This window comes from Nelumbo nucifera, chromosome 2 (genome assembly GCF_055504915.1).
Source record: "Nelumbo nucifera cultivar China Antique chromosome 2, China Antique-T2T, whole genome shotgun sequence".
Taxonomy (NCBI): domain Eukaryota; kingdom Viridiplantae; phylum Streptophyta; class Magnoliopsida; order Proteales; family Nelumbonaceae; genus Nelumbo; species Nelumbo nucifera.
Genome location: NC_142650.1, coordinates 37,061,024 through 37,205,202, shown reverse-complemented (window position 1 = coordinate 37,205,202; position 144,179 = coordinate 37,061,024). Strand labels below are relative to the sequence as shown.

The 144,179-nt window shown below is 36.7% G+C and overlaps 3 protein-coding genes and 1 pseudogene across 6 annotated transcripts in view; 3 read left to right on the top strand and 1 right to left on the bottom strand.

Annotated features, from left to right (window-relative positions):
• LOC104599352 (Trimeric LpxA-like enzyme) overlaps positions 1 to 43,011 on the top strand; it is a 63,617-nt gene extending 20,606 nt beyond the window's left edge. For 2 of the 4 annotated variants that reach the window (XM_088898602.1, XM_088898603.1), the window contains exons 7-15: positions 1,387 to 1,519; positions 7,875 to 7,954; positions 9,411 to 9,671; positions 9,753 to 9,829; positions 11,651 to 11,742; positions 17,613 to 17,695; positions 23,045 to 23,116; positions 34,493 to 34,618; positions 42,657 to 43,011. In XM_088898602.1, the coding sequence (XP_088754728.1) occupies positions 1,387 to 1,519; positions 7,875 to 7,954; positions 9,411 to 9,671; positions 9,753 to 9,829; positions 11,651 to 11,742; positions 17,613 to 17,695; positions 23,045 to 23,116; positions 34,493 to 34,618; positions 42,657 to 42,689 (957 nt within the window). In that variant the 3' untranslated portion in view covers positions 42,690 to 43,011. Of the gene's footprint in view, positions 1 to 1,386; positions 1,520 to 7,874; positions 7,955 to 9,410; positions 9,672 to 9,752; positions 9,830 to 11,650; positions 11,743 to 17,612; positions 17,696 to 23,044; positions 23,117 to 24,666; positions 24,760 to 34,492; positions 34,619 to 42,656 lie in introns of those variants that run through there. The other 2 variants (XM_088898604.1, XM_088898605.1) reach the window with 2 other exon arrangements.
• Positions 43,012 to 52,873: 9,862 nt separating this feature from the next.
• On the bottom strand, positions 52,874 to 67,066 carry LOC104599351 (Putative adipose-regulatory protein (Seipin)). Its single transcript, XM_010261863.3, has 2 exons — positions 66,418 to 67,066; positions 52,874 to 53,759 (listed from the first exon to the last, which is right to left on the bottom strand). The coding sequence occupies exons 1-2, from the start codon at positions 67,000 to 67,002 to the stop codon at positions 53,070 to 53,072; spliced, it is 1,275 nt and encodes a 424-aa protein (XP_010260165.1). The 5' UTR covers positions 67,003 to 67,066; the 3' UTR covers positions 52,874 to 53,069.
• Positions 67,067 to 77,470: 10,404 nt separating this feature from the next.
• Positions 77,471 to 84,093, top strand: LOC104599349 (glutamate receptor 2.7-like; annotated as a pseudogene).
• Positions 84,094 to 100,458: 16,365 nt separating this feature from the next.
• Positions 100,459 to 108,381, top strand: LOC104599081 (glutamate receptor 2.7-like). The gene is made up of 5 exons (XM_010261451.2): positions 100,459 to 100,790; positions 101,974 to 103,322; positions 104,272 to 104,584; positions 105,403 to 105,809; positions 106,135 to 108,381. Exons 1-5 carry the CDS (start codon positions 100,508 to 100,510, stop codon positions 106,684 to 106,686), a joined length of 2,904 nt encoding a protein of 967 aa, XP_010259753.1. The 5' UTR covers positions 100,459 to 100,507; the 3' UTR covers positions 106,687 to 108,381.
• The last annotated feature ends 35,798 nt before the right edge of the window (positions 108,382 to 144,179 follow it).

The following is a 144,179-nucleotide window of genomic DNA, read 5'->3' as shown; positions in this document are numbered from 1 at the left end:
TCCATAATTTTCGTACGAAAATTATAAACTTCATGTTTAAATCTAGAAAATCAACATATTTATGAGAAGAAAAAGAAGAAAGAAAAGAAAATTAAAAAAATATAGGGGCTGAACCCCTATTTTTATTATAGGAAAAGAAGAAAAGAAAAGGTGGAAGAAGAAATATGTTGATTAGACAATTTTAAGTTCTTCCCTTATTGGTTCAGATTTTGAAGTCTTTGAGGGTTCAATACAGCAGTAAGCAATGGCTGGCATCGCTGGCATACTTTTGAGCCTTTCTCACATTGTTTCTCTCTCTCTCTCTCTCTCTTCTCTTCTTTGTCTTCTTTGAAGACACAACTTTATGTTTGAATTGGCACCTTGAGTCGGCTGGTGGTGTTTTTTGGGTGATGATTCAGAACCAGAACCAGACTCTTCTTGAGAATTGAACTCTTCATCATTCGAGGGATGGTGGGCTTGATGGCCTGAGTTGCCTTACACTGTATTTGGAGTGGGCATAGATTTAATGGTCAGATTCTTGGCAGAAACCTTCTTGTGTTCATCTTCTTTGTACCTGACCATATACTTATAATACATTTTGCATCAGCCTGTTCCTACATTGATTCCTCTTATAACACCAGGTCTGGTTTTCCCAATGTTTTAAAAACCAACCTGGAGGCTGAACCGTTTTTGCCTCTGGGTCACGGGTCACCAGTTTGACCGGCCAGGTTGAACATGTCAGACAAGCCATGTCAGCAAATATAGTATATATACACACACATGTATAAGCACATTTTATCTATAAATAGTGTACAAATTTATTTTACATGTAATATATTCATCATTTTATATTCAATTTGTATTTTTAAATTTTTTATTTGTAAAAAATGCTAAAAGTTGCAATTTGAGGCCAAAACAGGATTTTTTTTGGAAAAAATAATGGGGTAATGCGGCTTTGACACCTTGGGATGCATAGATCTCAAGAAGTTACCCAAAATAAAAAAGTACCCCAATCGGACATCTGAGTGCAAAGTTATGGCCTCTGAAAGTTTGCACATACATTAAGTGTGCAACCCGTGATCCAGTGACCGAGTTGAACGGTTCGACCGCCTTGGTCAAACGATAATAGTGTAGGCTATCTCTCATCTTAGTCACAATAATAATGACATATAAGCTTCTCACCTTTTTCCCACAAATCAAACTGAAGTCATATATGTGATTTGTATAGAAGGATAGCATGGTTTATCATCTATCATTTTACTATTTTTTACAATTTTTTCAATAAATGTTTTCTTTGGAGTATAATGTTCAGGTTGAAAAATTCATTCTTCTGGTGATTTATTGACTGCCTCTTTTCTCCAAATTTATTGCTGTGCTTCTATGTATTAACTTCTTATATTTTTACAGATTGTAATTGGGCAACAATGTGTTGTTCCTGCTTACTCAAAGGTATCTCTACTTCCCCAACCAACAAAACAAGATAGTGATGAGGAGCTTGAGTATGATGCTGACAGTACTGGTGGAGTTGCAGAAAATCCATGTAAACTACTAATGCTTCATCTTCCAACCTAATTTTCTAGATGGTTTTGTTATCCTCTATTGTCATTTGATATGGTGGAAATGTGCGTAGTCCACATTTCCGTATGATTCTTAATGTACCTTATTGCATTTTTTGCATTGAGTTTTTTAATGGTTTTTAAGATTAGAAGTCTCTGAAGGTCTGGTGAAGGTGTGGGGCTTGAGACATGAATTGGAGACACAAGGGCATATTTGGATCAACTATCTTCTGAGAATAGCTTTTGGAAAATGATTGTATTGTTTCCTATACGGATGTGTTTGTGATGACAATGCAATCTACAAGATTACTCCCAAGCCTATAAAAGTTACTGAAAGATGGTGGATATCTTACTAATTTTTCCATAACAACCAGTTACGTACCCACAAGTTTGTTCAGGATGTTTAGCTCACTTTTTTTGTTTGGTAACTTAGTGAGCTTTATATTGATGCTGTGAAAATGAAGGGGACATGATACAGTATATCAGAAATGATAAAAACTCAAGAGCTCTAGACTGCACTTCTGCAACTCCCTTTTACTCCCTTTTACACCCTTCAGAACTCTAATCTAGAAGAGTGGAACTCCAATAGAATACCTCATCATCTTTCTACAGATTGCACTTTTATGTCATCATCTAACCGTTGGGGTGGCCTGGATTTTGGGTGAGTGGTGGTTCTATGAACCTTGTTCCTATCTTTAACTTTTGGATCAGTTGGAGAAACATAGGACATCAAACAAAGGTTTGCATTTGAGTCTTTTGTCAAGAATTTGTTGATGATTAGTTATGCCAAATGGTCTAGTCTAAGAAAAATAGAACTTCAATTTATGGAGTCAGTTATTGGGTTTTGTATTGGAGTCAATATCTTGAGGGTGGGCCTTGGTGACCAGGGTTGCTCCATTGCAACCTGGCTGACCAGGGTTCAAATCTTGGAAACAGACTCTCTGTATGTGCAGGGGTAAGGCTGCGTACATCTGTCCCTCTCCAGACCCCGCATTGGTGGGAGCCTCGTGCACTGGGATGCTCTATTTTATTGGAGTCAATATCTTGCAAAATGAAGATGGTCAATTGTCTATAATATTCTAAGAAACAGGAAACTTTTGGAATTAGCTAAGTCCTACAATGCGTTGTCATCTTTCCCATGCCTATCTATAGATAATGCTGTGTCTTGGGGAAATTCTTTGAATTGAGCAAGTGGTGTGGCATGAGTTTCAAATTACCAAATCTTAGCCTTTTTTTTTTCAGATGGAAATGCTTTTGCTGAAGAGACTCTTTAAGGGACTGGTGGAAAGAGATGGAGAAAGTCAAGAGGAGTCAACTTTGCCTAAATTACTGATATTAGTGGGTATGCTTGAGGAAGTGCATAGGGTGATTCACAACCTTAATGAATGGGAATGATGCTGAAATTTGCAAAAGAGTGGGGTTGATGATTCTTCCCAGTGAATTCTGAAGAGAATTAAGGTGCCTAGGAAGAAGATAAGGGTTGGGATAAAGTTAGTTGGTAGTTGACTGCTGCATATGCTCCTTTGGTTTGATGTACTTTTGCATGCTTATGTGGCTAGGTTGATTATCTTTGGAAGGGTTTAAAATGTTGATGTCAGTGGAACTGTTGGTGATCCAACCATAGAAACATGTTGGAGATATTGTAAAAATTACAAGAGCTATGGAAACATTGTAAATGTGCAAAAATATAGAATGATATTTTATAAAATGATAAAGGAAGTATAGGCACACCTTTTTAAATTATTATCTTTCTCCAAATCGAAACAAAGATAGACAAAAATAATATGTTGTGAAGTTGTCATCTAAACCTTAAGATTCAAAACTACATGATAGAATGAGTTCAAGAAAAATTTAAACTCATGGAAATGCAAATGATTCTTCTAGATCAACCAAATAATCTATTACAAAAACTAATATTTAACTTTATGTTTGAAATGAATATCAAGCTCACACAAAGTGTTAATATAGTACTTTAGGCAGGTAATAACATTGCTACTCTACATATCTATAATATTGTCATCAAATTATGTTATAATACTATCCTTTGTACTCTACATAGTGCTGTTAGTGTTTACTAGGGAATTTGTTGATTCTAGTAAGATTTTGTGTCGCTACCTATGGAAATGGAAATATTAGGAAATTTATGGACATTTCAAACCATGATCTTTGGTGGCCATGTTAAGTTTTGGGGTTATTTCTGTGGAGGGACCCTCCATTGAATTTGGTAATGTTGCTCATTCATTCATTCTAATAAAATATATTTTTAAAAGACACTTCAAGTTATAAAACCATTTTTTTGTAGGCATTAAGATTTTGAGACCATGATATGGACGTGTTTGGGCTTTTGCCTCGAGGGGCTTTGTACAATGGCGGCTTATAGAATGAGGAATGCATAACAACATCATATTAGCTATTAGAATCAGGGACCCTCCATTGAATTTGGTAATGTTGCTTATTCATTCATTCAAATAAAAGATATTTTAAAAGACACTTCAAGTTATAAAACCTTATTTTATAGGGATTAAGAATTTAAGACCCTGATGTGGACTTGTTGGGCTTGCTTTGAGGGGCTTGGTACAAATGAGGCTTATAGAATCAGGAATGCATAACACTTAAACATCACATTGGCTATTTGAATTAATGTAGTTGGGAAGATAAAGAGGTTAAGAGTTTACATGCTTGAATATGTTTTATATGTCATGCTTGATTTTAAATATGTTTTTCATTTAAGTTTATATATTTAATTAATAATGTGTTTAATATTTTGCATTTCTTTTTGAATTTTTTAGCATTTTTTTGAGTTTTTTAGAATTTTTCCATTTTTGCGCCTTGCTTCAACAAGGCATGCACCTTTTTTGTGCCTTATAGAATCAGGAATGCATAACACTTAAACATCACATTGGCTATTTGAATTAATGTAGTTGGGAAGATAAAGAGGTTAAGAGTTTACATGCTTGAATATGTTTTATATGTCATGCTTGATTTTAAATATGTTTTTCATTTAAGTTTATATATTTAATTAATAATGTGTTTAATATTTTGCATTTCTTTTTGAATTTTTTAGCATTTTTTTGAGTTGTTTAGAATTTTTCCATTTTTGCGCCTTGCTTCAACAAGGCATGCGCCTTGCTTGTGCCTTGCGCCTTGCGCCTTGCGCCTTGCGCCTTGCGCCTTGCGCCTTGCGCCTTGCGCCTTGCGCCTTGCGCCTTGCGCCTTGCGCCTTGCGCCTTGCGCCTTGCGCCTTGCGCCTTGCGCCTTGCGCCTTGCGCCTTGCGCCTTGCGCCTTGCGCCTTGCGCCTTGCGCCTTGCGCCTTGCGCCTTGCGCCTTGCGCCTTGCGCCTTGCGCCTTGCGCCTTGCGCCTTGCGCCTTGCGCCTTGCGCCTTGCGCCTTGCGCCTTGCGCCTTGCGCCTTGCGCCTTGCGCCTTGCGCCTTGCGCCTTGCGCCTTGCGCCTTGCGCCTTGCGCCTTGCGCCTTGCGCCTTGCGCCTTGCGCCTTGCGCCTTGCGCCTTGCGCCTTGCGCCTTGCGCCTTGCGCCTTGCGCCTTGCGCCTTGCGCCTTGCGCCTTGCGCCTTGCGCCTTGCGCCTTGCGCCTTGCGCCTTGCGCCTTGCGCCTTGCGCCTTGCGCCTTGCGCCTTGCGCCTTGCGCCTTGCGCCTTGCGCCTTGCGCCTTGCGCCTTGCGCCTTGCGCCTTGCGCCTTGCGCCTTGCGCCTTGCGCCTTGCGCCTTGCGCCTTGCGCCTTGCGCCTTGCGCCTTGCGCCTTGCGCCTTGCGCCTTGCGCCTTGCGCCTTGCGCCTTGCGCCTTGCGCCTTGCGCCTTGCGCCTTGCGCCTTGCGCCTTGCGCCTTGCGCCTTGCGCCTTGCGCCTTGCGCCTTGCGCCTTGCGCCTTGCGCCTTGCGCCTTGCGCCTTGCGCCTTGCGCCTTGCGCCTTGCGCCTTGCGCCTTGCGCCTTGCGCCTTGCGCCTTGCGCCTTGCGCCTTGCGCCTTGCGCCTTGCGCCTTGCGCCTTGCGCCTTGCGCCTTGCGCCTTGCGCCTTGCGCCTTGCGCCTTGCGCCTTGCGCCTTGCGCCTTGCGCCTTGCGCCTTGCGCGCAAAATGGCCCTTGCGTTTTTTTAGTACCTTGCATTTTTAAAACACTGGCCTTGGTGCTACCAGTCCAAAAGTCGAGGGTCTATCTCATGGGCCGGAGGTTCATCATTCGCATGGACCAATAGTCTCGAGCATCTATTCAATCATCAGGTACTAACTAGCTACCAGAAAAAGTGAATGTATTAATGAATGGGCTACGACTACAACATTGAATATACCGTTGGGCCCACCAATGCTGCAGCAGACACCCTATTAAACACCTGAACCACAAGTGCATAACCCAAACCTTGAAAGGTGTTGTAAATTACTAGTTGCTAGTCATAAAAAATGTACAGTAAGAGAACATTATAATGGGAAGCATAAACAAGACAAAACAACTTCACATTTTTTTAGATACCCGAGAGCTCCACTAGGGCTAATTACTGTTGCATCACACAGAAACCTCAATCAAGCTTGTGGAACACTCCGACACCTTCACAGAAATCCTAAACATGCAGGTACAACCTGCGTATGAAAGGGAGCTGGGTAGAGATACAATTATGTCTCTTCTTATCCAGTGATCTAAAAGGCGTGGCTGGGTGCACAGGTGGGCTGCATTTTAAGGTATGTGCCTTGCCTAGCCCCCAGGCAGAGCACTTTCATAAGGCAAGTGACTTTTTGGGGTTGCCTTGAGGGGCTTGGTACAAAGGCGGTTTGTAGAATTAGGAATTCATAATGTTTAACATCATATTAGCTATTTGGAGTAATGCAATTAGCAAGAGAATAAAGAGATTGGGAGTGTTACATGCTTGGATATGTTTTATATGTTATGCTTGAGTTTATTTTTAAATTTTAATTTTAAATATGTTTTACATGTTATGTTTATGTATCTGAAGTTTTAAAATATTTTTATGTTTAATATTTTTAATTAATATTAATATGTTTTGCTGTTTATATTTTTTTGTATTATGTTTTACACTTTATATTTTTTAATTAACATGTTTTACAGTTTATATTTTTAATTAATAATTTGTTTAATGACTTTTAAGTTTATTGTTTTTTTATGAATTTTTTGGCTTTTTTAATGATGTTTTGGCATTTTTTAATTTTTAGCATTTTTTTTTTCATTTTGTGCCTTTGGAAAGGTGCGTGCCTCGCTTTGTGCCTTGCGCCTCGGGTACAAAATGCCCTTTGCGCTTTTTTTGAGCCGTACATTCACAACAACAGATCTTCTTTGTAAAGCAACCAAGAATAAATAAAAAGGAAGAAAAGAGGCTGAAACTACCTATTGATCAGTCCAGAAATGAACCACTTTCTCTATGTATTTGTCAATCAAAAGGTAGAAAGGGATGAGAGGAAGAGAAGAGATTAGTCTGTATAATCAGAAATATTGCTCTGATACCATTTTTTCTGAGTTGGAATTCTTGGAAGAAGAGAAAGAGAGAGAAGGGATAAAACAGAATATTGGAGCCAATAGAATAGTGGGGTGGAAGGTAATTTCATTACTGTATTAGGGCAAACATAAGCGACAGGTAAGAGGACCATATTACCCCTAATAAAAAAATAGAACATTCTACATACAATATTTAACCAATCAAAGCATATAGAAGAAACTTATCAACTTTTATAAACTGGAGGGGTATGAGTATTGAAGGGATACTATGTCAAAAACAGGCATCGAAAAAGATAACTGCATATACATATTCTGGATTTTCGATATGAAGATTCTTCTATTGTTTTCCATACCCGTGTCTATATTATTATGCATATATCTTGGGGTTTAAGTTGATTTGGATGTATAGAGTTTGTTAGGGAACTTGTCATTCTATTTGCTTCTAATGGGTCCCAGCTATCTGGGGTTCTGGGAAAGGTAGATTGGATATGGAGCTAACCTTTGGCATTCTTTTTTTCATAAAATGATCGTTCTCATACTCATACCTGTGTTCTCATGTTTTTCAGCCCTACTTTTTTTCGATTGTACCACGTAATTTCTCTTTAGTCTTTTCGCTTCTAATATGCAATTGAAATTATACAGTTAGTTTTGTCAATTATAATTAAATTTTGATTGGAATTTATTTTGAAGGGTGAAATATATTGTGTATATATTATTTCCAATTTATATGCCTTTTCAGGTTTTTTATTTTATTCTTTGGATATTTATGGCCTAGTCCTAGTTGTAATATGGATGAGTCTATTGGAGAGTTTGCATGTGTAGTGAGGGTTCTATATTTTGTATCAGGACATGCTTTTATTTTTAGATGTTCAATTTTCAGCAGTTAATAGCACTCTGGATGCTTCCAATGGTGAGTTGACGTCTGAGTTTTCTGATACAAAATGTTGGGACTCTGCTGAGGTTAGTTATGGAGATCTATTGCCTTTTATCTCTGCCATTTTTACCTTATATATTCTTAGTTTCTGATGTTTGTAAATCAACTTTTGGAAACGATAGTTGTTTATATATTTTTATACATAAGCTTGTCACCTCCTTAGTTTCTGTACAAACAGCAGCCCCAATCAATTCATGGTGTGATTTTCTTTTTGATTTTATTATTATTGTTACACACACGCATAGTTGTCAAGGCGACACCTAGGCGTGTAGGCGCTTGTTGGGTCTTGCCTCGCCCAAACGCCATACGATGTTTCTATAACAATTGTAATTTTTTCATATTTAATATTTTTTTATACTTAAGTATATGATATAAATATAGACACGATGCACCGAATCATTATCTTTATTTCTTTTATATCATAATAAAATTTTTATTAATTTCTTATCTTTTTAAGGTTTATAATAGATAAAATATTCGAAGATGAGTTCTATCAAACGAGTTAAGAGATATCCTCGTCATGTTCCAAGCTGTATGTCTTTGAAGAAGAAAGGCAAATCGATCACAAAAGTATGCTTTTCGTTCTTCTTCTTCGGCAACAAAAAACAGGGGCTCCACCCCTTCTTTTTCTTGTTTTGGAACTTCTTTTTTCCTTCTCCTCCTCTCTTCTTCTTCTTCTTCTTCTTCTTATTCTTCTGGAACAAAAAACAGGGGCTCTGCCCCTTCTTCTTTTTCTTGTTTTGGAACAAAAACAGGGGCTCCGCCCCTTCTGCTCCTGTTGCTGCAGTGCTGCTGGAACAAAAAACAGGGGTTCCGCCCCTTCTTTTTCTTTTTCTTTCCTCCTCCTCCACCTCCTCCTCTCTTCTTCTTTTTCTTCTGGAACAAAAAATAGGGGTCCGTTTCTTTTTCCGGTAGAAAGATAGGGGCTCTGCCCTTCTGTATTTGGGGTTCATCCCATTTTTATTTTATTTTATTTTTAGACATTAAGCGATGCCTAGGTGCCTGCCTAGGCGACCAGGCGACTAAGTGCTCCTTTGTCGCCTAGGTTTGCCTTGGCGCCTTTAAAACTATGCACACACACACACACACACACACACACACACACACACACACACACACATATATATATATATACATACATACATACATATGTGTGTGTATTTGTGTATGTATGTATATAACTGGGACCAACATTGGGTAATGCCTCACGTTACACACACATACAAAATGGCCATTCAGAGGCTTGAACCCGTGTTCTCACACTTGAGTCACTTGATATACCGAGGTTTTACCATTACACCAAGTATTGGTATTGCTCATTTTCTTTTAACCATTATAGAATGTTAAATTTGAATATTAATTATATCTAAGGCCTTGGATTCTAAATGAAAATTTGCTATATTCTTATATCTTATTAGTACACTGTACAATCAATGAGGTGCTTCTTTTTCGCATCTTACATTTTTAAGCATTGTTTATCAGGTTGGTGTTTCAGGAGCTGGTTATATTTGGTCAGTTTGTGAAGGTGGACAAGAAGATGAATGGAAGCATTCAGTTGCACCCATTCCTGCAGACAAACTTATGGAGTTGATGCAATATTCAAATGATGATGTAGATTTATCAACTCAAGATGGCAGTGTTCTTCCACCTTCAGGAGAGTTGAGGCCTGACTCTGACATTGCTAATTCTGAAGTTGATGATAATGAAGATTTTAAAGATGATTCTGTTTACTTTGAGAGAGAGGTGATTAATGTGTGATATTGATACTGATAAATCCCCATTTTGTCTAGCAAGTTGTTTTCTTAACCCATTTATAATTTTCAGGTTGAAGCAACATTTTTAAGGGCTGTTCATGAAAATGTGAAACAAGACAATGTGATCCTAGAAGTGAATTCACTTAGGTATGTGTTATACTGTTATTTACTCTTCCTTTATGTGTTATACTGTTATTTACTCCTCTTAAAGGAAGACTGGACCAGTGGAAGGATTGCTTTTTAAAAGAAGGAATTAGGTTCTTACTGGCATTCTATTTTTGTTGTTCTTTTGTTTATTATCCCTGGAGTATTAAAGTACCATCAAATGATTGTAGTCTGTGTGATTAATATGCACCCTTCCATGTTCTTGTTGTGTTGTCTTAGTTATGAAACACATTTCCTTTGAGAGGTAAAAGATCTACAAGCAACTTGAAGTATATATTTTCATGGTTAGGAAGATATACAAGTGTGTTTTCACAGATTACCTAGTTGAAAGTGGAGTGGAGCAGCCTGAATTAGTTTTGACCATAGTTGTCAAGGCGACGCCTAGGCGGGCGCCTAGGCAATGCCTAGGCAACAAGGCGCCCTTTGAGGCTCGCCTCGCCTAATCACCAAGAAGTTTTGTACTATGTATTGTAAAATACTTTTTTATTCTTTATTTTTTGACATTATAATTATAAAATAGGCACTATTGAACTAAAATATTCATTTTGTGTGTTTATATACTAATTTGTTTTTATTATTTTCTTATTTGTTAGGATTTAATCAATACAAACATTGCTAAATGCTGTATTGAACCCTCAAAGACTTTAAAATCTGAACCAATAAGTAAGGAAGAACTTAAAATTTTGTCTAATCAACACATTTTCTATACTTTAAAATGAACTCTATACTTTTCTTATGAAAATTATGAATAATTATTAAGGAAATATGGCTATGGTACCTAGGAAACTACCCTATGATCTAAGATTTCTATATAAAAAAATCCATCGCCTAGGCGACTAGGCAACCAGGCACCCCCCTAACGCCCAGCCTCGCCTTGGCGCCTTGAAAACTATGGTTTTGTCCCTCCCCATTCTGCACTAGGCTATGTTTGTTTTATGTCTTAAATGGTGTTAGCGGATGTTGCTTGCCAACCCAAGTGATAGTTGTTTGTTCTTGCACTGTACTTTTTTTTGTCTTTTCCATATTAATAATATCTCTTGGGGTTTCCCCTTTATAATACATTATCTTTTTCAAAAAAAAAAAGAAAGATCAAATTCTGGCGTTGACATTTCCTCACATAGACGTACGGATATTTTCTTATTACATTTCATCTAATATTCAAGGTTTATGTTGGTGTCGGTGGTATTATTGCTCATCTAAACATAGGAACATGTTGGAAATGTCATTTGGTGATATTCTAAAATTGTAAACGTGGTGGAAACATTGTGAAATATGCAAAACAATATAATGATATTTTAGGAAATGATAAAAGAAGCATAGGTACAGCCTTTTTCGCTAAGAAACTAGGGTTAGTAGACAAAATAATACACTATGAAGTTGTCTTGTAAGCTTTAAGAGTCAATATTACATGATGGAGTGAGTTCAAGAAAAATTAGACTCAGAATATGTAAGTGATTCTAATAGATCAACCAAATAATTTATTGCACAAATGAAAACTAAGATATAAATTCATGTTTGAAAACAATTTTGAGATGACTTGAAGTGGTAATCATGCCCATTTGGTAGGCAATAATAATACTAGTCTAGTACTTCACATTATCAACAATAGTTTTGCCAACTTATGTTATTATGTTATAATACTCTCTTTTACTTCACATAATATCTATCTCTCTCTCTCTCTCTCTCTCTCTCTCTCTCTCTCTCTCTCTCTCTCTCTATATATATATATATATATAAATAGATAGATAGTTTGTGAACTGAAGATTGCCCTCTATTACAACTTTCTTTCTTATTGGGTTACAGGTTATCATACAACATGTCTTTTGCTGATTGTGCTGGAGCAATATTTTATTCAGTGATGAAGTTGGCATTAGAAACTCCACATAGTACCAATAGTGAGTATTCCTTTGCAATTTCATTCCTATTTTGGATTTGGCCTCAAATAGTGTGTCAATTGCAGCATTCTTTGTTGTGCATAGTTTCTTGTGTAATAGGATGTATGCTTACAACCATGAGCATATAGCATCTGGTTTGAAACTAAATATATGTTTTTGTGTTGTAGTATCCTTGTCGAGTAAAATACAAAAATGGTGTACCGGTTTAGATATTCTATTGTGCATTCTTCTCATAGAATATTTATAGGTTTAACTGTATAAAAATGAAGATACTCGTATGCAACCAGCTTTTGTTACTATTAGTATTAAAAGTAATCATTGATACTTGATAGTTGATAGAGAGTTTGGAAAGGGGGGTGATTTAGTGCTTCATACCTTAGACCTGTACTTGTACACTTTCCACTTGACCACCAGAGAAGAAATAATAATGACACTAATGATAATAGTACCAACCATTATCCAGCCCAACCTTCCCAAGACCCCAGATAGCTGGGAGTCTGGGAGCAACATAAGGTAATGGTCTTTAGTATGAAAATAACAACAAAAACAGTACTAGTGCCAAAATTTTATGGATGCGAATAAGCTCAGTAACCTTAAAGCTTGTTATGCTTCTATGAATAATATACATAACGGTGATCTTTTTTTCTTACTTTATTATAAAAATTTAATGACAGCAAAAAATAGATAAAAGGATAAAGTGACCATTCTGAATCAACATCTGCAGAATCAATTATATCAAATGATAAATCAAGTCCAAAGAGAATAGTGGGAGATTAGATTTGCTAAAAATTAATAGTGGTCTAAAATAGATAAAAAATTGATGTTCTGCAATTCAAAATTCCGAAACAAAAGATTTCAGAATGTATAGCACTAACAAATAGTAAAACCTAAAATAATAAAATCACTGAAAGTTATCAAGAGACGAGCTACTATCAGTTAACAGATGCAGAAAATCAAATCAGAATTACAGAATTACAAAATCAATGCAGAAAACCACTGAAAGTTATTCCCTTGCTCTCAGGCCAATTAATGTAGGTGACTCACTTTGAGAAGAGATACTGGCTGTTTTGGAAGGTGCCAAAGGGCAAAGGAGCTCAATATTAGCAGATAGATCATTGAAGGCGATCCAAAATTGGTAATGGCTGGTTAGAGGATGATGAGATGTCGGGTTACATTAATGAAAGAAGGAAATTTAAGTGGCTGACTCAGGGTATGGAAGTGAGACTGCAATGGGTTGAAAGATGTGCTAATTCCTTTGCAGGTGCACTTGCCAAACAAGGTGTGGGAGGGATCAAATGTTTTGTGCTATGTTGTAATCTTGTTGTTCATTGTGGGGAGAGTTAAGAGAGCTTATCTCTCCCTGCACTTATCTGTTCTTGTATCTTCTTATTTCTAATAAAATGATTCTGTTATTGATAAAAACAAATTGTAGCATGCCAAACAAATCATGGTAAATTAAGATGAAGAATGGTGTAGAAGAAATCTGAAATGAGGAGCACTAATTATGGTGTATGTAAAAGAAAAGAAGAAACTCCCAATACACTAAAGAGATCACAGGAAATTTGCAAAGCATTATCCAGTTCATTAAAATATAAAAAGGAATTACAAGCATGGGTTCCAATCAGGTTACTGGGATGCATTTTATGTCAGTTGGAGCCTTGCAATTTGAACACTCAGGGAATAACAAAACTAAAAGGTGGATTAAAATTCTGCAATTCAAAGTCAAATAAATACTAGAGGAATTGGACATTGCAATTCAAGCCAAATTTGAACCAACTAATGATTATAATTATGTTATTGAAATCAAACCTGAAAGTTGAAATCAATGTTTTTGAACCGTCGTTGACCCAGATGGTAGGACCTTTTGGCCCGGAAACCGTTCAAGCAACCGATTCTGTTTCACCCCTAACCCGTTCCTGGGTCAAAAACCATTGACTTTGTCAAAAAACCGCTGACCCGGATGGTTGAACTGTCGACTCATTTGACCCGGACGGTGGTTCGCAGTACAAAGTTGCAGGAGAGAGAGAGAGAGAGAGAAACTTCGTGTCTCAGATCTGAGGAAGAAGAAGAAGAGAGAGAAGAAGATCTGAGAACTCAGAGTCTGTTGCCGCCGCTTCGCCGTCACCATTTTCATCGCCGATGAGCGTTGAACCACCCTCTTCCTTCTTCTTCCCTCCTTCCCTCCTTCCTTTCCCTCTTCTTTTCTTTTTTCCTCTCCTTTCTTTCTTTCTTTCTTTATTTTTTTTTTCTTTCTCAGCCAACAACATCTCTTCTCTCCTTTCTCAAATTTCATAACTCATAAAATATTTGCCCTTATAGCAAACCATTCGAACCGTTTGACCCGGACGTTCGAACCACTGACCCAGAAACCGGTAGCTAGAACGGTTCCGTTTCTGGGCCGGTTTTTAAAACCTTGGTTGAAACTACTAACACACTCTTTGCATCTTCTGATAATAAGATTGATCAGTACAGAGGAAACAGGGATATTGCAAAAATACCTCACTCTTAAGCCCTTTTATAAATTAAACAACTACGATATGAGATATAAAAGTTAGGGGTGGCTGCAAGCTGACTAATGAAAGATGAAATTTCTAGAGAATAAATAGAATCATAGTGCTTTCATCATACAAGATAAATAATTTGTAGAACAGTAATATAAGAAATACAAAGCACTAAATGACTACAATCGTAATGGTAATGAGAAGAACTCTAATTAAATGGTGATAGGAGTAGATAGAGAGGACTGTCAACATATAAATTTCTTCCTTGATTAAGTTTTCAAATGAATACTAATGTATGTTATAATTTTTTTGGAACTAATATCTAAAATCAAGTCAAGGAAAACTTTAGAACTAGATTCAAATCAAAATTGTAATTGTGATCTGGTCTGAAACAACTCTATTTAATGGTAAGAAAAGAAGAAAAACTCAACCTGGTCTGTCCTGGTTCAAGTAGAAGAAGAGGGAAGAAGTAGAAAAGAAGAATAGGGCTGAAAGCAAAGAGATTGAACTACCTGATCTCAACTGCCTCTGTTATTTAATTTATTATAACAAAGAAACTAAAATTACACGACTACCCTCAATTAATAAATAAAGAAATAGCAAGAATCTTGTTTTCTTCCTATACCCCTTCAATATGATACTCCTTGTGCTTCTTCCCACATGAGATGGAAGACCATATTCTATCTATTCCTCTCACTCCTTTCTTTCTTCCTTTTATTTTTCTTTTCTTCCTTGTTTCATATTGAAATACATGTAAGGAGATAACCATCTATAGCTATGTCTATGAAACTTGGCTAATTATGGTTCCTTATTTCATTTTGACCCTGAAAAATGATACTTAGTTTGGCCTATTTATTTGTACTTTTGAATCAGAATCACAAGGCTTTCTCTGTCCCTAGCAGAGATGTAATTAAGGGGGAATATCTACGTGATTTCCTGAATGGGGCTTACCCAAATAACAAAAGAACCCAGTTATTAGTCTAATTGGGTGAATTATGTTATGTGAGAAATTATACTAAAAAAAAATTCCACTAACATGCAAGTATCGTGCATGGTAGAGGAAGGGGAGTTGGGGGATAAAAGGTGATGGCGGCATAACTTTGTTTTGCTGAATTTAGTTTTTAGTTGTTGCTTTGGATTTCTTTGTTTTGTTTTAGCTTTGTGGTGTCAGTTGGGTTTGGGCTACTGGTTGTGTCAATGGCCTCAACTCTTGTGGATCCTTCTTGGGCTTAGCTGCTGTCATTTCAGCTTTCTTTTGCTGAAGCTGGGCTTTTGGCTCTAATGGTTTGATCCTTTGTTCTTGTTTATTCTATCTTTTCCCTTTTTATTTTAATACATACCTTACTTTTTCAAAAGAAGAAAATGTCTATTCTTCCATCCAGTCACCCATTTTGTTGGATTGTAGATGAACAAGAAGACTGATGTATAATGCCATGGGAATAAAAAAATGTTTGAAAAGGGTGTTGAAAATATTATTTTTCAGTGTCAGAACAAAAAAAAAAAAAACATGATAGAAATACCAAATTGCTTCTTGGTTTTAGCATAAAATGAGAGAAAGATATCAAACAAGTTTGTACAAGTTTCATTAAATAAAGCCAAGATATCCTTGAATTATCATCAATAAATGAGAAAATATTTGAAACCTTTGTAATGCTGGAATGGACAATGATCCTAAACATATGGATGAACAAGTTCAAAAAGACTCGAGACTATTATTTTCTTTTTAAACAAAAGACACGACAATGTATACTAAGATAACAGGCTTGACATTGTAATTCATGAACAAACACTAAATTGGGAACCAGTCTCTGAAGAGCAGGAAGAATAGATGGCCCTGCTGACAATGCACTGTAATGGTGTAGTAGTAGTATGGCTGATCAAAAAAAAAAAATGGTGTACTAGTAGCATGTAGGACTTTCTGCGAACCATCATCATCCATGTGGCATAATCCTCCATCCATCATCATCCAAACATATGGAAAAAATGAGGCAGTGTAGTTAGGAGTTATTATCAACTTACTAGCAAATATAAGGCTGAAATGTAATTTAGGAACATATAGAACAGAGGGCAGAGTCAAATCAGAATGGGATGCAACATTACCAGTACCTGACATAGCTGATGTAGTCCCATCTGTTAGGGCGACAGTTTGGGAGGCCAAGGGGGATAAAGTTACAAACATGATTGTCCCAAGTAGGTGGCGGGCCATGCATAGCATTGTAGCAATTTACCACATGTCATTTGTCCACAATGGCTACACTCTCACTACATCATGACCACCAATACCATGACCTCGAGCGCCTCCATCTCTGCCACCTCCACGAACTCCTCTCATTCCACAACCACCACCTCTGGTGTGACCAGAACAGAATTTTTTTTTGTTGAAGAATCAAGAAAAAATTTCATTAAAAGAAAAAGATTACATCCTAGCACCCTTGGTTGTCTAGATGACATACCAAATACATTCTCAAAGCTTTAAATTGAAAAGGATTTTGCATTACAAGGCTGTAAGTCAAGGGAGTGAGCTGTTGGGTTTGGTGTGAAGACTGAAAGAGGAGGTGGGAGAGAAGAGAGAGAAAGGAAATGAAGGAAAAGAGAGTGGGGGGGGGACAAGAAGGCAACAGAGTGGATCATAGGGGAGGCCTGGTACCTATCTGATTTTGTCACTTATGCCCATTATCCATGTAACCTACGTTCACAACCAAATCTTTTAACAAGGCTTTGACTAGAAAGCATGTGGAGGCATCTCAGATTGCAAAGTATCGGGTAATGCAGTGCTGCCAATAGTTGAAGGTTTGCAGTATGTCATGGTCTATAGAGAGAGAGGAACAGGAATATTTTTTTATGTTAAATCTAGAGACTCAAGGCAGTTGTGTGCTGATATTGGTGCCTCTGTCAGATTGTAAAGATGCCTATCTATAGTTTCAGAAGTGAGCTTTGGATGATCTTAGACCTAATGGAAGAGAATTTATAGACCAATGGATGCTATATAGTCTCTACTTTAGAAATCTTTTTTTTTTTTTGGCATCATATTGTACTTTCCATTCTTCTTTTTTGTATCTCTCTCTTCTCCCCCTTGCTTTGTAATAATATTTTTATTTTCCATCTAAACATTAAAAGCATTGAATATGTATTAATATTTAATAATGAAAAAGGTGGTGGTAAACAATAGAAAGTGATCTACCTTTGTTTTCTGAACTATACTTCTTGTTCCAATTCATCATTTTGTTATGAAAACTTCTATTCCATACGATTTGTATTTTTTCATTTTTCCATCCCTTGTGCTATTACTATAAATGAAGCCACTTTTCATATTTAAATCTTCTTTCATTCTCTTTTCATATTTAAATCTTCTTTCATTCTATCTCTCAGGTGAATTATTTAAAAATGTTGCAAGTGTAATTGCTACATGGGGTGGCCTAATGAAGCATTACTTACAGACCATAGATGAGGAGGTTTGTGTCTTTTATTTAATAAATTTCTTATGCTGTTCTACAATAGCACTTACTAGTGCTTTTGAATTACTTGAATTTACAATTCTTGTGTTATGTGAAGTGGAACTTGTTATATTACCACCAATTACCATTTGGAATTTAAAACAGAATTAGTTAAATGGAACATACATGCTGGTGCACAGGTGAAAGTATGAGACACAGACACAGTGACACCTTTTTTTTTATTTCTTTGAATTTTTAACCGTGAATTTAGTAATGGAAAAGTGAGGATATAATAAATTAAAAATAGAAAGTGAAGGGATCTTATGGTCTAGATAAGAAAGGCATTCTTCTGCCAGTAATGCAAGTGCTACTGCTTCTGGATTTCATTAAGGTGATTGCTTCCATTTTACAACTTTTTTCTTTCCTAACTTTTCATACAAGGTCTATAGGATCCATTAAAGCAGGCAGGCTGGGGATTAGAAGTTTGAAGAACTTAATGTTGCCTTGTGTGGGGATTGGCGTTGGTCGTTTAGTAAGTTACCAGAAGGTTTCAAAATAAGTAGGATTACAGCAGGATATATACAATGTAAGCTTAATAATAATGGAAGTGCAAATCAGGGTACACTTATGATTAGAGGCTGAGAGATAATTCATTGTAACCTCTCCTGTACTTTGGTTCAATAATTCATAACAGGGGAGAGATTAAGGAGAATGCTGCTCAATATGGGCAAAATAAAGGGGTACATCCGGAATCTTATGTGATAGAACCGAATGCTCACCCCTAGAAAGGAGATTTTCATAAAACAGTCATAAGGTCATCAATGTTGTATAGAATGAAGAGTTGGGAAGCAAAAAACAAACATTTCCAAACAATGAGTGTGGAAGAAATGCAGTGCTGAGATGGGTGAGTGGAAAAACTAGAATGGACAGGGTCTTCCTTTATTTGGTTAAAACCGAAATACCAAACCGAAAATTTTGGTTTTGGTTTTTTCGGTTTGGTTAATCTGGTTTTTAAGAATTTTGGTTTTCGTTTTTGGTTTTCAGAATTAGAAATTTGGTTAACCGAAATAACCGAATTAACTGAAATTCATTACATAATATGTAATATATAATATACAATATATAACATTTAATATATAATATGCTATATATTTATATTATAATATATTATATTTAATGTATTATAATGAAATTCAATGTCATAATATATTTTACAATAATAATATATTATAGGTTATAATATGTAATATTATATATATTAATTAAATGGGTAAAATACAAAAACCTCCCCTGAAGTTTCTAACAATCATGAAAACCTCCCCTATAGTTTAACTTTAGCAAAAACCTTCCTTTTATTTAAAAAAAAATTGATAAAAACTTCTCTTCCATCAATGGTCAAGACGAAAAACGTTAAACTGATGATATTTTTTTTCAAAATACCTATTTTACCCTTCTAGCTGCGATGCATGGCACAACACGAGTTCTCTCTCTGCAGCGGTGGTCCCTTTGTTTCTACTTCCAATCGGCTCAATCATTTCTCTGGCGAGATCCCAACATCACTTGGTGTCATATGCCGCCGGAATTGCAATAGTCGGTTTGCTCATAAAAGAAAAGATTCAAAAAGTTGCAGCTGCACTAGTAAAGGAAAGTTGGGCGGTGGAGGTGAAGGCAAAAAATTGGGAGTGTGAAATCCTCCGACGAGGTCTCAAACGTTGGTGCTGTTCTCCCAATTTTTGAAGAAACCCGACTTCAGTGAAATAAAAGACAACTCTTTCCCCTGGATTGCTACGTTTGGACAGTAATTCTCGGAGTTGAATAAGTGGTTTGACGGCTCGTTCGGGTGTAGAGTCGGCCAGTCAGGCACAGTCCATGAGAGATTTCAGCAGCGACGACTTAGATTCCGTTTCAGGTGATTAAGCTACTACAACAACAGCATCACTCACCCTGTTGAACGGCGGCGGATGAATCGCTATTGGGGAATCGTCATCTAGTGATGGGGATGGGGTGGAGGTGGTGGTGGCGAAAGCAATGGGGCTCACGTTTGGACTTGAGCTTTGAGCATGTTGGGATTGTTCTGGGCATCTGAGAAGATGAGCCGATTGCGCAGTTACCAGTGAATTTGTTCTCAGGAGGACGATAGGGACCCTACATGGAATGAGTAAATTAAGGACTGTAGAACCGAAAACTCAAGAAACGATAAAAAAAATGAGACAACATTGAAAGATCTTAGGGCCACAACGTCTCTTCAATCTATTCAACCAGGGAGATCCCAAATGTGAGCCACAACAAACAACAATCCCCATCTTAGTCTTAGATAGTGTCTAGCTCCTGCGAGGAAGTATAGATCGTAATTAATCTGTAAATACCCCATTTCTTCTTGTCATCAAAAGAGATCAATCACCATCAAGGAGATTGATCAATCGTCTCAATACTAACCACGTTCTATATCTAATATCCAATGGCCATATTCTCTTGCACGAAGTGCTCGTTCATTGTCATATGGTAGGACCTAGGACGTATGTTCACAAACAATAATATTACATGTGTGAGAATCTATTGCACTTGCATTTAATCACTAACACATTTCCCATTACACGTGTGATGAAACACTTGTCACAAATTAAACGCAATTGTACGACAAGTGCAGTAGATCCAAACTCGAGAGAGTCTGGAAACTCAAAAAATTGAAAATGAAAAGAAGTTGGAGAAGAACTCACCGCGAAGAGCTGAAGCCAAATTGCCATTAGAGATGAAATCAGAGATGAGAAGCTTTTCATCAGAAGTATAGTAATAAGCCCTTAATCTCTCAATACTAGGGTACATAATCCGTCCGATCGCATGTATTTCCGCTGCAAATTCTTTATACTCCTGCCCTCCACCTTCACCGAATCTCCTCACCGCCACCACAACTCCATTACCCAACATCACCTTGTATACGATCCCCAATCTGCCCTTACCCAAAACATAAGCCGACAATCTCAGAAGCTCATCCAGTTCGGACGTGAACCCTTTATCGATCGCAACCAGACCACCTTTTCCTCCTTTATTACTTCCTGCCTTCTCATCAGACTCCAGCTCCGAATCTTCGTTGCTCAGGAATGCATTCCAACAAGAGCAAGAAGACAATTTTTTCCTTCACCTCCATTGACCAACTTTCCTTTACCAACTTTTTGAATCTTTTCTTTTACAGTATACATAGACGATGAGCAAACCGACTACTGTGACTCCGGCGGCATATGACACCACAATTAAGATTATTAAACTTGCTTTCAATCCTGTTTTTTGGATTGGTATCAAATACCACTGTCTGATTTTGGTTCACTGAGGTGTTCTTTTGGTGATTCCCGTTGCAAGGTTTCTGGAGAGGAAATCCACACAAACAGGGATTGTGGAGGAATGCGGTCGGGCCTTGATTTGCAAAAGTTCTATTCCGAGGGATTTCTCCGGTGAGGTTGTTATGCCTCAGATCGAAGCTCACCGTCATTGGCAATCTCCCAAGTGATGCCGGGATCTCACTAGAGAAATGATTGAGCCGATTGGAACTAGAAACGAAGGGATCACCGCTGCAGAGAGAGAACTCGTGTTGTGCCATGCATCGTAGCTAGAGGGGTAAAATAGGTATTTTGAAAAAAATTATAATCAGTTTAACGTTTTTCGTCGTGATCATTGACGGAAGGGAGGTTTTTATCGGTTTTCTTAAAAATAGAAGGGAGGTTTTTGCTAAAGTTAAACTATAGGGGAGGTTTTTATGATGGTCAGAAACTTCGGGGGAGGTTTTTTGTATTTTACCCTAATTAAATTCGGTTTATAACTGAAAACCGAACTGAAAATTTCGGTTTCGGTTATTTTGGTTTTCTTGTAATTTGGTTTCGGTTCGGTTTTCATTCTTTTTTATTTCGGTTTTTAAAATTTTGGTTTATTCGGTTCGGTTTTTAACAGAATAAATCGAATGCTCACCCCTAGAATGGAGATTTTCATATAACAGTCATAAGGTCATCGATGTTGTATAGAACGAAGAGTTGGGAAGCAAAAAACAAACATTTCCAAACTAGTGTGGAAGAAATTCTGTGCTGAGATAGATGAGTGGAAAAACTAGAATGGACAGGGCTGGGAATGAACTCATTTAAAGGAACCTAGGATTATCTCCAATAGGTGATAAAATGAGGGAAATTAGACTAAGATGATTTGGTCACATGGATACGACGGGATCTGTCACAATTTTGTGGGGATAGAAGAGTTGGGGACACACAAAAAACAACACCCATTGAAGCAGTAAGAAATGATTCAAGGGTCATCATTTAAAAAATGGATTTCTCACTTAACAGAATTCATGTAGCTATCTCCATATAGTTGGGACAAGGCTTTAAATATTAACTGACTATTTATATCATAAGATTTTAAAATCTGATAGAAATGACAAATATCTAGACCAAAATGTCGTCTGCATGTCTTCCCTGTCAATATGCAGCTATTGTCTATGATGGGTACTTTTCTTCCTTAATCTTACTTTTACTCAACTGGTCATTTTCTATTATATTAGCCAACCCGATATGGTTAGAGCAAAGCTCGGATGATAATGACAACGAGTTCGATGATGACGGTGATGATTAGTTGTTTTAGTATTAACCATGTCTAATTTCACAATATCATTCTTCATAATGCTTCCATCAAGTTGAAAAGAATTCACCATTCTGATATTTGCTATGAAAATTTTTATTTTGTAATGCATTAAAGCTTACCACAAAATTGAAATTGAAAAATCTAGGTTGGAATATATATGTTTCAATGGTTCAATGGTCAACAGTGTCATGGGTTTTGGATGTTTCTTCCTTTCTTTTCTATTCATTCCATGTTGTTATAATCTCTCTCTCTCTCTCTCTCTCTGTCAGAGTTATCACACTTGTGCTTTGTATCATTCTGTTTCTGTTTAACTATAAGTTTGCCCCAATTAATCTTTCTTTCTTTGCTTTTTTAATCATTATTTGCATAATGACTAGAATTAAGAATTAATTAATTATATTTGATGTTAGTTTTCATTTTCTACATTGAATTGTTGTTTAACCGTGTAATAAAAAATTTGGCATTTTGCCAATTATACTCTACTTGGCAATTTATAATCTAACTTCTCATTGCCTTATTGAATCCATGAACTAATATGCTTTAACATGTGAGACCTTAGGAATGAAGAACAAGTTTTTTTTTTGTTAAATTAGGAATGAAGAACTAATATGCTTTGAAAGCTATCCTTGCTTTGAAAACTATCCTTTACTCCAGAATTTTTCTTCTCATATCATAAGTTGTCTTAAGGAATAAAAATTTAGAGAATTTTAATATTGAGCTTTCCTTAACAACTATGCTATCTCGCAGATTGAAGTGATAATGAAATTTGAGGAAATGTGCTTGGAGTCTGCAAAAGAGTTCTCTCCGTTATTTGCACAGGTTTGTATATTCGTATTGGTAACCTTTCTAACTGATCCTACTAATGAGTCCTTAATGTTCATTGTCATTTGACTACATGGAGTTTTCTCTTTTCTTCTCTTCATTCCAATAAGAAAATCTTTTGAATTTTCTTCATCTTCTTGGTTTCTGATGTTTGAATTTGAGTATGGATATGCATAAACTAGGACCTTTGTTCAGTGATCCTTCTTCCATGACAAGTATCTGTATTTGTGTCCAACTAGCCTTCTCTTTATTCTTCTGATGACAAGGCCCTATGTTCTCATGAGTCTTTGTTCGATCCAATTGGAAGCACTAGAACTGTAGTAGAACTGTAGAAGAAGGTTTCTTCTGATGACAAGGCCCTATCTTTTTATTTATACTTAATGAAGAAAAATAACAGAATTACACAGATACCCTTGATGTCTTAAATTTCAATATTACTTGTTCTCCTATGTGAAGCGTAGATATCTATCATGCCTAACTTGCACAAGTTGTTGTCTAGTTTTCTTTTTGCAACCCCTTTAGTTAGAAATTAGCATGTTTGTCTCCTGTCTTGGCAACTATTTTTTTTCACATTTTAAGATAAAATGTTTTCCCTGATGAATTTTATGTCCTCAACAAGCTTTATCTTGTCATGTTGACTTGGATTATGAATTAATATTAATGGTAGTACTTGTCATGGTCATAATTCACCAAGTAAAACTTTATTGTAGTAGCTAGATACACATAGGATCATTGTTAGCAAGGTTCAAAATATCGATACTGGCCAATATGCTCCTAGGGGTGTATTGGCCTGTATTGAGACTCAACTCTCCGTTCTTTTATGTTTTTTTTTTTTTTTTCAATCTGGTTCAGAGGGGTTGGTTTAAGGTCCGTCTACTCCCCGAACCAGGTCAGACCCCGAAACATCCACTGTAAGGGTGTATCGGGAAGCCATCGATATGATACGTATCGGCCAATATGGCCTGATACATATTGAAATTTTGAGCCTTGATTGCTAGGTACTCTGCTTCTACATAGAGACAACAGAACTAGACTATTTCCTGCTTAGCTGCTCCTCCAGTTTAGAAGGTTATCACCAAAGTGTGTGCTTGTCATTGACTTAAAGTATCTTTAGATCCATTGCCTCTATATTAGGGACTCTAGGTGTGTACTGAATAATATTTCTTATGGCATAAGAAATGTCTGGTCTAAGTTAATGGCAAGGAAGAAGGCCTATGCATCTCTAGTATTTCCATGTCAACCAGCGATTCATCCTCATCTTCGTTAAACTGATGATTTTATTTATAGGTGTTTTATCCAGTTACCTCTAAATTCCCTAGTGTTCTTTAGTGGATCTTGGATATTTTCTTTGGGAAATGGAAAGGCCTTTTTTTGATGTAATTATTTCATTGTCTGGAAATACACAAGATACCAGAAATTCTGTAAATTGCTTTCACCAGGTGATGTGATGCATTGGTAACTGTCATAGGATGAGTAGTTAGTAAGTTATAATAGTTTCTTTATGTTGAAGTATAACAGGAGCTCATTGTTGTCAATGCAATTCCAAGGTGACAAGGCACCCTTGGTGGAGCAGCTTGCCTGGACACCATGACTTGTCTCAAAAAGACCCCCATCTAGATAACTAAGGCAGCTGCACAGGGAACAAGGCATCTTCCTAGGTGACATAAATCACAAGATGGGTGCCTTACTATAACATCATTAGTAAGGATACTTCTCATAAAGATACATGTTGATACATCCTATCATATATTGCATATATTATGATTTGTATTAGAGATTTACCATCGAAACATAAAAGATCCAAGGGGTTTTAGAAGGGAAAAGAAAATGAGGATAAAAGAGGTTTCTTCCGTTTTTCTATAATTACCTTCTCTCTATTACATTAAATCGAATAGGGGATCTGACCCTTATTCTCTTCTTATTTTCATTACTCTTTCTCTATCCTCTCTCAAATTTCTTATTTCTGTACAATAATAGGCTTCTTTATTTGCTACTAATTTTTTAACATGCAATTCTTCTATTAAATATTTAACTATTAAAATTCTATTATTGTCTTCTTTTAGATATGATGATTTACAATGTTTTGAGTTGAAAAACAAGGTTTTTAATAAAGTGCATTGAATATTTTCAATATGATGATATTCTCCATTTATTGGCTCTAGCTTAGAATCTCTTCATTTTTTAAACAAATAGAATCCTGTATTTCCACATTTATGAACCCTACATTATATCCAACAATTATTATTACTTAAGTTTACTTACCTTGAATGAAGGTTTTAAAACACAGAGGTGGTTCCACTACCTGGAGGCATGAGGCATAGTTCAGAACTCAATTGGGGCATAAGCCTTCCGAGCACTAGGATGCTTAAGCCTCCCAAGTTCTTTTCTTTTCTTCTCCCTCTTTCTATGCAAGGAGTGCATGAGGCACACGCCTCTGGTACCCCTCATGCAAAAGGTGTTTGAGGCATACACCTCATGCACCTGAGGCATATGCCTCGGATTAATGCTTCCAGCATGTGCCTCGGGGCATTTTGAGGGTGTCAGTACGTGCATTGACCTAGGTTTCCCCACTTGAATGTTGCTGAGAGAATACTATGCTACTTGAATGGATTTCCAGGTAAAGATTTGCTTTATTCTTTTCAGTAACCTCAAGTTATTGCACCTTTCTAGGAGGGTAACATTGTCACGTGGAGAAGTTAGAAGTAGACTGGTTGTTAGATCCAGTGTTCAAATGAGCATAGAGTCATGAAGTGTATGAAATATTATGGTTGAGGATGTTTTTCTTCTCTTCTGTTCTTAATACTACTTATTTCTTCATTAAATACTTAAAGAAACATCAACCAATCTCACTACTATGTTAGATCCTTGATATTGTGTGCTTATATTCCCAGTCAAGTATGCCAATTTGCCATATCTACAAACATACATCTCTTTGTTCAGAATAGGAATGGTGAATTGCATTCTTATTGTAGAGATGTAGACAGGGACACCTAGTTGTTTTTTATATGTTGTTAGTTGCAGAAATATGCTCCCCACATTTATTTGTTTTTATTTCAAACTGCTGTACTTGTGTTTTCTTTCTGTCACAGTTGATGGGTATTTTTGTCATTGTACTCTTTTTTATCAAGTAATATAAAAGCCAATGAGGGGGTGGCAGAACCTGATTCATTCTGCTCTATCTTTCTCTCATTCCTTCTTCTTGTTCTCAGTGTTTTCTGGGCAGTTTTTTGACTTGTTTAGAGGCCGACTGCAAGTGGAGGACTGTCAGAAGTCTCTGGAGGTTGCGGCTGAAACTTCTCTTCTGTTTTCTAGGGTTTTTTTTCCTTTGCTGGAATAACCATGTGTGTTGCAGTCGATTTGTTTCAGCCTGACTGCTCCTTCAATAAGAAAATCATTCCTTCCATCAGAAAATTGCTGGGAAGTGTGATATCTTGCTCAGTCCGGAATGGAAAATATTGGAAATGAGTCTAAACCAATCGGGGAAGGGCTTGTAGGGGCTGGTAGTGTGACAAACAGTAGCTCCTTCCAGATTTCGACCATCAAGTTTGGTGGAGCAAACTATCTTGAATGGGCTCAAATTGCAATGATGGTCATTGGAGGAAGGGGCACGCTAGGGTATGTATAAGTGGTGACACTAAGATGCCAGCCAAGGAATACCCCTCCTATGCGAAGTGGGTTCAAGAAAATTACTTGGTAATGACTTGGCTTTGCAACTCAATGCAGATTCATATCAGTAGAAACTATCTTTGGGCAAAGACTACCAAAGAAATGTGGGATAATATGAAGGAAACTTATTCTCAACCTCTTGATGTAGCAAGAGCTTATGTGCTGAAAGTTGAAGTGACAAATCTGAAGCAGGGGGAGAAACTTGTGTTGATTTATTTCTCAACCTTAAAGTCTCTATGGCATGAAATTGATCACTTGGAGACAATTGAATGGGAAAGTCAGAAGGATGCAGCAACATATAACAAATTGATGGAAAGGAACATGGTTTTTGAGTTTTTTTGCAGGGATGAATTCTGAATATAATATAGCTAGACAACAACTTCTTACTAGGGAAACTGCTACCTTGTTTCAAGCATATTCTTTGGTACATAGTGGGGAGAGTAGAAGGAAAGTTATGCTACAAAACTGTAAGATTGAAACGACCTTTGCTGCTCTGAAGCCAAAGCATTATGGTGACAAGGAGAGAGATGTAAGGAAGGAAGAAAAAAGGGAGATCATATGTGACTATTGCAAGAAACCTAGACACACTATAGAGACCTGTTGGAAGCTTCATCCTTAGTTGGCACTGTCAAGAATTAAGAATAAGAAGGGAAATGCAAATGTTTCCATTGCTACAGATGTCTCATCCTCTACTAGAGCTACGTCTACCTCCTTGGATGCCTTGGCTGCTATCAGGGTAGTCTTGACGCAGTTGGAGAGTGAGGCTGGCATTACTGGACCATCTCAGTCTACCTTAGGCCCCTCTATTTCCACTTCATCTTTTGCTCAGTCGGGTATAGGGGCTACTGCCTATCATGCCTCAACTACAGGTAACATTGATCTTGTTTGAATTGTAGATTTGGGTGCCTCAGACCATATGGCCAGTTTAGCCTCTCTATTTTCTTCTTACCACTTGTCCTCTGCTAGAGATAAGGTCACTATTGCTGATGGCACTCTTGTCCCCATCTTTGGTAAGGGGGACATTAGAGTGGTTGATACACTTTCCTTATCATTCGCTTTAGATGTGCCCAAACTTAGTACTAACCTTCTTTCTGTTAGTGGCATTACTAAAAGCCTGAATTGTTCAACAACTATTTTCCCTAATCATTGTGGTTTCCAAGATTTGGTGACAAAGAAGGTGATTGGGACTGGCCATGAGGCGAATGGTATCTACTTGCTTGAGCATCCACCTGAAAGAAATAAAGGAGTTGGAAAGTCTTTTGTCTCTCAGTTTGAGTTAGATTATGCTTTGGCATAATTCGTTAGGTCATTTGTCTTTTGGCATAATCGGTTAAGTCATTTGTCTTTTGGTCTTTAAAGAGTCTTTTTCCTACTTTGTTTGAATCAATCCAAGTGTCCAATCTAAAGTGTGAACATTGTGAGTTGGCAAAACATTGTAGATCAAAGTATACTTTGAGTAATAAAAGAAGCATTGTTCCTTTTGAAATTGTGCATACTGATGTTTGGGGACCGTATCATATCATTGCTATGGGGGATACAAGTATTTCCTGTTATTTGTTGATGATTATTCTTGTTTTTCTTGGGTTTATCTCATGCGTTCTCGTGATGAGGTCCCCATTTTGACCCATGCCTTCCACCAAATGGTTTTCACTTAATTTGGGGTGAAGTTCAAGGTTTCCAGATCTAGTAATGCCAAGGAGTACTTCAGTAAACCATTGAACTCGTACTTCCTTGAACATGGAGTTATTCATTAGAGCACTTATACTTATACCCCTCAACAAAATGGGGTAGTTGAGAGGAAGAATAGGCACATCCTTGAGGTTGCAAGAAGCATTATGCTTAATTCAAATGTCCCTATACTTTTTTAAGGGAATGTAGTTCACATGGCTGTGGATCTCATTAACCGGGTTCCTTCTCGTGTCTTGGGCGTGAAGACTCCTTTCACCTTATTGTATCTTGAGAAAGACTTGTTTTCTATTCCTCTTAGAGTTTTTGGGTGCACATGTTTTGTTCAGATTTTGGGACCTAATCGTTCTAAATTTGATCCAAAAGCTTCCAAATGCATTTTTCTCAGGTAGCACAAAATCAAAAGGGATATTGTTGTTATGACCTAGTTTCTGGCTCTCGATTTGTGTCTATGGATGTTACCTTTTTTGAGGATATTCCTTTTTATTTGGTAGTTTCATCTCAAGGGGAGAAAAAAGTGAAGGGGGTGTTTGTTCCTGAAGTTCCCCTTCCTATTCCTATTCTTGAAAAGGAATTGTGCCAGGAGGATCATTGTCAGAAATGTAAGGAGTTGAAGGTTTCGCGTAGGAGGTGGAGGTGAGTTGATTTTGGTGCTCTTGATCAGTCCAGGCTAGTTCCAATTTCTTCTGCAGCACCTGATCCAGATACTACTACTTCCACTCCTGAGATTACCATCACAGAGCCATCGCCTTCTGCTAATGATCTTAACCTTCCCATTGCAATCCGTAAAGGGAAACAGAGATGTACCACATGCACTGCTCATTGCATATCTCAGTTTCTCTCATATGATATCTTTCCCAATCCTATAAATCCTATTTGGCATCCATTTCTGCTATATCCATTCCTAAAACTGTTTAGGAAGCTTTTTCTGTGCCCGAGGAAAGGATGCAATGGAGGAAATGAATGTACTCATTAAAAATGAGAAATGAGAGCTGGTTGATCAACCAAAAGGAAAGAAACCAGTTGGGTGCAGATGAGTGTTCATTGTGAAGCATAATGCAGATGGATCAGTTGAAAGATATAAAGCCCGTCTTGTTGCAAAGGGGTACACACAAACTTATGACATTGATTACTTTGAGACCTTTGCACTAGTTGCCAAGATGATTACTACCCGTGTTTTGTTATCTTTGGCTGCAAATTTTTCATGGTCTATGTTCCAAATGGATGTTAAGAACGCTTTCCTCAATGGTGATTTATAGGAGGAAGTGTACATGGAGTTACCTCATGGTTTTTATGATACAGATGATGGCAAGAAAGTTTGCAAACTTAAGAAGGTATTGTATGGTTTAAAGAAATCTCCAATGGCTTGGTTTGACAAGTTTAGACTTGCTCTGGAGAAATTTGGATATATGTAGGTTCACTCAGACCACACACTTCATCAAGAGGGGTGGTTCCTCCTTGACAGTTCTTGTTGTGTATGTAGATGACATTGTGGTAACAGGCAGTGATGTTGATGAGATTAATTCCCTCAGACAATTACTTCACATTGAGTTTGAGGTGAAAGATTTGGGTCATCTTCGACGTTTTCTGGGCATTGAGGTGGTTTGATCTAAACATGGCATATTCATTTCTCAAATGAAATATGTCCTTGACCTTTTGGAGGAAATAGGAAAGTTGGGAGTTAAACCTGCATACACTCCCCATTGAATTGAATCATAAGATAAGTGTAGAAGACGATGAACCTCTTGATGACAAGACCATGTATCAATGGGTGGTAGGGAAACTTCTGTATCTTTGTTTGACTCGGCCTGACATTTCTTATGCTAGTGTTGTTAGTTAGTATATGCATTCCCCAAGAACCACTCATTTGTTGGTTGTTGAGAGGGTTCTAGCATACCTCAAGAGGTGTCTAGGTCGTGGAATGCACTTCAAGAATATGGTCATATGAGGATTGAGGTGTACAATGATGCAGATTGGGTTGGATGTGTAGATGTCAGGAGGTCTATATCTAGGTATTGTGCCTTTATTGGAGGAAATCTGGTTTCATGGCGATGTAAGAAACAAAATGTAGTGGTTCGATCAGGTGCTGAACCTAAGTACAAATCTATGGCTCGTGGAGTGGAAAAAGTTCTATGGTTGAGATCTTTACTTGAAGAACTTGGCATTGAGCATGAGAAGCCCTTAATGCTGTATTGTGGCAATCAGACTGCTGTTAATATCAGGGATTTAAATAGCAATATGATACGTCCGATACGGGGAGTATCGTATCGGTATTGGCAAGAGGGGATATGGGATACATTACAACTAAACCCGTATTCCCTGAATCGCGCGTATCGGAGTGATATGCATTCGTATCGGCCTGTATCGTGATGTATCAGAGCGATTTGCACCGATACAGCCGATACGGATTGGCGTGTTTCTTGCGCGTGCGCATTTATTTGTAAAAAATGCGTTTGGTGTGATTCGAACACAAATTACCCAACATTAAAGCCTTAATTGCGCGCTTGATCTACTAAGAAAATTTTCAACTTGTGAAATTTAATGAAATAAAATAACTTTTTTCTATTCTAGTGTTCACATGTAGTGCAAAAAAATTACATTTGTGTTTAACAATTCCAACAAAATAAAAAAATAATCTTCAAAACTAATATTTTATAAACTAATAGAATAAATAATTTCTTAAATCCACATTTATATCAAAAATTTGTTCGATCTCAAGAAATTAATATGAAAAAAGATATTAATAATAGAATAATTATTTTAGTACTTAATATTTATAAATTTGAACATGACATGCATCTTAAAATTTTACAAATTATTAATTAATATTTTAATTTGAACTAAATAATAGTTGCATATGTTTTGTGCCTTGAAATTCAATAGAAAATAACATAATAATAGCTTTGTGCATGTATTAATTTTTAAAGAATATATATAATGTGTTTCAAGATTCTTGATTGATACAATATCAATAAAATTTTATGATTTCTATGCATCCCACTATATTATTTGTAGTATATTTCTTCACATATACCTTTAGAATATACATTTTCTATGTATCTATACATTAATTATGTCTATTTTGATCTTAAAAATAATGCTATTAATATGTTTATGGAATTCATATGCATTTTTGGCATATCCATATTTTTTCGTCTTTATCCATGTGTTTCCAAAGCATATCCGTATCCGAGTGGTCCAATACGATACCCAATACCGGTACTTTAATCCTTGATTAATATTGCCCATAACCCATTACAGCATGACTGGACGAAACACATTGAGGACCGACACTTCATTAGGGAGAGAGTAGCCTCCCAAGAAGTGTCTCCCCTTATATTGTCTCTGATATGCAGCTTACTAATCTCTTCAACAAGGCAGTCACTAAAGTCAGGATGGAGAGATTTAAGCAAGTTGGGAATGCTGAATATCTATTCCCAACTTGAGGGGGAGTGTAGAGATGTAGACAGGGACACCTAGTCTCTTTTTATATGTTGTTAGTTGCAGAAATATGCTCCCCACATTTTTATTTGTTTTTATTTCAAACTGCTGTACTCTCCTTCATTTCTTCTTCTTCTTCTTCTTCTTCTTCTTCTTCTTCTCTTGAACAGATTTCGAACTAAACCTAGGACTGCTATATCTGTTTTCAAGTCTTATCCTCCTGATAACAAGAACCCCTTCAGCCTGCAACTTGGGTGGACCAAACTTGAGCCCAATCTGACCCAGCCCAATCTTTTGCATTGGTTGGGCCTTAAGTTTTTGGGTTTCAGGCTGGGTCTAGGACAGAAAACTTATAGTTGACCTAACTTAGATTGGGCTTCAGTATCCTAAGTCCAACCCAACCCAAGCCCGACTGAACAAGTATATACATATATGCATTTTATTTATAGGAAAATATCTTTTTTTTTCAATTATATGTATGTATAAAATATGTAAATTTGTTAAAGAATTTTTACATATTTTCATTTCATTCTAATCTTATATTTAGTTATAAAAACTAATAAAAGATCATTGTACAAAAATATATTCGTAAATTCTTTCAACTAAGAGGTGGTTCAGTTGGTACATTAGCTGGTTTATTCCAGCAGAGATGTGGATTTGATTCCTGCAACCAATGACTTTGGGGGGTGGGGGTTATTAGTGTGCTGCTGCTCTATTCAAACAGCCCCTATGGGGGATTCGGGTGTATCACTAAAATACCAAAAAAAAAGAAACTTTCTTTCAAACCAACCAACCCACTCAAGCCCAACTTGACCTAACCTGAGTCTGAGCCTAGCCCGAGTTGTGTTTGTTTAAGATTTTGCTGGTAATTTTGAGCTCGACATTGGGTTGGGCCAGGCCCGAGCTTGAGTTGTACATCTTAGGAATGGGCTTGGGTTGAACCTCTATCAGACTTAATCAACCCAACTTGCAGTCCTACTCTTAGATACCAAGGGTAGGACCCAATATTAATTTGCTGCACTAGCCCTTCCTTTCCCATGATTGTTGTGTTAACTTTAAATCCATCTAAATGAGGTATTCATTCTAGAGGTCAGCGTTCTTTCCTCTCCAATTAAATGGAGTGTCCACAGACATTGTCCTTGATCCTTCATCCACCTTGTCATCACTTGAGGATCTCTTAAAGAAACTTAGTTCAAATGAGCCCCCATCTTTTATTTCAAAATGTTTCTCTTATTCTTGACTTTTTCTTTCTTTTTTTTTTTGATTGGTAAAAAATTTCATTAATTATTGGAGAACGGAAAATACAGAGGCAAATAAATAGAAACAAAGAGCTCTATAATGGTCGCTGAGCCAAAGAATGAAATGACAGGTAAAACAGGAGGAATATGCAACATATATATATATATATATATGTGTGTGTGTGTGTGTGTGTGTGTGTGTGTGTGTATGTATATTTGATCAATAAATGATCAGATTTCATTAAGAAAGAAAAATTAATCAAGTACATGGAGGGGAGGGGAGACAAACTCTATTAGAAAAAAAAAAAAAAAAAAAAAACATTACAGCATAGCCCAGAATAATTCATTTCTTCCCACCCCTTGCTTAGCCAAAGCATCAGTCAAGCTATTAGCATCTCTCTTAATCCAGTTAAGCTGATTTTCCATTCCTTGAAACATACCTCTGAACTTCCTTTTTCGTTTATATACTCCCACCATTCCATCTCCTCCTCCTTTTGTAGTCAACCAATAACAAGCTTCGAATCCCCTTCAATTATCAACTTGGAAATATTTAACTCCTTGGCTTTCTGAATTCCTTCCTCATTTCTGAAAGCACCCCCAATGCCAGAAGGTCCAGGATTGTCCTCACTACTACCATCAAAATTCAATTTGAGAAATCCATTAGATGGAAGGGTCCAGGATGGTTTAATTACAGTTTTCAAAGGAATAGAGTCAGCTACTTCCCCCCACTTTCTCATCAGATCTGCAGCAGAAGCTCCTTCAAAAACTTTCAGAGTCTTCACCCGATGGACCACCCTGGTTGTAATTTCTTCAATGAGGGCTTCCCTATTTCTTTCCTTTTCTGCAAATAATCTTTAATTTCTTTCTTCCCAAATTGTCCATTATACAGCATCTCTTGTACATCACAAAGTGTTACCTCTTCTTTTCTTCCCACTAACGAAGGTGGGGTAGAAGAGATTTTGTACATTTGGTGGGGGATTCCATCTGCACCCAAATAAGGAGAGAAACCAATCCCAAATTGGGAAAACAAAAGGACATGATATCAATAAGTGATGGGTAGACTTGCCATTAGCCTTACAGAAAAGACACCAATAAGGAGATAAGCACCAGTTAGGTCTTTTCTTTTGGAGCAAGTCACAAGTATTAACCTTACCAAGAAATACTTCCCAACAGAAGCATGCAAAGCTTTGAGCCTATATTGTTAAGGTTTTGGGCCTTTTGGCTAACCTAAGAGTCATGTAAAGCTTTGTTATTAAGCTTCGTTTTAACTTTTAGGAAAGCACATGAGCTTGTGATGTTTTCTCAATCCTACTGAACAACATTCCATATTTTTTTTCTTCAGATTCTGCATCTCCTTTATGACAAAGACATACTACAAGAAGAAGCTATTCTCTCATGGGCATCTGAGAAAGAAGGGGCAGATGAATCAGATAAAATTTTTGTTAAGCAAGCAGAAACATTTATTCAGGTTAGAATATGTCCTAACTTTTCTTTTTATTTTCTATGGAATGTTTTTTGTCATTATTATTATGCAATTATTTTCTGTGTTCTTTTTATTCCCACTTTCCACTTAACAATAGAAGGCACTTGTTGTGAGGTGTGTCTCATGTTTTGGTATTAATTTTTATTTCCATTGTAAATATCTGCTTAATAGCTTTTAAATTAAAAACTAGGCTATATTCCCTTTGAATAAATTATTTTTAAATATAATGGTCATCCTTTTAAATGTATAGAGAGATTTGATATTTATGTCTTGTAGGCAAGAAACAAGAGGACAAGGGTTCTTAAGAGTTGGATTACAATCTTCATTTTTTATTTATGGGAAAATTCCAGATTAGTGCCCTGTAGTTTAGGGGTAGTGTCAAGTTAGTACCCGAACTTCAAATTGTGTCACTGCAGTACCTAAGCTTCCAAAAACTGTCAAGTTGGTCCAAAACTGTATCATATAAAAGGACAAAAATGCCCTTCACCTATCATCTAATTTTCTTATGATTCATATCAGATCTGTAACCACTTCCTCGATTTCAGCAACTCTGTAGATGTCTGTAGGACTTTCTCCTTCCTGTCCTACATCACCTATTTAAAATCCTTCGAAGGTTCTTCACAGTTCACATACAGCCACGTCAAGGCGCTTAAACTGAATAGGTAATATCGTGAAAACCAGAAATGGTTTTTCGTCGGATATCTGAATACAACCACAAAATCAGACGATGATAATGCTGGAATTTGACTTGCCACTGTAACAAGGGAACAGTGGCTGAAGTTCCTAGAAGGTTGCCGACAAACTGGTTGATTACTCGACAGAAAACAAACGGGCAAAACAGAGCCCAAATCATTGTGGTCCAATGAATTAAAAAAGGAAAAACTTGTTCAACAAACGTCAGTGATTTAAAAGGCGCGCCTAGGCGCACAGGTGAGGCGCATTTTGGTGTATGTGCCTCGCCTTGGTCCTAGGTGCACCCTTTTCAAAAGGCGCACCCCTTTCAAAAGGCAATGAAAGTTATAAAATCATTATTTTTTATGTGAGAAATAAGAATTTTAGACCCTAACATAGACTTATTCGGGCTTGCCTCGAGGGGCGTGGTACAAAGGCGACGAATTAAGAATGTAATATGTTTTACATCACATTAGCTACTTGAAGCAATGCAATTAAGGAGAAAAAGAGATTGTGGGTTTTACATGCTTGAAAATGCTTTATATGTTTGCTTTTATTTTTAAATTTTCATTTGAATACACTTTACATGTTATGTTTATGTATTTTAATTTTATATAATAGGTTTTTTAAAACATTCATTTTAAAATTTAAGTTTATATTTTTTATTAACATTATGTTAAATATTTTTTGCATTTCTTTTAAAATTTTTTTTTGCCATTTTTTTGAATTTTCTGACTTTTTTTTTTGTAATTTTGTGACTTGCTTAAAAAGGCATGCACGCCTTGCGCCTTAGGTGCACACTTTTTTTGCGCCTTGTGCTTTTAAATCAATGGCAAACGTATGAAATTCGGCTTCCTAACATCCAAAAAGCAAGAAAAGTCCACTTCAATCTTCACTGCCTTCATTGGTGAAGTATATATAGCCTGTAAGCTAGATGAAGAAGAGACCTTCTTGTTCTGTTTGGTTGAGATTAGAATGCGCTAATCTCACCCAATTGTAACAGATTACTTGGTCTTCAGATTTAACATAGGGAGTAACAATCTCCCTACTTGTTACTTTCTCTCTCACAAGATGGCAATCAACTTCAATGTGTTTAGTCCTTTCATGAAACACTAGATTGGAGGCAATATGTGTTACAGCTTGGTTGTCACAAAACGATTTAATGGGTGACAAATTATGATATTCATCTCTTGAAGAAGATGCTTCAACCAAACTAGCTCATAGGTAGCATGGGCAATTACCTTGTATTCAGCTTTAGCACTACTCCTAGCAACCACACTCTACTTTCTTGCTCTTCCAAGTAACGAGATTACCACACAAGAGGGTACAATAATCTGTAGTAGACTTCTTGTCCATCCTTACAATAACCTGTAACAAGATTTTAGGGACTGACATTTGAATCAACAAGGCCTGAGCAATTTCAATCACATGACAATTTTTTTTCTCTCAACCACTCCACTCTGTTGAGGAGTGTGTGAACAATACCATGAGAGTCAAAATAAGACTTTAAACTATTATGAAAGTATTCCTTGGCATTATTAGAACGAAACACTTTAATGCATACATCAAACTGATTCCTTATCTCAACATGTAAAGATAGATAAATAGAGAACAATTCTGAACGGTCCTTCATTAAGTAAATCCATGTCAATTTTGAATAGTCATCAATAAATGTTACAAAAATATATGAATCCATTATAAGATGACACACCAATAAGGACCCCAAACATTTGAGTGGACTAAAGCAAAAGGACTCAGGGCTCTCTTATCATCTCTAGAAACAAAAGACACTCTATGATGTTTACTTAACGAACATGACTCATAATCTAGCTGAGTTACAGACTCCAAAGTTGAGACTTGCTTTTTTAAAATGCGCAGAGAAGGATGACCAAGACGACAGTGCCATTGATGTGGTGTAAGAGAGGAATGAAGAGCCTTCTGAGGATCATGGTTATCCAAGTAGTACAGTCTTCTAACTTCACAACTGCCACCAATCGTTTTCCCTGTCTTGAGATCCTGAAAGACACAATATGAAGGATAAAATGTTACCGAACAATGAAGGGTTTGAGTATGCCTACTTATAGACAAGAGACTAAAGGGGAACTTGGGAACATAAAAGGCAAAGCGTAAACTAAGGTCAGAACCAAGAGACACATTACTAGTACTAGTAATAGCATAAGAAGAACCATCAACAAACTAACGGTTTGAGAGGTAGAAGGTGGTGACAATGATACAAACATATCTGAGGAGCCAGCCATGTAGTCTAGGGCTCCAAAATCAATTACCCAGGGTGAAGGTGAAGAACTAGAAACAAGGCAAGCAGTACCTGACTTCATAGGTGTAGTAGTGACAGAACTAGAACAAACAAACTGGCAAAGCTTTTCATACTCCTCATGTGAGATAAGGATTGTGTCTTTATCCTTATCAACATTGGAAGTAGGACCATCTTCAGTCACACTAAGACTAAGTCACCTTCCACCATTGCATGGTTAGCCTAGGAAGATGGAGGGCCATAAAGATCATGACAAAATTCGACTATGTGACCTCATCCACAATGTGAGCACTAACAAGCTGAACCACGACCACCACCTCTTGCACCACCAACCTCTCTACCACCTTCTTGTGCACCTCTGGGCCCACGGCCAAAACCCCCTCACATTACCTCCACCTCTACCACATATTTCTACCTAGAAAACCTCCTTTGGAAACCATTATGGTTGATCTCTCTGAAGGTGGGAGATGATCACTATGTGGATTTGAGGCTCTTATGCGGGAGAAAACCTCAGACAATGATGAAAGATCACTGCTCCCTAAGATTTGGGCCCACACTGGTTCAAATTCAGACCTCAATCCAGATAAAAATCTTGCCATATCTAGATGGTCTCTTTATTCTTGTTGAGTCTTCAAAACAGTGGATAGGGGTTGATAAACATTAAGCTCGTTCCTTAAGCCCTTTAGAGAATCATAGTATTCTTTAACACTTATCCCCTTGTTGAAGAGAAAAATAGTCTTGGTATAACTGGTAAATTCTTGTGACATTGTCTTGTCCAGAATACAATTGCTTGTTATGGTCCCAAATTTCCTTTGTCGTGTCTAGAAACATATGGTTCACACTAATGGGATTCTCCATACTATTCGAAAGGGATATCATAATTTGGGCAATCTCTTGTACCCGTTAATTGTATCCTTCTGATTCACTTTTCAATGGACTCTCCTTGATGTACTTCAACTTGCCTCTTGCAATGAGAGATACCTCAATCGACCTGGCCCATGAGACCTGATTGCACAACTGCTGTAGGTTTAGTGCTACTATTTGATGAAGCCATGAGTGAGAAGAGATCACCGATTTTAGGCAAACTGTCAAATATCATGTAACTACTGTAATACACCTTTTTCTTTAAGGAAAACACTAAGAATCATCAGCCTTTACTTTAGAAACACTTGGGAAAGATTACACACTTACCACAAGGTGTCACCACACCACAAACCACAACAAAATCACCATAGATTGAGGAGCGCCTGCCTCATAACTCAAGACATCACAAGGCTGCCCTCTTCAAACTGCCGAATAGAGGGCTTTCAGAAAAGCACCACCAAATCAAACAACACTGCAACTTGAGGCATTAAAGCCTCTTTTCCAAGTGGGCAATCAGTCCTCTTAAGTCCTTTTCCTCTCCAACAAAGAATAAAGAATTTTCTCTATTCCTAGGCCACAAAAGCTGAGACGTCAACAGTGCCGTGAACAGTACAGTCGACCTCAAGGCTTTGATACCATGTTCCAACTTCAATAAAAAAAGGAAAAGGTGAAGAAAATGATAGAAGAAAGAAAGAGAAGAAGATAGGAAGAGAAAGTGAAGGGAAAGAGAAGAAAAGGAGAAAAAAAGAGGGAAGACTAGCAAGGTGAAATCTCATTCACTCCACCTTACTGTCGACCCAGGTTGTATTAGCATTCTACTAAAGCTGAAATGACTACAATACACTTAGGTAAGTTACAGCAGACATAAGAGAGAAAAATAATATGAAAAAGACAATAATGCCCCTTTCAACTAATTCTAACAATTCTAACAGTTACAAATAAAGTCAACCCAAAATCGATCAAATCCACAAGCCAGTAAGTTGATTTCTAAACTTGATATATGGGATAGTGATGTCTTTTAAGAAGCCTCTCCCAAACAAGCTGACAGTCCACTTTAATATGCTTTTTCCTCATAAAATAGTTGGTTACAAGTAATGTGAATAGCAGCCAGATTATCACAATGAAATCGATACCCAATTCTTGTACAGCAGCCAGAATCATGGAAAGTTGAACAGGAATACCCAATTCTTGACCATCCAATCCACATTAGCTCTGAGTAGCTCTGAGTAGCACAATATTCTGCATCAGTACTTGACCATCCAACCCACAGTTTGTTTCTTTGTTTTCGGATGACTTGATTACCACCTAGAAAAGTACAATATCCTATGGTGGGACCACCTATCAAAAGGTGAACCAGTCCAATGAATACATGACCTGGTGATCCCTTTAGATATTTCAATATATGATAAGAAGCTTCCATGTGCAGTACCCTTGAAGAGCCCATGAATTGACTGGGCCCACTTGTTGCATGAGAAATGGCTAACCCAGTGATTGCTAGATAATTCAATTTCCCTACCATTGCTTTTACCTTCCTGGATTTTCTAAGAGATGACTTTGTTCTGATGCTAACTGGACATTTGGGTCCATACAAGTGTAACATGGCTTGGACCCTAGTATACATGTCTTCTCAAGCAAATCAATGACATACCTGCATTGGGAAAGACTAATCTCAGTGGGAGATCAAGAAACCTCAACCCTAGAAAGTTCCTTGGTTCCCTAAATTCTTAGTATAGAATCTTTACTAAAGAAAGGACTTAATGATGTTGGATGGGAAGGGGTCCTACCAACTTATGATCTGGTGGTGGGCTTCATGAGGTTGATTGATGGCTGTGGGTGATTAGAGATGAAGGATATGAATGGAGAAACAATTAGAATGCTTGCTGTTACCAAAGAATGAAAAAGAAATTAGAAGAGAACACTTGCTGTTAGGGTAAACAGCAAAGAGACAGATTGCAATGACTGCTTATTTCATAAACTCAACTTAGTAACCCGGATGTCCACTTTTAGACTCCAATTTGGACTAGGACACTTAAATAAGAACTCCAACTCCTAAGCAACTCTAATGACACTTTCCTAATCCAAATAAAACTACTTTAATTTAAAGACCTCAGAAATTAATAAAAATATTGAACCGTAAGTTTAATGAAAATAGTAATTACGAGAATTACTATAGATAGTAATTCAGAAAGTTACCTTAAATAGTAATTTCGAAATAGCAATAAAAAACTAAGAAATATAACCCTATTCTTAAGATACCCACAACTAGAATTAATTAATAACTGAAACAGTACCAATATCCTATAACCCAAAAGTTCTGAAACTGGCATAGGAATTGGAGAATTGGCTTATCAAAAAAAAAAATAGAGAATTGGCTTATTTCCCCATGAATTCTTTCCTTGCTTCTTCATCTGTATCACTTAACATCTGTAATGCCATGTTTATCATCACCTATAATAACAATACCTTTTACATAGACAAATAAAATAATCTGCCCTGATGATGTCTGTCTACAAAATACAGAATGATGTGTGGTTGGCACTTCTTCAACCCAAAGAGATCATAGTGTCAAAGTTACCGAACCAAGTACTCTCCCTGACTCACCTTGAGCAATAAACACGAGTGGTTGCTCAATCTCAAGGTTTAAAATGTCGGTGTTGATGGAGAAAGAGGAAGACGAGCCAGAGATAGGCAGGAAAGGAGATGATTTGAATGGAATGAGAAAGCGGAATGGCAAGGAGAGATAGATAGATAGAGACTAGAGAGATAGAGAGAGAAGATCTCCTTAGAGTAATTAACTTCTATGTCATTTGGGTGTGGGGCTCCTATTTATAGAATTTAGTATGTTTACCTGAAGAGCTATGGAATATATTTGGTCGAGATAGGCAGGAAAGGAGATGATTTGAATGGAATGAGAAAGCGGAAAGGCAAAGAGAGATAGATAGATAGATAGAGACTAGAGAGATAGAGAGAGAAGATCTCCTTAGAGTAATTAACTTCTATGTCATTTGGGTGTGGGGCTCCTATTTGATGGAGATGCCAGTCATCAAAATATGGGACATACATCAGAAATGTCAGATAGAAATATTGTAAAAATATAGGCATGGTGGAAATATTATGAAATATGTGGAAATATACAATGATATTATGTTAAGTGATAAAAGAAGCATTAATACACCATTTTAGACTATTATTGTATTCCTTGATCTTTTTTTATTTAAATGCATCTTAAATTTTATTTTTAAACTAAAAATAATAAATTAACCAATGACTATTTAAGTAACTTATTTGTTACTTAAATAGTCACGGTGTGTGTGTGTAGCTATGGTCACTTGTATCCCTCTTAAAGTAGAAGCGTGGGAACAAAACCATCCTGTCCCCACCTCATGAATCCTCTATGTGCGTTATACAATGTTGAAAATAACCTTGTATGAACAAGGGTTTACTGTCTGCCACTGAACTGAAGAGAGGGTAAAGGCAAAGTTGAAGCTAGCTGAAGCACGAAGACCAAATGGGATTTTTTTTGCTGATGCAGCCTCTCAGCTTTTACAGCTCACTTCTCCTCTTCTTTCTTTTCTTTTTGCCTTTTCCTTTTTCCATGTGCATTGGATGATTCATGGTGCACACTTGCACCTTTGAGCTTCAAAGTTTCAGAGGTAAAACCACTTTCCTAGAATTCAACTAAGATGCAGAATTGGCTAAGATTTGCATTTTGCCAAATTCCATTTCTATGGAAATGGACCCAATTTGAGGATCCAGTGGTTTGCAGAATTTACAATTCCATATTCTACCAGAGTTATGTAGGATCTTTATCTTTTAGAAAGGACTTATGGTATATTGAAATTAACTATCATGGAGTTTATTATTCCTTTACACCTGTTTTGTAAGTTGAGAATCTGAGATGTGCCCATGCCCGTGATCTTTAGAAATTGTAGGTTTAGAATTTAATTGTTCATTTGTCTTGCTAGCAACAGTATAATCTTTTGAATCTTTAAAGAGCATAATTGTGATCTGATAGACAGAATTAGGACTAGTATCAGTGAGAGTAGTCTTTTACGGTTAAGTAATCTCGAGTATGTACCATTTAAGCCCTTCTTTTCTGCAAAAGTGAATTTATTTTATTAAGTTTATTTTCTATAAAAATTCATCTTGTCCTTATTTGCATCATTGCTCTCTCATTTAGTACTTATCAAATTGATTTGTGGGCTTTATTTGCAGTGGCTGAAAGAGGCACCTGAAGAAGATGATTGATGATGCAACCAAACTTACGCAGAGATGCTTATATATAGCGCTGCCTTTTTGGAACTACAGTCTGTACAAGGCATTCATTGAGCTGGGGAAGTCATTTTAATGGTTATCCCTATGATTTTGATGAAATATGTTTTCATCATTCTGGTACATGAACTTTCACATCTGACAGATGCCTCGCTATGGCTACTGCTTTCATCCGCAGGAGTGATAGGCCTGTAGATAAGATGAAATGACAGTGTTTTGGTAAAGAGAACTTCATTTGTTATAAAGATTTTGTGGAAACTGGAAAGTCAAATATCTATTCAATTGAGTCCTCTCTCTCTCTCTCTCTCTCTCTGTCTGACAAAGTATCATACTTAATGACAGTGCACAAACCAGATTCGGACTCGAACAGGTTTTATCCAATTTTTCTTGCGAGGTTATCATCCAATATATCAACCGGCTTATGGCAGAGATGGGGGAACCAAATCTTGATAAGTAAATTTACTTCTGCATGTCCATGGGAAAAGGGGCGGCACCGGTTGAACATCCAATCCTAAGTTTTCAACACATCTTATGCTGTCTAGCCATCACCAAGTCTCGTTGTACCATGTGCTAGAGAATGATGCTGCAGTATTTATGCAGTTGCCTCTTTTCAAAGTAAGAGGATTTAAGGGAACCATTTTCTAAGTGAATCTCGTCAGTGGAACAGGGCCGAAACCAAGGTGGAATAAAGGAAAATAGAAGATGGTATCACATCCTAAATAAGAATATCAAGTGCATAATCCTATTTGGCTAATTCTTAGGGTTCTGTTGTGACATCCCATCCTTTCTTAAACACAAGGTTTTAAAAACGGTTTGATCATCCAGATCGAAGGTTCGGACAGTTATTTGACCTATTAGGGTAAGAGGATGATACATGTATATAATGTCTCATTTCTTTTTTCATGGGAAAAGAGAGGAACAGGTGGCTGTCAATTGGGAAAGAATAGAAAGAAAGAGAAGGAATGAAGGAGGAGTTGGTTCACCGGCAATGATGACAACGGTGGCAGTGGTAACAGAGCAGCGGCGACCATGAACCATGAACCACTGCCCGGGTTGATTTCAGAACAGTGATTTCAGATCTGAGATCTCATTTTAATCCCTCCCCCATTTTTAGATCTCTTCTCTATAAATGCTCTTAAAAAATTAAATAACAAATATTTTATTAAACCATGAAGCACTGCCCGGGTTGAATGATTTAGCTGTTTGACCACCCGGGTCAGCAATTTTCTGACTAATTCAATGGTTTATTTTTTTTGAAAATGCAGGCCACTTGAAAAATGGACCTAAAGATATGACCGTTTATGGGTTAAGTGGTTTGACCGTCTGGTCCAGTCCTGTTTTCAAAAGAATGCTTAAACATTACTTTAATCTTAACAAGCAATTTTTCTCTTTTTTCTGAGGTTGGGAGACGGTATTGAAAAGCCAATCTTACGAGATGCATCAAGATACATTTTGAATATGCATTGATAGTTTGATACAATAAAAATAATAGGAGTTGAACGAATTACAAAGTTTAATAATACTAAAATCTAGGTCTTAAATGATTATAAATAAAGTCATAAATATGAAAACACATATTTTAATAGTTTATGTGAAATATCTCAATTAAGCAAGTGAAACAGTTTCTATTAGGAATGACAACGAGGTGGAGAGAAATCTTTAACATCTTTGTTTCTGTGGGAAAAAGGGATTTTCGAATTTGTCTCACCTCACCTTAGTCATTTTTACTTATATACTTATAAATTTATTTATTTATTATTTTCTGAAACTTACCTAGACCTATTTAATATTATATAATATAGTATTTAATATTAATAATATAATATAATATATATTAACAGTTATCATCCCCAACCGGTCCAGTATTTTGGGATTCCCCAAGCCCTCCCAGGACCCCGACCAATGGTGAAAAAACCCACCCCAACTGGGGCCGGATAGGATGGGACCTAACAGGGACAGGTCAAATCGCCATCTCTACTTATATGGGCCAATACAATGTCTATTGGTTGATATGATCGGCATGTGGCTAATAAAATAGCGAATCGACAATTCCATCTGTGCCACATGGCTGATACAGTGATACTTTAAACCCACTCTGGAACCATCCACATTCCTACCACAAGACACTACTGCGTGTACTGGAAACATCTTCCCCATGAATGACAAGGGGCTAATTTGTATCTTATGTTGTTTAATCCTACAACAACCAATAAAAGAACATAGCCAATTCAACATGCAACCGAAACCCCAACTCACAACAAATGAAATCAAATATGAATATAATAAATCGAAACCCATGTGTGAAAGTCACAAGTTGTTTTTTACCTGAAATTACTTCTTTTATAGTGAAGCAAGCACCTAGTGGAAGATGCAAGTTGTTTAGGTTAAAAAATAAGAATCGAAGCTAAAAAAAAACAAATATCTCTCTCTGCTTTATGCAATGGGTGTAAGAGAGGGGAAGAGAGAATCCAAAGGGATCTTCAGCAAATGGATGCTTAAGACATGGGCAAACCATTTCCATACTCTCTCTCTCTCTCTCCCTTTATTTCCTTGCAAGTCAGATGTCAAGCCCATTTCCAGCATGCAAGACAGAAAAAACAGAAACCAACAGCCATGAATCTAACACAAAATACTAAAAACCTATTTAGAAATAACGTACAAGAAATCTATCCAATCTCTACAAAAAAGAAGCACAGAAAACCAAAAGCAAAATAATAAATCAAGAGAGAATCCAAGAAAAAAATGAAAAAAATAGGGCCATTGAGAGTAGAGAGAAATTGGAAAAAAGATTGAGAAATGAGAGAAGAGATATAAGAGAGAGCTAGACCCTTTTTTTTTTTTTTTTCATTTGGTTGATGGTGGCACCATAGTAATCAGGAAGCCTTTGCAAAAATACCTATGTTCGAGAGATGAGAGAAAAACGAAACAAGGCTTCTGCCTTCTAGAAACACGGTGGTACTACAAGCTATCCCAAGGAAGAAAACCAAGAGTGCATGAACCATGCTTTGTGGGATGAAGGAGAAGGCATGTGAACTCAGACCAAGAAGAACAACCAAAAAAACGACAACGCTACCCATGCTTAAAGCTCTGACCAAGAACGGCAACACAGGGACGTGCTCGGACAAAGAATGGCAAAGCAAGGAACACATTGATGGAGGATAGGAGAACCGACAGAATTGAAAGCTAGAAAAGAAAGGGTTATATGAGGGGCAAATTTCTGAGGCTTCGAATGACCCACCCAGGGGTGCTCTTCACGAGCTACTTGAGCTTCGAGCTGAGCTTCAGCCCAATTTACGCCGAGCTCGACTAGCTACATATATATATGTAATAATAATAATAATAATAATATAAAATTATAGAAAATAATATATATAATAATAACTAATTATTATAATTCTTAATTTTTTAAATATCAAATAAAAAATACTTTTTATATATAATTTTTTTATAAAACATTTTTTCTCAAGTCGAACTCGAGCTTATGAGTTTTTGACTCGAGCTCAAGGTTTTAGCATGAATCAAGCTCCAACTCGAACTTGAGCCTTGTACTACCTTGGCGAACCAAGCTCGAACCTTGTACTATTCAGCTCGGCTTAGTTCAAACAGCATGGGCCAAATTCCTAGACGTGCTGCACATGTAAGATGCATAGAGAGGAGCCCAAAGATTCCATTTCATACATGCTCAGGGCTCTTTCTTTACTCCATTTTGTTGTTAGTAAGTATATATGATTGCTGGTTTAATACAATAAAAATTGAAAATGATTTAACATACTAATAATTAGTAAGGTATCAATCATTAGTAGATTTGAACTAAAACATAGTTTTTATAATTGTTACTAAATCAATCATAAACATAATTTACTATAATATGATGTTTTGAAAGACAAGCTATTTATATGTGTGCAAGTCGGGCTGGTTTAGGATGGGTTGAGGTCAACCTTATCCCAACCTAAGTTGTTTCCCTCAACCTTAACCCTAACCTGGCCTGATTTCTTTGCTTCTTTTATCCAAATGTTTTTATTTCCTTACTTAAGGGTTGAGGTCAATTCAGTTAGATTTAGCATTGTCATATGTGAGTGAAAGGACATGCTCATGTAAAATTTTGAGTTCAACTTAAAATAGTCAACATATACATACATAATATAAAAATGCGCATAGAAAGATCTATATAGATACATATTGATAATAGGGGACTAGCCGGCTTAGGGGGTGCTTTTAGAGATCCAGAAGGTAGGGTGGTGGCTTTGTATTCAGGATCCTTTGAGAATAGTGAAGCACTGACATAAGAACTGGTCAATTTACTGCAGGGTTAAGGTTTAGCATTGAAGCACTGACATAAGAACTGGTCAATTTACTGCAGGGTTAAGGTTTGCTAAACAATTGGGTGTCCACATCCTAGAGGTGGAAGGGGATTCTCAAAGTAGTCATCTCTAGATGCAATATCCTAATTCCTTTGGTTTTTTGGCCCAAATTTAGGGAGATTGAAAGCTAATAAGAGAGCTAAATGTCTCTTTCAGGTGGGTAAGAACTAACTCTTTAGCCAAATAAGGAGTTGTAAGAAAATAAATGTTTCAGGCAAATCCTAATTTTTTGTTGTTTTGGATGAAAAGTTAAATTAATGTTATATAATATTTAAACATTTAAATATGAAGCCATGTCCAGTTCAGGTTGGGTTGGTAGCCAAGGCTTCAACCTGAAGTTAAGTACATTCATAATTTTAAAGTACATTCATAATTTTCAACACTAACCCTAACTTGAAAACCCAACCCAACCCAAAATGAATTTTCTGACTGGGTTCAGGCCAACCCAACTCAAGATGCAGCCTTAACTACTTAACGAGTTTATTAGATTTCAAGTTAAACTTCTTACTTAAACCACAAGAACTTAGGGCTGCAAATGATATCCTTTGACAAAATTTGATTTCATGTTTAATTTGGTTAAGGGTGATTCGAATTAGACCCATTTATAGTCAAGTCAAATATGGATCCACCCCTATCTGATGTGATATAATAAGTTAAGGCTACGGATAGGAGATAAGGCGAGAGAACTGGTGGACTCATGGAGGAGCTGCTTATATACCCTCTGGCGAGGGATCTGCTGTAATTCACTGATGATAGAATTTCGGCTAAGAATAGTAGAAAGTAATATTGGTGGTTATAGAGGAAGACGAGCCAGAGATAGGCAGGAAAGGAGATGATTTGAATGGAATGAGAAAGCGGAAAGGCAATGAGAGATAGATAGATAGAGACTAGAGAGATAGAGAGAGAAGATCTCCTTAAAGTAATTAACTTCTATGTCATTTGGGTGTGGGGCTCCAATTCAGATTTGCACTCGAGTGGAGGCAGTTTTCACATCGCCACAGTTGATTCATCAGACTTAAACAGCAACACTTTGTTGGTCCGTTGTACATCCAGAAGAGCTATGGAATATATTTGGTCGAGACGGTCTCGGAGCTTCAACAAAGACCATCAACATACATAAATAAGTCGAGCAGATCTAGTTCTGGGTACACCGTCAATTGAATATCTCACCTCTAAGATGGCCACTATTAGAGTATATCCTGTTATGTATATCAGTTAGGATAGGACTCCATCCTTAGAATAACAATTATCCTTAGAGATTTAGGATAATTGTTATCCTAATGAGATGAATTTTGTTGGTTGTTATCTCTGTAGGACTTTATCTAAGATAGGGTTTCCTTTCATGTAAAATTCCTCTATTATAAATTCAGTACAAGGCCAATGGCCAATTCATTTTGCGTCCAAATATTCTTGGTCTTCTTTAGTTTTAACTTGGTATTAGAGCATTTGCCGATCCCATGGCTTCTAGCGACTTCAATTCTGAATCACAGCACTCAACAGGTGCGTCCGCCTCCAGCAACAAGCAGGTTAGAATTCAGTTCCCCATAGTGGGATTCATTATCTTCCTATCAAGCTCACGAATGACAACTATTTGGTTTGGAAGGCGCAGATGCTACCGATCCTCTACACCAATAGGTTGATGGGGTATGTAGATGGGTCAATCGCTGCACCTCCTCAGTGCATACCAGATCCGATAGATGGCAGCCGGATGATTCTCAATCTAGCACATACAAAGTGGTTTGAAAAAGATCAGCTGGTCTTATCCTGGATCATTGTGTCGCTCATGAAGAACATGTTCGCTCAAGTTGTAGGACATCGATCTTCCCGTGATGTCTAGAACGCTCTTGCCAAGTCCTTTTCCAATTACTCACGGTCCAGGCTGATGCAGTACAGAAGACAACTTTAGAGTCTCAAAAGATGAGGTATGTCTATTTCTGAATATGTTCGGAAAGTTAAATCCATAGCCAATAGCCTCGCAGTTGTCGCAGAACCAGTAAAGATGAGTGATTTGATTCCTTATATACTAGCTGACTTAGGATCAGAATATGAATCTGTTGTTACTGCCATTACTAATAGGTCCGATATAGAGGACCTCGATATTGATGATGTTTTAGGCATTCTTCTTGGCCATGAGGGCTGGCTAGAACAGAATGTTACTACAGATGATAATTCACCCCCTATGGCGAATATGGCCAATTTTAAAAACAATAATCAAAATATTAATCAATATTCCTCTTTCGAGAACACTCGCGAGAGAGGCAGGGGGTGCGGTTCTTCAAAAATCCGCATGAAAAATGGTGGTAGAGGACGTGGTAGTCAGATTGTTTGTCAGCTGTGTAATAAACCGAGACATGGAGTTGTTAAATGTCATCGGCGTTATGATCTCAATTACAAGAATGAGGAGCCAGAACCAGCTGCCTACAACAGTAACACTGCTCCCTCTCAGTCTGCGTTCAATCCAACCCGATACCCGGATAATGGTACCACGCATCACATGACACATGACATCGACAATTTGCAAGCTCGATCTGAATATGGTGGGTTAATATTGGTTCTTCAATTCTTCATACAGCTACTCATCAATTTTCTAATATTTTCCATGTGCTAGGACTCTCCAAAAATCTGTTATTTGTTCAGAAATTTGCTCGCGATAACCAATTATTTTTTGAATTTCATGGTGATTATTTTCTTGTGAATACGAGGAACCAATAGAAATGGGTTATATCAGTTTTCGGGCGAGGTAACTAACACAAATCAATCTTCTGCATTAATTGGAGAGTATGTTTCTGTTGATGATTGGCACAAATGCCTTGGGCATCCAGCCATGCGAATTGTGAAGCAAGTTGTCACTCAGTTCAGACTACCATATAAAGGTCAATTATGTATCAATCCTAATTTAATTTGTGAGTCATGTCAAGTCAGTAAGAGTCATAGGTTATCTCTTCGTTCATCTTCTTCAATTGTTTCTAGTCCACTAGATTTAGTGTTTTTAGATGTATGGGGACCAACTCCAATTTTATCTAATGCAGGGTTTCACTATTATGTAATTTTCATTGATGCTTATATTTTCTTGGTTATTTCCGTTACAATGGAAGTCGGATGTTTTTGACATATGTTTATCTTTTAAGCGTCATTTTGAAAATTTATTTAATACCAAAATCAAGGCTCTGCAATTTGATTGGGGTGGAGAATATTAGAAACCTTCCTCTTACTTGGACTCCATCGGCATTACTCATCAACTTGCCTATTCTCACACACATGAACAGAATGGTTGTGCTGAACAGAAACATCGCCATGTCATCGAAGCAACCCTGTCTCTACTGGCCTCCTCGTCGCTCCCCTTCTCCTTCTGGGCAGATACCGCCCTTACAACAATTTATTTATTTAATCGTTTTCCAACTGCTACTCTCCGGAAAAAATCTCCATATGAAGTATTGTTCAGCTCCCCTCCAGATTACAGGTTCCTCAAAATTTTCAGGTGTGCTTGCTATCCTCTTCTTCACCCTTACAATCGGCACAAGTTTGATTATTGCTCTCAGCAATGCATCTTTCTTGGCTACAGCGACAAACACAAAGGGTATCACTGTCTGCATCTTGTAACTGGGAAATAATATATTTCCAGACATGTTATCTTTGATGTGCATCATTTTCTGGGGTACTTTATGGCTGGTCCTACCGAATCTATCCATCCAAGTGGCGTTTATCTGCAGCTACCAATTGTAACTCCAACTGCATCTTCACCCTCCACTTCAAATTCCCTGGCTCCCACTTCACTGGCTACCATTTCACTGTTACAGAATAATTCTATTATTCCGCTACCATCTGACAACCCTCATCATTCAACAACTTCCTCAACAGGCATGCCTTCTCCTGAAGTTGAACCTCATGGGACTCATCCTGTGCAGGACATTCTTGATGCAACGGTTCTGGTTGCTCCCTAGCATTCTCACGAGCATACTATGATTACTTGTTTTATGGATGGGTCTCTTCCTCCTCGTTCTCATCTCACGACTAGGTATCCCTTACCTCAATCACTATTAGCTCAATCTCGAGATGATACTACGGAACCTTCCAATTATTCACAAGCGGTAAAATCCGCTCATTGGCGTGATGCTATGACTAAGGAGTTTAATGCACTTGTTTCTAATGGTACTTGGGGCCTTGTTCCCTACTCTTCTCACATGAATGTGGTAGGGAGCAAATGGGTTTATAAGGTAAAACGAAAGGCAGATGGTACTATTGACAAGTACAAGGCCCGATTGCCGGCACAAGGTTTTACTCTAATCCCAGGGGTTTATTTTACTGCTACTTTTAGCCCAGTTATAAAACCCGTAACCATCCGTACCATTCTCTCTCTTGCTTGTTAAATCAATGGTCTATTCATCAGATTGATTTTGATAATGCCTTTCTGTGGGATTCGACAAGCTCACTCACTAGTTAACACAAATGGGTTTTAGAGCCTTTACAGCTGATACTTCTTTATTTGTGTTATGCTCCAAGACTGTTACTTTTTATCTTCTTCTATATGTGGATGATATTTTACTTATTGAGAACTCCCAAAGTGCTATCCATAGCTGCATTTAGGAGATCTCTCGCCATTTCTCTCTTAAAGATTTGGGTCTTGCTGCATTCTTCCTCGGTATTCAACTTATTTGGCATCCTCATAGGGTCCTCAGTCAACGTTAGTACATCACAAATCTACTACGTCAAGCTCACATGGAAGCTGCAAAGCCCATTTCTTCTCCTATGACAGTTCATCCTAAGATCACTCAGTATGGTGGTTGTCCTCTTGATGATCCTACGGAAAATAGAAGTATTGTTGGTGCTCTTCAGTATGTGGCGATCACCCATTCGGACATCTCATTTGCAATAAGAAAAGTCTCTTAGTTTCTTCAGTCTCCTACTAATGAACACTGGGCAGCCGTGAAACACATCTTGCGTTACCTTAAGCATACTATTATGCATGGTCTGAACCTCTCACGGGCATCATCTACTTCTCTTTCTCTTCATGCTTATTCAGATGTTGACTGGGCAGGTTGTCTAGATGATAGATCTATCAGAGGCTTTGCTATCTATTTAGGTCCGAATTTAATTGCTTGGAGCTCTCGCAAACAAGCTACAGCAACATTGAGTCTGAATTTCATGCTTGTGCCACATCAGCAATTGAAATTCTTTAGATTACATCTCTCCTTCTTGTTGCCAACCCTGCGTTCTGTGCTCAGACTTGTTATGTTGAAGTTGACTTTCATTTTCTCTGGGATCTTGTTCTTGCACGATGCCTCAAGCGTCCGTTTTATCTCTTGCAAGGATCAGGTTGCTAATATTCTCATCAAACCTCTTGCCGGTGATCATGGAGCTTGAGGGGGCGTATTAGAGTATATCCTGTTATGTATTTCAATTAGGATAGGACTCCATCTTAGGATAATAATTATCATTAGAGATTTAGGATAATTGTTATCCTAATGAGATGAACTTTGTTGGTTGTTATCTCTCTAGGACTCTATCTAAGAAAGAATTTCCTTTCATGTAAAACTCCTCTATTATAAATTCAGTACAAGTCCAAGGGCCAATTCATTTTGCGCCCAAATATTCTTGGTGCTCTTTAGTTTTAACTGCCATCGCCATGCACTTAGCTGCAAACTAGTGCTGCCAATGGTTCCAATCTACTTTCAACCAGATTCTTATCGGGTTCGACCTGATAAGACCCGATTGTAATTTGACAAAAAAAACTACTTATATTTAAATAGCTAGACACGTTTAGATATCATATTATCAGTTTAGAGCAGTAACCAAAACCGATTCCCAGGCAATTATAGTCGAGATGCATAAATGATCAACTGGACTGGATTCTCATATTCCTAAGCTAGCAAAACAGACAACTAGCAGTTCATCAAGTCCTAAGTACTAACAGCGAACTCCTCTTACAGAATTACGTGGTAGCAGTTACAATGTTTTGCAACATCAACTGACAGTTCTTAATCAGCTCATCAACCACCTATGATACAGATTCAGAGTCCCCAAACCCACCAGAATCTTCGACAACTTCGCACGCTTCTTCTGGGTTAACAGTAAAGCTAGTTGTCGAGGACCCAGCTGCAGCATTTTCCGGCGAGACCACACCATGTGGAAGCAATGACTTTCTCTTGCTTCTGATTGGTTGCCATTTCCTCAACGTGTCTGAGATCTCCCCGTCCCGTCTGTCTCTAGATTGTGGATGCTTTTCTGTTTCCAAGGACCAACTTCTTTGATCTCGACCAGCTACACCTGTTGCTACAGTTGGGAAGAGAAATGGTTTATACCAACAGGCAAGAACTACAAGAAGCATTATATAAACGTACAAGGAAGCCCAGACGTAAAATGTCCATTTCCAATTGTACACGAATTCTTTTCTCCAAGGAAGCTTGGAATTTACGAGGATCTCAGCTTCATACAGTTCTGGGAGAGAAGTGATTCCAGCTCTTGGTTTTAATCTTATTCTGATTGCCTCCGTCCTTGGTTTTCCCTCCATGTGTTTCAGTACATCTACTGTGATCTTCTGCGTCTCACCTGAAATCCCCAGTGTGAGGGGTATGCCCATAACAAATGTACGCATCAGTCGAACTGGGGGGCTTCTAAAACGCAACATGCATGGCTGACTAGATGTTGCTAGAACGTCTCCAGTTGCTGATAGAACCTCTGCAGTCAACTGATAAAACAGTATTGAATAATAATTGCTTAGAAATTAATGAGTGGGCTCTAGTGCAGTCTGGGTATTGCAGTTCATATTGCCAAGAATGTTTGTTTGTTCTGAAAGAAATCATATATATGTTAGAGCTAGCTCATACTGTTCTTGAGCTTAACAGTGGTTCGAGATAAATCATTCAAGCCCAGTTGCTGACTAGGACTCCGGCTGGCATCATGGATGGCAAAATGGTTATGAAAAACCAACCTGAGACTCCCCTGAGAGAGAGAGAGGGCATTGAGGTAGTTGAGAGCCATTGGTACAGTAAACAAGCTCCTGGATTTGGAAAAATAGAGGTTGATGGAGCCTCTGGTTTTCAGATGCTTAACCATGAAGGAAAGCCCCTCTTGAGCAGTTGCAAAGCTCTATAAATAGAGCCACACACTCCCAGTTCTTCCATCGAGCAAGAGACAACCAACTCCGAAGAGAAGTTCTATTTTCTGGTTTTTTGTTGTTCTGTTGAGAGAAAAGCTCTCCAGTTCGGTTTTAGGTGAAGAAGAGTAAGAGAGAGAGAGAGAGAGAGAAAGGGAGAAGTGATTTCCAAGCTCTGACATCTCAAATAGGGGCCATGGATGCTGCATTGGCTTCAATTGCTCAAGGTCAATCCATGGTTATTTCACATCATTTTAGAGTATAGATTGATCCTTTCATACTTCTAATGTGTTTAGAAGTTTACATAAAGGCATACCATTGGTATCTAAGAGGTTCTATGCACTGAAACAATTGAAAATTTGATATTTTCTTCTCTGTTTCTAGAAAGATTCAGACCTGTAAATTGCCAGTTTATGCTGATTTCTTACCAGAGGAGAGAACAATCCCTAGGTGGTCGGCAGCGATAGAGGAACCATTTTCTGGTGGCTGATCGCACTGTCAACACCCCTCCAATGCTGTTGTGTTCGCTCCATCGAGTGAACACTATAGCACCCAAAAACGGGCAAAGAAGATGACCTTTCAAGGGTCAGGTCCTATGGATACCCGACCCGACCCATTTAAATTAAGGTTTGGATTTCCCTAACCTGATTCGGTCCAGCTTGACTCGGTTCGACCCAAATAATCCGTATCAATTCGGTTTTAGTTGACTTGATTCAGTTCGAATTTGTCTGGCTTGAATCTATGCTGTTCGAATCGGTTTGGGGTGGTCTGGTTCAAATTGATGACAGATTATGATAAGGTCATATTTGTGGAGCTGGTTCAAGGGGATGTCCAACCCCGTTTGGATGAAATCTTGTAGGCCCATAGTAAGCCTTTTATATATAAATTTTTAGAGGAAAAGTCCCTTTGGATGTGGATATATCGGACCAGTTCTATGACTAATACATTGGTTCATTATCATACTAACAAGTTTAGGAGGCCGGTTCAGGGAGTTTTCAACCTCAGATTAGGCTGAAATTTGGAGGGCTCATAAAGGACCCTATTTTCCACATGTGTATAAAATATATTCTAAAATAACTTATATATGCATAATTTAATCCAATTCAATGGTTGTTCTGCTAATTTTTGTAGTTTTGCCCAAATATTTATCAGTTTTGTAATACCTGCTGTTTACTTGCTAAAAAAGGCACATGATGATGATTCTGGTACATGTATTAGACTTATATTGTCTTTATTTGGAGTATTACTATGTGGTTCTCCTTCATGAATAAGTCATATACTTTAAATGGTTAGAGTGGGATGGAAAGATTAAAAGGTGATGGGTGTATTGGATAACAAGAACAATAATATATTACATCAATCTTGATTTAGGACCTAATCAGGATTATATTATATAATGGTCTTGATGAGACTTAACTGCTAGTTACCCCAATTTTATGTTAATTTATTGATATGTGTGCATTTTTATGCACTTTTGGCATGACATATTTGTACACTTATTATTATGAAATTTGCAATTGTTAATCTAGCTATGGTTACTGGTTAATTGTTAATCTAGCAATGGTTACTGGTTAATTGTCTGGTAAACTTTAACAAATAGTAGGAATAGATCATAGTTGTTCTTAGGTCCATGGATCTAGACCTTGCGATTGGGGCTAACCAACTGAAGTCACTAGTATTGGTACTAGTGAATAAAAAGCGCTTCATGAAAAGTGGGAATGCTCAAATTTGCATGAGTTTGATGATCATGCAATTGATTATTTAAAGGTAGTAGAAGAATATTTTGCTAGATCCACCAAAACACTGGCAAATACCCTTGTGATCAAAATGATGACTATGAAGTATGATGGTTGTGGTGGGGTATGTGACCACGTCATGAAAATGAGCGACATTGGAAAATCAACTGAAAGGAATGGATATGGAAATATCTAAAGGATTCCATGTGCATTTCATTATGACTTCTCTTCTATATAGTTTGGTCTATTCAAGATCAACTACACTACATAGAAAGAGAAATGGAAGATGAGTGAGTTGATTATTACTGTGCGTTCATACTTGAAGGTGTCTATCTTACTATTGGGCCACATAAGACACTTCAAAAAAAAAGTCAAAGGAAGGATAAGGAAACGACCATAGTTGTAGAAGGTGAGGATCACATGGCACATTGCTTCTTCTGTAAAGAGAAGGAACACGTAAAGAAGGAATGCCCTAAATATGCAGTATGGATCAACAATAAAAGTAAGGGTTTTTCCTTCATGATTTCTAAATCCAATCTCACTTCCTGATAAGTGGTGGGTGGAGACAAGTGTTACAACTCATGTCATGGTTTTTGTGCAAGGCTTTCTAACAATCCGATGACTGCATAAGAGAGAATGCACCATAGTAGAGGTAGATGTTGAAATCATAGGGGGACATCATCTCAATTTAAATATCAAATTTCACTTCCTAAACTTGATTCCTCTAGTTTTGAATTATAATTTAAGAACAAAAGTTATACTCTAATCCATGGTTCCATTAAAGTTGGATGTGATATGTTGTGTGGTAAACTTTATTAGATTAATTTGCACATAGTATGGACCATTAAAAAGTAGCCAAGAAAGTCATGCACTATTTGCAAGGGACTAAAGATTATATACTCACTTATAAGTGAGTAGAAGAGTTGGAGGTAATAGGGTATACAGATTTTGAATTTATTGGATGTCGAGATATACAAGGAAGGAGGACCTATTTCATTGAGAAATGCAAAGCAAGATGCAATGACTACTTCACCAAGATCTTGACATTTGCCTAATAAAGTTCCAGATTAAAATAAGAAACTAGAGCCATGACTATTGTAAATGAGTCCTTTGAGATAGGAGAGGTCTTTATATAGTTTATTCTTTCCTAAGTGTATCCTTTTGCAATGAGTGGCTTTATATTTCTCAATACTCCCCTTAAAGTCCTTTTTGGTTTTAAAAACCCATTTACAACTTATTGGATCGATTCTTCTAGGTACCCAAACCTCAATGCTTTCCATGGATTCCAACTCATCCTTCATGGCTTCTAATCAATGAGTTGATTCCTTAGAGTTCATAGTTTAGCAAATGATACAAGATCATTTTCAAATTCGATTTGTGCTCACATTCATTTACTCAACTCCTATTCACACTCATTCTATATTATTTGAAATCTTCTAAGTGGGATCTGTTCTATCGGTGTTTATCCTCAATGATTTAATTATTTAGACAATTTGTGTACCAATCTTAAGATTTAACTTGGTACAATTCTTTCCTAGATTATATGTACAAGAATAATCTCCAAATTTTCTTGAAAGGTGGTTTGTCTAGGTTCAAATCTCCCATTAAAATTTCTAAATTCTAGAAATTCAACCTACCTAGAATCAATAATTATAGTATTCAAGGTATGGCAAAGAAATTTGTTAACTCTTAGATCTTTTAGGGTAACCTATAAAATAACCACTAATCATTTTTAGGATCCAACCTAGTTATGGGTTGTGAACTTTTATCTCAATTGAACAACCCCAAACATGAAAATATCCTGATTGGGGTTTCCTACCATTCCATAAATCATATGGAGTATTAAATACACTTTAATAGGGATCTTATTCAGGATGTATACAAAAAACCATCTTTAAGGTTTCACCCCATAAATTTTTAGGTAAATTTAAATTATACAACATACTTCTCACCATATCCATAAGAGTATAATTTCGTAACTCTGCTAAACCATTATGCTCAAGTGTGCCCAACATAATGTAGTTAGAAACAATGCATGTTCCTGTAACAAGGGAAAGGCACTTGAGTTTTGACTTACTTTGGTGTATCTTCCATAATGTTCAATAATCTTCGTATTGAGTTAATTGTTAATATATATATATATATATATATATATATATATATATTTATATTCTTCCATAATGTTCAATAATCTTCTTATTGAGTTAATTGTTAATATATATATATATGTATTTGGAAAAAGGTGGTGAAGGTGATGAAGTATTTCTGTCCTCTCATAATTGGAGTAGGAAAGAAGCCACAAATATTTGTTTTGTGTTATTTTCAATAACTCTACACACCTTATGACACCTTTCTTGGTGGTCTTGGTTTGTTTTCCTTTATTCAATCCATACACATCAAAAGTCAAAATAATCTAATGAAATGAGAACTTCATCTTTTTGGCACATTCCACTTTTCCTTGGAAATGTAGCCAAATCTTTTAATAGAATCATGAAATAGAGTAAAAATTTTGTTCTTAAACTTAAAATTCAAAACTATAGGAACTCAAATGATATTTCTTTTAAATGTGGGTACATAGATAGTATCTATGAAATCTATATTAAAATCGACATTTAAAATGAGATGATATGTCCCTATGGCTTCAACATTTATCTTTTTTATGTTACCACATGTTTACTAGATAGGATTCATAAATCATAAGAGGTAACATCCTTACCTTTCTTATTGAACCAAACTACATGTTTTGGGCATTCCTATTTTTACATGTCCCTTATTTTTGCAAAAGAGCATGTCTTGTAATCCCACCTTCTACACCTATATCCTTCTCGTTACTCTTCTTCTAACTTCTTTTGAAATGTCTTTTATGTGACCTAGAGGTGATGTGAGCATGTTCAGAAATTTGACTTTGGAAGTCTTTCGTCTTCTTAAACACATAGTAATTGATCTTGAACTGACCTAATTGTGTAGGAAGAGAAGTCATAAATGAAATGTACATATTTCCATATCCATTACTTTCAGCTGATTTGTCATGTCACTCATTTTCATGATATGCTCATGTGCACTATCATGATCATCACACTTCATAATCATCATCTTAATTATATGGGTACTTGGCAGTGTTTTGATGAATCAAGCAAAATTCTTCTCCACCGCATTTTTCTTTTCAGAAATTATCCCATGGATTGTAGTAGAAATGATGATCCACATGATCATCAGACTCGTATAATTTAAGCATTCTCACTTTTCTCACTTTTGATAAAGTGTTTTTTGTTCACTAGTACTAGTGGCTTCAATGGGATTGAGTCGCAATTGAAAGATCTAGATCCATACACACTAGAAGAATCATGGTCTAGTCTTTCCATTTATTAAAATTTGTACTAGTCAACATTTCAACACTAGACAAATAACCCGTAAGCATTATTGGATTAACTATAATTGTATAATAGTAAATGTACAAAAAATGTCATCCCACACGCCAAGCATATACAAACATATCAATGACATAAATCAAATTGGGGGCAACAAGCAATTGAATTTTATCAAGACCATTACATAACATAATCCTTATTAGGTCTTGACCCATGATTCATTTAATGTTATTGTCTTTTCATTGGGCTGAACAATAATTTTATAATGTTCATGGTCCAAACTAGTTAAGTGATTCTATTATTTAGATAGGCCCATCACCATTGGGCTAAGGGATTTCCAAGCAAAATGTCTTATTTATTCTTCTTGTCCCACTTCAACCATTCAAAGTAGCATCCTTCAGTTGGGTCAATCTACTACCCATCATGGTTAGGTACAAAAATATGACTTATAGAGGAGACCCTCACAGTTATACTTAAATGAAATAAATATAAATATAAAATATGTATAATAATTATTACCACATGTATTTTTCATATAATTAATAGAAAATATTACAAAACTAACAAATACAAAGGCAAAATGCAAATTTAGAAAAAATAACCATTTAACTAGATTAAAATAAGAATATCCAAGGATTATTTCACCATAATAGTTTTTACATAGATGGAAAATTGTGTCATTTATGAGCCCTCCAAATTTCAACCTAATCTGAGGTTGGAAACCCTATAAACATGCCTCCCAAAATTGATGGTATGATAATGAACTAACAAATCAATCACTAAACTGGTCCAATATCTCCAAATCCAAAAAAAAAAAAAAAAGTTTTAGCTTGAAATTTCACATATAAATGGATCATGGGTCTATTATGGGTCCATAGAATTTCAACTAGAACGGAGTTGAAAAACCTCTTGAACCAACCCCACAAAGGTGAGTTTATCTTAGCCTTCAACTTGAATTATGCCCATCTGACCCAATTCCAATGCCACTGATTTAGATTGATAGAGCTGAGTGAACTAGATTGAATTGCGCAAATCAGAACCAAACCAAATCGATTCAAGTCATTTGAATCGAGTCAAGTTGGATTGTGCTGAACTACAGTGTTTGCTTGAACAGAGCATCCCAGTGGGGTGTTTAAGGGATTGTCGACTGACATCTGTTGAAATAGTTTACTTTATTTCTATTTTATTATTTTTTCTAGTTAGGGTTTGTTTGGTCTATTTAAAGTATTTATTTTATAGTTGTTATTGTACTTTAGTTACAACAGGGGCACAAGGGTCTTTTCCCTTTCTTTTTTTGGTCGCCCTAGCGCCACCAGTAATTCTTTTTGGTTTCCAATCTTTCTTCTTCTCTTCTACCTTCTCCCTTCTTCCTCTCCTCCCTTCTCTCTCTTATTTTTTGTCGTTTCTCTACTATTAAGAAGGTATCAGAGTGGGTTTATTGAATGTGAGAGCAAATCGAACAAGTCTTCCGCTTCAACTTGTTGTCTTCTCCAGACTAAGAACAAAAAACTGACTACAACTAGTACAAACCTTCCTATTTTTTTCTCTTATCTTTCTTGGTCATGTACCAAGAAAAAATTCAAATGAAGCTAGGCTGCTAAATGTTGTCAGAAATTTGTGAGGTTTAGACCTTTTTTTTTCTTGGATCATGTGATCCTTGAGATGACCTATTATTTCCAGTTTTTGGTGTGATTACAATTTGTTAAGGATTTCTCTTGATGGTTAATGCACTTAGACATGTTGGAAGATTGGTAGGTTGGAACTGTTAACCCATACAGGTCTGAAATCAATTTGATCTTACCTTTTTTGTTTGGAAATTGGTGTTGTTTTGTGCTCAGTTTGTGTCCAAACCGAAGTGTGTATGTGGACTGCTTATTTGCCATGGAACTAGGAATTTTTTTTTGGTGTAAGAAGGGATCCTAAGTTGTGTGTCGAGATTGAAATTTTTTAACCATGCCCTTTGAGAATTCTATAACTTCTGGAGTTTCAGGAAGTCAAAACAAAATGAGTGAGGGATTGATATGAGTTTTCCCATGGTTGTAATTCTCTTTGACTACCTTAAATGGTTTAGGGGAATCAAACTCTACATTATTGCTAGGGGAAATAAGATATATTAATGGTAAAGTAAAGGAACCAAAGACCGGAAGTGTTGAATATGATAGGTGAAACCAAAAAAATAGTATGGTGATGTCATGGCTCTTGGTTTCTATGTTGCCACAAGTAAGGAAGCCATTCATGTGGGTTGAAACAACTTGTGAAATATGGGAACAAGCAAAATCTACTTATTCAGAGCAAAGGCACTATGCCAAGATATACCAACTACAAGTTGAATCCTCTACTTGCTCAGTTACTTTTTTTCCTTCTTCATGTGTGTTTCAGGATTTGTCCTTGAGGAAGACGATTGTAGAGGAAGCATGGGGGATGGTCTCTACGTGTTGGAGAATAAAGCCGGTCTTCTACCTACAGAGTCCTTAAGTTCATCTAGTGAGAGTTAAGCCTACTTATGGCATAGTCATCTTGGTCATCTTTCTTTTGAATCATTAAAACTTATGTTTCTAGAATTATTTAAGTCTTTGTTATTTAGTGAATTGCAGTGTCGAACATGTCAATTGAGCAAACATTATAGAAGTTCTTTCATTTAAGAAATAAAATATATGAATTTCCATTTCATATTATCTATTCTGATGTTTAGGACTCTGTTATTCTTCCTACTAAGGCTGGAGATAAGTATTTCATTACTTTAATTGATGACTACTATAGATATACTTGAGTTTATCCTATGTGATATAGAGATGAAGTGCCAAAGATTGTAAAAGACTTTCAACACATGATTTTCACTTAATACTAAACTGAAATTTATATTTTCCAGTTGGACAATGCAAAAGAGTACTTCCAGTGATCTCACGGAGTTCTTTACTTCGTGTGGATCTCTTCATCGAAGCTCTTATGTTAGGACACCCTAGAAAAACGGTGTTACTGAAAGGAAAATTTGTCATCTTCTTGAAGTAGCTCGTGGTTTATTATTCCATATGAATGTTCCGAAACGCTTTTGGATGGATGTTCTGTGTGCTGCATATATCATTAATCATAGCCATCTTGGTTACTAGAGTATAAGGCCCCACATCAATTTGTGTTTCCTACAGTTATGTTGTCCCCCATTCCAATGCATGTTTTTGGGTGTCGTTGCTTTATCCATGACTTGTCCCCTATTCATGATAAACTCGATCCTTATGTTATTCCTTATGTTTTCCTTGGTCACCCTTTATCTCAAAAGGGTTACCGTTGCTATGACCCCACCTCATATAAGTACTATGTCTCCATAGATGTATCATTCTTTGAGAGTCAACCTTTTTTCTCGGTTTCTCCTCAGGGGGAGAGTAGGATTGAGGAAAAACACACCCAGGCTCAGACTCAATTACCTCCTCTTCCTAACCGTCCTCCATTTCGTGTTTTTCTTCACCGCCATAAGAGCCAATAGAGTTCAAGAGCCGTGGAACATGAAATTGTGCAACTAACATCATTGGATTCTCTAGAGATAGATCCTCCTCATCAGCCAGGTACACTTGTTATGCCTGAACCTCTTAATACTGATCCCCTGTTATTAATGATCTTGATGTTTCTATTGCTAAGAAAGGGTGTTAGATCTTATACTTACTAATTATCCTATCTCTCACTTTTTGTCCTATGATCATATTTTACCTTCATATCGTACATTCATTTCCTCCGTTGACAGTGTCTCTATTCCTAAGAATGTGGCAAAAGCTTTATCCAAACATAAATGGACAGATGCAATGAAGGAAGAAATTGATGCGTTGCACAAAATAGCACTTGAGAGTTGGTGGGATCTTCCTGAAGGAAAGGAACTAGTGGGATGCAAGTGGGTGTTCACAGTGAAGCATATGGCTGATGGAACAATTGAAAAGTACAAGGCCAAATTGGTGGCAAAAAGGTTTACATAGGTCTATGGAATAAAAATGCATTCTTGAATAAAAATACATGACTCAACCTCCATGTTTTTGTGCCAAAGGTAGAGAGTAGAAGGTGTGCAGGTTAAAAAAATCATTATATGGGTTGAAACAATCACCTCGGGTCTGGTTTAATAAGTTTCACTTAACTGTTCACTAAATGGGGTTCAAACAATGTCAGTCAGATTACACTCTGTTTATGAAGAAAGGTGAATGGAAAATTGCAGCTTTAATTATGTATGTTGATGACATAGTGATCATTCGAGACTGAAAGATTGAAATACAAAAACTGAAGAATTGCCCGCTCTCAAAAGGACATATTTATTTTTCAACGGAAATATGTACTAAATCTATTAGAGGATAGAGACAAGTTATGGGTGAAACTAATTAACTCATCAGGTGGGAGACAATTAAGAGGAGTTCTTGAAAGATGTGAAGAAATTCTAGAGATTTGTAGGGAGACTCTTATATTTGCCTATGACCAGGCCTGGTACTACTTATGCAATGGGTGTCCTTAGTTAGTTCATGCACAATCCTAGGACAACGCACTTTGAAACTGTAGAGAGGATCCTTAAATACCTCAAGAAGTTTCTAGGAGCTGATTTGCTGTTCCAGAAATATAGGCATTTGAAAGTGGAAGTGTATACAAATGCTGATTGGGTAGGGGCAGCAGATGACCTAAAATCTACTAGTGGGCATTGTACCTTTGTGAGAGGAAACTTGGCCACTTAGAGAAATAAGAAGCAAAGTGTAGTGGCTAGGTCCAATGTTAAAGCAAAATACAGAATTATGTCTCATGGAATTTCTGAAATCATGTGAATAAGAAACATGTTAGGTGAATTGGGTTTTATAATTAACAACCCCATGCCACTCTATTGGGACAATAAAGCTGCTAGCAACATTGTTGCGAATTCAATTCTCCATGATAGGAGAAAACACATTGAAGTGGACACGAATTTTATTAGAGAAAAACTTGAGAATAGAGAAGTGTGCACTCCATATATCAGTTCAGAAGAAAAACTTGCGAACATCTTCACCAAAGGTCTTCATCATGTAACGCATAATGATTTGTGTGACAAATTGAGCATGATTGACATCTATTCCCCAACTTGAGGGAGAGTGTTGAAATAGTTTATTTTATTTCTATTTTATTATTTTGTCTAGTTAAAGTATGTTTGGTCTATTTTTTAAAGTACTTATTTTTTGTTATTGTACTTTAGTTACAAGGCACAAGGGTCTTTTCCCTTTCTTTTTTGGTCGCCCTATAAATATTAACATATTTTGGCGCCACCAGTAATTCTTTTTGGTCGCCAACCTTTCTTCTTCTCTTCTACCTTCTACCTTCTCTCTTCTTCCTCTCCTCCCTTCTCTCTCTTATTTTCTATCGTTTCTCTATCGTTAAGAACACCCAAATTCCTCGTCGTTTCTGACCACCCAAGAACCCATTTCAAAACAATTGGATTATTCTAGTGGGATTTTTAGGCCTGCTATGTCTACTATAGCAGTTCTAACAAAGAAGAAAATACAACATTTCAATTCATTTCAAAGCATAGAACCGCTTTAGATGTAAATGTCTAACCTTGAGCAATGGATGTAAATGCAACGCTGCCCCCAGGACTCCCTTTATATATGAGAGCTTTGAAATCTTCTCAGACAAGGGAAATATAAATGTCTAACCTTGAGCGATGGATGTAAATGCAATGCTGCCCCCATGGCTCCCTTTAGATGTATGAGAGCTTTGAAATCTTCTCAAAAACCTTGTCTGCTTTTCTTCTCTACTACATTGCCAGAAATGAAAATGAACTTAGGTGGGTGTGGCTCTATTTATAGAGCTTTGTAACCACCTAAGAGGGGCTTTCCTTCATGATTAGCTATCTAAAAGCCAAAGGTTACTACATCAACCTCTATTTTTCAATTCCAAGACCTTGTTCACTGTGAAACAACAGCTCTTAACCGCCTCAATACACCCGGTCTCTCATGGGAGTTTTAAGTCGATTTCTAAAGCCCCCTCTACCAGCTGAAGTCTCAAATCCCAATCAACAATTGGGTCTCAATGAATCATTTCAAGCCACCGTTGAGTTCAAAAACAATATGAGCTCTAACAACTACATAAACAAATTCAAAATCAAGAAAATATAATTCGAAATGCCCCATTCAATCTATCAACACGGGCCTATCTTTAAGCCAAGCTGGATCTAGTAGTTTATAACATGGTCATTGCAACTCTGCTCAACCTAGTGCATGAAATGGAATGTATATATTAAGATATTTGTAGGTTGATATCCTCACAAGATCTCCACCCTAAAACCAGTTTTTTAAAACCCAACCGAGCTGAATTGCTTTTCCTATGGGTCGACATGTCAGCTGTTCATCCATATGGACCAACAGGTCAACCAGTGATTTCATCATTACAAAAATTTTCCAAAGTTAAAATAGTGCAGAAAACCGATGACATGTTGAATGGATAAGTGGTTCGGTTAATGGGTCGTTCACTATGTTATTGAGTTTTGTGATACGACCGCAACTGAATTGTAAATGGGTCACTGGTCCGACCAGCCAGGTCAAAAGACAGGTTGAAAAACGTTACCTTAACCAACCCCTCCGGATTCGAGGATTGGATCAATTTGGACCCGGTATGATCCCATCATTTATACGTGTCAATTTGGGATCTAACCACTAATCTGGCCCGAATGCATATTAATGGATATATCATGGATCCATTGCATGATATTCCAGGGATCCTAGTCACTTGAGGCCATCTCCAATGTGGATCTGGATTTGACAGATCCGATCCCCAATATTCCGAAGCTCCGTCAAGTCCATTGCCAGTCAGCCTAGGTACTGAAAACAGAGCCAAGGTGAGGGAACATGCAGAAACCCCTCAACCTCAAAATTCCAAAAATGGATTCCAGCCATTGAAACCATCACCACTTAGCACATTAACATCTATTTCCAAGTTCTAAACAGATGATCTATGGCTGTGATTTCTGCACTTCGACCATATAAATCAATTCACTCGTCCATTCACCAACAATTGTAATAATATAAGAGAACTAAGTAAGAGAACAAGATTTTTTTTTTTTTGAAAAAAGATCAAGAATTAATAACCATCAGAAAACAGTCAAACCAATCCAGATTAGATTCTTTCTTCTGAAACGCAAAGAAATAAACGGATCAGTACCTGAAAGACGCCAATTTGCCGGTTAAAATCGGATTCCGGCATCAGAAGCACGACCGAAACATAGAAGGTGTGCCCAGCTGGAATCGCCCTTTTCACATTCCCTTGTAAACCACCGCTGAATGAGAAGACTGCGCTGGGATGAACATCAGTGTAATCGAAATGCAGAGGCTCTCGAACGAACACAGGCTCCTCGACCCACCACTGAACCCACCCAACTCCAACAATAATGGCCAAAACCATGACAGCAGTCAGAAGCAGAACGGCATAAATAGCACCAACAAGCCCAAAGCCGAGCTTCCGCAAGAAGATGCCGCTGCCGTCGGCCACGCGGGATGGCACAGCCACCCCGGCACTTTCCCTTACTTCTTCGGCACGGTGAACGGACTCAAGAGACGTTGACAGGAAAGAGAAGAGGGTCGATGACAGATATTCTAAGCAGTTAGAGATGAGTTCTGCTTGGAAAGCTACCAACTTTACGAACCAGGCTGCTGGTTTCAGTATCAGGAGGTCGTCCTCTTTCGCCCTAGGATGAGGGATGGTGGTTAATAAGGTACGCCGGGATGGTCTAATCGGATGGGTATCCATAGGTTTGTCTAGTGTTCTTGAGACGGAGAAGAAGAGGAGAGTGGAGGACTTCTGGGCGTTTATTTCTAATTGTTTTTTTACTGAGATCTGCATGGAGGGAAACTGATAAGTGGTGGTTAGGCGATGCCAAGCACTGACACGTGTGTTGTAACTGTCTGAAGCCCAGCTCAAACGTTGAAACGTGTGTTGCAGTTGGAAGTACACGATAAATTAGAACTGCTGAAAAGCCGATTATTTACTTTTTTTTTAATAAATAGATTATTATTACTAATACTAAGAAACGCTAATAATAACTTATAAATAAAGCCAATTTTAGCACTGTTATATGGGATTGGAATGGTTATTGTGTCGCTGCTTATCATGGGCCAGCCATTTCTTTCGGCTATTCAAGCAGAGGTTATTGTTATTGGGAATGGTTTAGTGCTTGCTAGGCTGTGGATTCAGGAAGAATTTAATATCTACCGCAAATAAGATATTAGGGCTCGTTTGTTTTGCAACTGGAATGGGATGGGAATTGAAATAAAAAAAAAAAAAATGAGATTTCATTCTCAGAGGAAGGGCAGAAAATAGACATTTCTTCAAATTAGAAATACCATTCTAGTAGGAATGGGAATAGGATTCCATTCCCACTCAATCAAACAGTTGAAATCAGAATAACTGTTGGAATCAAAATAACCTGTTCCGATTCCAATTCCAAACCCCTATTCCTATAACCAAACGGGACATTAAATTACAGCCCAGATGTTTTTTCTTTTTATTTTTTTCATTTTGAAAAATATCTTTGACTAAGTGGATGTCTTTTTTTCTTTTATGTAAAGGGGAAATTAAATACTTTGGCTCATGGTCTTGTCAAGCAAGGCTTTGAGGATCAGGGCCCTTTCGTTTTTGTGATGGGATCTGCTCTTCACAAATGGGCCCCTCACAGGCACATCCACCATGCATTGGAAACATCTATGAATAATAACCAATAAGTACGGGAAATGTTCCCAATGCATGATAGGATGTACATGTGAAGTGCCCGGTGTGAGGAGCAGATCCAGTCTCTTAGTTTTTATTTTTAACTGTCTTGATTGATTACTGTTGTTAGCCGGTTCAGATCTTGTTAGCCTCCACTGCGTATCTTTGTCCAGTGGTTATTTCTTAGGCTCAGTTTGGAAGGAGTATAAATGTAAATATGTAGAGCGCAAAACTTTATATTTTGTATGTATTTGCACAGTATATATTTGCATTTGTACTCCTTTCAAACTCGGCCTTAGGTTCAGTATGGAAGGAGTATAAATACAAATATGTACAGTGCAAATACATACAAAATAATATAAAATACAAGGTTTTGCACTCTACATATTTATATTTATACTCTTTCCAAACTTAGCCTTAGGTTACTACTTTATAGTATTAATGAATCGCCCTTTTCTGAGTAAAAAAGGAAACACCGGACTATTTACCAAGAAAATCTGTATATTGATCTTAATTATAAAAACTAAGGTAAATTGCTGTTGCTGAAACCTCCCCTAAGGTTTGTAACAATATTGATAATTTCTTTGCTTTTTGCTAATAACAGTCACTTATCCTGAAGTTTATCATATAAATGTAATTACACTCCATTAGAATAGAGATAAAAATTAACTAAAATATCCATTTGTAGCAACAGGCCGGATTTCCTGCCCACTACTCTACCCACACTCTATCCGCTGTGAATTATTGCCACACATAGTCATCTTGAATTGTGAGATGTATGGCTACAATTTACAACGAATAGAGTGTGGGTAGAAAAAGTGAGTATAAGAAATCTGGGTTCTTGTAGCAATCCACAAAATTACTGTTCATCATCAACTTTTGAACTTCTAACATAACAACTCCCATTTGAGCATGTTTAGACTCTGATATCATGACTATACCCACTACACTTCCCTTCATACCTGTTCCCTGTATATAACCGTTCAACCCGTAGCCATGTCTCAACTCTTGCCAATACTATATATTCTCTGTACTGGCTGCCCCTTTCCCAACTCTCGATGTCACAACCATTATTATACTGCCCATCAATATCCCCCACCACACCAGATAAAGAATTAGCAAAGGCAAGACTCAAAATGAAGGGAAAATCTCAATGCTTAGGCTGGTCTAGACATTTGCATTATATAGAGTGAGAGTCCTTCAACTTACAACAGTGAGATGATGAATTCGATTAGGATACAATAGCTTAGAGATAAGGTGATATAGATATAGTTTAACTAAAACATGTTACAATGGATAGAGTTCCCAAGGTTACTTAAACTCCAATACGTATACGTCCCCTCAAGCGAAATGTCTAGGAAGGACATGAAGCTTGGTGCGAAGATGCATAAACTGAAATCCACTAGAGGTTTGGTCATCACATCAGCAATCTAGTCTTCCAAAGAAATGTATTGAACACGAAGAAAGTGAAAACCCACTTCTACATGATGGGTGCGTGCATGAAAAATAGGGTGAGCCGTCGAGTAATTTGCCCCAATGTTGTCAAACACAGACTTTATACTGGACCATGCAATAGTAGGTTCTTTTTTGGTGTTCCAAGCGACCAAGTTACGATCAAAGTAGATAGCAAAGCCTTCAGAAGAGTGCCGATTGTCAAGACTACCAGCCCAATCGATCTGCGTTGGAATATGCCAGTGATGGAGGAGAATTAGAGGCATAAAAATATAATCCATGGTCAAGGGTGTGTTTGAGATAGCGAAGAATCTACTTGACAGTAACCCAAGGATCTGTTGTTGGAGCGTGTAGAAATTGACACACCTTTGTTGACTGAAAAGGAAAGATTTAATCGTATAATAGTGACATATTGTAGAGTGCCCGCAAAGCTTTTGTATTCAGAGGGATCAGGCAAGAGATCACTAGAGAATTTTGAGAGTTTACAAGTGACGACTATGGGGAAGGTTTGAGGCTTTGCATTTTCGATACCAAAAAAATAATGTACATCACCTAGATCCTTGAGAGAGAAAGCCTGAGACACAGTTGAGATAAGAGCCCTATGATGGGAGTATAAGAATTCTCAATTAATAATATGTGATCAACATAAATCAACATATACAGGATAACCTTGTGATTATTGAAGATAAATAGTGGGGGATCAAGGCTGTACTCAGTCTAGAATACTAAGCCCATGCAGCTTGCATGTTTGTGTTTCTAAAACCTTTCGTGATAGGTTTGTCTTTTCCAAAGCTCAAACGTACCCCATAGATACTTGAAAATCCATTTCACTATGGCCTAGTGCTCCTTTCCACTTCTCAACAAATCTGCTAACAACTCCAACTGCATGTGTATAGACCATGGCATACATTAAACTACCCACTATGGAGGCATGAGGAGTCTTCTTCGTTTCTTCCTTTTCCTTCTTAATGGTAGGGCACTACTTGGAGTTCTAATAGGTTTTGCATTGTTTATGTTGAACCTTGCAAGTACATTTCCAATGTATTTTTCTTATGGTAACCACTATTTTCTTGTTTTCCTGTCACACGAGATCATCATGCCTAATATTTGCAGGTCTTAATTCTCTCATCTCTATCAATCTTGTTGGTGTCTTGCCCATCAATCAACATGTCATGGACAGAGAGTAGAAGAATAATGAAGGCAATGTGGTCCAATTGCGTTTTAGACTATCTGTGACTCTCCATGAATGAGTCAAACTTCTTGTACCATTGGAGTTTGTTTCAGTCCATATAAACCATTCCTCAGCCTACAAACCAAATATTCCCTTCCATTGGCTTTGAAACTTTTGGTTATTCCATGTTTATCTCTTCCTCGAAATCACCATAAAAAATAAAAATGTTGTCTTGGCATCAAGTTATTCCACCTCGACATCCAACCTTACAACTAATCTCAAAACAACTCTAATTGAAGTCATTTTCACAATAGGGGAGAAAATCTCACTAATAAACCCCTTTCTTCCTACCTAAATTCTTTCATAACCAATCTTACCTCATACCTTGATTGTGAGATTTTGTCCTCAATTTTTCAAAATCTCATTAATAAACCCTTTTCTTCTACCAAAATCCTTTCATAACCAATCTCACCTTATACCTTAATTGTGAGATTTTGTCCTCAATTATCCATCTGAACACCTACTAGTCTTAAGTGCTCCCTTTCCCCACACTTTTACAAAAGGTCATACATATGTGTGGCTCTCATGCAAGGAATTCATTTCTTCTTGCATGTCTTTCAACCACTTTGCCTTCTGCTTTCCGGTTATCACTTCATCAAATTTTAGGTTTCTCCCCCGTCTCCTCAATGAGCATGATGAATCTTTTTCCAGGAGATTTTTTGTTTGATCTTTGCAGCTTAATCACAGGCCATTGGATGAGCATCCACTTCATCCAGTATACAGGTTATTACATGAAATGACCAACTAAATCAGTATTTTGGTTCTAATGTGGTTGGGCATTTTCAACAATAAAATGGGTGAACCCAACAGTAATAATGAAAAAAAAAAAAAAACCGCTTTCCTTCTTGCTTACATGGCAACAATGTTTCCAAGAAAAAAAATCGATGTGGCATGAAGCAGCTATTTTTTGATCGGCTATGGTGTGGAGCATCTCAAAAAACAGCTCTCCTATAACACCATCATTGCCAAACACCATCTTAGATATCCTATGGCTCCCGGCCTGTTTGCTTTTGTTTCTAAAGAATTGGGATTTGCTTTTCATAGAATGTTCCTCACACCAATCTTACAGCCACATCCTATCATTTATTGGAAATATCTTCCATGAATAATAAGATATAAATATGAAAGATGTTCTGAATGTGTAGCTAAAACATGCTGAGAAGCGCTCTGGAGCAGATCCGGACTCATTTGTAAAGGCCACGTCTCTTATATCTTTCTAACTTTTTTTTTTCTCTCTTTTAATAATTCTTTTATTTACTTAAAAAAATCACAGCTCCCCAAGTCAATGGTTCATATAAAAATTGGCTGGAACCTTTAAGACCTAGCCCAACTTAATATATCCACAAGTTTGTCAATGGATAGAGAGTGTATCATCCGCCTCTTAGCTAGGATTTGATTTAAACATAATCTTATTACATGTCTAATTAAGAGGACAAATGGATTAAATAAATAAATAAATATCAACTTTCAAAAAGATTCCAAAAAAAAACTGGGTAAACTGGTAAATCATTCACATTTTTTATAATAAACAGTCAATTATTTGGAGACATTTTTTTTTGATACTTCAACGTGGAGCTTGAAACGATGTTAATTATTGACGTTCAATTGTTTATGTTCATCTTTGTGTGTCAGCTCTACTCCGTCATCCTCCCAAATTGCCGCGGATATTTTTAAATTAGTCAATTAAAATTGCTTAAAAAGCAAGGCTTTGTTTTGCTAGTTGGTTGAGGAGAGAAATGCGGTGCTGTGTCAACAAACTCAAACATCAAACGTTTCAACACTGCCAACTATCTAACGCCTCTGTCTCAATCAGGATCTACTACTGAGAAAGCTGTATTTAAATGAACATGACACCCAAGCTTGCTCCAGTCATGGTTTTTCATCGATAATTTGGATTTAGAAAAAGAAATAAGAAAAAAACTGCTCCAACCCGTGGTTTTTGAATCGCCGTTGATCCGGACGGTTGAATCATTCGACCCAGGAATCGTTCAGGCAATCGATTCTGTTTTACTCCAAATCCGATCTCTAGCAAAAAAACTGTTGAATAAACCAACGATCCATTAACTTGAACAGCCAAACTGTTGATCCATCAATTCATTTAATGGTTTTGACCGTTTTTTATTCTTAATTACTTTTTTTAAACTTTTTATTAAAATAAATTATTTATTCAAATCGAATAATCAAACCATCAACCTAAAAACCGATGATCAGAACAATTTTATTTCTAGATCGTTTTTTAAAACCATACTCCATCCAACCATTCAAATGTGGAAGATAGCTAGAAAGGTCCCAAACCATGTTATCCATTGCGTGTTCCAACATCCAAGAAAGGACCTCTTCCCCAAAGAAACTCTACACGCATTGGCATCCACCTGGGGACATCCCCTTAGTAATGTACGGACATATTCCCAATTAATGTATGGTGGATGTCAGTGTTTCAGGGCGTCTTTAATTTTGTTGAGAGAGAATCCAGGCCCACAAAATAATAATCTAAAGGAGTATCTTTAAGAGTGATAGGATGGGCTTCCTAAACATGCCCTACACTTTCGATCCCAACTGTGCATTCGGAACATCACCCAATAATAAGAATGGGGACATGAAATTCATACATAGTTTGGATCGCTCTAGATCGACTATCCCAAACTGTTCTTACATTCTTATCCACACAACACTATGGGTTGTGTATTGAGAACATCTCCTTCTGAATGATAAGAGAGATATTCCTAATACGTAGCTACAATGTTATGTTGATAGGGTTGTGGGAACATCTTGACCTGTCTGTTTCAAGTTTTGGAACTTACCATATAATAGAACACACTCCGGATCTCCTACCCACATGAGCTCTGCTCGCATCTATCCACAACACCCCCCCGTGAATTGGGAACATCTCCCCCTGCATATAATACTATGCAGGAGGATAAGATATTCTTCATGTGTAATTACGATGTTATGTGAATAGACATGAACAAAGTTTGTATGGGCCGGACTCGTCAAAACGACTATATAACACGGTTTGGTTCCAAAACCAGCAATAGCATACAAATGGCATTCAGCATTCAGCATTCAGCAAGCTGCTGGTAGTGTTTGTGAATCAAATGAAACACGAATACAACGACTAACCCTTACCTGACTTAAGTAATAAAGGGTTACGTTGTAATTAATCACCCACATGGATGCCTTAAGATCTTCTCTCCTTTCTCTTGGAGCCCACTTGCTAGGCATATATTTTCATTTATAAAATTTAGCAGGCAGAAAGTCAGCGAGCTCGTTTGCATCCCACCACACGCATTTTACTTTGAATCTCCAGAACCTTAAATAGGATCCAGACCGATCAACTTTCAATAGCACTTGTTATATACATTGAAAATTTTTCTTCCAACATCGCTCGCTCGTTCCAGCAACCAACAATTAATTAGGTTTGGAGGTTGAAGATGAACTCTATATTTGTTGCCACTCTAATCTTCTTAAATCTCTTCCATGGAGTAGAGTTGGCTGCTGCGGCTCATCAGAACTTAACAATCCCGTTCAAAGTCGGTGTCGTTCTTGATTTTGAGAAATGGGTCGGGAAGGTGGGCATGACCTGCATCTCCATGGCTGTCTCTGACTTCTACTCTTTCTCATCATCATCTTCAGAAATTCAATACTAGAGCTTTTAATTTGTTTTCTGCTCTTGTTGAGTGACTGTTTAGCAAACTCTAGGCCATTGTTTCTCCAAAACTTTCGACCAACCTAAAAAATGAAAATGTTTATCCAAGAAGCTCAAGCCTTCCCTTTCTCCATCCCAATGGTTTTATATGGAAAATAGAACTGTTTTAGCCACCAATTCCTGAGTTAAATGGTCCAACCATCCGGTTCGAAGCCATAAAACCAGACCTGAATCCATGACTGATTCCTCAACCAATTAGTCCGACCATCCGGTCAGGTCCGGTTTTCAAAATCAAGAGTTAAATGCCTTTATTTGCTATGTTTATTGCACTGAACTAATTATTAATGTGCGGAATAAAATTGTGTCAATTTAATTGTTTCCTGAAAATTAAGGAAAATACAAATGTTAACCAAAAAAGGTGGTCAGCCAAACTTGGCCTTACTTTCAAAAAGACATCAAATTACTATGTTCTGAGGGTGAAGTTTAACTGACATTCTAAAACTGATCAAACAATATTCCGACTAGTATAGGATAGGAAACACAATGCAAGGAATCATCTACCATTATAAGGGTTGATTCTGCTGCTATCTTTTTATGCCTTTATTTGCTACATGAAACTAATGAAGCATGCCAATCTGCTATTTATTTCTTCTTTATCATCCGTCAATTATTGTGATTATAACATATTTATCCATAGTACAGTTGTTTCTGTTGATTCCACTCAATGTTTGACTTTGGACTTTTTTTAATAAGTTGGTGGGGCATTGACTATGGTAATCCATATTCTCTCTTAGCCCGACTGCCTTAGCTTTAGTAGTAATATGTTTTGAATAAAAATTTGAAAAGAATAGAAAAAGGTGTGAACCCTACCGTGTTTATGAATTATTGGATGTGATGGAGGCCCATCTCATTATATGGGCGATAAATCATGGGAAGAATTCAAGATAAGCCAAAGAACACAAAGAATCCAAGACTCATCAAGAATCCAAGAATTCTAGATAATCCAAGATTCATGCATGGATAAGATCAAGGGAGATCGGATGGGGGAGATCAAGTCAAGAAGAGTTCGATCCTATCTACAAGTTTGAGATGTTTAGATCAAATCTAATTTCTTTTCCTAGTTCTTTTACAATTTCCAAATGTATTATAAATACTGTTATTTTCCCAAAGTTATTCATCAATTCATACTTCAGATTTTCAGAATTTCTTCAAGTTCTCTTCTTCCTATTTTCGCCACCTTTTCTCTCTCCTAGAGAAATCGGTGTTATTCGCTAGGTGCTAGCGAACGCCCGGTGCTTGCATAGCCAGCTCCGGTTCTCATTGCTTCCACGCTACGTCAGGTGGTATCAGAGCAGGGAATTCGCCCAGTCATGTCCAACCCAGATGGTAGCAGTCGCAACCCACCCCGTGACGAAGATCAGGGGTTTCCAGCTGTTTGGAGAGCAATCGAAGAGCAGCGTACAGCCACACGTAACATCGAACGACAGTTGGCAGAGGTGACTGAACAACTGCAAACCTTGTTACGGAAGGTTGTCCCACGAATCCGGGAAGATCCACAGCAGATCGCAGGAGACGACCACGACAGACCACCCGTCGCTACTGCGTCCCGACGCCCAGTTCTTGACGACAACAGTGATGACGATTTCGAATTTGGTGGTGCTCCAGTTCTTCCCGGCAACGACATAAACGGTAGAAATTGGCACAATCAAGGTAACTTCAACCCTCGTAGGAATAATGATGAATTTAAACTCAAGGTAGATATTCCTACTTTTAGTGGAGATCTTGGTATAGAGGGACTTCTGGATTGGATCACAGAAGTCGATAGGTTCTTTGATTACATGGAAATACCAGAGGAACGAAGGGTAAAATTAGTAGCTTTCCCATTAAAGGGAGGTGCATCTGTTTGGTGGGAATGGATGAGAGAGACCCGGATGAGAGAAGGAAGGGGTCCTGTTCGAACCTGGAGGCGCATGAAAAAATTAATCAGAGGTAAATTCTTACCTCTTGACTATGAACAATATATGTTTGAATCTTATCAGAGGTGTGCGCAGGGTTCTCGTAGTGTTAATGAATATACATCTGAATTTTTGAGATTAGCTGAAAGAAATCAATTATCTGAAAGTGATAACCAGTAGGCAGCCCGTTATCTAAGCGGTTTAAGATCGTCTATTAGAGATAAAATTGGTGTACAGATGGTTCTTAGTGTGCAGGAAGCACGGAACCTAGCCTTGAAAGCAGAATTAATGTTCCAGGACAAGGCACGCAGTGATAATTATCGCCGGTATAGCGGGAGCGACAATAGACCGGCAACTGTCGACAGGAACAAATCAGTCCCGACAGTTCAGCCTTCTCACCCGGCAAGTACGGATAACGCCGGTAAGGTTGTTACAGGAGGACATACTCGAGGTAACCCTTCCAACCCTCCTAAACCCAGTAATCCCTATGCAAAGCCTGCTCCTATTAAATGCTTTAAATGTAATGAGGTTGGACATAGATCCAGTGACTGTCCCAGGAGGAAGGCAGTTAATATGGTAGAAAGGGAGGAGGAAGAAGATGTGGAGGAGGAAGTATACTGTGGACCTGATGGGGAAGATGAAGAGGGCCCATACGAACATGAAGAGTATACCTGTGTTGTGAGAAAATTAATGTTGTCCCAGAAAAATAAAGATACTTCTCAAAGGCATAGATTGTTTCGTACTAGATGTATTGTCAAGGGTAAATTATTTGATTTAATTATTGATAGTGGTAGTCAAGAAAATATTATTTGCAGGGATGTCATACAAAGGTTACAATTACTTCTTGAAAAACATCCAAACCTATATACAATTGGGTGGATTAAGGAAGGAGGCGGCGTACGAGTGGAGGAATGCTGCAAGGTACCCTTTTCTATTGGTAAGTACAATGATGAAGTATATTGTGATATTGTAGACATGGATGCTTGCCATATTTTGTTGGATAGGCCTTGGCAATTTGATATAGATGCAAGGCACATGGGTAGGATGAATACCTACCAACTTGAAAAAGAGGGTATACGTTACACTTTGTTACCCATGGCTGAAGAGAATATTCCTAAGGCCCCAAAAGCTAATGAGAGAAATTTTCTTACTATTACCCATCATCATGATGAATTTATGAAATAATGTAAGGATACCCACGAGGTACATTTGTTGAAGGGAAAAAATATGAATGAAACACTGGAGGAAAATAAAATTCCAGTGGAAGTGCAGGGACTACTTGATGAGTTCCATGATGTAGTTCCAAATGAACTACCACATGAACTCTCACCCATGCGAGATATACAGCATCACATTGATTTTGTTCTTGGTACTAGAATCATAATTCCCCTTGTAAATTCTTCAAAGGTTAAGGTTTGTGGTCGATGTGTAGCTATGCCAGAAGACCTTAGTTTGATGCAAGAAATTGTACTGTGTGTAAGCTTTCACATTCACAGTTCCATTTTCATTGAGGGTGATAAGTCTTCATGGAAGTTAGAAGTTCCTTCATATTTCGATTCTACCCTTTGTCCTCTTCTGGCTCTTTTCAAATTGCTGAAAATTAAGCCATATCAGAAGGTAGAAGTTATCCCGAAGGATCTTGACAAGCGAAAACGTTCCTTAAGCCTAGAGGGTGATTCAGATGAAACTACAACACTCTTGCCTCTTTTGAAACGAAGAAAGGGGGGCCAACATCCTGAGCAAAGTAACGATAAACAAGTTATCTCAAAGTCAGCTCTAAATAAGCTTGTCGGTACTGCAGATACATACAATCTAGAGGAAATGGATCCCGCAAAAACACTCATGTGTGGTCTAAGGCCATATCAGAACCAAGCCCTTTATTCGATGACAGAATCGGGGAAGGGAATTGATGTTGAGAAAGCGGCCAAAACACTTCATCCATGTTGGTCTGCTGACCGTATATGTGATAAGAGAGCGTCCGCAATCTATGCTAACAATTTCTCAGGGGAAGCTACTACACAATTTCCCAGTGCTTTAATACTTGCTGACCTTCATCGCTACCTACCAGAGATGACCCTCGCATATCCTAGCCACGACTCGGGGTCGAGTCTTTTCCAAGTGGGGGAGAATGATGGAGGCCCATCTCATCATATGGGCGACAAATCATGGGAAGAATTCAAGATAAGCCAAAGAACATAAAGAATCCAAGATAATTCAGGAATTCAAAATACATTAAGAATTCAAGAATTCAAGATCCATCAAGAATTCAAGAATTCAAGATAATCAAGAATTCAAGATAATCAAGAACTCAAGAATCCAAGATTAGCAAGATCCAAGAAATTAAGATAGACCAAGACTCATCAAGCATCCAAGACTTGTCAAGAATTCAAAGAATCCAAGACTCATCAAGAATCCAAGAATTCTAGATAATCCAAGATTCATGCATGGATAAGATCAAGGGAGATTGGACGGGGGAGATCAAGTCAAGAAGAGTTCGATCCTATCTACAAGTTTGAGATGTTTAGATCAAATCTAATTTTTTTTCCTAGTTCTTTTACAATTTCCAAATGTATTATAAATACTGCTATTTTCCCAAAGTTATTCATCAATTCATACTTCAGATTTTCAGAATTTCTTCAAGTTCTCTTCTTCCTATTTCCGCCACCTTTTCTCTCTCCTAGAGAAATCGGTGTTATTCGCTAGGTGCTAGCGAACGCCCGGTGCTTGCATAGCCAGCTCCGGTTCTCATTGCTTCCACGCTGCGTCAGGATGAAAATTTTCAAAGGTAAACCACCCTCATTAGGAACCTTAGGCTCAGTTTGGGAAGAGTATAAATTCAAGTATGTACAGTGAATATATATAAAATAATACAAAATACAAGGTTTTGTATTCTATAAATTTGTATTTGTACTCTTTCCAAACGAACATAATTTTTGACAAGTTTCCATGAAGAGGTGGCAATTTCCATTGTGATATTTTGAACCTTGAAAAGGGTGAAGAAAAAGATCGACCACTTTCTATTCATGTAAGAAATGACTTAGATTCATAACAGAGATTGAAAAGGCTACAAAACAAAACCCTAAATCCATTCAATAGTAATGTTCATGCCATTACAAACCATATTTGTAGACTCAAGTCTTCCAATTTCACTCCAAATAAATCTTAAATTATTGTAAAATTCTAAAGTGATCTTAAAATTAACAGTTATCTGCTATGCCGTGGGATCTTAGTTATGTTCTTCTTGCAGACAGCTTTAATTGTCCTTTAGATAGGATGTTCTAGCTGTTAGTTCTGTCTATGTAAATAAATAAAAACAATTAGGACCCAAACCCTAAGAGACAGAAAAAAATGGATGAATTTACTGAAATGAACCTAAAGTCAAGGATTGCGTATGATGTTCAAGTTAGCTTAGAGAAATCCACAGGGAGTTGATGAAATCAAAGTAAAAAAAAAAAAAAAAAAAAAAACATTTTAGCACATCCATGTATATTCTCTCCTTCCCAATAAGTCATTAACCCTTCTCTTCCTAGCTAGTACAGAAATTATTGTTTTATTACCTTATCATGGTTAGGATATTGCTTCGTAAATGCAAACTTGAGTTTCTAAAATTCAACTTCTTTTTTTCAAATACAGCTCTCGACTTGCTAAAGAACATACAAGTACAAGCTATCATAGGACCTGAAACATCTTCACAGGACAACTTTGTGGTAGATCTTGGAAACAAAGCTCAAGTGCCCATTGTCTCTTTCTCTGCAACAAGCCCATCCCTTTCATCAACTAAAACACCTTACTTTGTACGGACCTGCCTAAATGACTCCACTCAAGCTAAAGCTATTTCTTCCATTGTCAAAGCTTTTGGATGGAGAGAAGCTGTACCAATATATGAAGACACGGATTTTGGGAATGGAATTATACCCTACTTGATTGATGCCTTGCAAGAAATAGATACTCGTGTCCCCTACAGGAGTGTAATTCCTCCCTTAGCTTCTGATGATCAAATTCTTGCTGAGCTTTACAAGTTGAAGACAATGCAAACTAGAGTATTCATTGTGCACATGCCATCTTCTCTTGGATCTCGCTTCTTTTCTAAGTTTAAAATGGCAGAAATGATGACAAAAGGATATGTATGGATTGTCACAGATGGGATAACTAATCTCCTAAGTTCCATGGATCCTTCTGTGATTGACTGCATGCAAGGTGTGTTGGGTATAAGGCCTTATGTTCCAAAATCCAAAGAACTAGAGAATTTTGAAGCTAGATGGAGAAAGAAGTTGCAGCAGGAGAACCCTGACTTTGGAAGCAGGGATAGCTTAGACATTTATGGACTGTTGGCTTATGATACTGTCTGGGCACTAGCAATGGCAGCAGAGAAAGTTGGGGAAACAAGTTTTCCCTACCAACAGGTTCAGGCTACGGATAACTCCATGGACCTTGCAAAACTTGGAGCATCTCAAATAGGACCAAAGCTTCTCGAAACAATTTTGGAGACCAAATTTAGAGGATTAAGTGGGGACTTTCGCCTTATTAATGGGCAGTTACAGTCATCAGCCTTCCAGATAGTCAATGTGATAGGGAATGGGTGGAGACAGGTTGGGGTGTGGACCCCCAAATATGGAATTTTGAAAGAAATGAATGTCACAAGCACACAAGTTTATTCAACTTTAAAGAATAATCTCCACACAATCATATGGCCAGGAGATCCTATGTTTGTACCCAAAGGTTGGGTGATTCTTACAAGCGGCAAGAAATTGAGAATTGGAGTTCCAGTGAAGAATGGATTTAATCAATTTGTGAATGTTTCACACAATCCTGATACTAATGAGACCATAGTCACAGGGTACTGCATTGATGTCTTCAAGGCTGTAATGGAGGAATTGCCTTATGCCGTTCCATACGAATTCATACCATTCCAAAAGGCTGATGGTAAAAGTGCTGGGAATTATAACGATTTGGTATATCAAGTACATCTCCAAGTAAGTTAAATTTAAGACAATTAATGGATACTACTTAATTCGTATCCATCACCTCTTCATTAACAAGAAGAATACCTTTCTTATGTTAACAGAATTACGATGCCGTCGTCGGAGATACTACCATTATCGCCAACCGATCCCTGTATGTGGATTTTACATTACCATATACAGAATCCGGAGTATCATCCATGGTTCCTTTAAGAAATTATGACAGGAAGAAAGCCTGGAATTTTTTGAAGCCTTTGAATAGGGACCTTTGGATTACAAGTGGTGCTTTCTTCATCTTCACTGGCTTTGTGGTTTGGCTTCTTGAACACAGAATAAACGAGGATTTTAGAGGCCCTATCAATCATCAAATCGGGATGATCTTTTGGTTCTCCTTCTCCACACTTGTTTTTGCACACAGTAAGTACTACTTTTCACTTCTAATTTTCATTTATGCAAGGCATATATCAATATATAGTTCCAGGGTAGCAAGTTAAACCACCATTTATTTACAGAATGGGCCTTCAACATGGTGGGTTTTGAATACCTTAAGGCAGCTGTGTTGGATTTGATAGATAATAAGAGAAAGATCTACAGAAAGTTGGTGAAAGTTCCTAAAGGAACTTCACAAATTTATCAAACCAAACATAACCTAAAGTTATCGTGTTCCACACTTGCATGATTATAATGGTAGGTTATAGAATAGGGATTAGATATTGCCCACCTCCACCTGTGAACCATTTTAATCCTGTAAACTTACTAAATGATCTTATTTCCAGTGTTCTTTGTATTATGTGCCTGCTGAAGAAAGTGTCAAATTTTCATTTCCCTTAAAGAGAGGAAATACTTGGAAAGTGGCAATGCTGCTGCAAATCAAATTTTCTATCTGTAAGATGTAGTACTAATACTTCCTCTGATGGGTGCAGGAGAGAAAGTGGCAAGCAACTTGGCCAGATTTGTAGTGATCATTTGGGTTTTTGTGGTGCTCATACTCACTTCTAGTTATACAGCAAGTTTGACTTCGATGTTGACAGTTTAAAAGCTCCAACCATTCATAACTGACATAAAAGAGCTCCAGACAAATGGGGAGAATATTGGCTACCAAGCGGGTTCTTTTGTGGTGGGACTCTTGAAAAAGATGGAACTTTGATGAATCCAAATTCAAGGCCTATAACTCTGTAGATGAATGTAATGAAGGTTTATTGAAGGGAACTCGCAATGGTGGGTTTGCTGCTGCTTTTGATGAGGTTCCTTACATCAAGCTCTTCCTTGCAAGTTCTTGTTCTAAATACACAATGGTCGGACCTATATACAAAACTGATGGATTTGGCTTTGTAAGTTTCTCTCTCTCTCTCTCGGGGCAGAAGTGACTGAACTGAATGACTTGGTTATTTAAGAGGTAACAGTTTTTATAGGACCGCTTGATAGACTGAGATGAATTACTTAGTGCTTTGTCTTTTGTGGAAGGCATTATAATCAACCCAACTCTATTTAGACTTTAAGGATCCCACAGCAACCTTAGTAACTTATTTATTATGGCCCGTAAATAGGGGGGCAGGGGGGGAAGTTGGTCAATGGGTATATCAATTGACCTATTTCATAATGTTCTTTTCACATTAAGTTGGAGAAAATTCATAAAACATAATGGGACAATTTTCCCATTTTAATATTGTCTTTCTATAGGTAAAAAAAAAAAAAAATCATTCTATTACTTTTCTAAGAATCAAAAGAACATGGGTTAATGAGTTTACCCGGGTAAGTGTTCCCCAGAAAACATTTACCTGGATAAGTGCGCTTACCCAGATAAATTACAAATTTCTAAACAAACAAAACCTAAGAGGCAAAGCAATAAGTCTTTCAGCTGTTATCAATTGGGCCCTTAAGTCATTACAGGTGAAAAGTGGAACAAAATGAGTTCATATATATGAATGTAATTGTAAGTATATAGGAATGTCCATGCAACGGATTGGTTTGATGGTTTCCTATCCAAGCAATGTGGCAACCAAGAATTGGTCCGTGTCCTTTTAGGCAACCTCTCCCCACATAGTTCAGTCCCAAAACCCAAACCAAATGGTTCTCCCACAGTGATTGACCACTTGGACAAAAAAGTTGAATGGTGGGAACAAATTTCTATAATGGACGGTCCCTGTTGTCACTAATGAAAAGGCTTCTTTTCTGGCGGATTGGTTAGCATTCATATAAGATATGATCACCTCCATACAGATCTATTTCAGTAAATCCTCACGTTGGGTCCAATTTTTTTAGGTCTTCCCAAGAGGTTCCCCACTAGTACCTGATATCTCGAGGGCAATCTTACATGTAACTGAGGGAGATAAAATGGCACAGATTGAGGCAGCATGGTTTGAGCAGCAGACCAATTGTGCAGACCCCGATACATTTTCTTCCAACAGTCTTACTATGAATAGCTTTCGGGGCCTTTTCCTAATTGCTGGAGTTGCTTCACTTTTAGCCTTGTTGGTATTCTTAATTACTTTCTGTTATGAGCATAGGCATCTGATAGCCAAGGTCCCATGGTGGAAAAAGATTGTCATTTTGGCAAGAATATTTGATGGAAAGGACCTTTCCTCACACACTTTTAGGAGATCTGACTTCTCTTCACATACTATGAGAAGAAATAATTATGAAGATCAAAATGTTACTGATGGAGTAAGTGTTGAAAACTTACAAAATAATAACACACCGCAACAAAGTTCAATCTCCAACCATACAGACGAAAACCCCACTTCTCCCCCAAAAGGCCAAAAGAATGAAGACCCTCCACCGTATCAATCCAAGTCATATCAGAACAGCCCCACAAGGGATAATCTTCTGTTAAGCTTAGTAAATATAGAAGGCTCAAGTGTTCATGAGATGACTGATGAAATGATTTAAGATTGGCCTATTACTTCATTCTGTATTTGTTTATTCAGGTATATTATCAAATACTCCAATTAAAAAATATTCAAACTCAAGAATAGTAATCAAAACGTAGTGGTCAACCACTCAAGAGATGACTAACGAAAGGGTCTAGAATTGACCACTACATGTTTGGGTATTTAATTATTGATAATGTAAACTTGTGCAATACTCCAACTGGAAAATGTTCAAAGTCAGTTTTACATAGAAATCACCAAACATTTTGTCTTACCAATTAAGAGGTTCAGATTTTATTAGGGACTTGCATATCTTGGTGCCACCAAAGACATAAGACGATTCGATGAATTGGATGAGTAGAAGATCAAGACTGTAACCAGTCTTGAATCCTAATAGGTTTTAGGTTTACAAAACAGAAGAAAAGTGAGAGAAAGGAGAGAGAATAGAAGAGAAACAGGAGAACACAAGTGGTTGAAAGGAGGGACAGATTCTAACAGATCTGCCGCCGCCACTCTCTTATTATTTATAGGTTATGTTCAGTACATAATGGAAATGACACATCTGCTCTTAGTACTTACATAATAAATAAAGTAAATAAAATCTGAAATAAATAACAACTGAATTAACAAACTAGCTCAAACTGACACTACTATAACTGAAACAAATAACTACACATGCTGTCCTACAAACACAGTGGGAACCATTGCAGTGGGGCTCATATCAGTGTTCTCTACACTCCCCCTCAAGTTGGGAGTAGATATCTATCATTCCCAACTTGGATAGGTCTGTCTCTAACTTCTTCCTTGGTACAGCCTTGGTGATGATATCCGCGAGCTGCATATTAGATGTGATGTACGAAAGACACACTTCTTGTGATGTGACCCTTTCTCGCACAAAATGTCGATCAACTTCGATATGTTTAGTTCTGTCATGCTGCACTGGGTTGTGGGCTATATTAATAGCTGCCTAATTATCACAATACAGCATTAAGGGCTTTTCATAGTCAATACCCAACTCTTCAAGTAGTGACCTCAGCCATAAGATTCCAGCCACTCCGTTAGCCATTGACCTGTATTCTACTTCAGCACTGAAGCGGGAAACAACACTCTGCTTCTTACTCCTCCAAGAGACAAGGTTACCTCCCACAAGGGCACAATATCCAGAGGTAGACCTTCTGTCATCAACACTCCCAGCCCAATCGGCATTTGTATAGACTTCCACCCTCATGTGATTATTGTTCTTGAGCAGTATACCTCTACCCAGGCATCTCTTCAAGTATGCTAATATTCTCTCTGCCGCAAGAAGATGAGAAGTTCTAGGGGAGTGCATGTACTGGCTAACAAAACTAACTGCATAGCTGATATCCGGCTGAGTGAGGCAGAGATATAGGAGCTTTCCAACCAACTGTTGGAACATAACTTCGTCTTCAAGAGGCTCCCCGCCCTCTGCACTAATCTTGTGATTTTGTTCGATGGGTGTATCAGCAGGCTTAACACCCAACTTTCCAGTTTCCGCCAACAGATCTAGAACATATTTTCTCTGAGAGATAAAAATCCCTTGCTTGGATCTAGCAACCTCAATACCCAGAAAGTACCGTAGTGCACCAAGATCTTTCACCTCAAACTCTTGATGAAGGAGCTGTTTGAGGGACTCAATCTCATGACTGTCATTTCCTGTCACCACAATATCATCAACATATACTGCAAGTAGTGTCAAAGAGGACTCCACCCTCTTGATGAATAGTGTATGATCTGACTGGGCCTGTACATAACCAAACTTTCCAAGGGCTAATTTGAACCTATCAAACCAGGCTCTAGGTGACTGCTTCAAACCATACAATGCCTTGTTCAATCGGCAAACCTTCTTACCTGTCTCTGTATCATAGAATCCAGGAGGCAACTGCATGTAAACCTCTTCCCGTAAGTCTCCATTCAGAAAGGAATTTTTAACATCCATCTGAAACAAGGGCCAAGAATGATTTGCTGCAAGGGATAACAGAACTCGGATGGTGGTCATCTTGGCTATTGGGGCAAAGGTTTCCAAGTAGTCTATACCATAAGTTTGAGTGAACCCCTTTGCAACCAGTCGGGCTTTGTACCTTTCAATAGAGCCATCAGCATTATGCTTCACAGTGAACACCCATCTGCATCCCACCGGTTTCTTTCCTTTTGGTGGGTCAACCAGTGCCCAAGTATTATTCTTCAACAGGGCATCCATTTCGACTTGCATTGCATCTTTCCATTCTGGAACTGATAAGGCTTCTTGCACTGTTCTTGGAATAGGGACATCGGCAATGGAAGTGAGATAGGACCGGTAAGATGGAGACAGACGATCATAGGATAAGAACTGTGAGATGCTGTGAGTTGTAGAAGTGGTGCAATGTCGTTTCCCTTTGCGAATGGCAATAGGGAGATCAAGGTCATCCACAAGAGGGGAAGTGGCAACAGTGGGAGGTATCTCAGTAGGCTTTGGATCTGGAGCTGCAGAAGGAACTGGAGCTGGCCGGGACTGCCGATGATTGGGATCAACCTGCCTGCATCGCCTGTGATAGACACTCAACTCCGACTCCCTTTGACCACCCTCACCACTACAGCCTTCATTATCCAGTGGAATAGGTAAAGGAATAGCCCCACTCAAAACAGCCCCACTTCCACTCTCACTGCTCTCCCCCTGAGGAAAGAAACTCAAAACAGCCCCACTCTCACTGCTCTCCCCCTGAGGAGAAACCCTAGGATAATAGGGTGTCTCCTCAAAGAAGGTGACATCCATGGAGACAAACCGTTTCTCTGAAACCGGATCATAGCAGCAATAACCCTTTTGAGTTTGTGCATAACCAAGGAAAATGCATTTGGAAGCCTTAGGTTCAAACTTTGAATGATGAGGCTCGAGAAGCTGAACGAAACAGGTACAACCAACGGTTTTAAGGGGAACAATGAACAACTCCTCGTCTGGGTATAGAAGAGAAAAGGATATCAAGAACCCGGAAAGGAACTCGATTAATGAGATAAACTGTCGTGAGGATAGCATCACCCCAGAAGTGAATAGGTACATTGGAGGTAAACATAATGCTTCTAGCCACCTCCAAGATATGCCTATTCTTCCTTTCGGCAACGCCGTTCTGCTGTGGTGTATAAGGGCAAGTGCTTTGGTGAATAACTCCATGGCTAAGAAGGTAGGAGGTCAATGGTTGAGCAAAGTATTCCTTTGCATTATCAGATCTAAGGACTTTAATTTTGGCCCCAAACTGAGTGAGAACCATCTGATGGAAGTTTTGGGTCAGAGCAGGAACCTCATCCCGAGAACGCATAAGATAGACCCAAGAAAAACGGGTATGGTCATCAACAAACAGTAGAAAATATTTGTACCCACCCATAGAAGAGATATGATATGGCCCCCAAACATCAGTATGCACAATATCAAAAGAGGAATTACTCCTTTTTTTACTTAAAGAATAAGAGGTTCTACAATGTTTGGCAAACTCACACCTCAACTTTGATAACTCAACAGACTCAAATAAAGCAGGAAACAAACTCTTCAAAGACTTAAAAGACAAATGACCAAATCGGTTATACCAAAGCATAACCGAACTCACAGACTGGGAAACAAAAAACTTCTTATCCACTGACTCCTCCCGACGAGAACTCTCTCCAAGCAGATAGATCTCGTACGTCTCACGGCCAATCCCAATCACCTTCCTCGTTTCCAAATCTTGAAAAACACATCGGTCAGGGAGAAAGGTTACTGAACAGTTCATGTGTTTGGTAATACTACTAACTGAAAGCAGGTTAGTATCAAGTTTAGGAACATGTAAGACAGAAGATAAAGAGATAGTATACGATAGCTTGATGTCCCCTTACCCGAGTACCTGAATGTGCAAATGCAGATGTGGCAGGAGTTATGGTGACTGAGATGGCTGAGCTGAACTGCCAACTTCCTTTTCCAACTGTATGAGGGCAGCCCGAACAGCAGCTAAAGTCTCTAGGGATGTGCCTAATGAGGATTCTGAATCAGTGTTCACGGCCACATGAGCATTACCCTTCTTATTTTTAGTTTTGCTGGGACCAAGTTAGGATGTAGCTTCCAACAAGTATCTTTTGTGTGCTTGGGTTTCTTGCAATGTTCACATACCAGATCCCATTTATCTTCCTTCTTCCGGTCCCTTTCTGAGTCACCCCCTGGCTTAGGTTTAATAGCTGTCAAGGCTGGGAAAGAGGGCTGAGGCTGCATCATGACTTTCCTCCTGGTCTCTTCACTATGCACCAGGGAGTATGCTTGAGAAAGGGTCACACTATCTCTTGTCAATATCTGTTGTCGCACAATGTCATATTCTGAATTCAAACCAGCCAGAAACTCAAATACCCTATTCATCTCGACTTGCTTTCTGTGAGTCTATGCATCTTTGAGACTCTCCCACTCAAGGGTCTCTAGATGGTCAATCTCATGCCATAAGGATTTCAAGGTAGAGAAGTAGACAAAAACTGGCTTCTCTCCTTGTTTAAGGTTGTTCACCTCACACTTCAGTTCATAGGCTCTGGCAACATTAAGGGGTTGGGAATAGGTTTCTTTCACAACATCCCATATCTCTTTGGTTGTCTTTCCCCACAAGTAATTTCGGCTGATATGTGGCTACATAGAATTACACAACCATGCCATAACCAAATAGTTCTCTTAAACCCACTTGGTGTATGTTGGGTCCTCTTTGGAAGGTTCTTTCACATCTCCCAAGAGGTAACCCAGTTTTCCCCTTCCTCCAATAGCCATCATGGCTGATTGAGCCCACTCCAAGTAATTAGACCCATCAAATCTCATAGTTGTAATCTGAAACCCAGTTTCAGATACACTACCATAACAGTTGTTTCCAAAACTACTTTCTCCCTGACCCTTAAACTCCATCTTTGATCAAGATTCAGTGGCTACAAACTGTTAGAGCCACTATACCAGAAAACAGAGTCAAACAAGCAGGTCTGAAATCTGATCCGAAACCAACACAAATATGATCTGATCTGAAATCTGATCTGATCCGAAACCTGATCTAAAACCAACCCAAATCTAATCTGAAATCAATCGCCTATCACATTATATGCAAGGAATCAACTCAAAACTGATCTGAAATCAATCGGCATGCATAGTACCAGGCAGCCTGTCAATCTGAGATGCTATTTTCTAAAATCACTACTATGGGGCCCACTGCTGCAAGAGCAAAATTAGGGTTTCAACTGTAGGTCTGAAATAAGTGCTCAGTTGCACTCTCCAAGCAGTCCGCACAAGTGGGACTTGTCGTAGGGCAATATGAAACCCTAAAAACTAATCACCTCTGAGAGGGGGGGTTCGACCCAACAGTCAAACCCTATAAACAAACTTAAACACAGTTTGGCCCCTCCTTCTAGATAGGTCCAACCTATCTCGACTGATCGCACTCTCTGAAACTCAATAAAAAAAACTTACTTATGTACTTCAGTTTACTGCCTTCTAGGGTTACCTGAACCCTAACCTTCACTGCTTCTTCCTAATTACCAACTCTCTGCAAGCCGCGGCAAGTCTTCAACTGCTGCGAACCTCTCCTGGTAATCTCCAAGAATCAGCCACCGAATACTTCTTCAAAGCTTCCAGCCCTAGCTAGTCCTCATGTGGTTGGCTGGACTAGACACACATGAGAAGCCCTAGATAGGCTCTGATACCAAGTAGAAGATCAAGACTGTAATCAGTCTTGAGTCCTAATAGGTTTTAGGTTTACAAAACAGAATAAAAGTGAGAGAAAGGAGAGAGAATAGAAGAGAAACAGGAGAACACAAGTGGTTGAAAGGAGGGACAAATTCTAACAGATCTGTCGCCGCCACTCTCTTATTATTTATATGTTATGTTCAGTACATAATGAAAAGGACACATCTTCCCTTAGTACTTACATAATAAATAAAGTAAATAAAAGCTGAAATAAATAACAACTGAATTAACAAACTGACTCAAACTGACACTACTATAACTGAAACAAATAACTACACATGTTGTCCTACGAACACAGTGGGGACCACTGCAGTGGGGCCCACATCAGTGTTCTCTACAGGATGTAATGGAATTGACCCCTTAATGAAGGAAGAAAAATGTAGTTTATCGGCTAATTAAAATGACTCCATCAGAACCTTCTGTTTTTGTATTGTTGTTCAGACCTACAAGTGGTTGAAAGGAGGGACAGATTCTAACAGATCTGTCGCCGCCACTCTCTTATTATTTATATGTTGTGTTCAGTACATAATGGAAAGGACACATCTTCCCTTAGTACTTACATAATAAATAAAGTAAATAAAAGCTGAAATAAATAACAACTGAATTAACAAACTGACTCAAATTGACACTACTATAATTGAAACAAATAACTACACATGCTGTCCTACGAACACAGTGGGGACCACTGTAGTGGGGCCCACATCAGTGTTCTCTACAGGGTGTAATGGAATTGACCCCTTAATGAAGGAAGAAAAATGTAGTTTATCGGCTAATTAAAATGACTCCATCAGAACCTTTTGTTTTTGTATTGTTGTTCAGACCTACATCCTTGTATTGTCATTGTAAATGAATCTGACACAATAGTAAATGCAATTACCTGGGTATATATGTTTTTCCTGAAAAATATTTACCCTGTTAAGTGCATTTACCCATGTTCTTTTATTTCTCAAGTAAATAAGGAAATGATCATTTTAGTCATAAAAATCCATTATTAAAATAGACATTTTTTCCCAATCAAGTGTTAGCAACTTTCTTCCTAGGTGGGAAAGTTATTTACCCAACAAAGTGATGGGTATCACTTACCCAAGTAGGTAATACCCAAGAAAATAAACTTTCCCTAGTCCCGACATTAATGTGAAAAATGAGCATGGGATTCTTGGTCAATGGGAACCAAAATCCTATTGACCAACTTTCCCCCCTCTCAAATCCAAAAAAAGAATGCCCCCTTAGAGTTTCTCGTCTAAAGATTAGAAATAACTTACCCAATCTAATTTTCATAATATTTTCCCATTATTACCAAAAAAAAAACAAACCATATAAGAATCTATTATTTTTGTCACATGTCATGAGTAAACTAGGTAGACATAAAAGTAAGCCTTAAGCGCTTAGCTCCTAAGTTGATCATTCAAGCGGCGGAGTGATCAGATTCAGAACTCAATTGCTCCCAATGTTGTACATCAACATTATTATGTGGGTGCATGGTATTCCTAAGGCTATGTTTGGTTGCAGTACAATTTTATTTGCACTAGTACAAATTCTCGTTTAATTTTGTTTTGGATTTTACTTTATTCTGCATCATGTCTTAATTTACTTCATCTGTATTGAAACCAAACAAAATAAGCTTAAATTTGAAACAAAAATATGTCAGAATTTTCACAGCCATGGTTTTGCATCAGTACGAATTTATTTGCATTGCAACCAAACACAGCCTAAAAGGCTCAGTTTGAAAAGAGTACAAATGCAAATATGTACAGTACAAATACATATAAAATAGAGTAAATTGCTGAAACTTCCCCTCAAGTTTCTGACCGTTGTTGAAACCTCCCCAAAGTTTGACAATTGCAATCACCTTCCCTGAACTCTCTAATACAATTTCAAGGAGACCCCCTTTAATTTGTTAAAATCCTCTAACATGAGGGACGAAAATGTCCAAAATACCCTGCAATTACTATTGAGGCTAGTTTCTATATAAAAAAAACAATACAAACTTTATAAGCAATAAAAAGATAGAGCATTAAGTTATAAAGTTACCTTTAAGTTGTTGATATAAAGGGCAAATTTGGAAATAAATCAATTTCATAAAAGATATTGAAGCATTTTAGGTTAGCAATTCATATGAAGAGAAAATTTGGAAAATAAACATTTTAGTTAAAAGTAACTATTTTGGTATTTTGCACATTTTAATGCACCTTTTTAGATGATTCTAACAAAGGAGGTCTACTTGCAACTATGTCAGAAAGTTTAGGGGTGGTGAATGCAATTACCAAAATTTAGGGGAGGTTAAATTCAACAACAACCAGAAACTTTAGGGGAGGTTTTAGCAATTTACCCTATAAATTAAAATAACACAAAATACAAGGTTTTGCACTCTACATGTTTGTATTTGTACTCCTTCCAAATAGAGGCTAAGTTAAATAAATTACCCCACATTTAGCTCTTAGCTTGTGGGGTGATTCATAAGAAACAATACTTGACTACTTGACCTATACATGTACTCTTTAGTCTTTACCTTTCGAAACATATGGGAATATAAAGCATGTATGCAACCAATAGTTGTGTTATTTGTGCATGTATGTGCAATAAACTTTCATCAAGCCAAATGGTGACTTGTGAATAGAATAGAATTTGTATTAAATTTCATGTATAAGTTAATAAAAATGAAGAGTAAACTTTTTTTTTCAAAACAAAAGATGAAACACGTTTATTAATTTAAACTAAGGGTATGTTTGGTTCACAGCCAAAATTGGAATTGGAATCGGAATCGGAATGGTCTATTCTTATAGTCTATTTGGTTCAAACAGGAATGAGAATGAGAATTAGAATTAGCAGGAATGAGATTTCATTCCCAAGGGAGGGGCAAGGAATGACCATTCCCTCAAATGGGGGAATGCCATTCCAACGGGAATGGGAATGTGATTCCGATTCTGGACCCCTATTCTTGCAAACCAAGTGGGGCTTAAAAGACAAGTGTAAATGCATATACTTGAGGAGCGCACATAACAAAAAAAAAATCAAAATCTTGGAAAAAAATGGCATAGACCCAAACCAAGCAAAGTTAGGCCCATAAAGGGCATAAAGCAAACATTATTATGTAAATATTGATGAATAAATCATGAATGCCATAATCTCCCCCCTAGTTTGACTAGTAAAGTCTTGCAATGATCTAATGGTTAATTGATCATGGGCTAATAGCCCCAAGTTCATTTTAATTCTTGTATGGTAGCTTTATAGCACTGACCACTAAGGGGGCGTTCTACAATATAAATGTTCTAGTGCAAAAATAAACACAAAATAAGTTCTTTGACTTTTTTTATATTTTCAAAGGAAAGAAACAAGTCAGATTTATTTTAGAAACAATACATGTTTTTGGAACTATCAAAATGATGATTTTTAAAACAAAAACAAATTTTCTAGTGTAGAAATTATATTCATGAAACAAAATATTAAATAACCACATGGAAATATGTTTTTTCGCCTTTCAAAAAAAAACATGTTTTCAAAATTAGAAATTCAAGAACATGTTTTTAATTTGAGTCTAGTGCAATTAGGAAACAAATCACATCTGGAGAAACTTCAAAGAAAAGAACCAAAGCTGAAAAATAGGAAGAAAAACAATTCTCCACTGAATAATTAAGAGAAAAACAACAAAACCACCCTAGCTTTGGTCTAGCTACTCTTTATATAGACTTCTTTACACCCTTATGCTTCCTACAATAAAGTTTCCTAGCATAATTAAACACCCATTATTAGAATCCTATTAAATCTCTTCAGAAAAGAAAGTCTTAATTAAAGACAAATTTAAAAACCCTGCTATTATGCTAACTTGGTAAATATGAATCAAGAAAGATAGACACAAAAATCCTAAATGAAGCTATCTTCGTAATACATGTTTTCTTAAGTGAAACCAACAGTCAAGAGGTGTTTTAACAGGTTTATAGTCATAATGTCCAAATTTCTTAAGAATGCTCTCTATATAGTGTGACTGAGAGAGAATAAAATTTCCTTGTTGTTTATGGATTTTAATCCCCAAGATCATATCAACCTCACCCATGTCTTTAGCATAAAATTTGGACATTAAGAACTGTTTTGTTTCTTTTACTACCTCTAAACTTGCTCCCGTTATTAGCATATCATCAACATACAAATAGATCATGACTTATTTATCATTTACAAACTTGTTATTGACACATCTATTGGAATCATTTTTATTATACCCATTTGTTACTAATACATTATCAAATTTCTCATGCCATTATTTGGGAGTTTGTTTTAAACCATACAGAGACTTAATTAGTTTTTACACTTTATTTTCTTGTCTTGGCACTATGAAGCCTTCCAGTTGCTTAATATATATTTCTTCTTCTAGTTCCTCATTTAAGAAAGTCGTTATTACATCCATTTGATGAACAACCAGTTTGTAAATGGATGCTATAGCAAACAACTCTAATTGTAGTTAACATTGCAACCGAGGAATAAGTGTCAACAAATCTATATCTCTCTTTTGTCTGAAGCTCTTAGCAACTAATCTGGCCTTGAATTTACCTGTTGTACCATTTATTTTTAACTTTTTCTTAAACATCCACTTATAGTATAGTGCCTTAGTTCTAAGTGGAAGATTAACAAGTTCCCAAGTGTGATTAGTGACTAAGAAGTCTATTTCACTTTTTTTCACTTTTTATGGCTTCTTTCCAGAATATTGCATCAAGAAAGGTTATGGCTTCCTGATATGTTATTAGGTTCTTGTCCACAAAAAATGTGAACATTCCATTACCTAAGTTTGTTTCTTTCCTTTGTCCTTTACTTCTCCTTAAGTGTGGTTTTTTATTACTATATTCATTGTTTTCTAGACTGGGTGAAGTATTAATTTCTTGAGCATTTATCCCTTGTTCTTGGTTTCTGTTATAGACTTGGGGTGGTTCCCTATTTTTTGTTTCTTTTCTCCAAGGAAAAATATGCTTAAAGAATTCTACATCTCGGGACTCAATTATTGTGTTGTTTTGTGCGTATCCAATGAATACACGGTCATAAATTTTCGGTCCCAATTTCTTTCTTTTAGGTTCAGGTATTCCAACATTTGCTAAGCAACCCCAAACTTTTAGGTAGTTTAGATTGGATTTCCTATTATGCCACAGTTGAAAAGGTATTTGTCCTTTCTTCAAGAGAGGTATTCTATTATATAGGTGACAAGTTGTTAGGATTTCTTCTCCCACATGTTCAAAAGTGCACCCAAACTAATTAACATAGCATTCATCATTTCTTTTAATGTTTTGTTTAGTCTTTTTGCAACTCTATTAAATTCAGGCTGGTAAGGGGCTGTGGTTTCATGGATAGTTCAATTTTCTTCAAAGAATTTTTCTATGATTTATCCATCATACTTAGTCCCTTTGTCTGTTCTAAGTCTTTTTATTTTCTTTCTTAACTAATTTTCTACTTTAGTAGTTTTGTATGTTATAAAGGCTTGATCAGCCTCATCTTTTGATCTATGTAAAACAAATTTTGCATACCTAGAGAAGTCATCTGTGAAGGCTATATAATATCTTTTTCCTCCTCTAGCTTCATGAGACTTAAGGTCTCCTAAATCACTATGTATAATTTGTAGTAGTTCGGATTCTCTTTCCACACTTTTATGAGGTTTCTTAGTGAATTTTGCTTCTACACATACTTGGAATTTTTTAGTTTTAAAATCTACAGAAACATTTAGAACTCTTATTTTAGATAATTGTTTTAAATATGGATCACTACGATGTCCTAGTCTAGCATGTCAAATATCAAAAGATTCAACAATATAAGCAAAAGAAGAATCAATCTTATTCATAACAACATCATAAATATTTAGTACAAATAGTCCACCAACATTATATCATTTTCCAACAAATACATTATTTTTAATTAACACAACTTTATCTGCTTCAAATGTGAGTTTCAGTCCTACTTTATTGAGGAGTGCTCCCAATACCAAATTTCATCTGATCTCCGATACATGCAGCACGCCATTCAACATTAGGATCTTTCTCGAAGTCAGTTTAAGGAGTACCTTTCCTTTACCGATGACCTTCGAAGTCTGAGAGTTTCCCATGAAGACTTGTTCTCCTTCAATATGAGTAATGCACTCATAAGAGCTGTGGTCCCCACATATGTGCTTAGTAGCACCAGTGTCCAACACCCACTTCTTCGGTTTATAAACCAAGTTTGTCTCGGTTACCATGGCTACAATGATGTTTTCAGTCAAATTGACCTTTGTCTTCCTAGAGCCTTTTTTCTTTCGGTTAGGGATGGCAATTTCCCCCGTAAAGCTGATGCCCCGCCCCGCCCTGCCCCGAACAGGGTGGGGACGGGGAAAATAATTTTTCCCCGAACCGGGAACAAGGCAGGGACGGGTTTTGTATATAATTCCCATAACTCTCCCCGAACCCGAAGGTAAATTAGTAAAATATCTCTAGGTTTAATATTGAAATTTAAAATATCTCTAAGTTTTTCCTAAATTTTTAAAATCCTAGGATCCTATAATTTTATTTTTGAATTACCCCTTAAGTATTATAATTCAATTCTAAAATATCCCCAAATTCTTATATCCTATGTATAAATTGTCCATAAAATAAATATTTTTTAAGTAATTGCCTTAAAGCGGAGAAATTTCGGGGATTCCTCGTCCCCTATGGGGAATGGATGCCTCGCCCCGAACCCACCCCGCCACCGGGGACGGGGCGGGTATGGGGCAAGGTATCATGACTTCGAGGCAGGGACGGGGAGTGGGTGCCCCACCCCATTGCCATTGCTACTTTCAGTACTAGTAGTCTTTCTTGTAATGCCTGGGTTTGCCACATATAAAACATTTTCCTTTCTTTTGTTGCTTCTTGAATTTTTGATCATTTTTCACATTCAAATTCTTTTTTAATTTTGTAGCCATTTCCTCCACCAAATTAGTTTTGGAAGTCTGATTTTTCTCATATTCTTCTTTCTTTCTATTCTTTTATTCTGTTTTAATTCGGACGACTACTTGGTTCAAAGTAGTGTCCTTTCTCTTGTGCTTCATACTTATTTTGAAATCATTCCATGTATGTGACAATTTCTCTATGAGAGAATCGACAATGAATTCATCTAGCAGTATCATGCCTTCTTTTTCTAGTTCCTCCACAAGCACCTGAAACTCATCTATTTGGGCAAAAACATTCATGTCTTCTTTCATGATAAAATGCATGAAATTGATAATTACATACTTTTTAATTCTAGCTTTTTCCAAAGCATATTTATTGTCCAAAGCATTCCAGATTTCATAAGCAAAATTATAAGAGCAATAAACATTGTAGAGTTGATTGGACAAGCAACTGAGGATATGGTTTTTGCAGAGGTGGTCAGCCATGATCCAATGTTCTGCAACAAGAGAACGTGTTAGTTTCTCCATATTCAGTGGGTTTGGTTCAGTCAAAGAAGAGGCTACCCCTGATGGTTCTAAGGAAAACAGAAGGCGTTGTCTCCAACGCTTGTAGTTGGCTCCATTGAAGGGTTCAATCTTTGAGAAATCTGGAATTGTTATCAATATTCGATTTCTCATGATGGGGTTAGCAGAGATAGGTTCCATAAAATACAGTTTTAAGATTGTTGTAAAAATAATAAGGAAGGTAGAATGGAACTTATCGTAATCGCTTTCCAAACTGAGCAATGTTACAGAACTGTGAATCTAAGAAATTACAGAGAGAATGAGGGTTGAGTCATGCCACTTGGTCACTCTCCTTAAAACTGCATTTTCCCCCTATGGTGTAGCCAGGTAAATGCAAATCGGTCGCCAAGATAAAACAACCCACAGGCCACTATTAGGCATGCACACACACACACACACGCGCACTGACCTGGCCCGGTTCAGCATGCACGTGTGTGAAAAGCACCCCCAACCACCCTATCATGCATGTGAACATCTATAGTATTCCCATGCATTCTCATGCATTCAAAAGAGAGAAGAGGAAAGGACAAAAACGAAAAACAAAGGAAAGAAAAGAGATTCTTAAAATTTTGAATCTCCCTAAAAAAATAATTGGTCAATGTAAAACCAATCCTTCCTTTGGCTTGAAGCAAAATTTTATCAATTTTTCTTATCTTTTCTAACAAAAATTATAAAAGTATGACCCTTTTAATTACTAATCCATACACAAATTTCTCCCAAAAAAAAGTTAAGTCGTCTTCTTCTCACAAAAATACACAAAAGCTAACATCACCATATGGGCGTGCTTAATTTTAATACCAATTAATTAATATGTGGGATCTCTTCTAGTCATTAATTAATACTAATATGATGATGGATCATTATTTATAATATGATCATGACTAAACATGGATATGAATAAATATAACTTAACTGAGACCCAATACAACTAACCACATAGCGTCAGACACCAAAACCAAATACATCTCAAATTCCCAATTAACCTGTGAAATCGCCATTAATGCAATGTGATGTAAGGTGATTTGGCTCAACCTAATAATAGGGGGACACGTGGACACGATCTAATTGACAGGATGATAGCTCATCCCGACATATCCAAGTCTACGACAGACCGAGCTCGGATAACTGAACCACTTCGGGGCAAGTTCACCTCGGAAGCAAATCCACTTCGGGACACGATTGCATCAAGATCACCTCGGTTATAAGACACCTCGGCATTCGTACCAGGACGGACCCAAGGGGCGCTAGTTCTGGTAATATCGACCGACCTCTGCATGTTAACCCCAAAGATATCACCACCAGATTCCACGCTTTACGGGATCACACCTCGTAACTGCCAGCCTTATCTCCCCCGTCCGAATCAGGCGGAAGCGATAAGCCTTATCGGCTGGCAACGTTATCTCCCGCTAATACGGATACGGGCCTCATCACGGCAAGAATCCCGGAACCACTTCGAAAAACCCGTGAAGACTCCAGTATATAAAGACCCCAACCCTTCGGGGGAAAATGTACGCGTAATCACTGCTCACTAGCTCTCTTGCTTTCTAAACTACCTTTAGCTCGCAAACTACTGACTTAAGCATCGGAGCGATCTCGCCGGATAAGCACCCCCGGGTTCTTTGATTCTCTTTGCGCATGTCAGCTGACTCCATCATTCACTGGGAGTCAAATCATCTCTAACTAGGAGCAGCCAATTTGCGTCGCATTACAATGCAAGTCAAGCTCTCCGCCTTATTCTAGAGAGTGACATGTAGGTCGTATCTCCTCCAGCTTATATTACATATTAAATTCCGATCGATTCCATAGTCTCTTTTTTTTTTTTCTGAGAAAAGAAATCCGATTCCATAGTCGGGTCTTCTCTTTCTTGTCTTATATTTTCTATCTGCAAGTCTGTCAATGATTAATTGCTTATAAGTTAATAAGGCTACACGACAGTTTGGTGACCGATAAACGTATAAAACGAGTAAGCTTTACCAATTTTTAAATACTTGTCAAGTCAAATTATCTCCTCTTCAAACTTAGATCGTCTATTGAGAAGACTCGGTCCAATTGACCAGATGTCGCGTTTCTCTCTTCATTTACTCACTCCCCTTCAACTTGCGAAGAAGAGGTAGAAGATTGTGGTTAGATGGTGTGTATTGTACGCGTTATTCTTTCTTCAACGTAGTCCGTGTATCTGAAGCCAATGGTTCGGGTACACCCGATAGACCTGACCCGACCCATTTACGGTCTGGGTCTGCATCATGTGCCTTAATTATAATGGGATTGGGATAAGATTGTCCTGAACTCATTTGACCTTAACCGATTATATAATCATAATCATATTGACATAATAAAAAAGTTACACAGTCCATTTCTTTTCACTTAAATTTATCCATTTAATAAATAATTAGGTTTATTGTCAAAGCATAGGTAAAAAGTACGGATGTGTGATTTGAGCTTTTTTATTTTTTTAGTGGGCTGGTGGATGAATCTGGATAAATTAGATCTCTAGGATGGTGTGGTCTGTTTGTTGTTGCATGGAGTGACGCTGTTGTGATCATATCTTGATGGGCCGGGGGTGTTGGTTTTTTTGTTAGTCGGGTCGGGTCTTATCCGGTCAAGCTCGATAGTCCAGTTTGTTTGGCGTGAAATTGCTTTATGTTATTATCTCAGATCCCTATTTAACTACAATACAAGGTTTTTAAAATTGACTCGGACAATGAACCGGTCAGGGATTCAGTTCCCGAGTCGAATGGTCTGACCATTTTAACAAAAAAATTAAAAAAAAAAATAAAAACTGTCAAAACCGTTGAACGGTTTGAACGATTCAACCACCTGATCAGCGGTTTACTGACCAAATCAGTGTTTTTTTGGCAAAAACCCGATTTTGGGAAAAAACAAAACTGGTAGGTTCCCGATTTTGAAAACCATGCTACAATATCTCTTTATTTGAGAAAATCAATAAAAACCATTTCTTTTTTCTTTATTTTTTTATCGTTCAGTTGTAGGTCCGTCCGGATCCATAATCAGACCCGGTTTGATGGCCCGACATCCAAGCTGTTGCATGGTGTCAAGTGGTGGTCAAATATACAATTTCTTTATTACCATGCCGTCTGCGGTCCATCAAGGCAGGCAGTGACATCTCTCTAGATCCGACCCATTCAAACTTTGAAACAGTTGGACTGTCTTATTAGGTCGCCGTCTATATAAAAAACGAACCCAGTAGTGCTTTGAATGAAGCCTTGAACTCGACCTTGACACAACTGAGTTGAATGGTTTCAGAGCTCCAACATGAATAAGAACAAGAAGGACGCAATCTACCTTCATCTCCTGCTCCTTCTCTTTCTTCCTTTGAAGCTGTGTCTGTGTGCAGAAGAATTTGATGCTCAGAATACGACGGCCACCATTGACGTGGGAGTGATTCTTGATTTGGATTCATGGAGTGGAAAGGTGGGATTAAGCTGCATAAAGATGGCTCTGTCGGACTTCTATGCGACTCATCATAGTTATACGACGAGGCTCAAGATTCATGTTAGGGACTCCAACAATGATGTAGTGGAAGCTGCATCTGCAGGTACGTACGGTAACATGGCCATTGATTGTATAAACATTAACTTTATGCATTCTTTTTTGTAGTTTTTCTTCTTGCATTGTCATCATCATTCATATTATTTTGACACATTTCAATTCTTATGAAATTAGTTGGTTAGTGTATGATTTGTCTCACCCTGATCACTCACAATAGAAGCCCAATTGATCATTCTAAGAAAAGCCATTTCCATATATTAAAATTAAAAAAACATAAATAAATTTTATGTTGTGTTTGTTTTGATGGAAAATAAGAAAGAGAAAGAATGTTGAAGAAAAATTCACAAGAAATTTTCACAAAATTTCATATGAACTTTTTCAATTAACTTTCTATTTCTCTCTTATTTTGCAAACCAAACATAGCCTATAAATGCCCACACTTGCCTTGGCCTCACAACTTTCAATAAGTGAGGCACAAGTAGGTGTCAATTGGACTGGATTTCTGGTCTAATATGAGTCCATTACAAACGGACCAGGTCCAACTCAATCTAATAAATACTCTGTTCTATTTTGAACCAGTACAATTCAATGTCTGGACAGTTCAATCTATCCAAATTGTTTTTAATTCAGATTGGTTTCAAAACTCAAACTTGGTCCAATGACACTTGTATTCTGGACCGGATATTGGTTCATTTTGACACCAATCTAATATAAAATCCATTACGGATGGACCAGGTCCATCCAGTCCAATAAATTCTAGTGTTAAGCATGGCATTGGGTTGGATGTTTTACTCTTAAAAATGTTAAGCATGGCATTCAACCCATAGAGATCAGTGAGATACACGTGGCTCCCCACCCAATAGACGCTAGAGCCCAAACCCATCACACCTTTGCAACCCAAAGAACATAACCAATCCAAAACAAAAAGATAAGCCCAGATCTTTTAACCTAGAATCAAATAGAACATCTCTACATTCTTTTCCTTGATCTCTTGTACTTAATTTTGATGTCTTTTTTTGCTTTCTTCACACCAAAGATCATTTTCATTTTTGACTTGTTAGGCTGGAAAAAGACATGATACCAGAAGAGCTTTCATCAATCATCAAAGCACCCCATCCACCTTATTGGTCACCTCTTTTTGTGATACTAACTAATTGGTTGTAATTAGCTTATCATAGTCCATAGTAAATTATTCATTCAGCTCTGATTTCTTTAACATTTCTCTGCAGCTATAGACCTGTTGAAAAATGTACAAGTGCGGGCCATATTAGGGCCACAAAGATCGGGGCAAGCTGATTTTGTAGCAAATATTGGAAACAAAACTCACGTACCAGTAATCACTTTCTCTGCGACAAGCCCTTTTCTTTCCTCCACTGAAACTCCTTATTTTGTTCGAATCGCCCAGAACGACTCCAACCAAGTTCACCCTATTTCAGCAATTGTCCAAGCCTTTGGATGGAAGGAAGTTGTGCCCATTTATGAAGACACAGATTGTGGAAGAGGGTTTGTGCCATTTCTGACTGATTCCTTGCAAGATATCAATGTAAGGGTCCCCTACCGGAGTGTCATTTCTCCTTTGGCCACGGATGATCAGATCCTCAAAGAACTCTACAAACTAATGACCATGCAAACCAGAGTTTATGTAGTGCACATGCCATCTTCTCTCGCTTCTCGCGTTTTCTTGAAGGCGAAGGAAGCCGGAATGATGAGCAAAGGCTACAGTTGGATCATCACGTATGAGCTTACAGACACTCTATGTTCCCTTGATCCATCTGTGATTGATTCAATGCAAGGAGTTTTGGGTGTGAAGCCTCATGTTCCAAGATCCAAGAAGCTCAACAACTTTGCAACAAGATGGAGAAGGAAGTTCCGTCAAGAGAATATTCACATGGATAGAATTGAATTAGACGTTTTTGGATTATGGGCATATGATAGCATCTGGGCACTAGCCAAGTCAGCGGAGCAAGTTAGTGTTGTTCATTCAGGATTCAAGAACTTGGAACCTCCAGGAAAAAACTTAAGTGACCTAAAATCTTTTAATATTGGAGTCTCCCAAGTGGGTTCAGAACTACTCAGAGCCCTCCAGAGGACTAGATTTGAGGGATTAAGTGGAGAATACCACCTAATTGATGGGGAGCTGCCATCTTCAACCTTTGAAATAGTAAATGTGATAGGAAAAGGGGAGAGAGGGATAGGATTCTGGAGCCCAACTTATGGGCTCTCTAAGGAGTTATTGAAGCCAGGTGATCAGAAGAACTACTCAACTTCCAAGGATGGTCTTGGAGCTATCATATGGCCAGGTGAGCAATTGGAGGTGCCAAAGGGTTGGGAAATGCCAACAAGTGGGAAGAAACTGAGAGTTGGAGTTCCTGTCAAAGACGGCTTCCTTGATTTTGTAAAAGTGGAGAGGTCTTCTCCCACCAGCTCCCCCACAGTCACTGGTTTCTGCATAGATGTGTTCGAGAAAGTAATGATGTCATTACCATATGCTGTCCCCTACGAGTATGTTCCCTTCGAGTTGGCCAATGGTACGGGCTCCTTGAGTTACAATGATCTAGTCAATCAAGTATATCTTCAGGTTGGTAAACATATGATCTTCTTTACTTTCTATATTTGTTTTAATTTAAGGGTCCGTTCGGTTTGCAACTGGAATTGAATTGAAATCCTTTGAAATTGGAATGGGGATGGTCTATTCACATAGTCTGTAATTTGGTATTCACTTTAGACATGAATGGAAATTGAAAATTTGAATCAATAAGAATGGGATTTCATTCTCAAGGGAGGGACAGGGAAATGGCAATTCCCTCAAATGGGAGAATGTCATTCCAGCAGGGATGGAAATGGGATTCTGATTCCATCCAATCAAACGGTTAGAATTGGAATAGCCAATCCAATTCTGATTCCAGACCCCTATTTCCGTGTTCATATTTTCTCCAACATAAATGGGTCTCTCTCTCTCCCTCTTTATATATATATATATATATATATATATATATATTATAAGGGCCCGTTTATTAATGACTGAAATGGATGAATTGAATGACTTATTACTTTGTCTTTAATTTAAAGATCTAGCAACCCCTTAATGACATATTCACTAAAAAACAGCAAAAAGCCACACTTCAGCTGTTATCAAACGGCCCCCGACAATGAGCCTTATTCTCCACCTTTTTTAGAAAATAAGAGAATCTCTCTTGTTTTCTATCAAACCAAACATAGCCCAAGTGAACTTAAAGAAACCTTGTAAAACCCCACTTTTGGTGAGTGACTTGGGCGCATCCCCTTTTTGATAAATGGAGTACAGGAGTTGATATATATGGACTGTGAGATTGAGGGTAGACAAGAAGAAAGAGAGGTGAAAAGTTAATACGCATGCAACATAAACCAGTTTATGATCTTTCTTTCTGTAATTCAATTCTCTACTTTTTTTATTGCAGATCATTCTATGACATGCATATTTATACAATGCATTTTCTCTCAACAAATATTTGTCGTACTAATAAAAATGAATGGTCGTTGGAGCACAGAATTTTGACGCTGTAGTCGGAGATATAACAATTCTAGCAAACCGATCATTGCACGTAGACTTCACCTTGCCTTATACAGAATCGGGGGTGTCGATGATTGTGCCCATCAAAGATGATGAGAGAAGAAATGCATGGATTTTCTTGAAACCTCTTACAATGGATCTTTGGCTAACTACTGGAGCTTTTTTCATCTTCACTGGCTTCGTTGTCTGGGTTCTTGAGCACGGTATTAATGTAGACTTCAGGGGTCCACCTCACAGACAAGTTGGGATGATCTTCTGGTTCTCCTTCTCAACGCTTGTATTTGCACACAGTAAGTACTCTCCACTGATTTGCTAGACTTTGAGGGTTGACCTGGTCAAACTTATTATCCAAAAATCTTACAGCCAATCAACTGAGAGATCAAATCAGCCCCCCACAAGATTGCCCCCACAATGTCCCCTAGTACATTCTGGTCAGGAACATTTCCCGAAGATAATACAAAAAATGATGATGTTATTAACAGGAGATATTTCTAATACACGGCAGAGATGTGTTGTGGGACATTGTAGGGGGCTAATTTGAACTCATAAACTGAATGGTATCATATAGAAGAGGTGACCAATCAGGTGGCATTCATCAAAATTGATGGAGTGGGCAAAGTTCTTCCCGTACCATATCTTTTGGGTATCATAGATTGTAATTTCCCATTTCAAATACATGTGTAAACTATTGCAATTTGTATTATTTATTATATCGAGTTAATTTTTATAGAGCTGGCTGCCAACCTGACACAACCCTCCTCCATCTGGTTTGATTCAAATGATCAAACTATATGAACAGGCCCTGACCTATGACCCATTGATAGAGCATGTTTAATTTGACAATCTAACTCCTTTAGAGAGAGAATTGATTAATAATAAGAAGGTAGAAATTTATTTAATTGGCCATGGCCGAATCAGTTTTGTGTCTGGTCTGTCTAACAACTTCGGATTGTAAGACTATTTGCTTCTTAATTTAGAAAATCTCACTCCTGTAGACAGAGAGTTGATTAAAAATAAGAAGGTATAGAAATTTAATTTGATTGGCCATGGCTTAATCAGCTTAGTTGAAGGAATCTAAAAAGCGAATTGCATTATTTGTTATTTGCAGAAGAGAAGGTGCTGAGCAATCTATCGAGATTTGTGATGATCATATGGGTGTTTGTTGTCCTTGTTCTGACATCGAGTTACACAGCTAGCTTAACGTCCATGTTAACAGTAGAACAACTGCAACCAACCATTACAGACCTAAAGGATATCATAAAGAATGGAGAATATATTGGCTATCAGAAGGGTTCTTTCGTCGCAGGGCTCATGGAGAGTTTGAAGGTTGACAGATCGAAGCTTAAGTCCTATAGCAGTGTTGAAGAGTTCCATGAGGCTCTTTCCAGAGGGAGCCGGAACGGTGGCGTTTCTGCAATCGTAGATGAGATCCCTTTTGTTAAGCTCTTTCTTGCTAAATATTGTAAGAAGTACACTGTGGTGGGACGGACCTACAAGATTGCTGGCTATGGATTTGTGAGTCTCTCTCTCTCTCTCTCTCTCTCTCTCAATGGAGATTGAAATGTTTTTCTTGGGCTATGTTGTTGCACTTGAAATGAGTTCATTTGCTGTGACTGTACAACACCCAACAAATATCAGACACAATCTCCTTTGTTTTAAAATCAAAACACTAAATGGGGTTTTCTCAAATGTAAATTTCTGATAATATTTGTGCTCCAGAAGTTGTTTTGGAAATAAAATCAACTTGCCTTTTCTTCTCAAAACAAAAACGCAATTCAGGAATAATGTGTGTTTTAATTATTTTGCTGATGTGGCTATTTCTGGGTTTAATGTCTTGTAGGTCTTTCCAAAGGGTTCTCCATTGGTACCTGATGTCTCAACGGCAATCTTGAACATCACTGAGGGAGAAACAATGTCAAAGATTGAGCAAAAATGGTTTGGACAACAAGAAGACTGTCCAGAGCAAGGAGCAACCACAGTAACTTCAAATAGCCTCACTATAGATAGCTTCAGAGGCCTCTTCCTCGTTGCTGGGCTCTCTTCTTCTTCCGCCCTCTTCATATTCTTCTTTGTATTCCTTCACGAGCATAAAGATATACTAAAATCCGAAGGCTCAGTGAAGCAAATAGTAACCTCCATGATAAAACAATTTGATCAGAAGAAAGAGATTTCTACTGATACATCCCACAAGGGGAAACCCCCAGATTGTGGGCACACAATAGACGTTAGAGACTGTGATCAGGTTACACCTAATATGAGTACTTTGCAGAGTCCGGCAATGACAATTATTTCCAGCTATGGAGATGGGATCTTCACTGAAGAAGAAGATTTCTCATGTACTGAACCTAGCACCCCTAATCATCATAGCTTTTTTCCTAATATAGAAGAGTGACAATTTGAGGCTGATCAGTGATGCAGTTAAATGTATGTATATGCTTGTACCATATATAAAGATCAACACTAAATAGAAAAGAAATCCAAACTTCCATATGTAGCAGTACAAATGTAATCAGTTTGATTTTGAGCCTAACTTAGACGAATAATGAAGCATCGGTGGGCGTAACTCCGGCAGGCCGCATAGTCTTTGCCGCCGGAGCAGGGGTGAGAGAAAGGGAGTGTTGGTTGAAAAGGTGTTTGATAGGGGAATTCGAAGCGGAGCATTGTCAGGTGTCGATGCTGGAACCGGAGTTGCGAGTGATTTCTAATCGTGCTGGATTCGGAGTTAGAAGCTATACGGGCAGCAGAGCGAGGCCCGTACCGATTTGAAGGTAGAAATCTGGGTTTGTTCCGTTGGTTGTTGGGCTTGGAGAGAGACTGCAGCAACAGAGGGTCCTGGAGGTGGAGGATGAGAATCTTCGGATTACTGCTCCATGCCTGGTGTCTCGAAGCTTTTAAGGAACTAGGAAACGCTGTCAGGGGTTTCGCCGGGGTCGCAAAGGATAACCCCAACTGGAGGGACCTCGAGGCTGTAAAGCTTTTGATTTGGGCGGAAGCACCGCACAAGGTTCCTAAGGAATTGACAGTGGGGGTCTTTGGAGAGTTATTTGTAGTGAGTTTCGTGGTGGAAGGCCCGAAATCTCTAACCGCCAGATCCCTTAGAGGCTTCCGATGGGTGGCAGTGGAAGAAGGGGCGGAAGAAGCAGGGGTGTCAAGTTTGGGGGATTCCAAGTCTGATAGGGGAAGGGAGGAAAGAGGAAATAACTTCGATCCTTTTCAGGCGGGAGTAGGGACGAGGGGGAGATTGCATCGGTGCCAGAGAAGAAGACGCCGACGTTCGGTCTCTGGTGAAACGCGGCAGGACCCTTCGTTTGAGAGAGGCGGCAACTCGATCCCGCTTCTCGCAGTGAATTCTTATGATCACGTTCTTGTCCGAGGCTCTCACGTCAATCTCCGGGAGCATCGTCATCATAGCAACATCTGCCAAAGTTCTCATACGAGGAACAGTTGTCATCTTCGACCAACATCTGAGTTCTTCTAACCAACACAACCGAATTCCTATGTTTTCTTCTCGGCCCGTTCTTTTAATGTCCTCACTCGCTGTTGCAGTTGTTTCAAGTACTTGATAGCGTCTCCAAGAACAGAAGCCTTATTTTCTTAAAAATAGAAAGCCTAGCTAGTCTCTGACAGAATGAATTAATAATAATGTCTGGGAATTAACCTTCTTGAAGCCAGGAACAATTGCTGAGAGAGCTATGAAGTGCTGACTGAGCTTATCTCGTCGCCTCTCTGCTATTACATGATCTTGCGCCGGCCTCGTCGTCGCCGGATTCACCCTCTTAGTCCCATGCCCGGGCTTGGATACATAATTTTGATCAGAAACGTGGGAGGGGAAGGGCATGTTCGCCGGTGACACTGCCTCCTCCTTCAAGTTTACGTTACCGAGTGGATTCCCATACGACTGATGAGCGTGAACAGTCGACGAGTTTGGCTTGCCAAAAGAAAGAAAATTGGGGGAAGACGACGATTAAGGGATCGAAGGTCTGTCTTACGTGGTGCAAGAATTCCAACCGTTGGTCTTGAGCTGCTTTTCGGGTCTCTCGAACCTGATCCTAGAGGTATTCATCGATGAATCGCCGGGGGCGGTGGTAGGGGCGGCCGTGTTATTTGGTATGTTAAATATTGGGAGTGAGGTAATAGCCTCAGAGGAGAAAGAGAATCGGAAATCTTCCCCAATAAAGAGTTCATCTGACATTTATGCACGATGCCACGAATAGTGTCTTCTTTGAAAGTTAGTTTCATAGGGACCAATTTGACACTCCTTTTGAAGGTTTAGGTATTCCAGGCAGTGATACGTTCGAAAGTTTAGATACTAATTTGACACTATCCCAAAATGTTTATCTATTTTTTCTGCTCTAAGGTAACTACTTAAAAATTATCTATTTTATAGATAATTCACATATAGGATATAAGAATTTGGGGGAAATTGCCATCTCTAAGTTTAGGGTACTAAAGTGGAATTTTCCCTTTTTGGTTATTTTCAAATTCAAATCTTGTTTCCTTCTCAAATAAAGGTGATGGAATAGGAATGGCAACGGGTAAGGTACTCGTGCAAATTGCCCTATCCTTCCCAAACCCGCCTATGTATCCTTAATTCTAAACCCGTCTAACTTTTCCTCTCAATTTCTTAAACCCATATCGCTACAAACCCATTAAACCCCTTGACTTGAATTAAAGTGGAATTTTCCCTTTTTGGTTATTTTCAAATTCGAATCTTGTTTCCTTCTCAAGAAAAGGTGATGGAGTAGGAATGGCAACAGGTAGGGTACCCGTGTAAATCGCCCTACCCATTCCCAAGCCCACCTATGTATCCTTGATTCCAAACCCGTCTCAAACCTGTCTAACTTTTCCTCTCAAATTCTTAAACCCGTATCATTCTAATGCTTATAGTGTAACTTAAACTCAAATCAATTAATGATAGCATCAAATCTCTTAACACTACTTTATGCCACTAAGCCATCTTGCCTTTTGTGTTATATAATGAAATAAAATAGATTTTATTAACTTTTGTGCTTATCAAAACAATCAATACATGTATATGGTTCACAATCCCAACTAAAAATTAAAAGAAATAATATTTAAAATTAGCATTTTATAACTAAATGAAATAAACAATTTATCAAATCCAAATTTACATTAAATGATGATTTTAATCCCAAGAAATTTATACAAATAAAATATTAATAATAGAATAATTATCTTAGTACTTAAAATTTATAAATTTGTGCATGATATATAATATAATAGGTTCATATTTATGCATCCCGGGTATCGGGTATTGGATACCCTAAAGTCAAAACCCAAACCCATCCTAATAGGGTTTTAATCTAAAATCCCAAACCCTATAGTGATAAACAGGTCCTATTAGGGTCAGGGCGGGTCGGATACCAAAAAATTCCCTAAAAGTTGCCATCCCTATGACAGAGCTTCAAAGATGTCGGGTCTTGAGGGAGGTGTAAGGCGTGAATTAGTGAATTGGGCCCATGGGCTGACCTTTTAAGGGGCTCCTGAGTCCTGTGGTTGCTTCGGCCGCACCGATTGCAATGCAGGCTACTAAAGTTGGACCTCAGGACGTTGAGATTGCGAGCCCATCTATGGGGATAGGAGAGGGGTTGATAGTTAAAGAAGGTAGGTTAGAGGCTCAAAGGGTTGTTTAGTGCCAGCTCCAACAATCTGGAACAGATTCAAAGCGGTCATAGCCCTCAGAAGAACAAATTGCATTCCGCCCTGGCTAGGAATTTGAGAAACTTGATTCTAGCAAGAAGAGGGCAGGGTTGAGGCTGCTTTATAAGAAGAATGCAGACAGAAGAGTGTGGTACTCAGTGGAGTTAGTAAGAAGAGTTCAGGGGAATCAAGACGTAAACTCATATCCAATTCTAGAAGAGGGAGAGCCGGAGGTCGTTGCTTCATTTCAGTAGGGAGGAAATGAAAGAAGAACACTCAACCCAGGATTTCGATAAAGGTTGTTCAAAACAGTTCAAAGGGATGAGACAAAGATGGATGCGGAGGAAGAGGCGCCAAGGTCTATAGATTAATCCAAAGTAGAGAAAGATGTGCAGGTGGCAAAGTCGTTGGGTTTAAATTTCTAGGGCAGGGAAAATTTCGCTAGAGAGGCCTTCCAAAGGTTCAAGGAAGAGGCTGAGAAGGCGCGCGAGAGAAGAAGAGGGATGAAGAGGACTTTTTAGTTTGGAAGCTTGAAAGGCTTGATTATGTTTTTGTAGTGCCTTTGAATGTTCTATTGGTCTGTCAGTTGTATTCCTTTCTTTTATTTTTAATAAAATTTTCTTTTATCCTTCAAAAAAATTGCACTGGGTGGGTTCATAGGTTTATCAAGAAATAGGAAACATATTAGCATTAATTTGGTGTAATTGAGCAGGAGAAGTTTATAGCTTTGATTGGCATCAAAAAAGGATCATTTTGCATTAGTTTAATCCAATATCTATTAGTATATTTTCTTAAGAGTAAGTTGCATTAAGATTATTAATAGAAATTTAAGAGAGAATGAGAGAGAGAACTCCGCATGGTTTTTATTGATACTAAAAAAGTATATGATAGAGTCCCTAGAGAGGTAATATGGTGGGTTTTGGAAAACAAATAAGTCCCAAATAGGTTTGTGAACCTAACTAAAGATATATACAAGGGCGCACAAACTAATGTTAAAACTTTTGTGGGAGAGACATCAGATTTTACCATTAGAATGGGTCTTCACTAAAGGTTTAGCACTTCTTTATTTGCATTAGGCTGTAATAGATGAAGTCACTAAACAAATTCAAGAGGGGGTCCAATGCTGGTTAATGTTTACTAGGGATGACATAGTATTAATTAATGAAACTAGCAAAGGGTCAAATGAAGAAAGAAGAAAAAAAAAGGTTTAATTATGAACAACTTCATTAGAAACAATAGGTTTCTAAATAAGTAGGACTAGGTAGAACATAATATATGCAATATATATTTAATAATGATAGGAGCGCAAACCAGATATGCTTAGAACTAACCAAGAGATAACTCAATGCGACTTCTTCCATTATCTTGGTTCAATAATTCAAAACAGATAAAAGATTGAGGAGGATATCACCCATGGAATTAGAGGATAGGTGCATGGGTGCATCTTAAGTCTTATGTCATAGCTAATACCACTTTGGCTAAAAGGCCAATTCTATAGAACAATTGTAATCGAAACTATGCCATATGGAGTGGAGTGTCAAGCAGTTGAGAAACAACATGTCCAAAAATTGACAGTGTTAGAAATGTGAATGCTAGATGAATGAGTGATAAAACTAAAAAAGATAAGGTTATAAATGTAGTATAAAACAATTGTTTGGCTAGTTATGTTGTATGGAGTATAATGTTGGGCTGTTAAGAAATAGCTTGTCAAGAAAATGAATATGATAGAAATGCTAATGCTTAAATGGATAATTGGTAAAAATAGAAAGGACGAGATTAGAAATGAAGTCATATGAATAAAACTAGAAGTAGCTCAAATAGAAGATAAAATGAGAGAAAGTAGATTAAGATGGTTTGGACACATGCATAGAATACCATATAAAACATTTTCTCAAAAAAACTATTTAATTACAAGTTCAATGGGCTAGAAGAATTGGGTGCAAACCAAAAAGGGTCTAGATGGGTGTTATAAGACATGATCTTAATGCAATAATTTAACAATGTATATGGCACTAAATGGGATGGAATGGAAAATTAAACAGGATTCATATAGCCAACCCGATATAGTTGGGAGAAGGCTTAGGTGTTGTTGCTGCTGCTGATGATGATGATGGAATTAATTTTCTCTCTGTTAAGTTTGGGTCAAATACTAACACTTCCCCTTAGGTTTGTTTACCTATTAACTTGTAATCCCTTTGGCCACAAAACTAATGGGGTTTTTTCATGGGAAGAAATGGATTTAATACTTTACCAAATATGCCTTAAATACTAAAATGTGTGTTCAGCCTTTTGTATTGGTAAAAAGAATAATATATTTTGAAATTAACAATAGTAATGATCTCATCGACAAACATTAATAGTTTTACAATCTTATAATTTTGTTTTATTTTTAAGGTAAATTGTTGAAACGCCCCCTGAAGTTTAGTAATTGCAATCAGTTCCCTTAAACCTTCTAACATAGTTGCAAGTCGACCCCCTTTGTTAGAATCCTCTAAAAAGATGCATGAAATTAAAATGTTCAATATACCCATGTAGTTATTTTTGACCAAAATGTTTATTTTCCAAATTTTCTCTTTATATGAATTGCTAGTCCAAATCCTTTCAATCTCTTTTCTGAAATTGATTTATTTTCCAAACTTGCCCTTCATATCAATCGCTCAAAGATAAAGCTTCAACTTTAAATTTTCTCTTTTCTTGTTGTTTATAAATTTTGTATTTTTCCTATATAAATCAGCTTCAGTAAATACTGCATGGGTATTTTGGACACTTCCGTGCCTCTTGTTAGAGGATTCTAACAAAGAGGGTCTACTTATAATTGTATTAGAAAGTTCAGAGGAGGTGATTGCAATCACCAAAGTTCTAAAAAGTTTCAGCAATGGTCAAAAACTTAAGGAAAAGTTTAAAAAATTTACCCTATTTTTTAAACCTTAACTTTAGCTTTTCATGATTCCCACCTTAACATTAATGCAGAAAAAAATTTTCCCATATAAGAGGCTAAAGTTGACTTTTGAAAAGTTCTAAATGTCAACACTTCCCATCCTTAAAATGATGTGTCAAGTAATAAATTGAGTGAACTCCCTCCCAACATTTGTTATTGTTATAATTCTAAATATAGCCTTCCTCTGTACCCCAGCATATACCCTAATATCATGGATGATTATTGAGTGGCCCATAATTATAAGTTGCATATATCTATATTAATAAATTAAGATTAAGACTATATCGAGTTTAATATTGTATATTATTCCATTCATTAAATTGCTTGATGATCCATGAAAATAAATTTGGCAATGCACATATTGAGTACATCTATTCAAACATGAATGGAAACTTCCTTTTAACATTTATAGCCTTGGCTGTGACGTTTGGACTTTAAAAGCATCTTCTCCTGCATAGAAGTTTTGGTTTCAAAACTTAGGTATTCCAAACAGCATTCCCTCCTTCCTCCAAAAAAGTAGTCAAAGTTGCAGAGACATTTTAGAGTTTGGTAAGATGAGAACATTGCAGAGACATTTCTGGTTCTTATTTTCTATTTTTTTCTTCATTTTTTGTTTTTCTTCTCTTCAATATTGTTTGATATAGTCGGAGACGTTTGGACTTCATTTTTTGGTTGCACAGTTGCTTTTAGACCAATTTTGCAAAGGGTTTCTTCTTTGGATTTTCATTTTCAGGTTTGTTTTCTTCCTTTGGTTAGCATTTTTTTTTTTCAGTTTCGTTTTCGGTTTAACATTAACATTCTCTTTAATGGTTGAACATGTTGCTTCAGGTGCGTTCTCTGGTGAAAAATACAAGGTTCAAGTCGGTCCTGCGGTTAAAGTTGCAAGAACAAAACTCAAGTACAATTTCTACTACCATTAATGTTTTTGTGTTCAAAAATATATAAAATATTGCACAACATTCAAACCTACCCATTACAAGTGAAAAAATCCGGAAAAAAAAAAAAAGAGACCTGGGGCGTCGCAGAACCTGTTTTACTATGCAGGTGAAGAAGACGAGCCATTCGGGTCATATTCGATCCGTTTTCGATAAACACTGTTCGGATCATATAGATCCGAACCGTGTAGCACATCGGTTGTATAATAATAATAATATAACTAAGGGATTTTTAGTATTTTCAACTTTTCAGTCATTAGTTATTAATTTTCAAATTTATGAAAATTCTATAAAAATTGCTTTTCAACGATTAATTACCAATAATAACTAACTGCCAAAATATTCAAAATTATAAATTTCAGCAATTATTTTCAAGAATTTGTTATCAATATTTATTATTATTTTATTTATCATCAAGAATCTACTAAAAATTTTCATTAATATTGAAAGTTAATTTTAGTAATTTCAATTGATTTCCTTTATTTCTAATTTTCTCATTAATTCTAAAAATGCACATTAATTACTGAAATTAAAGAAAATTATTTAAATTTATTTGAAAATTACTAAAAATTCTGAAAATACTGAAAATTACTCATATGCAAAAGTTACTGAATAATATTGAAAAAATAGCAAAAATAATATTTTCAATATTTAAAAATATTGAAAATTAATGAAAATAATGAAAATGCAAAAAAAATGCTTTTGGCGGAAGTTTTATTGATAATCAAATGGAAATTATAAAAAATTTACTAAAGATTATTCAAAATTTACCCATATATACATTGATTTTTGCAAAAGATTAATTAAAAATACAGAAAATTATGAAAAACCTAAAACATAATTAAAATATTGAAAATAATTAGAAAAGTAAAAATAAACTGAAAATTGTTGAAATTTTTATTAATATTTCTATTTGAAAATTGTTAATAAATAACTTAAATTTGCTCAAAATTATTTAAAATGAAAAAAAAAATACCAAACATTATTGAAAAATGCTGAAAATTAGTGAAATAAATATTGAAAATACCGAAAATTAGTGAAATAAATATTGAAAATACTGAAAATTACCAAACATTACTTTCAGTAAATTATCAATGTTTAATAGAATAATTTTCAACTTAATTTTTTATTTTCAGTAATTAGTTATTAATTTTGAAATTTATGAAAATTATACAAAATTGGTTTTAAATGATTAATTACCAATAATAACTATTTGACAAAATACTCAAAAATATAAATTTCAGTAGATATTTTTAAGAATTCTCATCAATATTTATTATTTATTTTAATTATCTTCAAGAACCACTAAAAATTATCACTAATATTAAAAGATAATTTTTGTAATTTCAACTGATTTTCTTTAGTACTAATTTTCTCACTAATTATATAAATGCACATTAATTTCAGAAATTAAAGAAAATTATTTAAATTTTATTGAAGATTACAAAAAAGTTGAATACTGAAAAGTATTGAAAATTACTCATATGCAAAAATTACTGAATAATTAATTGGAATTCAATGGGAAATTATCGAGAAATTACTAAAGATTATTCAAAATTTACCCATACGTTATTTTTTCTAAAAATTAAAATTTAAAATTTAAAATTTAAAATGAATTTTTAGTAACTACTGAGAATAAAATGAAAGTTATTGCAAATTGTGATTAATATTTCTATGTGAAAATTATTAATAAAAAACTGAATTTATTCAAAAATTATAAAAAATGCAAAATTACTAAAAAATATAGAAAATGCTGAAAATTAGTGAAAGATAATGAAATACAGAAAAACACAAAGTATTTCTGAAAAGCATTTGAAAATCATTAAGAAAGTACTAAAAAGGGAACAAGAATTATATTGTTTTTTGCTGTAATTAATTTTCCAGTGAAAAATTATTGAAAATCAATTGAAAATTATCGAACCATTTTTTAAAATTATTGAAAAAGGAATAATTGCAAAAATTTTTGAAACTTATTGAAAAAAAATATTGAAAATAATGAAAAAAATACTGAGAACGACAAAATTATGAAAATGTACATTAATTGAAAATTAATTCTAAAACATATTTCAAAACTAATGAAAAAATACTGAAAATTAATTAAAAAATTTTCAGTAATTACTAAAAATAAAATGTAAATTATTGAAATTTTTTATTAACTTTTTTATGTGAATTATATTGAAAAATAGCTGAAAATTGTTGAAAATTACTGAAAATGAAAAAATTACTATAAATTATTGGAAAATGCTGTAAATTAATGAAAAAAATACTGAAAATACCGAAAATGCAAAAAAATAAAAAAGAAGTATTCTGAAATTAATTTTCCAATGGATGACAATCAATATATCCTTTTGATCTTTGTTACCCTAAAATATAGCACTAGCAACTAATATGAAAAAATGATTATTTTATTATATAATTATCAATAATTTATGATTTTTGCTAAAATTTATTAATATAATTAGTCCAAAGTATATAATTATTTTTATAGTAAATTGTAAAAATAAAGATTAATTATTTTAAACAACATTGCATACCTTATTATTTCTTCTTTGTTTGAGGGTTTTTACCATTAAAACATGAAAGATCCAAGGGCTTTAAAAAGAAAGAAAGAGAAGAGAAGGATACAGTTTATTTCTTTTTCTTTTTCTCAATAGTTACTCTCTCTCTCTCTCCTTCACATTAAATAGAGAAAAGGCCTCTGACCTGGTGTGTTTTGGTTTTGTTAAACTCTCTCTTAAAACTTTATAGATAAATAGATAGATAGATAGCCTTATTTAGTTGTTAATAATTCTATGACATGCAATGGCCATATATCAAATACTTATTATGTTAGAGTGTTGTTGAGATATTGAAATTAATTTATTTAAAATTCCATCGTTTTTTAGATATGATGGTTTGCTATATTTTTTGAAAAGTAATATTATTAATAAATAACATTGTTATTTTTTCAGTCTATAAGAACGCTATTTAGTATGTACAATTAAGAAATGACCCTTGGTGTGCTGAACTTCTCTTGGCAGAAATTTTCCCTTGGCCTTTTCAGTTCACAGAGAACCAAGAAGCCTCAGTTGCATATTGTTATGAGATCCATCCCCACCCCCCAAATGTAATCTTATTGGGTTTTTTAGCAGGTTTGCTTCAATTATTGATGGACCAGGCTGTTGATGTTAATCAGGTAGCTCAACGGAAGTGGAGGTGGAGTGTGGATGGTCAGTTTTCTGTAAAATCCTCTGCTCTTAGGTTAAGTGAGAGCAATCAGGGGTGCCTCCCAAACCAAGCAAATCTAGAACTCAGACTCTCCATGAAAGCTAAGTTTCCTGGGTGTTCAAATCCAGCTGGATCTGTATTGTGGCTTATGTAGTCAAGTGGCTGAATCTGTTGACATCCATGTCTCCTCAAATCTAGTGGCACTTCCTCAAAGCTGCAGGGATCTATTGGGCCATCACAAGATCAGTTAAGGAGCTGCTATGGTGTTGGAACATTCCAAGGCTGAGAAAGAAAGGAAATGTGTTTGGAAATCTGTCCCTGCTACTATGTTAGGCACTATGTGGACCAAGAGAAATAGGATACAGTTTAATAGAAAAAGAAAAGAGGTGGTTGAGCTAGTTATCATGGTTGTGGGTAAACTGGAATCCTGGGTTTCTGTTGTCAATGACTTCAAACACCAGAACCCTTTCCTGCTGCTGAAGTTCAAGAGTCTGGGATTTGTAATGTGTAGTCCCTTCTTTCTTTTTTCTTTTTTTTTTTTTTTGGGGGGGGGGGGGGCGGAATTTTATCAACTAGGCCCTTGACAATTGTGCATAGACGTATGGAAATCCCATGTTTCCCATCAACCAGGTATATGTTTTTCCCACATGATATGAAATCTACAAACCATTTATTATTGTGTCGATCCCTTTGTTTCTAAGTTGCAAGGTCAATTTGTTAACACTTTCCACCTATGTTGGTGGTAGTATTAGAAGAATGGAACACAAAGGGTCTAAGGAAAGGTGGCTTCGAGCATCAGCCCACTACTTATATTTTAGTTGATATGACTGAAGGGAATACAAGAATTTTCCACAACATACCTACCCCAGAGGAGGAAGTGCTAACGATGCTGATAGGGAGAGCACAGTCATGGCTAGTAAATAGAAGTTTCAGGAATATCCCCTTGAACTCTTATTTCTTATTATAACAATTTTTTTACTGAGATAACATAAGTTAACTTTGTTTAGTTTTTTGGGTGTGGTTGAAGCTTCCTTGTATAGCCTCTCACTATACACATGATGTACTTATACATTTTTAAAATTTTAATACGTCTAGCAATATAATTACCATTTTTTCTTCAAAAGAAAGTATAACTTTTGTGATTTGGATTTCCCATATCCATCCTAGAGTTTCCTTTTTTGTGTGGGAGACTTGTTTGAAAAATATAAACACTTGTGATTTGTTATAGAAGGAAAACAAAGATAAGATGTGCATCTCCCCTCCCCCCCCCCCCCCCCCCCCCCCATGTTTGCATCCTTTTGTCTCAGCAATGGTGAATCAGCGGAGCACCTCCGTTTACATTGCAAAGAAAAAGGAAGATTTGGGTGTATTTCTTAGACCTTGTTGGTTATAGCCGGATAACTCTTGAATGTATTGAAAACTTTCTTTGGCAATGGCAAGGAAGAGGGCTAAGTAAAAAGGGGAAAAGTTTACTGGTGCACAGTGGTTCAAGAAGTAATGTGGGGGTGTGGGAAGAAAGAAACAATCGGATTTTTGACAACAAAGAGAGATCTGTTGGTGACCTGATCTCTCATATATCCTACTTGTGCAATCTGTGGGTGCTGAACTCAAAGGTGTTCAAAGGACTATCCATGAATAATCTTTAGTTATATATGTTGGAGATCTTTTCTTCCCCTAATCCTTCAAATTAAAAGTAACAAGCTTCCCTCATTCAAGAGAAGAGGAGGAGGTGATAATGAACTTTGATGGAAGTGATCTTGGAAACCCTGGAGTAGCAGGGATAGGAGATATGCTTAAGAGGAGGGATGGAAGCCTGGGGTGGGTATTCTGCGATCCAATTGGGACTGTTGATTCTACAAAAGGTTGAAATAATAGGTGTTAACTGGACTCGATATTGCAAGAGAGTTAGGCCTGACTCCTTTAGACATCAAAGGTGATTGTAATAATGTGATGAAGTTGCTTGGGGAGAAGGAAAAGGTAGGCTGTGGAGGCTGCACACTACTTGGATGAGGCAAGTGATCTAATATTGAATTCTTTGAATGTCAACTTAATCTAGATTCCTAGAGAATTAAATTCCATAGTAGATAGCTTAGCCAAATCTAGTGCATACAAGGAAAACTTGTATGGTGATAGACACATGCATGCCTTTGTAAACTGTGTGGTTTGTCTTCTCGTCAACTTTCATACCTTGGACTTGATTCACTGATGTTATGAGAGATTTCAAGAAGTGCAAATCAACGAAACATTCAAGAAGTAAATCATTCTGGTCATGTCTTGCAGTCAGTGGCCAAAGATGAGAAATTTTAAGGAAGTTAAAAGAAATATCAAAATCTAGTCCGCTGGTTCAATTCAACAGTAACAGAATATATATGATGTTTGGAACGAAGTCACAGCAACCTACGTTGGCAAAAGAGAGTTAGGCAAGGTAACAATGTCCAAAACAAGGGAAAGAGAATAGACATGGTTCTGTACTTTCTTCTTTATAGTTATGCATAATAGAAAAAGAAGGAAACACGACTAGGTGTTAATTCTGTTTGCAAACCAACATGACAAATTGATGCATGCTTTCTAATGCTCTAGGGAATAAACATATTGATGGTGCGCAATCCGGCTGGTCCTAGTTGTCAATGACCTGGCCTCTGAACGGAGCTGCGGGGAACCTGAAACCAAGAGGGTGAAAACGCTCCGGGGGAGGCCCGGTGTGGAGGCTCTGAAGCTCAAGTTAGAATCTTTCAAAGGCAAAATGAAACCAGATAGCGCATAGTTTGCATACCTTGTTCTTGGGGGGTCGGGAGCCTTTTATAACCACCTCGTGCACTCACTTCCAAGCTCTGTCAGATCGGGCATGATTATTTCTGAGTTCCTGCCAGTTCGGATGTCATCCCTTCTGGCTGGGCAGAACCGCCACTGCTCCTTTTGTCGGAGTCGTCTCTGCGATTGGTGACGATGGTGGCAGGTGGCGGTGGCAGGAGGCCGTTTGAAGTGCGGCTGTCAAGCGTCAGATCCCAAGTCAGTCAGGTGCGCCGCCCTTGGATACGGACACCCTCGGTGTCAGGTGTGGTACGTTCGGTCAGCCTGGCGTTTGGGAGGTGAAGTGCAGGAGTGGTGAGGCGAGGTGAAGTCTTGAGTTCGGATAGGGGAGTGCCCCGAACTGCCATGAGGTGGGCCAATTCGGGTCACTGCCTTGTGAGGCTCGAGCTCTTTGTAAGGAGCTCGGGTCTCCTAGAAGGGAGCTCGGACTGCTGGTTCCTTTGACACCCGTGCATTGGTGCGCTGTTTGTCCCGAGCTGTTTTGATTTTGCCACGTGGAGTGATTGCGAGGTCGGGCCAAATCTCCCTTCATCAATTTCCCCCCACTCCCTGCGCTAAGGGTCCTACCTTGGCGCGGGGAGTTTGCAAGGTGGCAGGTGGATTTGCCCCGTACTTTGAATTTTGTTTGACTGATGGCACGAGGTGTGTTGTCAGGGTTCCTGCCTGAATGCTGATAGACGTGACAGCGCACGCTTTATTTCGATTTTTCAAAAAGCGTGCCGCTTGGGAGACATGACAGTAGGCGTTTTCTCAAATTCGAGAGTCGTGTTGCTGCCGCCTTTATTGTGAGGAGACGTGCATCAGTTTCGAAAAGACGTGCGCCGGCGCCGTCCGTTTCAGGAAGACGTGCGCCAATCACGTCTTGGTTTCGCAGGACGTGCGGTTAGCGTGACTGTGGGCCGTCGGATTGGCTTTGATCTGAGCCGTCACTTCTCGGTCACTATGGATATAAATAGCGGGGGGAGGGGACCCCAGTCGCTGTTACTTCTGTATCTCTCGAGCTCGCGTCCAGGCTTTTCAGTTCGCGTCCCAGGTTCCTTTTGCTCGTTCGAGCTCCTGTGGTCTACTCCAACCTCTTTCCGGGTGAGTACCTTTCCTGGGATCCATCTTTTACTCCCCGATGTCTAGCTCGGATAGCTCAGACAATCCTTCAAGCGGGTCCGATGCAGGTTCTACGAACCGAGTTGCATCCCCCGATAGTTCTAGAGAGCCCGAGGTAGAGCTTGAGGAAGGGGTTGAACCCATAGGCCGAGGCGCCTCGGGTAGTTTGGCATCCACCTCTCGTCGGGGTCGGACGTTAGACAAGTTTGGCCCTTCGACCATGACGCCTGAGGGACTCCAATCCCTCATAAACTACTATAACTTGCCCGGGGAGTATGCTTACTTCATACCTTCGGGTAGCTTTCCTTGGGAACACGGTCCTGATGAGATCGTGATATTCCAGGAGCAGCTCGCTGCCGGGCTGCGATTGCCTTTCCATCCCCTCCTTGTCGAAGTTTTGAACCACTTCGGTGTGACAGTTGGCCAGCTCCACCCGAACTCCATTCGAAATTTGGTGGGGACAATCTCCCTATTTTGCGAAGAGAGCTTTCCTTTAGACTTGGAGGTTTTTTCTTCCATCTTGATGCTTAAGAAGCAAGCGGGTCCCCTCCCCGGGCGTAGGCGGGCATACTTCCTGTCTCCTCGTCCGGGCTTTAAGCTTTTACACGAACTCCCCAACAAGGTCCTGGCATGGAAGCGGGACTATTTCGGGGTGCAAAGTGTGCTGGGGTGGCCGTTTCAGACCGGGTGGGGGATGGCCGCTCCCGACTCCGGCGTCACGCTTGACAAAGAGACGGTGAAGGGCCTCCGGCAATGGGCGCGGCTTGGGCTGAAGTGTCAACAGTATCTGACGGAGGCCAAGCTTATTGTGGCCGGCCTGAGTTCGGGTAGGTTCTTCACCTAGCGATTCTGTCTTGCTCTCTCTTGCTTTTTACTGATGCCGAACTTCTTTTCGTAGGTGTGATGGACTCTCAAGGGACCTGTGGCGGGCACTTGTTCCAAGGCATGAAGAGGAGGAAGCGGGTTGCTAAGCGAACTCGTGTCGAGCTGCCCCGGGATGCGGAGCCTGAGGTGCCGGATTATCCGTCGGAAGATCTGCCTAGGGAGCCCGAGATGGTTCCTCCTATGCAGGAGCCGGCGGGGCCCCTTATGCTGAGACTACTTACACAGGGGCTCCCACCTACTCCGGTGCTCCTGCTTACTCTGGGTTTGCTCATACGCGAGCTGGGCCCTCAGGCTCGGGGGCCCTTGGGGATTTCAAGAGTGTGTTGTCACCTACTCACAGCCGTCAGGTGCGGTGCCCTTGGATACGGACACCCTCGGTGTCAGGTGTGGTACGTTCGGTCAGCCTGGCGTTTGGGAGGCGAAGTGCAGGAGTGGCGAGGCGAGGTGAAGTCTTGAGTTCGGATAGGGGAGTGCCCCGAACTGCCATGAGGTGGGCCAGTTCGGGTCACTACCTTGTGAGGCTCGAGCTCTTTGTAAGGAGCTCGAGTCTCCTAGAAGGGAGCTCGGATTGCTGGTTCCTTTGACACCCATGCCTTGGATGCACTGTTTGTCCCGAGCTGTTTTGATTTTACCACGTGGAGTGATTGCAAGGTCGGGCCAAATCTCCCTTCATCACATATCAAGCACTTATTTCTTTTAGCTTTTTAGAGCTACTATCTCTGCATCAAGAAGTGTGGCACTTATTTCCACAACATACCGAATTTTTTTATTATTAGCCCATCAACTCCACCCATTTCCTCTTATAACCAACCAACTTGCCAAACTCCATTGACACCTATACAATAAAATCCCATTACTGTTTTTTTATATTAGCATCCCTAGTTGTAGAAACACCATATGGCATCTATGGACTATGTCCCACCCTACATTAACAGTTCCAGTCTTGACATTCAAATTAATTAACTTGAAGCCTATGGTGTCTTGGTGAATGAAAATATCCTTAATTTTTTTGGTAAACCAGAAATTTATTAAGCACAAGCAACGAGAACCAACAACAAACAACAACCCAAATTCATTAGCCAAATGAAAGCTATCTACCACATCATGTTCCCTTGAGTTGTATCTGGAAACATCATCATCGGAAAGATGGTAATATTATGGGTTTGAATGCAACAAAAGCAAGGACCTGTGAATATAGCAAAGAGTATGGTATACTATTTTTTCACCCTATATTCATGTCAGGATCTAATACATGTATCCATTTGAATAAAAGTCTAAGGAGAAAAAGAAAAGAAAAATAAATTTAGAAAACACAAACACATTTGTCATTGAGTTACAAATTGATTTCTAAGTAGGAAGTAAGTTTTTGCATAGAAGAAGGTTACAATTTGGGTTCAGTGGTCTCTACCATTAAAAGAAAGTATTTGTTAAAATAATATTATTCTTGTAACAAGGAAATATGCAATCAATGAAAGGACAAAAGGAACACAAACAACAAATCATTTCAGTACATAAATTTGAATCAACCCTTCAATGCAAACTTCAGCCTTTCTAAGGGTAAGATAAAACATAACTAATTCAAAATTTAAGATCCACAAGTTAAGCCAACGTTAGGCATAGAATAACATTGATCATTGATACCTGCATTGGATTTTAATATCCTTTTAATACGCCCCAACAATTCTATTTATGTCTCAATTGAAGGTGTGTTTCTTCGATAAACAATATATTTATCAAAACTGAAATATTGCATTGGCATGATGCTTATTTTTCCTTCACAACATTAAGAAAAATAGTCACATGTATACAGTCTCTACCACAGGAGAACATAATATGGAACATAGAAATTGAAACTAACCAACTATAGGTTAAGTTTAAGAGGACCAGTGGCTCCTTCACTCAAGAAGAAATGGTGTAGTTTCAATGATAAACTCAAGTTAGGTTGGATAAAAAAAGATTAAAAAACTATTAAAAATTGGGGGAAACTAAAAAGACCTGATGGAGGGAACTAATGGTTCAAATAAACCGAGTAACAGTTCTTGGGTAGAATCAAACAAGTAGCCACAAAAAGTAGACGTGGATACAGGGTTGAGAGCAGATAAAAACAAGGATGTGAACATAAGGTCAGGATCGAACAAATAAGGGTTCTTTGAATTCTACCACAAGTAGACGATGAACATAGGGTTGGGAGCCTTTGGCGAAGGTTTCTTTCACGAACAAAAAATAGACGTGAGCCTGTAGCAAGAAGTTTTCAATGGATGGTTGTCAGTACCTGATTTTTGCTCGGTTCGCCACCTGAACCTCCAATATACTTGAAATCCCCGATCAGACCCTTCCAATCCATACAAAACACCCAGAAACCTAGAAAGCACAACTTTGATCCCTAAAGCCTTTAGATTCATCATTAAACTTGCCCAATACCTATTCGATAACCCCAATCGACCCCCACTTACACCTCAACCATTAGATCAGACAGAATCATCAAATCCTAGACACCCCCAAATACTCACCTGTGAAATTTCAACCCATAACACTTTCGTCTACCCCTCCCACCTAGATTTCGTTTCGAGGTCCTAGATTGACCAGATTTCACGTCTGCCCGATCTGGGCCCAGTTAGCTCAATCTAACCTCACCAATCACCTTAGATTGCCCAAAATTTCCACCTGTGAAATTTCAGCACTAAACACTTTCGTCTACCCCTCCACCAGACCTAGATTCTGTTTTGAGGTCCCAGATTGATCGGATTCCAAGTCTGCCTGATCCAGGCCTAGTTAGCTCAATCTAACCTCACAAATCACCTCAGATTGCCCAAGAACCCTACCTTGTTAAATTTCACCCAAAAATTTCTTTGTTTACCCCTCAATTACACCAAGATTCCATTTCAAGGTTTCATATCCATCGAATCGAGCCCTTTCCAGATTTGCGCAATCTGGACCCCTTTGGCCCAATCCTACCCCACCAAACAACTCAGAATCTCTAAAAACCTCACCCTGTCAAATTTTAATAAAAAATACCCCCATTTTCCTATCCATCTAGAAATATTCCATTTTCGCCGATTTCACTAACTCACTAGCACAAAAAGCCCTCTTTGTGGTCGCCCCCATTTTTCTTTAAGCTTTGAGAGAGTGAGTAAGATAAAAAAAGAAGAGTTGAGAAGAGAGTCCAGAGAGGGAGAGAACATCGTCACCTCCCTGCTCCACAGTGGCGACGAAGGAAGTGTAATCCATTGTAGTGAACGGTTGAGGTAACATGACCTATTCCGGAGCATCCTTGCCCTTTCAATGAATCACGTCTTATACATTCTTACTAGTACCAGTCATTGCCAGCAGCACTAACCGAATTCAAGCCAAAATACCCATTCGTATTGAAGCAATTTCATTTGGTAATCCCTTTCTCGTTTCTTTGTTTTACTCCTCGACTAACACTCTCCCTTGCTCAAATGCAATGCTCAATCGTAGACATGAGAGACGGCAATGAACTGTGTTGAGCCATCTCTGTAAAGAGCAAGATGGGGAGCGTTGCTTTCTTGTCGTTTATCTTATTTGTACTGCTCTTTGATATGGCATGTTTTTTTTTTTTTTAGTTCTGCTATGTTCTTTTGTTTATTTCATTTTATTTTTTTTTTTTTTACTTTCCTTCATTGGTAACCAGTGGTTTGATTTCTTCTTTAGTATTTTTCCTTTACGTTTTCAATTACTTCTGATGTAAAGTAGTATAGGATCAGAGTATTTTGGTATAAGTTGACGATGGGATCACCACCGAATTCCCCTATTTTCTATTTTTTCCTCGCTTGAATGGTAGTTAAGAGGGAAGTCTTTATTCTTTCCCGTTACCTCTCCCACTTGGTTGTTCTTTTTTTTTTTTTTTGGATTTAAATGACCTTGCTTCGTTGGTTGGTTAAGCGTAGGATTGGCTTTACTACCATCTCTAATGCAACTGCTCTGCCTCTTCGCCGTATTTACTAGTTGCCATGTCTATTCGATATTATTAGCTCTTTCTTATCTATTATATGCTGCTGCTAAGCGAATCGATTGTTAGTTTAGCTCATCAAGTACTAAATAGCATGGTATTCTGTCTCTTCCCAATCGATTTACACTCTCAGGGAAGTAGAAAATGTTCCGGCGATGCAGGTGTCTTTGAGGAAGTGCGGATAGGTTGAAATACTTCTTAGGAAGGGGACTGGTTAACTCAGAAGAACAATAAAAAAAATAAAAACAGAAATACAAATAAAAATAAAATAAATGAGAGGAATAGGTGGCACAATGGAAATCGGGTGAAACAGATTGAGATGGGGAGTTCCCATAATGAATCCATTGGAATTTAGAGGACAGGCAAGGAAGGTAAAGGATGATGGTTAGGGAAGACAAACGAGCCAAGATAATGCAATCTCTTGCAAATTGGGAGAATGAAGAGGGAGCTAGGTTAAAGAGGACAGTATCATGTTAAGAAAAATAAAAATTATAAAATAAGAATAAGAAAAACTGTAACAATGGGTTTAATTGAATAGCTTGGTAAATAAGGGATACTAGCAAGTTAGGAAGGGGTGGAACAAAGAGAATAGGTTGGCGAGTAGTTAATAAATAAATACATCAATAGAGTTCCATAAGAAAATAAAAAATGATAAAAATAAAGAGAAGCGAGAAAATTAAAATTCATAAAAATGTAAAAAAATAATAAATAATAAATATTAACTAATAAAAATTTTCAAAATGAAAAATAAAAAATAATAATAATAAAGAGATAAAAAGAGGGAAAAATAAAATAGATAAGTAAAAATAAGGAGGAATTTCTTTTATGTTTTTTTTTTCTTTGTAATTGTTTGTTTTTTAGTTAGTTTCTTTATAGATTTGGTTATTTGTATTTGGCGATTTGATTTTATGATATACCATGTGGGCCACACCTTTGGACCCGGGAGTGTTGGGAGAATCACGAAATCAAGCAAATTATAACCAAGTTTCAAAAATAGCGGAAATAATATTTTTCTCCCTCTTTGTGTGAATCTGTTAGGAAACAATTTAGTAGAGCTTAAACTAAAGAACAAGCACACAAGAACACAACCAAATTTATGTGGAAAAACCTTCCCGGTGTGGGAAGGAAAAAAACCACGATCACCCAAAAACTTTCACTATCAAGAAAATGATTGTACAAGGGTTCTCTCTAAATAAAACTAGATACATACAATCAGCAAATCATCAAGAAAATACGTTTCTTGGAAACTAACAAATATCTCAAGATAATGGAGAAATCTCACCAAAATGGAGGTACTGTTCGAGGACTCAGATCTCACAAACCAGTGAGCCAAACCAGATCTTCACCGTTCAGATTGAAGAACCTTAAGTCGCGAACATGCCTACAAAATTTCAGCTCAATCAGACCACAAACAACCTTCGATTGGAGCACAAGATGAAAACTGCACAGACTAGAATTTAAAGAATCCACTCCTTTTCTCTCTCCGTTTTTGCACGGGATTCTCTTCCTTTTTCTTCTCTTCTTCTCCCAATATTTTTGGCAACCAACACCACTAAAATGTTATTTCCTTTTCCTATTTTCATTTGAACAAGAATACCCTCATTCATGGGTTCAAAAATACCACATGGGCTTCTTGGGCCATCCTCCACATAAGAGGGAAACCCAATAGGGAGAAGGGTGTCTAACCCCTTCTCTCTCCCATCCGAGTCTTACATGGACTGGTTGGATCGGTGCCTTGGGCTTTGGAGTCACTATTAAAACAAAACATTTTGAAAATCACTCTCGGAAGTTTCATCACCTCCATTTCCTAAATTGGTGGGTGACAATTCTATTTCCAGCCCAAGTGGCAAGTGAGTCGATTTTCTAACGCTCACAATGGTCCTTTCAGGAATAAAGAGAGGCATAAATTATAGTGTCAAAGGCTTCCAATGAGCAACTCTTGCACGAGCAAGAAGGAAATGTAAGATTCTAGGGATAAAGGAAAAACATAGAAGAACTTTGGAAGTAAGGAGAATACAAACAACAAAACACAAACAAGAAAAGAAATTGGTTTGCGTGCTCATTTTTTTTCTACTCTTTCTCTTAAATTGAATAACAATCTTAACCATATTGAAATCAATGTTTAAAAATAAAGCATAGGTATTAGGGCATTTAAGTACTTATAATTATAATTTATTACAAATATACCCTTAATAAGAATTGATTAGTGGGCATTTATAATATATTTTAGTGGTAATTTAAAATCTACTAGTTAAAATATAGATATAGTGGCATTTTATGGGAGCATTTTTAAGATATACTAGAAAAAATGATTTATAGTGGAATTTAAAAAAATGACACTAGAAAAAACTCCTTTAAAACCAAAATTTGTTGTAATAATCTTAATTAGATGTCTTTAAAAAATACTAAACAAAATGATATATAAAATATAAACTTTTCAAAGTCTTACATGATAGTCATCATGGACTTATATGTCCAAACATCATATATATAAATTTCATTTTTTACAAATATAATCAATTATATTCAATTAATTAAAAATTTTTAATTACAAATATAGTCAATTAATTAAAATTTTTTAAAAAATATAAACTAAATGACACATAAAGTAGAAAAACCCTTCAAAGTCTTAAAAAATGGAGAAAAATAATAATATTCTATACTATCAAGTTTTACAATTCATAACAATTAAATTTGTCATGCTTACCGTGAAGCAAATTAGGTTGCAAACTGGCTTACGTGCAATGTTTTATCTACTATATCAGTGAATATAAATTATATCCCTTGAGACTTAAATGTTGAACTTAATAAGTTTTTTATTTATAATATTTGAATTATTATTCTATCAATGTTTTTAATAAAATTTTTCTCTTTTCTATGCATTGAAAAAAAACTTATAAAAGGTCTAAACTTAATCTAACACTCAAATCAAATTATTATTCTTACAAGTTATACTAATTTGTATTATATTAAGGTTCAAAGCATCAATGCTCTTAATAAACAAAATTATATATTAAGAATTTATGTCAATCTAAACATCATTGTTTTAAATTTTTGTTTTAATAAGATTATGAGAAACATGTCATATTAGCTATTAATGATAAAATAATAGAAAATGCCTATATTCATTTACTTAGAATATTAATCATTCTAAGAACTATTATTTATTATTCAATATGCATCGATACATTACAATATTTTAAACCTTGTTTCTAGAATCTTTTATCATTAATCTCTTATACATATTTGTATACTTTATTAAGAAATATAAGCAAATATATATAAGCATTAAAAATAGTTTTAAAGCAATATAATATTTTAGGTATTTTAAGGTCACTAAAGAAAAATGAAACAAATAACTATATAATCTTAAGTTATAAACAAAAACCTAATTCAAAAAATTTATTTTCAAATCCTTGTATGAATAAATTTAATATTTTAAAAGTATTTGTTTTCAATTAACTAAAGTTTATAATAATATACAATTGCATCTATGAAATAAGAGTATTAAAATTAAAGCTCACTTTAATTTTTAAATACTCAAACAATTTTTTACTTTTATTCTTTATCATCTCTACATATATTTTCAAATCATTTTAAAAGCACTAATAAAAATAAGATATGTTAGTATGAATAAATAAAGATATCTTATAATTGGAATCACTACATAGTATATAAAAATATAAATATCTATGAAATTAAATACGATAAAATCTTAAGTACAAAATCTTTTTTTTATTTATAACAAATACTTTAAATACAATCTTTTATAACAAATAATGTAATGTTAGTCAGCTTAATTGGCAACTAATATACATTAGACCTAATTAATAAGTTAATAGGATTAATGACAAGATGTACATAAGAATTTATAGTACATAACATGTAAAACTTTCTATTTATAATTTAAATTTAAACATTCTTAATACAAAGGGTTTCTTATAATTAAAGTCTATAATACGTTTTTTATAAATTTAAAATGTTTATCTTGATAATTTTTTTTTTCAAATTTAACTTATCTCCTTTTACGATATAGATTCTTTCATATTTTTTATAAATATACTTCCAAAATTAAGTAATTAAGCCAAAATCCAAAGTGTTATTGGACATTGTGTATCAATTGTCTCATGTTGCATGTTTTGATTGTCAAAATTCTAAATATTAATAATTTTAATATTATTATATATTTGATTACACGTGTCTCTTATCAATTTGTTAGAATAAAATATAAAGATATAAACTTTGTTTTTTTTAATTCTTTATATGTAAATCTTTATATATTAAGAATATCAATACTTATAACTATGAGTGTGATACTAAAAATAATTAATTAATTAGTATGGTTAATGAAGAAGTAAATTTCAATCAAGTCATTTAACACATAACATGAAGAGTTTATTTTTTCATAATTTAAATAAATGTCTCTTTAATATAAAAGAATCTTTACGATAAACTCAATATTGATTTATTGATATATTAAACATAGTATTTATTAGTCTCTCTACCTTATACTAATGGTTTATATGTGTATTTTATCACTAACTTACTAACAAAGTCTCATATAAATACTTAACATTTTTCAGGTAAAAATTATATTTGAATATCAAAAATATAAACTTATGTACTTTGAAGTGTAAGTTTTATAAAGAGTAATTATATTAGTATTAAAAAATTAGTCATATTTAAAATGTGAAGCCTCGATTAAAAACATTCAATATTTTTTCTAACTAAGTTTTATTTCAAGAAAAATGGTTTTTTAAAAGTTTGATAATGTTAGGATAATTTTATAATAAAATATCATGTATCATGCCTGTAAACATTTCCCACTTAGTTTAAGTGGTCACTTAACCATTTCCAAGTAGTAATACAAATAGTTCCTAATAGAAAGCCAATTAAAGCATATTCATTTACACCAATTTTACATATACAAATAGTTATATAGTCTTCAAACTTTAATATATAATTGTTAAGATGAATTAGAATTAAATGACCTCAAACAATTATCTATATTAATTAGTATTAAAAAATATTAACCTATTCAAGGACCTCATGTAACAGTTTAAGCTTTTAGGTTAAGTGGTTCTTTAAGATTGTATCAGAGCTACTTTGACCAAATGGTCTAGTGTTCGATCCTCATTATCCCCATTATAATTAATTAAGTTTCAACACAAGGTTATGGGTGGGCCTGTTCTTGTTCACACTTCAAGCCTAATAAACTTTCATTTGAGGGGGCGTATTAGAAAATATCAACATATTCAAGGACCTCATCTAATACATTAAGCTTTTAAGTTGAATGGTTCTTTGAGAATTAGTAACAACACAAACTATTGCATTTTTTTCATTGTTCCTAAGTCATTACATATATGCAAATACAAATTATAATAATAATAAAACAAGAACAATCTATTTAGAATGATTAGTGACGATGACACGTGTACCGAGACAAGTGTAAAACAATATATTTGGATTAGTTGGTGTAAGTACATATAACTCATTATCACCGAAATTGCAATAGAAACCTTAAACAAAGACTACGTAAAAAAATCCCAACTGGAAAAAATAGAGTTGTTAGATTAAACAAAGCGGCGAGAGACACTTAAAGTGTTAAAGCAAGTAAGCCACGTCTATGATGGTTTGTCAAAGTAACATAGAAACATTTGAACAGATCAATCAATCGAAAGTTTCGACACATGGCTGTAACAGAACCTATGAAGGGGTATAGCCAACACATGTTATGTGAGAATCTTTAGAGAAAGGAAACTCTATCTCTAGAGAGTCTTACTAGACATGTGACAAAATCTTAGTGGAATTTGCTTGATAGTTGACTTAAGGATAAACATCCCATTTCCTAATAGAGAAATGCCTCTTTTAGGATCTTCTCATAATAATAGCATTAAATCCTCTCTATAAAAGGAGAATTATCCTCCACGTCAAACACTAGCACATAACTCTAAATTTAGGATTTCTAAAAAAATCTTTCTCATCTCTCATTTTCTCCCCACCATTCTTTGCTATGATCTTCCTTCCTCTCATTTTTTCACCGCTACTCTTTCTAGTCCTTTCGAAGCATAACCACAATAATCATAGAATCCAAGGCACCAACAGTTGGTGTATGTGAAACTCAAATTATAAATTTTTTCCACAAGAACAAAATTTTAGCTTGTATTTCAAATTCGTATAAGAGGAAAACTTATACATGTATTAATAAACACATTTAGACATTGAAGAAATTCAATGAAATATAAAATTTAAAGAGAAACTTTAAAAAAATTAGTTTTTGGTTTTTCCTTCGATTTTTTAATTCATATTACTTGTTATTTATGGGTGTTTGAACATAAATATTTATTTATGGACCTCTTATTTCCTCTATGAATTAGTTTATTTTTTAGGTTTATAAACTTGATAACACATGGATAACTAATCATGAAAAGCTAACTAGTATGATTTACAAACTTATAGTGAGAATAGCCATGTTCACCAACAAAAACAAAGTATGTCAATGCAAAGAGAAACAATGTCCAACCTTATAACTAATAGCAATTAATAAAATACAAATTGAGCGCCAAAATAATATCAATTGGCTTAGATAAAATTATAGAAACAACTTATAATCTAACTAGGGTTAGAGATTTTTGACATTGAAAAATAACTGAAGTAAGAAATGTATGGAAAAAAAGGAAAAAAAAAATCTCTACCTGGTTTCCTAATTATTGGGTTAGAAGAGATTGATCACTGGTAGAGAATGGCCGCCAGAAGGTATATTGACCACTAGAGAAGAAACACACCATATCATCAAAGGGCGTGGAGATTTTCCACCTTAAAAGAGTATGGGAGTGAGAATGGTATGAGAAAAAAAGGGAAAATCTATAATTGGTTGCCATTGAATGGTGTGTTTGGTCGTCAGAAAACACACCAAGTGGTAAAAAATGATATGAAAGAGAATGAGAGATTTCCCATTGTAAGAGAGAATATGGGAGTGACAAAGACATGAGAAAAAAGAAGAAAAAAACTCTATCTGGTTCTTGTATTGAAAAATGTTTACCGTTAGCGAAGAATGGCCATTAAATCATGACTTGGTTGTTAGAAAATAGGCGCACTAGGTCAATAACTAGGGTTAGAAAAGTTCATCTTTAAGCTTCAATTGGAATGCTTGAACATGAATGACAAAATGAACTAATTTTACTTTTTAGACTAAAACGCTAAACGTTAATAGCTATAACATTAGTTTCTCTCAGCCTACACATGGAAAAGAAAAAAACATATTATTAGACACATAGCATTCTAAAAGTATTTTGATTTATAGTTGGCAATAGATCTAAGCCTTATTTAATTACTTCATTTTAAAATTTATATCCATATATTTGTTTTTTTTCTCCCCTTTATTGAAGTTATACATTGTTCATAAGAGTTAGAACATTACCAAAGTTGGAGACCATTCATAGTTCGATTTTGTTAATCATAGCAATAGCATTTAAAAGTATTTGTTTGTCATTTATGGTTTCGTTCCACCTTAGTGTATTAATTAGTAGAGGTGTATCAGTACTAAAAACTATGTGTTTTTATATTTGTTTTTAATTTTTTAAAAATTGGTTTTTATATATATATTCATTAAAAAATAAATGTTTCATTTCAAAACCCAAAAGATATTAAATAATATGCCTAATAAAATGCATACTGTATCAAAATTTTGGTCCTTGTATATTACATGACGATCAATAGATTAATTCATTACTACATGTTGATTAGGAGAATAACTTATTACATATTACACAAGTCATTAAGCGTTATTTTGGGTATTACATGTTGGTTGGTAAAAAGATTACACATGTAATTATACAAATATCATATATGTAGATTTTATTTTTATAAATATGGTTAATCATGTCTCAAGAAAAAGTATATATTTTGTTTTAATGATTGATAATTATGAACAATTTTGAATATGTATAACATAAATGGTGAATCTTTTTTATTTATATATTATAATATTTTGAACTTTATTTTTAAATATGCTTTTATGTATTTTTAGAGAATGACATTTTCTAAAATCGAGAACTTTATGATTTTAAAACACAAAAATATCATATTTTTTGAATATATACATATTTTTCATGTTCCAAAACGGACAACATTCTATTACCTTTGTATCACTTTGATTTATTATACCTTACATAAAAATTATTACATTTTAAATCCTAATATTTTAAAATACACCACACCCACACAATATAAAATACCAACAAGGGCACAATGACAATGAAAATGCATAGTATTGAATATGCTACTTTAAAGCCCAATACTTTAATTTGAAAAAATTATATTTGGTTAAGATCACAGTATAAAACATACCTTTAAAGGGGTAAATGGTATTCAAAAATCCAAGTTCGTATTCGAGATTCGATATAATTGAATTGAATTCGGATGATTCAAATGCTATTAACAATCGAATTCGAATAAGACATTTATACCGATTAATTTATCGAATCAGATTCGAATAGAACTTGATTCGATTCGATTCGATTCGATTTGATTATATAGATTGTAACTATATAAATTATACTTATAATAAATGATGACTATAATTATATTTATATTAAATAAACATATTATTTTATTATTTTATTAAAGTACAACGAATGATGGCTTTTGAAAAGCTTTTTTTAATATTATTTTAATAACAAAAGTTGAATGAAGACAAAATATTGCAGAGGCTATGATGATTTTTTTGAATAAGAGGCATGTCTCATTAATTATCTCTTATTTTTTACTATTATTTTAATACTTTTTTTATGATGGTTTCTCGAATAAGATGCATGTTTCATTATATAATTATCTCCCACCTATTAGTATTATTTTAATATTTCTTATGATGATTTCTTGAATAAGAAGCATGTTGCATTAATTATCTCCCACTTTTTAAATATTATTTTATTACTAGTGCTTGTCTCATTTGTTATTTCCCACTATTTGCATTTGAATCATTTCAACTTCACTATTCACTTTCTTTTTCTTCTTCTTCGATTCAAGCCTGTATTTCTTCTCAGTTCCTTTTCGGTTCATGGCATTTCTTCTCTGCCTTTTATGGTTTCTTATAGCTTTACAAGTTTAAGTCTTTTTTATTCTTTATTTTTGAATTGCATTCTCTCTCTCTCTCTCTATGTATTTTGTAGAGCTGAATATGGAGATCAACAATATCTCCATTGTAGAATACACCAATAGCGATCTCTCTATGCTTGTTACAGAACACACCAACATAGTATACCAAATCGATGGCTATTATTCAAATTTTTTTATTTGTATTTTCTTTTTGTTTCTTGGAGGTTGTATCAATAGAGAATGAGAAAAAATTTTGAACAAGGTTTCTTCTTCCTCATCTGGTGAAGTTGGATAGATTGACATTAAAAAATTTTCGAATTCGAATCAAAATTGAATATTCGATTATATAAACGAATTCAAATTCGATTTAGTATTTTCAAAAACCATCGAATTTGAATAATTATATTTTTAATCGGTTTTGAATTCAAATCAAACCTGATTCATTTCGAATTCGCTCTGTTTACACCCCTACATACCTTAAATAGTGTAAGATTTTCTTTTTGGAATAAGGAAAAATTTTTTAATTGATCATGACAAAGAGTGGGGTAAGTAACCTGATTCTCAAAGATTACATACAACAAAATGCTACTACCTGATTATAATATTTGTCACTTGATGTTCCTTATACATTTACAATTCTTCTTCCCATTGTCACCCAGTTTTGATGGGTCATTATTTTCATTGGATGTACCATTCTTAATTATAGGTCTTTCATCAATATGAGTAATTTTTTTAGAAGTGGCTACACAATCAGGATATATTGTTTGTTTTGACTCAGAAGTACATTGCAATCTAAACGAACAAGATATGGGCCATTATTTTATTGGATGTACCATCCTTAATAGGTTTCTCATCAATACAAGTCACTTTCTTGTAGGACTGTCTACACGATTAGAATTTGTTGTTTGTTTTGCCTTAGGAGTAAACTACAATCTAAACTAACAAGATTTGCTAATGAGCCTTTGTAGAGGTTCTTTGACTCCAGTCACCATATCATCCCAACATCCTTTTTTCATCATGAGCAGACAAAATTTTGACCTTTAGTCACAATTCTTTATTGATACCTCCTACATTCTTTTTTCTTAATTCATAATCAGGTTGACCTCATGAACAACTATTGGAATTTCAATTGCTTTTAAATTTCCTTCCAATCCAAGTTAATTTTCTTGATGACTCTCCTTGTCTTGATCTTCTTATATATCACTTCTTTAGCTCCATAGTGGCATTTCATCGAACATCTACTATGACTGTTGTCACCACTGTAGGTAATTCTACCTTGTTAATGATGAGAAACTATTTTGCTGATCAAACCTATGCTCTATTTTAACATTCTAATTCACCCTTGCTCTATTTTAATCGCATGCAACTTGAACTTTATTGTCAAAATGACCAACAAAGTTTGTATCAATAGAAAGATTATCTTTTTTGCCTCCACTCACCATAGGAACTTCCATAATGTGGTTGTTTGAAATTAACTAGTTTAGATCACTTCCAACACCAGGAACTTCCTTCTTGTTAATGGTTGCACTAACTGTGGCATCTAACGTAGCTTCCAAAATTAGATTTAGCATTGTAGTTGGAGAGGGACCATTGTCTTCAACAAAATCTCCTTACCCTTATTATTTACCATAAAACCTTTATTGGATTTGCAATCGTAATAGGTTTATCTACCATAATTCTCTTGTTCACTCTATTGCGTTTGCAGTTAGACGCCCAATGGCCAATCTTCTCATAGTTATCACAATAGTGTAAGAATTCGACTAACACTATTCTAATGGACAATATGATATTTTGATTGATACTTCTAACAAATGATTTATGAAGTTTTTTTTTTTAAATATGGGAAATTATAGATTAGTACCTTGTACTTTGGTCTCTAAACTTTAAAACGTGTCAATCCAATACCTAAACTTTTAAAGTGTGCCAATTTAATCTAAAATCATAAGTCTTGTTAAGTGGTATGTGAAAAGACACAAATGCCCTTTAAGTGTCATCTAATTTTCTTTATCAACCATCCAAATGCCCAAATCCAGTGACCAACGACAGTCTTCTCTTGAATGTCAAGCACCATTTTACCAACCTCAAGAGGAAGTTGGGAAATACAGTAACAACCCCTGAATCAACATTTTCATCTGTCGAGTTTACACATTTACCTAGTGGCAATGGCAACAATGCAACATGCATTTTAGATAAGGAAGCATGTGAATTTGCTAATGTTTGAAAATTTGAGTAGAGGGGTCGTCTAACAACAAGAGCATTACTGACAAGGACTAGAAAATTCAATCCTTAGAAGCAGATACTATGATTGCATTCAGTGCAAATAGGTGTAGTAGCATAGATCTCGACCCCTACTGGTCCGAGAATTGTAAAAGTCTTTATTTATCACAAGTTTGTAACCTCTCCCCAATTGACACATCAAAACACATGTCAAACATTCAAAAGAAATAGAGAGAAAGGAGATAGCTCATTCTTCCTTCAAGTAATTTTATCGTTCTACCAAATGACAAAAAGACGCATAAACCCCTTAGGCATACAAATAAATAAGAATTAGTGGATTGGTGGTAATTAAGCAATATATAAAAATGTTAATCACATTTTAAAATTTCAATTATTGAAGGACCTGGGAGGTTTCATGAAACCAGGACTTATTCACTAGCTTTTTGGTTAAATTATACAGTCAGCCTGTTTTCACCAATTTTTAGCAAAAAACAGTTACTAGGGTATGACCGAACCGGCCAAGGTCCTAGGTCTCAGTTTAACCGGTCCGACCAACCAGTCTTGTCCAATTTTTTTAAACTCTGGCTAAAACTATATTATTGGTGCTGTCAAAATGTTATATTTAAAACACTTATAAGGCAGGATTTAAATAAACCTTAAAGTGCATGAGTTTTATACATGTTAGAGTTGAAGACTTCATCCGCCCCTCTAGCTCAACACCCATAATTGAAGAATTGTCTATATTGAGAAGTATGAAGCTTTCTAAAATTTCAAGAGATAGACTTGTCTATATTAAACTTTCAACTTGGCTTGTTTAAGTACTATAGAGACCATGATTTGTTTCCTTTGTTCTTGTTTATATTTATGTCTTTTTTCATTTTTTCTCTTATATTAAGCTTTCAACTTGGCTTGTTTAAGTACTATAGATATAGACCATGATTTGTTTCCTTGGCTCACATTACTCAAGTTCTCTTCTCTCAACTTTCTTTATGGGATCAGAGCATGATCCTGCTGCTTCTATAAGTAGTGATACCATCATGGCCGATTCATTGACAACAAACACTACAATGATGATATTTTAGTCCTTCCACCTAATAGTGAACATGTTGCCCAATTTATTTAACCCAAGAGGGGTGAATTTGGGTTTAATCCTTAGGATAGATCTCCTAACAAGTTTCCTTCACTTATACACACTAGTGTAAAATCTATTGTCAGAGGGGGATGCCCCCCTATTGCGTCCCATTATTGTTACTGTAATTAAGTTGCGCATGAGCTCCAATGAACCTTTCCAACAGGAATGTATAATATATGTTGAAATGAACTTTTCCTTTTTATGCCCAAGTGTCTAGTGTTTTTAATTTTAGTAATGGTCAATTAAAAACATAGCTAACATAACAAATAGCACAAAGAGAGCACAAAGACACTGGATTTATATTGGTTCGGCCAATCACAGACCTATACCCACTCCCCAAGCACAACTTAGGAATTTGAATCCACTAATCAACTAGTTTATAGGTACTAGTACCCTTATAATAATTAGTTGATACAGTTCTAGTCACACTCCACCTAGTACGGTGCCAAACCACTCCAATTAGTTGATATAGTGTCAGCAGCCACACAGCTAATTGATACGGTGCTAGCCAACTGGTTGATACAGTGCTAGTCACACCCTTGGTTGGTTGATATGGTGATGGACACAATCTGATTAATTGATACAACGCCAATCCACCAACTTGCAGCAGCTTAAGGGATTTAGGAATTCCATTGATACCACTTGATGAGATAACGAATGATACAAGTATATATGCAAATATACGCACAAACTATGCAAATGAACCACAATAACAAGGTTCAATCAAGTACTTTCAGTCCAAATACACACTAGACCTTAGTAAACTTTCCAATAGAAATGCTCAATGACGCACATGAATAATAATCCAATTTGTTTTAACAAATATGTCTTTGGGAATACTTCAAAGAACTCACCAATAGGCTCACAGTTGCTTACTCAAGACTAAAAACCTCTCACTGAGGCAATAAACCATTAAGTTCTTTGTCTTCTAAGCAAACTAAAATTAACCTCACAAGATATTTTCACAAGTAATCACAATATAACTTGGCCTTTCTAAAAAATAAATCTCAAATCAAATATATAACTTAAGCAAAATATTTCTAGAAAGAAATCACAAATTTAATTTGAAAGCTTGTAAAAATTCGATTAACACAGAGAGAGACAAATTCAAATGAGTTAGAAAGCTCTCACAAAATTTTTCTTTAAATATTGAATTGAAGAAGTAAATCCTTCAAAATCAATGAGAGAAACTCTTTCTCTGTTGAAGAATGGACTAAAACAGATTTCAAGTTCAAAGCTCAAAACCAAACCCAAGAACAGTAAATATTGCTTTAATTCTTCAACAAATGATTTTTAACAGAGCTTTTTTCTCATTCAAAAGTTTTCTTTCTTTCCAACACTTGAGTTTCAAAAGTTCTCTCTAAAGTTCTTTATTCTTGTTCTCTAACTTCTCATTCAAATGAAAAACTTTTGCTCATATGTAGTTTCCCTCCTTTTTCATTATTTTTGAATTTCGTCCTAGACCTTTCCATTTTAGTCCAAGCCAATGAGTCTACTTTAAGCTCTTGTTAGTTGACCAATCGGCCACCTTAGCTTTAAGGTTTTTAAAAACAGTCTAAAATTAGACCAATGAAATAGTAGGGTTGTTCACAAATAATGTCAAACCAACCAAACTGGCCCGACCCAACCCGATTTGTTCGGTTTTTCTTTACCACCAGTCGGTTTTGGATTGTGAAGAGGGATAAACGGATAATTCGATTTGGTTTCGGTTTTCATGAAAACGGAAACCGAACCAAGTTAGTTGGTTTATTATTTCCTAGTCTTTTCCTAACTGGGTAATCCTTATCCTAGTTTATTCTTTCTAATTAGTTACTTATTTTTAACATTAAAGAATAATAAAACATTAGTTAAATGGGAATTACTTTTTTCTTTAGAATTATTTTCCTTTTTTGAGTAGAAAATTTTACACCAAATATAGGGTTGTTCAAAAACAATGCCAAACTGACCCTTCATGTTTGGATCGGTTTTTCTTAATAACAGGTCAGTTTCGATTTGCTCTTTAACCTGACCAGGTCGAGTCAGTTGAAAAAAAATCTATTAAACCGACCCAACCCAACCCGTGAACAGCCCTATGAAATAGGGTTGCGCTGAGGGAACGTCTTGTAGTGAATCTGACTCCTAAAATTTTGGAGATGGAACCTAGGACAACCCCTAAAAACAAGGCAGGTTGTTACACTTGATCATGTGTTCTATCTTTCACTAACTAAATTTAAATTCTTTTTAAACACAATTAAGATAAACTGGGAAAACTTAGGCCAATTTTAGCACACGTGAATCATATTAAACCAAGTTTAATTAATTTAGTTCCTAGATTAAGCCCATGCAATTGTGAAAGAAATGCTTACACAAGTATATCCTACTATGTATAGAAAGGTTATTGGCCACTCTAGTATTTGACAACTACTAGGCCTGACCTAGCACTCTCAGTTAATCGAGTTTGTTAACATATGTAAGCCCCAAAAATGGCACATTGGTAATAAGTCAAGATAATTCTTCAATATCTCAAGGGACCTTGGATTTTGATCCTCCTAAGACCGTGCTCGCATCGTTTGCGTAATCGCTTGAGAATATCTTCCTGTAAAAAAAGCAAACAAGTACGAAGATATTCTTGATGCACAGCTAAAAGACTGAAAACGGTGTGAGCACAATCTTGTAAGCACCGAATCACATCTCTACTAGATATTGTATTTTCTTGGGCACTAATTGTGTTTCATATGGGCTGTTAAGAAAAATTATATCCACCATGTCTTGATCTAGTATAGAGAAGTTGAGTAATGGGTTATGGCATCTACCACTATATATAGAACTCACTTGAGTTATGTTTCTACTTCAAGACATTGGCATTTCTCTCCCAAACAAGTAGAGCTCTTTGCATATGTCCATTAATCTAGTTTTCCAATATTGAGCTGGACTATCACTTTGTTAGAAAGAAATATGTTCTTGGCACTCTTATAACATGCTACATTTCATCTTGCTCATAGTTAGCATATATTTTTACTAAGCCTCTCCACCATGATGATTTTTCTCACATTCAGTTCAGGCTAGGAGTTCAATCATCACCTTCTAGCCTGTAAAGGAGTGTTAGTGGTGAAACTAAGTTAGTCCCTCTATCTCAACGCCCATAATTGAAGAATCTCAAGAGAGGCATGCCTATATCGAGGTCTCAACTTGGCTCAATTATCTAGAAAGTCCATGATTTGTTTCCTTTGTTTTTATTTACGTCTCTTTCCATTTCCTCTCTTGTATTAAGACTATGTTGTCCATGCTTCTATATATATTAGTAAAGATTTGTTGAGACATGGATCAATTGTCTCACATTACTCAAATTCTCTTCTCTCAATCTTCTTTAGTATATAATCTTTGTAACACTGTTTGTGCTCTAATTAAATTATGATTGTTTGATGTTTATTTATTTTCTTCCAATAAAGTGATTTTATGTTTAAAGTTTTATTATATTTAATTTCCCAGCTAGTGGTTAATACTCTTTAAACTATGTAGTGATTCCAATCATAAGAAATTTTTATTTGTTCAAACAAATCTACTTTATGATTATTAATGTTTTTAAAATGATTTAGAAACATATGTGAAATTTTAAAAAAATAAATGATTATTTGAGCATTTAAAACTTAAAGTGGTTTTAAGTTTTAAGAATTTTGATTTCCTTTTAATTTCCTTTTAAAGTGGTTTTATGATTTCCTTTTAAGTTTTAAGAATTTTAATTTCCTTTTAAGTTTTAAGAATTAAAGTGGTTCTATAATCTTTTAATTTCCTTTTACATAAATGTCTTTAAAATTTTAAACTTGTTCTTAAGAGGACTTTGAAGAAATAAATCTCTGTGTTAAAATAATTCCCTATATAATTTGAGATTCTGCCATGGCTTTGTTTCATATTTTGTAAAAATGCTTCAAGAAAATCTAATAAGTTATATTTCTACATACATACATACATGGACACTATAGTTGCCATAAATCAGTTATAAAAACAAAAAGCATAAGAAACTATATTTTAATATTTTATGTGAAGTGTGAACTACCAAGATAAACGTAAGGAACATGGGCAAATAGTTGAAGAATTAAAACATGCATGGACACTATAGGAAACCAATAATACTTGTAAAGTTATCATTTTAACTTTTTATAAATGTGGCTTAAAGTTAAAACCATTTTGTTTCATCAATTTATCATGATATCCTGTAATTTAAAAAACTGCCATCTTTCATGTGGGCGATCTGTTCCTTCACCAACATATAATTTTTATTTGGGGAACTTAAATGGAGCTATACGACCCTGGATCTCCTACCCACAAAATGCTACCTTTGTGCATTGGGAACATCTCCCAGTGCATAATGACATGTAAGAGAATGAGAAGTTTCCCATGTTTGGCTGCAATGTTATGTGAGTACGTGTGGCAATGTGGGAGGAATTGTCATGGATAGGAAATCCAGACTCAATTGGTTGACGTTAATGAGATTGATGACAGTTAATTACAGGTACTTTGACTTTAATTATGTATATACCAATGAAATATTGGATGAACAAAAAGGAGAAAATCAACCTATGTGTATGAATACTTTTCAATGTCCCCTACTTCATCTCCATGTTTACATTCCTTTACGAATTCAGGGGCATTTTGAATTTTGATTCATCTTCATGTTTACATTCCTTTACGAATTCAGGGGCATTTTGAATTTTGAGACCATGTTCCAAAGAGTGACGAAAAACATCTCATGCAGACCAGACCCTGGACAAGTATTTCTAACGTTGGAGATAGAATCTTCAGAAATGGCGACTTTTCCTCAACAGAACTGGAACTCCTAATCATGCAATCTAGGGGTTTGTCTTAATTAAGGTTCAGATCAAAACATCAATACAATATCCAAAACTCATGGATACACTAATAAAATAATGGTTCCGGGGTTTTAAAATTTTGGGGGGGTTTTAAGCAATTAAGCATCCCCCTGATGCTTATAAAAATAAAAAATAAAAAAATAGAAAAACAAAGGATATTGGACATATTGATACACACCAATATCGACTTTTTAATATCGGGCTTATCGATTTTTTGATCTTTGGGTTCGATCATTTGACAGAGTTCTGAACGTTTCATCATGGATTACAACAGGAACCTATGCAACTGAAGCCACATCATAATTTAGGGAAAATCTATGATGCCAGAAAGACATAGTACCGGAAAAGTTTTGACCAATCAAATCCATCCATGAGTTTTGATAAATACAACCTAATTGGTTACCACATTGACGCAACATTAAATAATTGTACAAAAAGTTGCAAATATGATTGTAATTTGAAATTGTATCTCTTCGCTAATCAATAACGAAATGGAGTTGTTTAGCAAGGCACATAAATAAAGCAAGTTATCAAAGAGTACAAATTTTAGCCAAGCTTTTCTATGCGACTCAAGGTAGTCATTAATGCCTTACAACACATGGCATGAACACTGCAAATACCCAGTTGCATTCCCATAAATCAGTTAATTTTTTCTGGCCATAAGGCCCATTAAATAAATCAGTTAATTTGACGATAAACAAATGGTAATTGCATTCTAATGAAGACTTTTGCAAACTGTGATAAGAATCAGCAGACAGAAGGCATGATGGACATGATAATTCCAGATATAATTTATAGCATCACTGTGCAAAATCTTGGACAGTTGCATAACCTGAACAACACCTAGAATGTCTCTCTCAGCACTTTCACTTTCGTATGCTAACCAGGTGTCTCTGCGAGAAGTGAATCATTTTGATGACTCCTTTGAATTGGTGAGAGCAAGCATTCGTTCGGAGCTATACGAAATTTGACCTTCCATCACTTGAGTTTCTTCTGGTTACGGCTTTTAATATCATACAACTCACCATCATGCAGTAGAAGAGACTGACCAACGGAATTCACTCAATTTCACCTTCAATTTACTA

What these genes read in the sequence shown, in the direction of transcription:
- LOC104599081 (XM_010261451.2), top strand. Translation starts at nt 100,508, where the DNA reads ATGAATAAGAACAAGAAGGACGCAATCTACCTTCATCTCCTGCTCCTT. An exon ending in AGTGGAAGCTGCATCTGCAG is followed by an intron (nt 100,791 to 101,973) that starts GTACGTACGGTA and finishes ATTTCTCTGCAG; the next exon opens with CTATAGACCTGTTGAAAAAT. An exon ending in AACGCTTGTATTTGCACACA is followed by an intron (nt 104,585 to 105,402) that starts GTAAGTACTCTC and finishes TGTTATTTGCAG; the next exon opens with AAGAGAAGGTGCTGAGCAAT.
- LOC104599351 (XM_010261863.3), bottom strand. Translation starts at nt 67,002, where the DNA reads ATGGATACCCATCCGATTAGACCATCCCGGCGTACCTTATTAACCACC. An exon ending in GGCAAATTGGCGTCTTTCAG is followed by an intron (nt 53,760 to 66,417) that starts GTACTGATCCGT and finishes CTGTTTTATCAG; the next exon opens with TTGACTGCAGAGGTTCTATC.